Source organism: Podarcis erhardii, assembly GCF_964252035.2.
Source record: "Podarcis erhardii genome assembly, chromosome: 1".
Taxonomy (NCBI): domain Eukaryota; kingdom Metazoa; phylum Chordata; class Lepidosauria; order Squamata; family Lacertidae; genus Podarcis; species Podarcis erhardii.
In genome coordinates, this window is record NC_138497.1 from 42,490,657 (window position 1) to 42,634,405 (window position 143,749).

General features: G+C 43.6%; 3 protein-coding genes and 2 long non-coding RNA genes across 6 annotated transcripts; 2 read left to right on the plus strand and 3 right to left on the minus strand.

The window, feature by feature from the left end:
* Positions 1-2,063: 2,063 nt before the first annotated feature.
* Positions 2,064-31,974, minus strand: GPR176 (G protein-coupled receptor 176). 2 transcript variants are annotated; one of them, XM_081862401.1, is made up of 3 exons: positions 31,725-31,974; positions 5,854-6,106; positions 2,064-3,925 (listed from the first exon to the last, which is right to left on the minus strand). In XM_081862401.1, exons 2-3 carry the CDS (start codon positions 6,096-6,098, stop codon positions 2,815-2,817), a joined length of 1,356 nt encoding a protein of 451 aa, XP_081718527.1. In that variant the 5' UTR covers positions 6,099-6,106; positions 31,725-31,974; the 3' UTR covers positions 2,064-2,814. The 2 variants fall into 2 exon arrangements, with proteins under 2 accessions (XP_081718527.1, XP_081718526.1); XM_081862400.1 differs by lacking the exon at positions 31,725-31,974 and adding an exon at positions 28,127-29,008.
* On the plus strand, positions 31,096-76,559 carry EIF2AK4 (eukaryotic translation initiation factor 2 alpha kinase 4). The gene is made up of 39 exons (XM_081857905.1): positions 31,096-31,360; positions 36,049-36,164; positions 36,766-36,868; positions 41,215-41,388; positions 42,027-42,107; positions 42,869-43,017; positions 44,098-44,213; positions 45,525-45,682; positions 46,716-47,251; positions 48,392-48,495; positions 49,749-49,906; positions 50,046-50,464; positions 51,592-51,661; positions 53,566-53,649; positions 54,534-54,656; positions 56,205-56,309; positions 56,739-56,793; positions 57,254-57,333; positions 58,286-58,387; positions 59,141-59,191; positions 59,560-59,796; positions 61,095-61,170; positions 61,907-62,028; positions 62,920-62,969; positions 63,882-64,050; positions 65,270-65,386; positions 67,100-67,165; positions 68,043-68,213; positions 68,718-68,852; positions 68,935-69,042; positions 69,583-69,711; positions 70,530-70,616; positions 70,843-70,955; positions 71,840-71,898; positions 72,394-72,491; positions 74,854-74,919; positions 75,220-75,264; positions 75,645-75,763; positions 76,266-76,559. The coding sequence occupies exons 1-39, from the start codon at positions 31,199-31,201 to the stop codon at positions 76,321-76,323; spliced, it is 4,971 nt and encodes a 1,656-aa protein (XP_081714031.1). The 5' UTR covers positions 31,096-31,198; the 3' UTR covers positions 76,324-76,559.
* A 1,358-nt stretch (positions 76,560-77,917) lies between these two features.
* Positions 77,918-81,322, minus strand: SRP14 (signal recognition particle 14). Its single transcript, XM_081867277.1, has 5 exons — positions 81,166-81,322; positions 80,539-80,611; positions 79,230-79,342; positions 78,500-78,532; positions 77,918-78,294 (listed from the first exon to the last, which is right to left on the minus strand). The coding sequence occupies exons 1-5, from the start codon at positions 81,187-81,189 to the stop codon at positions 78,205-78,207; spliced, it is 333 nt and encodes a 110-aa protein (XP_081723403.1). The 5' UTR covers positions 81,190-81,322; the 3' UTR covers positions 77,918-78,204.
* Positions 81,323-81,357: 35 nt separating this feature from the next.
* On the plus strand, positions 81,358-84,715 carry LOC309345260. Its single transcript, XR_014158146.1, has 3 exons — positions 81,358-81,518; positions 83,688-83,763; positions 83,873-84,715. It is a non-coding gene; the product is annotated as an uncharacterized lncRNA (long non-coding RNA).
* A 50,567-nt stretch (positions 84,716-135,282) lies between these two features.
* On the minus strand, positions 135,283-137,105 carry LOC309345565. Its single transcript, XR_014158304.1, has 3 exons — positions 136,970-137,105; positions 135,570-136,609; positions 135,283-135,457 (listed from the first exon to the last, which is right to left on the minus strand). It is a non-coding gene; the product is annotated as an uncharacterized lncRNA (long non-coding RNA).
* Positions 137,106-143,749: the final 6,644 nt, after the last annotated feature.

Consider the following 143,749-nt stretch of genomic DNA (forward strand, 5'->3'; position numbering starts at 1 on the left):
GTAAACCATGGAACAGACACAGTGTGGAAGTGAAACAACTTCCAGTTGTTTCATCTGCATAAGCATTTCAGCTTGCCAGACAACTCACATTAGTTTTCTGACTGAATTAGACGGTGCAGCATCTAATGACCAACGTTCATGATACTGTATGCAGGAGACTGCCCTGGACACATAAGTTTCTTCTTGTTATGACAGGTTTTGATCTGTGAAGTGTTTAACATTATGAAGTTTGATCACTGCATTAGTCAGGAATGGTTTACATATCTATACTTAGATGTATACTTATTTTACAGAATAGGAGTAGGGATTATTTTTCTCCCAGGTATGCTGTGGGTGGGAGGAAGGAAGGAGACACCTTGGCATTTGTAATCTTGTATAATGCACTAACTGCTAATGGAGACCTTTCTCGTTAAATTTTTCAAGGTGACTTTTCTCACCTGAGGTGGAAATGCAGATTAATGGTAAAAAAATTGGTCTTCTAAAGCAAGGGAGGCTAACCTGCGCCAATCTAAATGTTGCTAAACTACAACACCCATCTTCCTGCTCATTGGCAGCTGTAGCTATTGCAGATTATCTTTTGGATAGATTTAGCTTTGAATCCTTCAGCATGTTTACCAAATTACATTAAAATTGTATTCCTATGGCTTTTTAGAAGTAGGTGTTATTATATACATACCCTAGCTAGAATTTTGTTTGCCACATTCTGGAAACTGAGCTAGTTAGATAGGCATGGGAAAAGTTAGATTTTGTTACATTAAATATGATGTTAAGGTCCCAAGAGGAAAAATATGAAGAAACCCTAGGTACTCGGTACTCGGTGATATAGCACATTAAGGGAGAACTCAGATCTGAAGAATTTAGGATTGTTTATATTATGCTGTAGAGTATTTATTGATAGAAGTATGATTATATTACTTCATGTATAGCATATATAGGGGAATATATATGTAGAAATAAAATATTTTATAATCTAGTATTCTATACATCCGTATTTAGTATATATACTATATATAGCATGTTTTGTATTTTGAAAAATGAAATAAAAGAGGTCTTAATGTTTGAAGTTGGGTTTTTTAAAAAGGAAAAAAGGGGGGGGAGAGGCAAATAAAAGAAAGTGGCCCAGTTTACTTCTGGTCACTTATAGCTTACCACACAACAAAAGGTAGCTATAGATACAGATGTGCATCCCCAGACACTTCCAAAGACAGCCAACAACTCCAACATGGCTGAACATCCAGATGTGTAGCTACATCAGCTACACACAGATAAGACTGCTTTGGTGTGCAGATCTATTTTGCTGGATCAGGAAAATTGCTCTTGGAATTCAAAGGAGATAGAATCATGGAATCGTAGAATTGAAAAGGACCACAAGGGTCATCTGGCCCAACCCCCCAGGAATCTTAACTAAACAAGAACTTACCCTACCAGTTCAGCTATTTATAGCATGCTATGCTTTTATACTCATGGAATTCAACATTTTTTTGTCCTCACAATGGCATGTAAGTTCATAGCCACAAAACTGTTGAAAAATGCACATTTGAGATGAAAATTCTTCTCGTTCTTTCTGCAGGTTCTGCTCAAATATGTAAATATGCTGGTCTTATAAACCTTTGGGTGTGTGCAGTTAATGAGTTGTATCCAATGTTTGTCATATTCAGAGTAAACCACTAAAATTAATGAGTGTGACTAACTGAGGTCAATTCATTGTAATGCATCAACTCTAAGGAAAAACCTCATTGGATACAACCCGATACCTTTCCCCTACAGATATTACAATTTTGCAAATATGATTCCAATGGTGCAAATAATTATCCAAGGTCTTCTGCTTTGTATTTGCATATTCTATTTGCATACCTGATTGGCTGAAAGCAAAACTCAGATTGTTAATGAAATCCACTTTGCATTTTCCTTTTCCTACCCAATGAAGGTGGCTGAATTTTCAGATAAATCAAACAAGAAGAATCCCATGCAAAAGAATCAGTGTGTGCAAATAGTTAGAATTCAAAATGCATCCATTACTTAGCAGATAACTGAACAGCCACATGTTAAGGTGAACAACCTCTGTTAAGGTGTTGCTTCTCCCCAATCTTTTTTTTTTTGCTGAAAACCTGCAGTACTCAGCCCACTAAATGTCAGCCCCTGAATGGAAGTGTTTCACAGATAGTAACCAAGATCGTATTTAGCCCACAACTGTCTGAACAGCATGAAACAGCTTAAAATACTTTTAAGATAAACGTACAAAAAAAACAAGGAGGAAGAAAAATCTCATTAAATTATAAAATATAATTGAAATGTCAGGTCCTTGTTTATTCCTGGCCACTTGAAGTCATGCCAATTGTACAGGCCATGGAATGCTCCTAAAAGATGCTCAGTGCTTCTGTGAAAGAGCAGAAAGAGATATGGACCTCCAGGGAAGAGAGCTTCATATTTATTATGCTCCCTTCCCCCGAGTTCCATAATCACAGAACAGTGATCCCAATGTCTCTGTGTGTACATTATAAAGACTTGCTGCATTTGGCCAGTCCCGGAGATCACAACAAGGTATAATGTGGAAAGCAGTCTTTGGGGCAGAAAGGGTCCAAAAACGCCTATATGGAAGTTAAACAAGTCTATATAAATTAATATAAAGAAACAGGTAGGCCGAGATATTTGTATCGAAACCCATTCCTAAGGAACACTTGCTTTCGCTTTGCTTTTACATAAATTGGCACAAAAAATAAGCCTTTATTAAATTTCAACCTAACAAAGATCCATAGGATCACATGTATGCAAGAAGGCAGTCCTGCCTCTCTCCACAGAGCACTCCTGCTTTGACTAGGAATCCACCTTGGGGAAGATGCTGACTTTATTGTTCCTGCTAATTTTTCTTTCTGCTTTACCCTTGGGCTGTTTGGTCTGGATTAGCTCCTCGGGCGTATTCCCCAGAGGAGGCAGGAGTCGTTTCTTACTGTTTCGATTTTCTGACAGCCACTGTGGAGGCAACTCAAAGGGTCCAAAGCCCAGCTGCATGGAATACTTCTCATTGGCCAATTCGGCTTCTGTTGGCATCGCTGGAGCCACTTGCGCGGCCGAGTCTGCAATGGCGTGAGGCATAGGCCTCTGAACTAAAGTCTGCTCCACGTCTAAGCTGGTTGTGGGGATCTCCTTCTGTTGGTAGCCACTGGAGCCAATAGATTTGGTTTCGTTCTCTTCTTCATCCTCTGTGGGCTTGAAAATCTGCTGCTGCCCAATGTGAAACATCTCCAGAAGCTGGCTACCAGAACGAACGTGAGGCTCCAGGCTGATGTCCCCAACGCCTCCGGAGCTGACTGTGTTCCTCCGACTATACCTTCGGTGTAACTGCATCATTGTCCCTACTAAACATTTCCGCACGGACTTGTTAACAGTCAGGAAGAGCAGAGGGTTGGCTAGCAGTGATATCTTGGGCAGCCAGATGGCAGTGAGAAGCAAGTACACAGAAGCATCAGAAGCATTGAGCACAGTGCGGTAAATCACCAAAGTCATATAGGGGATACTGCAGAAAATGAAAACCATAACCATGGAGAGCAGCATGGCATGAAGTTCAGATTCTCTCTGAGAGGCGTAAGGGATAGAGATAGTGTTCTGAGGGGTTCTTAAGGCAGCTATGATGACTTTTTTCTTCTGACTGGCACTCAGTGCCCTGCGGATGAGGATCATAAAGAGAAAGACCACAGCCACCGGCACAATCACAGTGGTAATGTTGTAAATAATGACGTATGCTAAACGGCCAATGGAGTAACTCCAAGGCTCAGTACAAGTGGACATAGCATAAATATCTAGTACATTGGTCACAGCAAATACAGGAATGCTGGCTATCACTGCATGAGCCCAGATGTAGATCACCAGGTCTCGAGATTTGGCATCCGATATCTTCCTTTCTAGTGGATACAAAACTGAGTAGTACCTACAAAAAAAGAAGGAAATGAGACTGTAAGAGATGAACAAATGCATGTAAAGAGAAATTTGCAACTCTTCCTACCTCCCCTCTATCCCTGGGTAGATTGACTTACATTTGAGTGATCTAAATCACTGATTTAGTCTTGACTAGCCCTGTATTTTAAATTGTTTCTTCCCTTGATATAAAAGTACCGTAGATTCTGGCATATTAGGTGACTGGGCGTATAAGACGACACCCCCAAATTTGGGGGGTCGACTTATACGCCCAGTCTTATATGCGGCAGCTTCGCTAGGCAGTGGCAGTGGGTGGTGGGCTCCGTTCCGTGCCGGGAGGAAGCCACCCAGCAAAGCCGACTTAGCATCGCCGGGCAGCTTCCTCCCGGCGCAGAGCCCGCCACCCACTGCCACTGCCCAGCAAACCCATACCCGGTGTATAAGACGACCGACTTTTTAGAGGATTTTCCAGGGTTAAAAAGTCGTCTTATACGCCGGAATCTACAGTATCATTTATCACAAGATCTTCAACAGCACAGTCTTACACATATCTATACAGAAGTTTATTAGTCTCTTTCTTTCTTTCTTTCTTTCTTTCTTTCTTTCTTTCTTTCTTTCTTAACCTTCAGAAATCAATTGCCCTAGCCATTATTTTGATAAAAATATGTCATCAATGGAAAAGGCCAAATTAGATGTGGTACAACTTCTGTCTTCCATGAAAGAATATCTAATCCAAGTAGTATCAAATCTTTTTCCTAAAGCATGCTATGTTTTTTTAAGGTTCTGTATTCAACGACCGCACCATTTGCCATTTGTAAAAAAATACAAAGCCAATAGGTAGAATTCAGCCTTGCAGTATGATGAATGTTTCATCGATGCAAGCACTTTAGTTTGTCAGATAGAACGATCCCCCTCTCCCCTGACCCATGTACTTTTCTGGGAGGGCGGGTTAACCCCATTTAACCAGCAGAGGTCCTTTTTCATAGCAACTTTATTGCTATGAAAAGAAAAATATATATAAAATCCCAGATCCTCCACTGAATTGCAGCTAGATTTCTTCCTTTACTACAAAATATCACACTCCATAGGAATAGGCAATTAACCTACCCAATATTAACCTGATCTAATTTATAGTAAGGTCTGTTACTCTCATTAGCATGTTAGATGTAAGTAAAGTCTTCCCTCTCCTCAGATCCTAAGTGAGTTTCTTTTCTATCATAAAACTATAATTTACAAGTCAGCGGGACACTGTTGATACAAAGAATGAGCCAGTCAGTGGTCAGCAAAGCTTTTCATTCCAAAGACTTGCTCTTAAACCATGGACAGCAAGGGGAAAATAGGGCAAATCATCTTTGCAGATTAACTTGTTTATAGAATTATTTGCAGAGAAATGAAATGATTCTGGAGAAAATTACATAACTGTAGTATCAATCGTGCACAGAGCACTACAGAAAGATTGTTGAACTTGAAAGTAGAAATCTACCAAGAACTTCTGCCTAGTAACTAGAATAACATTTAAAATGGTGGCAGGGAAAGTCAGAATCTGCCATACCTCCCAAAAAGACCTCAAAATGTGTAATTAGCTCCCCTAGCAGGAAGAACACACAAATAAATTTATACATTGGCAATAAGGATACTTGAGAATTGAACTTTTTGGCCTTAAAGCAAATAGCTATTCAGGCTAAGTTGTCCAGACCTTAAAAATCCAGCCAATGTATGTCATTTCTTTCAGAATAACTCATCTCACAGGTTGGCTGCAAAGTGAAAATGTTGCTCTGAGCAACTTGACCAAAGAGAAAAATAAACGTGTTTAGCGCTGAAGGAAGAGGGCAGTAGAACCATTTCAGCAACCCACAATTAAGCAACAAGCAATGTAGAACCTATATCTGTTGCAAGGGGCAAGTGGTAAATGTCAGTTGATGAGTAACTTCACAGTCTTACCTATCCAGAGCAATGGCAGGAAAGCTAAGGATGGTCACTGAGCAGAAGACTTTGTGCAAGAACTTTATGATCTTACAGAAGACCATGGTGTAGATCCACCAGCAGCAGTGTGGACTGGCACCGAGGACTATGTCAAAAGGCACACAGACTAGGCTGGCACAGATCCCAGAGCAGGCCATGTTCTTAATAAACCGGTTGGTTACCGACTTAAAAACTGACACCCTGCACGTTGACCACAAGACCATGAAGTTTCCTAGACGAAGGGAAACAAAATTAAACGATGAAAGATTCTCTCTCACGTAATAGGCACACACATATAAACACACACATTTATATATTAAAATATTTGAATAAGATTTGAGCATACAATTTATTCACTTATGCAGGCTCTTTCTTAAACGGTCATTGTTTCTAGCTTCCTTACCATTTTTTAATTTTTAATGTAGTTTTAATTGGTCTTAACCACGTTGAGTCGTGCAAAAGCACTAACTAGAAGGGCAGGCTTTAAATTTTTTTGACATAAGTAAATAGATACATTCAGATGCTCTGTTCTTCCCCCAGTTTCCATTTGCAATGTGGAATGGTAGTTTCAGTTGCATGGACTCCATGTGTCTATTCCAGTGAAGTTTGGGACACAGGTCCACTACTCTTGCCATTGACAGCCATCCAGCTACAAGGCAAGAGTGAAGCTGGAGCTAACTATGGGATAGTTTATCACACCATATCAATATTGACTAATTAATGCATCTGTTAAGGGCATGGCCCTCAACAGTTGTAATTTCCAAGCATTTGGGGGCCCGAAAGTTCCTAACATATCTTGTTAAACTGAATTTATTTTGCTCATTGAATTCTAATGTACATGACCATGATAAATATCAGTATCAGTGCTATTTTTATACAAAATGAGGTGCCGGAACTCACCATGAACACCTCCCTTGTTCTCTTATAATGGCAATGGCAATGGCGCCCACCTGAGAGGTGCTGGAACTGGGTTCTGGTGAGTTCTGGCTGAAAAAAGCTCTGTTCAGTATTAAAGGTGGGGCACAATGGGTCAGGAAGGCTGTCCAATGTTCAAGGTGCCTCAGAATTACTTTGGCTATTCAAATCTTTACTAGGATCTTCATCTGTGTGGGTGGGTATAGAAGTGGTTGGAATGGTAGCAGTAATTATCATCTCTGCGATATTGACACTATCAGATTTCACAGCATCTTAAAAACAAACACTACTTATTTTTCATAGCGCAGAAGGCTTACTATCAATTAGTCAAAACATATTTCAACACAAATAAACTGTGAAAGAAGCTATGGCTGAAAATCAGTTTTAAATAACTGAACAATACTGTTTTCCCCCCCTAGAGCCAATTCACATAGCCATAAACTGGATTTTTTTCCCCTAGCACATGCAGCAGTATCTTTTGAGCTGAATGTAATGTGCACATGTTGAACTGATTGTTGATCACTTTCTGCATACAAGAAGAGTAAGCAGGAATCCTATGTGCACAATGGGAACGATGAATTGTAGTAGTAAATTCACACATATTAACTGCACAGAAAAGGTGTGCACTGCAAACATGTGAGAGGAGGTTGTGGGGTCATGATAGCTAGCCCTGACCCCAATACACACAGTCCCATTGGCTGCATGTTCATATTGTGGCTCATACTGAAATAAGGCCAATTATGATAATCTGAACCACGTAGTTTTCTGCAGAGGACAGCCACTTTTGTGAGCTGTGGGCCCTCGGTTTTTTCATTATTAACATTTTGTTTCCATGAGATCCTAAGGGATGAAGTGTGGTTTAAAAGCATAATCAATCAATCAGTTGTGATGTTGTAAACTTAACATTTTACTAAAAGATTTCCTCAAGTAACAATATCTTAATGACTATCTCTCCGATGCTATACAGTGGTACCTTGGGATGCAAACCGGATCCGTTCCGGAGCCCCGTTCGCATCCCAAACGAAACGTAAGATGCGACAGCGCATCTGCCTGTGCACGGGTCACGTTTTGCCGCTTCTGCGCATGACATCATTTTGACTGTCTGCGCATGTGCGAGCGGCAAAACCCGGAAGCAACGCACTCCGAAACAAATATATATATACACATATCTATATATTAAGATGAAAATAATACTGAAATACAGATAACATATGAAAAGTGAAAGGAAGTGTAGTGAGAGTGATGGAAGTCTATTATTTTGTAAAATAGTGTTTATTGTATAGAAATATTATACTTTTCTTTACTCTTACTGTACTTTTCTTTGCATTTTTTCTTCTTTATTTTTTTTCCTTTATATTATTCTTTATGTATGGCTTGGTAGCGATGTATTTACTTTGCAATAAAAATTATAAAATAAATAAATAATCTGAAATAGAGGGATATGTGCTTCATCAAGGGAAGTTCTCGATTTTTTAATGTTGTTCTAATTTTTCTAAGGGTCACACTAGATGTTACTTCCACTGCATGGTTAGGAACCAAGCCAGGATTAGTATATACAGTCATACCTCGTGTTGCGAACGTGATCCATGCGGGAGGCACGTTCGCAACCCGCAACGTTCACAACCCGCAGTGCACAATTCGGCGCTTCTGCTCATGACTTCATTTTGCGCTTCTGTGCATGTGCGAGTGCCGAAACCCAGAAGTAACCAGTTCCAGTACTTCCGGGTTCAGTGCAGTTTGCAACCCGAAAACGCGCAACCCGCAGCGTTTATAACCCGAGGTATGACTGTACTGTTTATGGCTAGATTTTCACTAGGACTGCAGTGCTGGGTAGGGGTGGGGCAGTTAAGCCTTCCGTCACCAGGTCAATTTCTACAAAAAAATCCCCGCCCCAATACAATTAGCTTAGTGAAGGGGGAGTAACAATTGCCACCAATGGCATTTTCCACATGATTCTGGCTGAGGGTTAAACCTCATGTGCCTGTATGCTGGGGTCCTGACAAACATCTTGCTCCCTCCGCCCCGTTAAAATGTGCCTAGTATTAACTTTTAAAATCCCAATAAGCTTGCTAATTACACAATAAAATGACGTTGAGTGTAATCTAGAGGCAAATTTGGCATTTCCCCTCAATAACATCTCTGTTCTGGCCCAGATTCTGTTGCCAGTCAACTTAGAATAATGTCGACAATTAACAACTGGCACAGATCTTTTTTTGAAAAGTCTCTACTACCCTGACTCAAAGTGCATTCAGTAGGCTCCCCTCTGTGAACCTGGGAAGTTAATTTGTTTTGTACCAATCCTTACAAGAACACCCCAAAGAATGTTCCACATTCCAACTACTGAATTAGTAGAGGCTTATTAACATCCACTCCAACTTCTGCCAGGTTCCCCTTTTGCTGGCACACAGCACTGTGCTGTAACTCAACGGGGTTCTTGTTTACATTGATGTGGGCCGAGTTCAACTTGCCTTTTGTCCTATGAGTCACATTAATCCAATATTCTTCCTCTATTTCTGACCCATAGTGGTACAATTTACTTGAGTATGTTTTTCATCTCTTATGTGTACTACAACTATATTATTTGTGACTTGTGATACTGAATCGCTGTCTCCTGAAATAATTGGATATGTTTACTGGTCCCTTTACCTTTTTCCCTTGTTCCACAAAGTTAAGATACAATGCGCTGTTAAGTTTATTCTATAACAGATATTATTCACTTAAAGCTGATTCATGTGTTTACATTTGAGTGATAATATCCTTGAATAGTGGTTTTTCCAGATCCTTTTCACGTGAGCAAGCAGTTCATATGTTTCCCTGAAAACTCTGAAAATTGTTACCATGTCAGATGGGTTTATTTGATGTGATCACTAATGATTTTCATTCTGGAATGTTGTTTCAGAGACATGCCTCTAAATGTAAAAATGAGATGCTGTAATCTGACAACTTTACCATCTCAAATAGGCACACCAAATGTGCAAATGGAGTGATGAAGACACCATAACTTAGTTCACATGTCACACTAAGCCAACACATGGCTTAGAGCAAACACATGGGCTTTGGGATCTTAGATCACAGCTGATTCGCTTCACCCTGGTCATTTTGCTGCTGCATCAGGCTGAACTAAGCCATTGTTTGGAATACACTTTTGATCTGAACTCAGTTTAAATAGAGATTATTCACATCCTTTATATAACTGCATAGCACAAATATCTTATTAAGTTTATGCCTTGCTTGTGCTGTTCTGTTTACAAGCTACACTCTCCACAATACTAATAAAGATTTGGAATTACTTGGTACCAATTAACAGCCTACTGGGTGAAATGTTCTTTTAAGCCAAGGCACCTGCATACAAATTTTCTGCTTCATCACACAAGAGATGATCTATAAAGCAAAGAGTTTTTCTTATGAAATGACCTCTTATCTGCAAAGACCACTATGCTAAAAAAAAGGGGGGGCGTTTGGGCAACATCCATCCAAAGTCAAGCACATGCATTTCAATTGTAGATACATGCAGTCCAGTGTATATGTATCCATAGGATCATAGGAAGTTGCCTGATACCAAATCAGACCATTGGTTAGAGGCAGATTTAGTGCACCCTGACCGGTTCCACCACACTGGGCGCCGAGCCTAGGGGATACTGCAGGACAATGTTACTATGAAGTAGTGAATAAAGCAGATCGGAGGCGAGAGGCGGGCACCAAATTTTGGGCTCACACAGGGTGCCACTGACATTTGAAAGACCTGCATTGGTTCATCTAGGTAAAAGGTAAAGGTAAAGGTCCCTGGATGGTTAAGTCCAGTCAAAGGCGACTATGGGGTTGTGATGCTCATCTCACTTTCAGGCCGAAGGAGCATTCAGGGTTATGTGGCCAGCATGACAGCTTTCCCGGTCATGTGGCCAGAATGACTTAACCACTTCTGGTGCAACGGAACACCGTGATGGAAACCAGAGCGCACAGAAACGCTGTTTACCTTCCTGCCGCAGCAGTGCCTATTTACTGTATCTACTTGCACTGGTGTGCTTTTGAACTGCTAGGTTGGCAGGATCTGAGACAGAGCAATGGGAGTTCACCCCGTCACGGGGATTCAAACCGCTGACCTTCTAATCAGCAAGCCCAATAAGCTCAGTGGTTTAGACTACAGCGCCACCTGTGTCCCTATTGGTTCATCTAGCTCAGTATTGTCTGCACTGAGTGGCAGTGGCATACGAAGAATATGAGAATCTGCCATATATGGAGTCATATCATTTTCCAGATAGCTCAGTATTGTCTACACCGAATGACAATTCTTTCTCCAAGGTTTCAGGCAGGGGACCTTCCTAGCCCTACAGGCAGATGTCTGGGATTCAACAGAGACCTTCTGCATGCAAAGCAGATGCTCTACTAGTAAACTACATCCCTCCCAGATAAGAATAACTGCATTGTTAAGCATGGGTTTACCTCTCTTGTTGAAAGAAATGGGAATTAAAGTGATTAAGTTTGGCTGGATTAGGTCCATTTTGAATTGTCAAATCAAGCTCCTCCAATATTATTTCCTCTTTTTCTCCAAAACTGTCTAATTTTCACCCATTAGCATCAAGTTTTATTCTCTTTAGGAACACAAACAACACAGGCTGCTACTCACAGTTTCCATAGCAACAACTACTGCGTGAAAGCAAAAATCATTTTCTTGGTCAGATCACAGACTTTGTGAGTCATTTATTTCTGTTTTACACCTAACTCAGCAAAGGGAAAAACTAGTGCCAATTCTGAAGAAAACTGACTTGTTTCCGACTGCCCCCCCCCCGCCCCCCCAAATGTCACACTAATTGAACAGCAAAACAAAAGCTGTAAACTTTTGAAGAATATGTGATATCTTGTTTAAAAATATCCTGGCTAGTGTCCTTAAAATTGCTTGATTCAAACCCTCCCCCCCCCCACTTATATGAACGATTATTTAAACTTGAAATATCTAAGCATATTGCATTTGTGAGCTCAGCAGAAAGATAACAGACCTGTGTCAATTCTCTGATTTCATGCTGTTTTTGTAACAGGATTATTTTTGCAGTTCCTGAGAACAAAAATGGTTTCCAAAGGATGCTGTTGAATCAAAGAATACATACTGTGAGGGAAAAGACATGCTGAGCTACCATAAGCTGAACATGTGTCAGACATCAATGCACTTGGGGGGGGGAGATAACTAAATGATATCTATCCTTAACATTAAAAACCACAAAATGGAGAGGAAACCCATCGATTGTAAAATAAATGGGGGGAAATACACTGTATATAAATCTTCCTGAGAGTAATAATACAAAACAATTCAGTAAAAGAACATAATTTATTTTATTTTATGGCATTTATATCCTACCTTTACTCCAAGGAACTCAAGGTGGTGTACATACTACTGTTCCCCATTTTATCCTCACAACAACCCTGTGAGGTAAGTTAGGCTGAGAGGCAGGGACTGGTCCATGGCCCCCCCAGTAAGCTTCATGTTTGAGTGGGGATACAAAGCCGGGTCTTGAAGGTCCTAGTGAAGCACTCTGACCACTAAACCACCACTGGTTTACTGTGAAAATATATTTCAAAATAATCACTGGATGTTTTAAGAACACGGGTTGCCAGTCACTCACATATTTCAGCCTGTGTCTTATCCATGGAGTATCACTTAATCTTAAATAATCCAAAATTTACAAATTAGAAAAAACTATTATCATTTCTGTTTGAAACTATATCCATGTAAGATGACAGCACTATACAGGAAGAATATAGTTTTTATGAGAGCAACTTCAAGGGTCCTTAAGAAATGTTGGCAGAACTGAATTCACAGTCACTTCTGCATTCTTCATAATATTTGAAGGGGAACTTAGACATCTCCTTCTGAGATGCAGGAGCTCCCCAGCGCAGTGATGTTCTGTTTCAGACATCAGACAGAAATGCTGCAAGACAAATGTAGTTGCGTGTCGAGGACCCCCCCAGGACATCCCCCCAAAAAGACACAGTTCACACAATTTTTGTTTCGGTTTTTTGGCATAATTTTGGCCACAACTTTATTGATTACAGCATGTGAGTGGTTGCTTAGGCATTGGTTAGTGACTACAGTGGTGCCTCGCAAGACGAAAAGAATCCGTTCCGCGAGTCTCTTCATCTTGCGGTTTTTTCGTCTTGCGAAGCAAGCCCATTAGCGGCTTAGCGGATTAGTGCTATTAGCGGCTTAGCGGATCAGCTGATAAGCGGCTTAGCGGATCAGCTGATAAGCGGCTTAGCGGATCAGCTGTTAAGCGGCTTAGCGGATCAGCTGATAAGCGGCTTAGCGGATCAGCTGATAAGCGGCTTAGCGGATCAGCTGATAAGCGGCTTAGCGGCTTAGCGAAAAGGGGGGAGGGAAAAAAAACTGCAGGAACTCGCAAGACATTTTCGTCTTGCGAAGCAAGCCCATAGGAAATTCGTTTTGCAAAGCACCTCCAAAACGGAAAACCCTTTCGTCTAGCGGGTTTTCCGTCTTGCGAGGCATTCGTCTTGCGGGGCACCACTGTATCTGTTCCCATTTAGAGGTAGGAACAGAAATGACAACTGCAAGCCTGCAAAAGTCAGTAAGGGTAAATATTTTTGGGGAGAAAATAGAGCTGGGTGCCAGGCTCTCACCTCTCCCCAAATGCTCCCAGGGGCTCTTGCATGGCCCTAGCCCCTTGCCAGGGGTTTGGACAAGAGCATAGCGAACCCCTGGATTCCTTTAACGGAATACCCTTGCAGCGGCAGCATTGGAGGGGCAGGGACAGCCAACCACATCCCTTCCACCAACCAAAATTAACCAATGCCTAACCGCAACCTTACAAGTTGTGGCGATTTGCTACGCAGTAGGCAAAGCCCAAATGGCACCAGCCAATCAGCCAAATGGTAAAATTCCTACCAGGCCCCTGCTCCAAAGCAGACGACCCCATGACAGACATAGCAAGGTCAGCAAAAACAACCCTAAATATAGGGAGGGTGGGCGGGTGATCCGATGCACTCAGCGAAAAGAGGAAGCTCAACGCTGTACGCAGGGAATAAATAGCACCCCAAACAGTCAATCAACTTTGCAACCTTAAATTCTCCCCAGCAACACTTGGAGGTGCCCTATCAGAATGTGGCATCCATACTAACCCACCCAGCAACAGGGGATGTCATGGTTGCCCCCGCCGCAACACGTGCTCTCCATGAAGGAGAACCCGCTTTGTGATACAAGCAGTTGAATCTTCCTTTAACGTCCAAAGCGGCTTGCAGGTATTAATGAAAGCATGAGAGATGTCAAAAATGTTCAAGGGGGAGGCAAAGGAGACTCAAATCCGTAGCTCAAGAGGCAAAGATTTCTGAAGTACTGGGGAAAGTCATGATAAGAAAACAGCATTTTTTGCAATGTAGAGGTGATTTTTCATCAAAATAACGATAGAGGAAGGCTTAATGAACCCCTTCCCATGTGCTGTGTCTCCATAAAAATTATTCCACCACCTGTAATTAAATAAAGAAAAACTGAGGAGCTGATTGCAAGTGATGAAATTGGTGTTATTGTGTAGGCATAGGTACCTAGGCACAGAGATGCTGTCCAGATTCTATAGAACAGCAGAAGCAGCTAAACATAACACTGTTTGTGTGGCAGCCTGATTCAGGATGTGACACCACTGGGGGGCTTCCCAGGGGGCTTCAAGGGCGTTAGCTGCTATTTGCAACCTCTCCCCAAAAATTCAACAGAGCTTTTCTGTAGGCGCTGCTCCTTGTTCATTTTCTCAGCATAATGTACTCTTCTGAGAAACTGCTCGTTGCAGTAGATTGCTCCAGAACTACATAATCACTAATTTACTAGTGTGGCAATGATCTTGGCTGTGAGTCTTGGAAGACCTGCTCCCTGCCTTGAATGCTTTTTTTCCACCTGGCCTGGGAGGGGAGGGCCCTGACTGACTCCAGCTACAAAATCTGAGACTGCTGAAGAGGCCAGAGACCATATTGGCTGTTTCTTCATGCAGACACAGGACGTCAAGCCTGAGCTTCCACAGCTACCACAAACCACGAGTAAGAAGATTAGTAGCAGCAACAGCAGATTATGTTCTATGCATATGATATTTTATTCTCCTGCTAATTGTGCTGTTTTAAATGTGCATTCTATATTTGACTTCCTTTAGTGTTTTTTCTGAAGATAATTTTTTGGTTAACTTTGCTGCACTGAATGTGCATTCTGCACTTGACCTCCTTTGTAATGTTTTATTTTGAAATCTTTAAGATAACATTTTAGTTTCCTGTTCATTGTCTTGCTTTGAATGCATACTTTGTTTTTGACTTTCTTCTCTAATACCTTATTCTGCATTGTTTTATTGATGTTTTAATGTAAGCTGTAAACCGATACGAGATTTCACACACACCCTCCGAAAAATATGAAGCAGTATAGAAATGAAGAAAAAAGAAAAAAGAAAGAAAAGAATGAGATAAGTCAATTGTTTCTGTTTTTCCATTTGCACTTTTGTTCGAGAACTGTGGGCGTTGAATAAATAAATAAAGAAATAGAGAAAGAAAGAAAGAATGAAAACACAGAGCACTGCTCGGAGGTGCTATTTCTTAATCTGAGTTAATGCAGTTATTTTTCATTAGCAATGCAGCATATACTTTGGAAGTGCCCAGAAGCTGTATATTACATTACTGCTATCAAATGCTACAGGTTATTCTAAGCCAAGCAGTGCAGCTAGCATCCCATACCTGCAGCCTACAGTACAGGAACAGTTTGATCATTTGATAATCTCATTGTACAGATTGGCCTTCATGTAATGTGTACGAACAATATATTATCTAATAACTATGTAATTCCATATCAGGAGAATTGATACTGACACAAGCAAAAATTTCACTGGTGCAAATAATCAAAGATAGCTAGCTGAAAGTAAATGTTTAATTAGGAAATGAGATAGTAAGAGCTTTGCAAATTAATCCAATTAGACAAATCATAGACTAAGTCCATTTTCACATGAGACCTAAAATGCACATATGAGCGTCTCTTGTGTGCTGGAGAAACCAAAAGCTAACTTGCAATCACTTTGTTCTGGAAGGAGAGTGTTGCATGGGATTAACTTTAATTAAACTTGCTTGTGTTTCAATTGCTTTCTGCTCTAGTTGTTTGATCTGCTGGATTTGAGAGGGCTGCTTCCTCTGAATTGCTGTGCATATTGAATGATGTTACTGCAATAGTTACTGAAAAGTCCAAGAAATGATTACGGAAAGTATACTATGTTGATTATTACAGCATATCTTTGATTGACTAAGTGTCTGAGAGTAAAAGCGTGTATTTTTGTTATTGAGCCTCCAGCAGATAATTTTCTGCCTACAAATATCTGAAGATCTACTGTCTTATAGCTGACATTTATTAGTCTTTATGGCAGCTTCCACCAACCTGGTACCCTCCAGATGTTATGGACCACATATTGTTATTACATTTGTGTACTTCCCTTCATCCGAAGATCAAAGGGCAATTCACAACATAAAACTACATGAGAACACAAAATACATAATAAAAGAAACAAACAAAAAATAATCCCCCTCACACCAACTCATTTAAGAGGCCATATAATGGTCAATCAGTCAAATGCCTGGTTGTAAAGAAACATTTTTGCCTGGCACCTAAATACAGGTAATGAAAGTGCCAGGCAAGTCTTCCTGTGGCCTTCCTATAGCTAATGGGAACTGTAGTCTGAAATATCCAGAAGGCATCAGGTTGCTGAAGTCTGCTTTAAGGCAGCAGACTAATCATGGCTATTCCACTGGAAATACTTGGAAAGAGCTTCAGTTAAAAAGAAATGACGTTTTCATTTTTAGCCTTTTTGTAAATATAGAGATGTCAGACTCATGCACTGTACGCATCAGATTCCAAGTTCAGTCCTCAGCACCCTCAATTAAGAGGATTTCAGGCAGTAAGACTGGGAAATGACCTCAGGGCGCCCCTCAGAACTTTGGGACTACAACTCCCATTACCTCCAACCAGCAACTTGTGCCTTAGGACTATGCACTTGTTTAGGAAAGGTTGTAAAGTCAATGCCCAACATATGCAAGCACCAACACAAGGTGAGAGAGGGCTGACAAGTGTGACTCTGTTACTGCACCATGCACTCACTTGACAAGATTTATCTAAATCTGAATATAGGCATGGCACATTAATATCTTTAGCACCCCCACTGAGTTGAATTCTGTTCGAATTTTTCATACTGAGCTTGAGCACCTCCCCTAATCCTTATACAACCAAAATGCCCTCTTTAAAAAACAACAACAGAACAAAGGGGATTTTTGTGTCAGATTATTTCTTCCCATTCTGTGTAATCAAATACCCAAGTCTTATCAACTTCTTTTTACTGTATACAGGACTTGACTTTTCCAGATTTTCCTCCTATAAGGAGACATGTTTTAATTGACTGATGCCAATTAAAATCATTCCAGTTTCTTCTGGCACACAAGATTTCAGTGCCTGCATTCCACTTTGCTTATTAAAAACTGGTGTGAAAAGCGAAACACAGGCTTCACCTACAAAACTGGAAGCACTGCTGATTACTTCACATAAAAGCATTGCCATTAAAAGCAGCATGCAGATAACAGAACCTGTTAGCGAAATATGTATGCATGTATATCAAGATGAAATCTATTTCAGGGTAAGTTCTGTTTATTTTTCTCCTTTTCACTCTTTACTTTGTTGTCTTATTCAAGATGACGAGATACCTTTCATTTAGTTCATGTTGCTAGGAAACAGAACATCATGTTGGAGAACAAATGCCAACAACAGAATCAAATAATTTCCCCCCTCCCGCCCCTATGCACACCTACACACCTGCCCAGAGTTTGCATTACTTCCCAATATTTCTTCTAATCATAAACAAGAGCACGGAGATTAAAGCAGGAAAAGACAATGGCCCCAATTCAGTGAACAGTGATCTGTGCATGGTTTCGGCATATGGCTTACTTATGCTGCACTGCACATAAAGGACTACTGCTGTGTGGCCCAGAGTCAGACATCCATGAACACAGAAGCATGAACACACCTAATATAGTACTTGGGGTGCCATTCATGTCAGGAGCAACTGCCCTTGGATCTAAACTGGGGCCCAGTAGGCTTGGAGTGTCTCCTTGCCAATTAGGTTTTGCTGCAGCAGTGTAGCGATGAGCGGCCACAGGGTTTTGCATGGAATATGCTAACATCCAAAGAGATTTTAGCATATTCATTTGGACCACAGAATTCTAGCATGGACATCATGGTGAGGTATGTTGAAGCCGTAGCATTCTGCAAAAGAAAATAGAGGTAGAAGACTGGATTTCTCACAGTGAAATGCTAAGCATTTATACTCAGAAGTAAATTCCTCTAAATTCAGTGGATCTTACTATTGAGCCTCTTATTATTGTGTTAATGACTGCAGCCTTAAGAACCAAAATCAGATCTAGCCCAATACCCAAGTACAGAAATCTGGTACACATCATAAAGAATATGTGCACATTTTCTACTTCATTCAAGATGTTATCTCCAGAAAATATTAGCTCGGTCCATCTCCCCTACGCGCCCTGTCCACAGACATAATTTGCACTTTAAATGTCTGAATTATATGAACTAGGAAACTGAATTTCCATGGCTAAGATACATAATTTCTTAGCAATGTTTCATATTTCATCAGACACCATTAAGCAATAACACAGCAAAAGTCAACAACAGCCCCAGTCAATGTCAAAACTATTCTGTGGCAGTGGTAGGAAGAAGGAAACAAAGGGACATCCACTATGTGTTTTAGAACTGGAAACCACAGAGGAAAATTGGTTTCAGAAGCGTAGACCTCCATGCAAAGTCAAATCAGCCTGAACAGATTGCTTCATTGCCCATTAGTAGAGATAATGGAGAAACAGCAGTGAAGCACAAAACAGGTAACATAGTTGAACTCATTGTCTCTAATACTGCTATGGGCCAAGTGGAACAGATTGTATAACTGAGGGCAGAAGTATGCATCAGGTTGGATCTGCATGGGGATGTGGCGAAAAAAGGTCTTTCCATGGCATGTGGTCCATGAACCTACTGTAATGTCTGCAAATATGCAGCTGCCCACTTATTAAGCCACGAGTCTTGACGTACCTCAATCTCCCAGCTGTTCCTGGGAATGCGGATTGGGAACAGAGAAATTCTCAAAGTGTTTTGCAAGTATTTGCGAACGTCATTGCCAAAACAGAGAAAGGCTTGCCACAGGGAAGCCACTTTAGCAGCGCCCCTGCAGCCAATGAAATATGCTCCATGCTGAGACACAAATCACCCACAAAGCAAGCGTATATTTAGCAATCGTCCTGATTTGTTTTCACAAAATGTGCACAGAGGATAGATGACATCACCATCAAGTGGTGGTTATCCTGCACTTCCCACTGTAGTTTTCTGTTACTTTTCCTGCCACAGAAGGTTGGGGGGGGGGCGGGTGATACAAGAGCACTCTTTAGTTATTTGCTATATTCTGCACTATCTCAGCAGCTGAGCATCTGCTTTACAAGCCGAAGGTCTCAGATTCAATCCACAGCATCACTAGGTAGGAAGAGACTCTCTGTCTAAACATCTGGAAAGCTACTGCCAGTCAGCATGGACAATACTGAGCTAAATGGACTCAGTATAAGGCAGCTTCCTATGTTCCTAAATGTCCACCAATATATGAGACAGTTTGCAAATATCTCATAGCAAATTTCCACCCATAAACCAGTTTTGGCAAGCTTCAGAGCGGATTATTCACATAAGTACTTCATGCCAGCATTTGATATCCTTCTAAACAGTGCAGTTTATTATGGCAAAAATGATTCATATGGGCAGCTAATACAAATCCAATTTGCTTTTATCTATATAGTCCTGTTCCCAAATGGGACAAACAATGCCCTATGTGGCAGATTTCTTTTGAGGATAAATGAGGAAGTCGAATATTGTTCTATACCATCAGTCTGATTTCCATGAAGTTAAGAGAAATTAAATTAAATGTATTTGGAAAATCATAATAGGCAATGCTTTCTGACACAGTGAGATCAATCCAAAATCTTTACAATTCTCAGTGATGCTTTTTTTGATGCTCTGTTTTGAGAAAGCACTCTGCTACCATTTAGAGCTCCCTATTGACTACTAAAATGTGGTATTCGTGACTGCTGCCTGCCATACATTGTCTCGGCAAGGATCCTGTATTACACTGTAGTTAAGGCTCATTACACATAATTTGCTGCATGCAAAAGGCACAAACAAAAACAAACAAAATGTCCTAAAGGTTAAAGCAGTAGTTTTCAACCAGTGTGCCATTGCACCCTGGGGTGCCTTGAATGATGGTCAGGGGTGCTGCAGGCGACACTGGCCTCCATTCCTCTTTCCGTCCCTCCCTCCTCTGATACCCTTTCATGTCTCTGCCTCCCAAAGGCTTGCATGGCTGTTTGTTGCAGCAGCCCTGGCTACAAGCTCCTCAGGCGAATGGTGCCTCTGGGGCCGGCCAGGGCTGCTGGTTGCCAGGAGCTGAGGTAGCCTCTGAGTAAGCAAGCAAGTGCGTGAGGAAGCCCAGCCAGCCAGTCTGCCAGCCTTTGCTGTTGGGAATGGACAGATAAGTGGGAGGCCAGGCAGAAAGATGCTGCATTGGCCTTTCTTGTGCTTTCTGTGTGTAAGGCCTGCCTAGGAGCTGAGTGCCCGGTGCTGAAGGAGAGCCTTTCTGCCATGCAGGCCCAGTAGCACTCACTGCTGCTAACCAACGTAAGGCGCTAGCCTCACATTCACCTTTGGCCAGTCTATGTTGGGTAACTAAGGCTGGGAGCTTCCTCTTCCCAGGCCCCAGGCGTGAGGAGGCATCTCTCTTTGGGGCAGGGAGGACAGCTCAGTCACCAGGGGTGGCGGCGGCAGTGGCTGCCCAGAGGACTCACAAGGAGAGGGGAGAGGAGAGGAGGCTGAGGGAAAACTCCATAATGGAGGGTGTTTGAAAAGGGGGTGGGAGGCTGCCGGCTCTGCAGGCAAGGGGTGACATAACTGGGCTTCTGAGCCCCACAGAGGTGCCACAGAAAGACTGTAGTTGGTCAAGGGAGCCATGGACTCAAAAAGGTTGAAAACCTCTGGGTTAAAGGACAACAACATTAGAGGGTCAGCATGCCATGCCATTTGAAGGAGATTAGTATTTTGCAATATTTTATACATTTTGCATAGCCTAGTAAGGCTGGACAGTTGCCCAGAGCAGTCCTTGAAAGTTTGATGGGTTGACTGATCTGAGTCCCTGACCTGGCACAATCTGCAATCCCCACTGCTCAGCAAACTAATGGTGAATGAAGGATTGCAGAGCTGAGCAGCAGATTCCCACTAGGGGGCACGGTGTGCTATCTGAACACAATGTTTCACTTCATCCAGGCAGGAGGACCCTGCACACTCCACACTCCACACTCAATTTGTCCTGTGATTTCTAGGAGTCCAAGAGGTTTTTCTTTTGTCCCACCACTTTGCCCAGGAAAACCCGCTATCAGGTTTTCTGCGAATTAATGTTTGTTCTGATTCAGCAGTAAGCAGTGAATTTTCTCAGGGAAAGGCTTGGGACAAAAGAGAAACCGATAAATCGCAGGACAAATGGACACAACTCCAGTCCCTTGAGCATTTGGGTGGAATTTCTACTAGCCAAACTAAATACAGTGGTACCTTGGTTTGTATACGTTTTGGTTTACAAACATGTCAAACCCGGAAGTGTGTGTCCCGGTTTGCAACCGAACAAATTTATTTTGGAGGCCCCATTGGCGAAAGCGCCCCTTGGGTTACAACCTGTTTGGATTTACAAACGAACCTCCGGAACAGATTATGGTTGTAAACCAAGGTACTACTGTACAACATAGGAGATCCATAATTAGGATCTCACCTTTTAAAAAATAGTTCAGAACTCCCGAGAGACATTAACGGGTTGAGGCAAAAGGTGCTGAGAAAAGGAGTGCTAACCCCACTTCCCAATACCATTTTCCTGATCTAAATCCCCACCCCCCACCCCCACCCCCGTTGCTGTTTGACCTGCATACTGGTACCATGCAAATACAAACCCAAAGAGTAACAGGGTTTAACCCTGGGCCATTGTTGTTCAATGTCTTTATAAACGGCTTGAACTGAGGAAATGAGGGGATGCTCATCAAATTTGCAGACGACACCAAACTGAGAGGGGTAGCTAATACCTCCAAAGATAGATTCAGGATTCAGACTGGTGAACAGGGTCCAAACTAACAAAATGAATTTCAGCAGAGGCAAAAGCAAGGTTCTGCACTTACACAGGTATAATCAGATGCACAAATGTAGGATGGGGGACACCAGGCTTGACAGCAGTATATGTAAAAATTATCTAGGAGACTTTGTAAGCTGCATCAACAGAAGTATAATGTAGAAGAGAAGTAATAGTACCTCTCTATTATGCCTTGGTCAGGCCTCACCTGGAGTACTGTGTCCAATTCTGGACACTGCAGTTTGAGAAAGGATATTGACAATCTGGAACATGAGCAGAGGAGAGTAACTAAGATGATAAAGGGTCTGGAAACCAAGCCTTATGAGGAACAGTTGAGGGAGCTGAGTATGTTTACCCTGGAGAAAAGAAGACAGAGCAGTCTTCAAATATCTGAAGGGTTGTCACACAATTGACATCCCAATTTTAGTATTTTTTAATTGGAAGCAATTCCCATTGCTTCTGAAATAACTTCCACATAAGTGCTTTGGAAGACAGTTTGTAATTCTCACAAGGAACGCCCAAACTCTATTTCTATTATCAGAGAAACTAGTTTTCACACAAAAATAGCCTCTGGCAAGAAAAACTATATGGCCTCAGGTATCGCAGCTGTTGGCAGGAAAGTGAAAACCAAAATATGTCAACTGCGGCTTAAGTAAGATATCTGTCACCAGTTCTTCTTAGCTGAGACAAAATTATGCTGACCTGTATAGATTCTTTTATTCTGGGCCTCTATCTGTATCATGCTCAGTAGAAATCAGTTACACTGGAAACAAGGCTAGGAATACGACTGGAAGAAAAGCTTAAGTTGCTAGATATTAAGTGTGCATGCACACGAAAGCTCATACCTAGAACTAACTTAGTTGGTCTTTAAGGTGCTACTGGAAGGAATTTTTTGTTTTGGCCAACATAGGTATTTTGCATGTCCCTTGACTGGGGGTGAACATGAGTCAGGCAGCAAAGCATTTTGGACCAGCCCTGAGCACTGTGATGAGAGCCTCTCCTCTCCTTGGCCTCAGCTGCCTCCTGTCTCCTCTGCCCTTTTCTGCAACCCTCTTCCACCTACCCATCCTTCCTCAGGCATCTAGACAAAGTTAGTTTGCTCAGTTGATATGGGGGATATAGATATAGCAGTTGCATTTTGGTGTTTCCAGTTTATTTGTTTTTGTATTTTTCAATATTCTTTGGGGGGGGGGGAGAAGTCTCACTTTGAAAATACAGTTATAGCACCACTGTTTATATAGACTGACAAAAGGCTTATGAGTTACCTGGTAGGAAGAGGCGGTACCTCTTTGCACTGCTTGCCTTAATTTCAAAGCAGCTCCTGCTTCTCTTGCCTGTTTCCATTAGCTGTTTCCTGGGCAAAGTCTTCAAACATCAATGTTGATTCAAAAGGAAATAGCTGGTGTGGGAGCAACCTAGGTTATTTCTCCCACATATGATTTTTACAGAGTTGGGGCAATATGCAATACACTCGTTCCATTAAGACAAGGATTCCAGTTACAGATAGGTAGCCGTGTTGGTCTGCCATGGTCAAAACAAAATAAAAAAATTCCTTCCAGTAGCACCTTAAAGACCAACTGAGTTAGTTCTCAGTTGGTCTTTAAGGTGCTACTGGAAGGATTCCAGGTTCTGCAATAATATCTCGCCCGTCTCCTCCCCGTGTGTGCACCCTGCTCCCCTACCCAAATTTGCTCCAGAGGGTTGAGGGGAAACCCAGAACAGATTTAGGGGACATGTGGGGAGAGAAGAGAAGATATCCTGTTGCACAGGTGGAGATCCAGGTTACCTAGTACTACTCTGGATATAACCCATAGTATCTAAACAAAAGACATCTCGGCTCCAGGGGCAATAAGAAGGCAGGACAGGAGAGTTATGTAACCTGGGCCTCATCCTCAAGGAGGACTCAAATTGAGAATCTTGTTACTTTTTAGGCATTTGTTAAGTTTTGCAATTTGTTTTTATGTGCGTTTGACCAAAATGTGACTTCAGCTAGAGAAGCAATTCTTAAGTAAATAAGAATTTCAAAATATGTGTTTTTCTGGGTACCTTAGTTGATTTTTGTTTTGTTTTGTTGTCATTTTTATATTAACTGTGGCTGGAGAACTCAAAAGCTGGAAATGGCCCAGACCTTCTCAGCTCATAGCTTAGGTTTCCAACTACTACACTACTAGAGGTCAACAAACAATATATCTGTGTGGCTGTTTCCTGATATATCAGGGAGAATAATTACATTCCTAGCCATCTTGCCTCTGTTCTTCTTTCTTGATAATTCTGTATTTTGGCCAGCTCCATTCCTGGACTTCCAGCAATGTACATAGTGCAGACTAAATGCCTACTTCCTTCTCTTTTCCTCTATAAGACAGCAAATTTAATCATATTCCTGCATCCTCATATCCCATGACTGCCCCACAGTGGTGTTAATGATTACCATGCGTAATCCAGAAGCACATAGTTATTACTGCATTAGACACTGACACATAATTCTTATATACATGGCATTAAATTCTGCACATTTTTATTGTCAAAAGGAGGTTCTTTCTTGGCCATCCTTTCATTAATGAGTGAATACAATTCAGAAGTGCCTTTCGATAGAATATTGGACAAGACATCTCTGGTGAAGCACATGAGGAAAGTGTTCCCATAGCAACAGAAAGCCATGAAAGATCTCAGAATTCCTTTCTTTAACCCCCACTTCCTTTAGATTGTCTTTCACAATAGATGCTTCTAATCTAGAGAATCAAAAGAAGTTTTTTATTATTCAGGATTTTCTTCAGCAAGACGCTTTGAGAGTGATGGAAATGGATCTTTATCTCAGCCAGTCCCTGATCTTATCTAGGCAATTCCTATGTTCTTAACTAGTTAGTGAGGAAGCTAGCGACAAAGCTCGTTAAAAATCATGTTATAATCTGAATTATGTGGCTATGGAGGGGGTTTGACTAGAAGACCCTTGGGGTACATTCCAACTCCACAATTCTATGATTCTATTAATGTAGTATTCAGTATAGATTAAGCCAGAGAGTTCAGAGTGGAATTCTGTATCAATGTGACTCTCTTGAACAAAGCAAGGGAGAAAATTAGGGGTAAAATACATAGCTGGTCTTAAGCATGCTCGGGTCTTGTTCTCGGTACAGGAACCAGAAGTTCAAGAAAAAGGAAACATAACCAGAACATTCGCTCACATATTGCACTCAGGGCCACATTAATTAGTTAATCATTTGAATAAAAAAAAAACATTTAGCAAAATGAATGGAGATTATATGAAACAGCAACATAATAAGTCAACTAAAATGAGAAATTCTAGATGAGTGTTCATAACAGTCTCTTGCAGCAAAACCAGCACTACCTTTTGGCACATGAATGTCTTACAAATTTATTGTGGCGCGACCTTTCGTTGGCAAGAGCCTGCGTCATCAGATGAAGGAAGCTTGCAGGACAACAAATTTGTTTGTCTTTTTAAGATGCCACACGACCTTCTTGTGCGACGTTATGCTCGAAAACCAATGTGACCCTTGACCAATGTGAGCCTTGCAATGGTCTCAGAGCAACCAGAATATTTAGCATAGCCTGCAATCATTCACCACCTCAATGTCCCCTATTACAGATAATGGTACAAAACTCTGATGATGTCTCTTTCTTGCCTGGATCAAGAATAGAGAGGGTTCTGCGAGTATGTGTAAAAACTATCCAAACTACAAAGGTAAAATTTTGATTAACTGCACCACTCACTGCCTCTAGCCCTGGGTAGAACTGGCATGTGGCCCCAAAAATATTGTCGGGGGGGGGGGGACATAGGAAAAGCCTGCTAGATCAGGCCAATGGCCCATCTAGTCCAGCATCCTATCCTCTTAGTGGTTAACCAAATGCCTGTGGGAAATCCACAAACACAGTCTCCTCTCCTATAGCTTCCAGCAATGGTTGTTCAGAAGTATTACTGCCTCCCAACATGGAGGCAGAGCATAGCCATCATGGCTAGTAGCCATTTATATCCTTATCCCCCAAGAATCTGTCCAATTCTCTTTTTAAGCCTTCCAAATTTGTAGCCATCAATGCCTCCTGTGGCAGCAAGTTCCCCAGTTTAACTATGTGCTACGTGAAAAAGTACTTTTATTTTATCTGTCTTGAATCTTCTAGAATTCAGCTTCATTGGAAGTCCACGAGTTCTAGTGTTATGAAAGAGAGAGAGAAAACTTTTCTTAATCTACTTTCTCCATGCCATGCTAAATTTCTATCATGTCACCTTTTCTCTAAACTAAAAAAAATCACAAATAACATAAGCTTTCCTCACAACGGATCATTTTGGTTACTCTTTTCTAAAGCTTTTCCATCTCTACAATTGTCCAAAAGGAAACACAAACCCTGGTAAGCACGCCTGGTACCCTGGAATCATGCTCAGAGATTGGGGTGGCATGTAACAATATTAAGGAATCCAACTTATACAGTACAGTGGACCCTCGGGTTACATTACCTTCGGGTAACATAACTTTTGGGTTGCGAACACAGCAAACCGGAAGTGTATAATTCTGGGTTGTGAACACACATGCGAAACGCTCTGCACACCGCGCACATGTGCAGAAACGCTCTATCGCACCACACGCATGCGCAGACATGGTGCCTCTAGGTGTGGACTTTTTGGGGTACATACGGACCCCCAGAATGAATTAAGTTCATACCCAGAGGGTCCACTGTACCAGTCAGTAAAACAGTTTTTAATAAATTCACAATCCACAATATTTATTTTGGTTTGAAAATCTGTGAAAACTCCAAATAACTGCATTAGAGAGTAAAAAAAAAGTTTTGGATGTTTGCATAAACTTACACCTTAAATAAAAAAGTAAATACAATGGTTTACTCCAAATATTACCTAAAAACGAAGAAACTGTGGCATTCTTCAGGAGCCAGTTCAATTAATCTACAATATCCACAGGATTTTAAAATGTTCATGGGGAGGAGGGAGGTCATTATTCAGCAAGAGATCTCCATATACCAAAATAGGTGTTCCCAAGTGGCTCACACATATTTAATATGCAGAAGGGTGGTGCTGCATGGAGAGAGAAATGGCACTCAATACCTAAGGGTGTGTCTAGGATGCTCCCGCAGAGCATACCCGTTGCTAAACACATTATCAGTACAGTCAATTATAAACACTCATGGGGGCTAGGGGTGGGAGGAAATTCCAGCCACCTACTTTCCCCTGACCTCATAAGAGATAATCAGAGCCACATATATGTACATTGGGGAAGATCATCTTAACACAAGAGTCAGTCTGCTGCTGCCCATAAATTTCTCTCTAGTGGAGCTATAGTACATGAGACTGGTGTAGCAGGTTGACTTTGAACAGGGATTCTCCTGTTGAAACCACAGGGGTAGTCTTGAGAAGCCATTATCCCTCAACCTACATCCCTCCAAAAGTACCAAAAAGTACTGGACTTGCAAAGATTTAGGCTGTAATTCTACACAACGTTAGCCTGCTTAAATCCCACTGCCTTTGAGTGAACTTAAAAAGTTGAATTCTGCAACTGTAGGCCTTACCCATTGTTTTACCCAATTATGTTTCTTATTTCAGTGAAAACATTCAAACCCATTTTTGCACAACCTTACAGGGGGAGGGACAGGGTTGAGGTTCAACAAGCTATTTTGTACAACGCAAAGTAGAGCATTTTGTTTAACGTAAAGGTGCACTTATATAATTGTCCCAAACATTATCACAATAAAGTATTCCTTTGTACTGAAGAACCAAGAGCACACAAACATATTTCTTCTTCTGTTTGCGTTCTTAAAAAAATTATTCTCAAAAAAACCCACAGACATGTGCTTACGTCAAGGAAAACTGACACATATTCCATCAATACCAACTTGTCACACGCCTAAAGTTTATTACTATTGTTATATATTTCTTATACCTCAGCCTTTTTCCCTGAGGGGACTCAAGGCGGCTGAAAGTGCAGCACCCAATGTTTTTATCTTAAGAGATAATGCAACAAAGCAGAATTGTCCTTTCTGCTGGTTTGCTAAAGGAAAAACCCTGTTTTGGTTAGCTTTGGTTCTGGCGTCACCCCCTGTGCACCAAGGTAGAAAAGAAGCCCACAGCCAGGAAAAACCAACCACCTGCCTCTGTGGTTTTTGCTTACCTAGCAGAGAGCCTATAAAGATGATAACTTGCACCGCGGTGGTAAAATGTCGGTAGGTCTGCTCGTCCCGAGATGCCTCCCCTTGCGAAGTCCCGTTGCCGTGGGCGCTTCTGTTGATCCCCGCGATCTGCGCGCTGGACGCGTTCAAAGCGCTGGCGACGGCGTGGTAGGGCCCGCGCTCGCTCGCGTGGACGGAAGCCCAGCTGGCGTTGGAGCCCATGGCGAGGGGTCTCTTTCGTGGGCCGCCTTACCTAGCAAGCCCCCCGCGCGGGTCCAGCGCTCCTCACCGAAGGAAGCACGCGGCGGCCGGCAGGAGCCGCCTCTGTCCGCCCGGCAGGCTGCTCCATTGGATCGCCGCTGGATTGCTGGACCGGCGGAAGAAGCGCGTCTCGCTTTTCATGCCCGGTGTCTTAGCAAGGGGCTGCCTTCACGGCGCAATGGGGGAAGAGGAGCAGCGAAGCTGCTTGTAGCTCCGTGGTTGCCCCATCTGCCTTTGCCCCTGTCCATCCTCAGCGTGTCACAAACATGAGCCCAAGCACATGCGCGCCATGCTCCTGCTCCGGGGATCGCACCGCGCTTGCATCCAAAAGGGAAACACCCGCTCTAACCCAGTTGGTGCTGCGCCTTCCAGTGCCAAGCTTTTGCTTCGCGTTCACATCTTTGCACAGGGAAGCGGCATCTCTCTGCCTTAGGCATCCTCACAGGCAGGTGCCGTTTGGGGGCTCAGCAAGCCCCAAACTCCCATGTGGGGATGTTGTTTCTCATTTGAATTATGCCACAGTTCTCTTCGGAACGAATAGCGCTTGGGTGAACGCGGCCTCCTTTTGCATTGGCAGAGCTCCCTATCTGCGCCGCTCGACAGGCTGCAGAATGAGCAGCGAGCAACTCATTTGCTGTGAGCGCGGCCGCCCGGGCTCCTCGCTGCCGTTTTTCATAGAGAGAGCCAGAAAGAGAGAGCGGGTCATGTGACGCTCAGCTGTGGTAGGGGAGGGGCAGGTTTGTTTTTGTGTGTGTGTGGCAGCCATCTTGCTTTTGGGGAGCTGTCAGTTCAATGTCTGAGGAAAACCCAAGGGCGGGGGGGATCGTCTTCAGAATTCAGAAAGTTTATGCAAGTTCCTTAAATAGCAGTGCACGGGAAAAGGGAGGGATATGTAATTCATAACGTTACATTTAGTTGTTTTTTTCCAAAGGAGGGGTTTGTGTGTTTAAATACAATACAGGTGTCTTAGAATACTGCACACTTTCTGGACTAACCCCCCCCCCTTGCAAAACACGTACACCAAAAGCCTTTTAAATATTGCACTTGCAAAATAGGTCATACGATGTTTAATGTGGATATGGACCTCCACAGTTTTATGTTTGCAGTTGACTACTAGCAGCATGTAGGCAATAACCTCCAACTACAACTAGAAAGCTCTCAGACTTTTCCAACAGTATATTGTTCTCCGAGTGAATAGAGGTGCCAGGGATAGCCCTGAAGTTTTCCTTTGGATGAGAGCCCTGGATACTTAATATGTCTTGGAAGGTTTGTTTTGTTTCCAGATATGCCTGCATAACATAGTGGAAGCAAACAAGAACCCCTATAACATAGCAGATACCCAGATATCTTGTGCAGCACCCCTTCTCCAACTGCACCCTAGAATCCAGCTAACTCTAACTAGAAAATTATCAATCGCTGCTGTTTCTCTCCTAGTTTAAAATGTGAACTGCTTTTTGCTGTATTTTTGTCCCTACTCTAGGGTTCAAGCGCTGATGGGTATTTCATTCTTAAAACTCCATTAGATATATTCTGAGCAATCAGGATTTCATCTTCGTGCTATAAGTTCCCAAGCAACCATCTGGCTTTGCAAAAGTGATATGTCAGAACTGAAGAACAATGGCTCCATTCACATCTCAAACAGGCAGCTGAGAAGGAAACCATGCTTAATGAGGAGGTCCCAGAGAATCAGTAGAGGTGCATTCCTCTGTTACTCCTGGCCTAGATCATTCAGGAGGATGACTACCAGTTTCTGTCCCAAAGATGGTCAAGAAGCCAAATTTAAATGAACCAAGATGATCAGCACCATCCAAGAATGTCCAGAGCTAAGTCATGCAAAATGTACACTGACCTTTGCTAATTGTCACAAAGTGGGGCAAATCTAATATGAAGGAATTAAAATGGTAGCTCTCCGAAATAATGTGAAACTATCGTGCATCCATAATATTTGTATGGGAATACTGTATATAGAGCAATAATAGTATAATCTAGAAATATTTACACTAGGAAAAATGAAATATCTTAAGTCTTAGAAAATAATTTAAGCCAGGCAACTTTAATTTAGTTTTCTATGGGGCTTTTTTAAAATCAAAAGAAATTTCAGTAGCTGCCATATAATGCCATCATTTATTTTCCCACTTCAGTTACGACATGCTTAGTGGTTGAAAGATCTGCAATGGCTATTGCATTAAAATGTTAATTTAATAAAGGGAAATATTTTGTCGTTAGAAATGTGTACTAAATGACAATGAACCCGTATGCTATCCAGAAGTGAGGGGGTGGGTTCCTGGGATGATGGGTCCCCAACCCTTCCCTCGAATCAATCAAGAGCTGTCTTCTCCAACCTGCTGCCTTCCAAATATTGGACTACCACTGCCCTAATGAACAAGGGCCAGTAGTTAGGGAGGATGGCAGTGCAGTAGTCCAAACATCTGGAGGGCACCAGCTTGGAGAAAGGCGATCTATGAAGGCGACGGTTTCTTTACAGTATTTGCATGCTTGTTACTGGGCTGTGCAGAGCAGAGACCTGAAGAAGGGCTATGAAGGAAGCTCTTCGTTTCGTTTTGCAAACTGCAACGGGAGGTGGGGCCGGCGTGGCAAGTCCGGGCCTCGGCCCAGCAGCGCCTTCCCCGGGCTTCCTCTCGCGCTGCCGCAGCGGACAGCCGCGGTGTTTGGTGGGGCCTGCAAAGCAGGGCGGGAATAGCAGGCCGCGCGGTTCCGCCCACCGCGGCGGCTGCGGCCTGGCTCGGCGAAGCGCAGCCGGCCTCCCTGGGGGGGTTTCGCTTTCCACCCCCCCCAGCCCTCCCCGAGCGGACATGGCCCAGGTGAGGGGCCTGTGGCAGCCGCGGGGGGAGGCTGCCGAGGCGTCCCCGGAGCAGCCCGAGAGCTACCAGCTTCGCCAGGAGAACGAGCTGCAAGTGCTGGAATCTATCTACGGGCGGGACTTCCAGGACTTGCGCCACGGCAAGCCGTGGAAGGTAAAAGGCAACGACGCGGCTGGGCAGTTTCCTGCAGGGTCGGCTTTTCGTCTCGGGGCGGGGGGTGAGAGGCAGGGCCTTTGCCTGACCAGCCTCACAGAACTTGCTGCCCCGTAGCGTTTCCTAAGGTGGTGCACTCGGCATCCGTTCCGTATTTTAAGACCCGAGGCCCTGCTGCTGCCTTCATTTTTCGATGCACGGGGAGGCTTAACACCCGTCTTCCTCGGAATGCAAAAGCAATCAGCGCCTGCAGCGTGCTACGGAAGGCATGCCAAGGGCAGGGCAGAAATTCCCTCTGACTGTGCATCACTCATTTTATTGGTAACGGGTCATAACAGTTGCGTTGGAGGCGACACGTCCTTACCTTTTAATGATTGCAGTGTAAACACAAAGTGTGCGTCATCATGAAAGGCTTACGGTTAGGAACAGAGGAAGTTGGCTTATGTCAAATTAGATCCTTGGTCCCCTCTAGCTCAGTGTCGTCTATGCTGGTTGCCAAAAGCTCTCCATCTTTCCCACCTGGGGATACCTGGGAATTGAACCTGGGACCTCTTGCATGCAAAACATGTGACCTGCCAGCAAGCCCTTTCCCAGTTGTTTTCTTGTTTTGTTAGAGGCCTGTTTTTTATATTACTTGCAGCTGCAAATTTCAACTGGCTAACAAAAGTCAGTCACAACTTCTGGACCATAATAATAATAATAATAATAATAATAATAATAATAATAATAATTTATTATTTATACCCCGCCCATCTGGCTGGGCCTCCCCAGCCACTCTGGGCGGCTTCCATAGAAAGCAAAAATACTGTAAAATATCACACGTTTAAAAACTTCCCTGAACAGGGCTGCCTTAAGATGTCTTCTGAATGTCAGGTAGTTGTTTATCGCTTTGACATCTGCTGGAAGGGCGTTCCACAGGGCGGGCGCCACCACCGAGAAGGCCCTCTGCCTGGTTCCCTGTAGCTTTGCTTTTCACAATGAGGGAACCGCCAGAAGGCCCTCGGCACTGGACCTCAGCGTCCGGGCAGAATGATGGGGGTGGAGACGCTCCTTCAGGTATACTGGACCGAGGCCGTTTAGGGCTTTAAAGGTCAGCACCAACACTTTAAATTGTGCTCGGAAACGTACTGGGAGCCAATGTAGGTCTTTCAAGACCGGTGTTATATGGTCTCGGCGGCCGCCCCCAGTCACCAGTCTAGCTGCTGCATTCTGGATTAGTTGTAGTTTCCAAGTCACCTTCAAAGGTAGCCCCACGTAGAGTGCATTGCAGTAGTCAAGCGGGACATAACCAGAGCATGCACCACTCTGGCGAGACAGTCCGCAGGCAGATAGGGTCTCAGCCTACGTACCAGATGGAGCTGGTAAACAGCTGCCCTGGACACAGATTTGACCTGTGCCTCCCTGGACAGCTGTGAGTCCAAAATGACTCCCAGGCTGCGCACCTGGTCCTTCAGGGGCACAGTTACCCCATTCAGGACCAGGGAATCCTCCACACCTGCCCGCCTCCTGTCCCCCAAAAACAGTACTTCTGTCTTGTCAGGATTCAACCTCAATCTGTTAGCTGCCATCCATCATCCAACCGCCTCCAGACACTCACACAGGACCTTCACCGCCTTCACTGGTTCTGATTTAAAAGAGAGGTAGAGCTGGGTATCATCCGCATACTGATGAACACCCAGCCCAAACCTCCTGATGATCTCTCCCAGCGGCTGCATGTAAATGTTGAAAAGCATGGGGGAGAGGACAGAACCCTGAGGCACCCCACAAGTGAGAGCCCAGGGGTCTGAACACTCATCCCCCACCACCACTTTCTGAACACGGCCCAGGAGGAAGGAGCGGAACCACTGTATGACAGTGCCCCCAGCTCCCAGCCCCTCAAGACGGTCCAGAAGGATGTTATGGTCAATGGTAGCAAACGCCGCTGAGAGATCCAGCAGAACTAGGAAACAGCTCTCACCTTTGTCCCTAGCCCGCCGAAGATCATCAACCAGTGCGACCAAGGCAGTTTCAGTCCCATGATGAGGCCTGAATCCTGACTGGAAGGGATCCAAATGGTCCGCTTCTTCCAGGCGTGCCTGGAGTTGTTCGGCCACCGCTCGCTCAATCACCTTAAATCTTAAAAACATTTTAAATAGTTTAGCAAATAATGCATGTTAATACTGCAAGCCTAGAGTTTATTGTCTTGTCTTGCCTTATCAATGTTCCATAAGATGACAGTTTTTGACTAATTATGCTTTGGAGATGTCTGGCCACATCACATAGTCAGTGTATCCACCCGTTCAGTATTGGAGTTTTTCTCAGAATCTTCACAGAACTCAGATTATCACATAGTTGCACAATTTGTGATTTACCAAATTTAATGTAGTCGCACTGGTCAGCTCTTGTGCATTAGGAGACATGTCAGTTATCTAGAAAGCATAGTCACCGTCACAGGCAGGCAGCAAAAGCAGGAAATTAATTGAAATCCTGGTTGGCAATCATTCAGGGTTGGTGGGCTGTATCCAGATTTGCATCTCACAAATTGTGCAGAGAAAAACAGGTTTTGGAACCTGCCTGTTCCTGAAATTCAACCTTGAGTAACTACTCTGGGGCAGGGGGGAACTGCCTTGTGAATGCAGCCTAGGGTTATCATTGTTGGTGTCTCTACACTGATAATGTTAAGCAAACATGTCTAGTGTGCACAGCCTGAGATACCTCAAAATATGGTTATTATTAGCCATCATTTGCTTTCTCCCCAAGTGAGCAGTGATATAATAAGTATCCAAGGGAATTGTCATTTTCTGCTCCTCCCAAGTGCCCCTGTTAAACTGTGAAGCATCTTGTATGTATTAAAGTGAACACTAATAATTTCTCTTGTGTGCTGTTATGTTAGGCATAATTAGAAGGGTTATTATTCATGCTGGTTTCCCCAAAGACTATGTTCCCAACCCCATGACATTTGTGTGTGACACTTGAAACACGTGTTTTTTAACATGATCTGCTCATGCTTTTCCTTGAATGCAAACGCCCAAGTTATTAAACTACTATTACATGTGTATGTCAGGAAACCATATTCCGTCCCACAAATAGCATAGTTTCCCCCCGAAGTTCTCCCAAATTGAAGTTAAACTTTGGGAGTCTTGTTTGAAAACAGTAGTTATCTATTTTAAAACATTTTTACAGGGTTTGTTGCAGTTTAATGTCACCAGGAAACAGAATTCAGAGCTTTTCAGATAGGAGCAGAATTAATTCTTAATGACTAGGGATACTGAGGAGAAGGTTTAGTCTGCACCACAGTTGTCTCGTTTCTGCTTCCATGCATATCAGTGTTTTTTGCTTTAAGAGTAAAAATAGAGAGGTGTAATTAGGGGCAATGTTGCAGTGAAGACACCCTTCCCCCCCTAACACTGGGTGGCCTGAATCTCTCACTGACTATGGGTTTCTGCAGGGGTGTACTGAGGGAGATGAATTGATCATTCTTCCTCTGTACGCTTCTATATCCTGCTTGTTATAGTCACAGGCATTTTGCTAGTTAAACATAATTTGCTGCTTTCTTTGGCATTTGACTTTGAGTATATCTGTACCTGTAGTACCTGGCCCAGTCCACAAATCAGTTAAAATACTCAGATTATAGAATTTCCAGAGCGATAGCTGTGTCAATCTCTTGTAGCAGAAACTATCAAAGAGTCTTGTAGCACCTTAAAATTTATTATGGCATAAACATTTGGATTATGAAGTGTCCCAACCTCTTTTTCTGCTGAAATGACTCTTGTATGAGTACAGGGTGGTTTGTTGGTAAGGAAGCCAGTTGCGCTGTGGCTAAAAATATTACATCTGAGCTGATGCAGTAGTGGACAGAGAGAATGCAAGACTGGGGAGTGACAGCAGTAAACACAATCCTATACAAGTCAAGTCAATAAGGTCAAGGACTCCCTTGCTCTTCTATAATGTGACCACATAATATCATGAGTACAGTGGTACCTCAGTTTTTGAACGTAACCTGTTCCGGAAGACCATTTGGCTTCCGAAACGTTCGAAAACCGAGGCGCAAAGGGCCGTCTGCAGTTTCCATTGAGAAAATTGAAAAACGCGCAGCGGAAGCCGTTTGAAAACCGAGACTTGTTTGAAAATGGACGTGCTCAATTACTTCTGGGTTTCCTACATATATCTGTGGTTGGCAGCTAATTTTTAACTAGCCATAATTTGCATTGAACAAAGGCTGAAGAGCTAACAACACAGGCACTGCTTTCTGACCCGTCCATCTTGGATAAAAGAGCTCTTTAACTCCATCCTTTTTGGAGCGGAGGCATTAGCAGAGCCGTTCCTTTGTTACATATTTTTTATTTGTCAAATTCTCTATTGTTGTTCACACTGGGGAAGGAGTTAAAGCTCTACCTATGTCTCTGGGTCAAACTACACACGAAGGGCAATTAGATGGACAAATGCTGGTAGGAAAATAGTTGAACAGCCTGATCCACTGCCTTTTCCTAATTTCAGCCTCCTGTGGTTGGTTTTCAGGCATATCTGTCTGTCATGCACAGTTTATCTCTCTGCTTGTGTTGAAGAAAGCCGTGGAGGTTGCTTAACAAGACAGTATCTCTGCTGGGAGCCAGACATAAAGCCCCTGAAGGCTTCAATGAGCTTCCAGGCTGCCAGCTGCTTTCCTCTAATGTAGTTAATTCTTCTTATATCTTTTAAAATTGTTTCAGGTACAGCAGCCTCCAGAAATCAAACTAGTTTTGCGCCCTCAGGGCTTGACTGGTGACCGTGAAGTCTATGCCAAAGTTGACTTGTGGGTCCAGTGTCCCCAAACTTACCCTGATACGTAAGTAATTAGCAAATCTGTTCTATACTTCCCTAAGTAAGAATAATAATGCACCTGCCCAGTTTTTGTCATCTAATCAGGCATACTGAAATAAGATGTCTGTGTGAGTTGCATTTCTGTAAATTTATTCAAAACATGTTTCTGAGTGTGTGGAATAACTGAAGTAGTGCTTCATACTGCCAACTCCCAAATCAAAGAGGCTGATAATTGATATTACAACATCAAACGGAATAGTTTCTCTTTTATTAGGATTCACAGTCAATTCCTTCTAAAATCCCATCCTGTATCCTCTCTGAGTTGTTTCCTGCCATGCTTGCTGCCATGCATATTTTAGAAATTTAGCATGCACAGGTTACAAACATGATGGAATTCATATTAGTCTTGTTCGAAGATGTGTGTTGTGTGTCTTTACCATAGAATGCTGGTCAGTTTTTGTAATTTGACAAGATTACTTGTGAGCCAGCTGCTTATAAAAACAGGGTGAATAAAAACTATACACTTTCAAAGTACAGCTTATTTGGATGATGTACCATGAATGCTAGCATATAACTGCCCAAGCAAATCTCAAGTCTTGTCTTGGTTACTCTTTCCCCTCCTCTAGAGTTCCAGAAATTGAGCTTCAAAATGCAAAGGGGTTGTCAAATGAAAACATTAACTTGTTAAAATCCAGACTAGAGGAATTGGCAAAAGAACGTTGCGGAGAGGTGAGTGTGTTGATTTTGCCCTTGATATTGAGCGACATTGTCACTATAGCAAATTTTGTGTGTGTACCTTTAGTGCTATTATGTTTGGTACTGTGTTCTTCTAACCATTTTGATGGTACCCACCGCATTGCAGGGTTTGTGCCTAGCTAGGTGTGGGGGAGGCCATATAAAGACTTGGCCTAGCACAATAAAGCTCATTTGACCTGTCATTTCAAATGGTCATGATTAATAGAAAGTGACCCTATTGAAAGTTGACAGAAATGTCTGTTAGAAGCAAACGTGAATGACGTCATTCCCAGGCACCCCATGAATTGAGTTATTTCAGTTCATAATAATAATAATAATAATAATAATAATAATAATAATAGTAATAATTTATTATTTGTACCCCGCCCATCTGGCTGGGTTTCCCCAGCCACTCTGGGCGGCTTCCATAAAAACCAGAAATACACTAAAATATCACAGATTAAAAACTTCCCTGAACAGGGCTGCCTTAAGATGTCTTCTGAATGTCAGGTAGTTATTTATCGCTTTGACATCTGATGGGAGGGCGTTCCACAAGGCGGGTGCCACTACCGAGAAGGCCCTCTGCCTGGTTCCCTGTAGCTTTGCTTCTCGTAATGAGGGAACCACCAGAAGGCCCTCGGCGCTGGACCTCAGTGTCCGGGCAGAACGATGGGGGTGGAGACGCTCCTTCAGGTATACTGGGCCGAGGCCGTTTAGGGCTTTAAAGGTCAACACCAGCACTTTGAATTGTGCTCGGAAACGTACTGGGAGCCAATGTAGGTCTTTCAAGACCGGTGTTATGTGGTCTCGGCGGCTGCCCCCAGTCACCAGTCTAGCTGCCGCATTCTGGATTAGTTGTAGTTTCCGAGTCACCTTCAAAGGTAGCCCCACGTAGAGCGCATTGCAGTGGTCCAAGCGGGAGATAACTAGAGCATGCACCACTCTGGCGAGACAGTCCGCGGGCAGGTAGGGTCTCAGCCTGCGTACCAGGTGGAGTTGGTAGACAGCTGCCCTGGATACAGAATTGACCTGTGCCTCCATGGACAGCTGTGAGTCCAAAATGACTCCCAGGCTGCGCACCTGGTCCTTCAGGGGCACAGTTACCCCATTCAGGACCAGGGAGTCCTCCATACCAGCCCGCCCCCTGTCCCCCGAAAACAGTACTTCTGTCTTGTCAGGATTCAACCTCAATCCATTAGCCGCCATCCATCCTCCAACCGCCTCCAGGCACTCACACAGGACCTTCACCGCCTTCACTGGTTCTGATTTGAAAGAGAGGTAGAGCTGGGTATCATCTGCATATTGATGGACACCCAGTCCAAACCCCCTGATGATCTCTCCCAGCGGCTTCATATAGATGTTAAAAAGCATGGGGGAGAGGACGGAACCCTGAGGCACCCCACAAGTGAGGGCCCAGGGGTCTGAACACTCATCCCCCACCACCACTTTCTGAACATGGCCCAGGAGGAAGGAGCGAAACCACTGTATAACAGTGCCCCTAGCTCCCAGCCCCTCTAGACGGTCCAGAAGGATGTTATGGTCGATTGTATCAAAGGCCGCTGAGAGATCCAGCAGAACTAGGAAACAGCTCTCACCTTTGTCCCTAGCTCGCCGGAGATCATCAACCAGCGCGACCAAGGCAGTTTCAGTCCCATGATGAGGCCTGAATCCCGATTGGAAGGGATCCAAATGGTCCGCATCCTCCAGGCGTGCCTGGAGTTGTTCAGCAACCACGCGCTCAATCACCTTGCCCAAGAATGGAAGATTTGAGACTGGGCGATAGTTGGCCATACTGGCCGGGTCTAAAGATGGTTTTTTAAGAAGCGGTTTGATGACCGCCTCTTTCAGCGGATCTGGGAATGCTCCCTCACAGAGGGAAGCATTCACCACCCCGCAGAGCCCATCGCCCAGCCCTTCCCAGCTTGCTTTTATTAGCCAGGATGGGCAAGGATCCAGGAGACAGGTGGTTGGTTTCACGCATCCAAGCAGCCTGTCCACATCACACAATAGCATATTCATAATAACTGGTTTAGAGTCAGGGGATATAGCTGTATTGAATGAGGTTAGGTTGATCCCATGACTTAATTTAAAACAAATCAAACCCATTACCGTATTTTTCGCCCTATAGGACGCACTTTTTCCCCTCCAAAAATGAAGGGGAAATGTGTGTGCGTCCTATGGGGCTAATGCAGGCTTTCGCTGAACCCTGGAGAGTGAGAGGCGTCGGTGCGCACCGACCCCTCTCGCTCTCCAGGCTTCAGGAAGCTATCCGCAAGCCTTTGGAGCCCGGTGGGAACTCCCGCCAGGCTCGCAAGGCTTGCGGGCAGCAGCCTGCAGCCCGAAGCATGGGGCGCTCTCCGGAGCACGCCCCGTGCTTCGTGCAGATGTCCGCAAGCCTTGCGAGCCCGGCGGGAGTTCCCACCGGGCTCACAAGGCTTGCAGGCAACAGCCTGTTCTGGGGGCTGGGGTTGGGGGAAGCTCGGGCTTCCCCTGTTCCCAGCCCCGCAAGCAAGCTCCGGGAGTGATGGCGAGGTTGAGCGCAACCTCGTCTTCGCTCCCGGACCCCCAGCCCCGAAGCTAAAAATGAAGCCAGGACAGCTAGCGGGATCCATCCCGCTCGCTGTCATGGCTTCTTTGCTCTTTGGGGCTCAGGGGGAAAATAATTTTTCCCCCTTTATTCCTCCCCCCCAAAAATAAGTGCGCCCTATGAGCCGGTGCACCCTATAGGGCGAAAAATACGGTATGGGGAGTTTGTCTTTAGATGGTTAGCCAAGAACAGTGGAACTTAATCTCAGTGTGAAAGTAGACGTGCTTAGTTCTCCACTGTTTGTAAAGTTAAGCTTGAGAATGTTGAGGGATGTGAAGCAGAGCCTTTTCTGGCTGTGACAATAATACTGTTGCACTATCTTTCCCAGAGGGCCTGTTTGTACTGGTTGGCATTTTACCTTTTATAGTGCTTTCAATTGGATGCTTTGTAGGTTGGTGGGGATTGTTATATTATAGTATTATGAAGTGTTAATGGAAAAATAGGATATAAATGTATAGTATAAATATAAATTGTATAAAATAAATTGTATTTTTTAATTTTTTATTTTGCTACTGCACATAGCATTTCCATCCTACTTTTTTACTACGCAATATAAAAATCAAAAGATTAGCACAAATAGGAACAGATCTGTTTTGCAAGCAACTGCTTTAATATTGCTACAGCTAGCATGTCGGAGGAAGCCTTTCCTGTTAGCAGCCATCTGGATTGTATCTATTTTGATAAATTAGAAAATCCAATTTTATTGCTAGAGGAAATGAGCATTGTACCAGCTGAATGTTACTTTTCAGAACTAAGCAGAAGCCTTGCTAACCGCCCTAGTCCATCCGAATGTTTTCAGCCAGTCAGAACTAGAGTCATATCCATATCATACATTTAAAGCACATGGCTTTCCCCAAAGAATCCTGGGAACTGTAGTTTGTTAAGGAGGCTGGGAATTGTAGTTCTGTGAGAGTGACACTAGAGTTACCATGGTCCTTTGAGTGTGCTTTGAGTGGTGTGGTTGTGACCAAATGCAATTTCCCACAGTTACAAATACAGATTTGGCCTTGAGAAGGATAATGATATTTTAATTCCTACAACAGTTGCAATTTAGAGCATATTATCATTTACAGAAAAGAATGTTGATAATCACCTGGTACGTGGAAAATCCTGATTATCTATTCAGAATACTTTTAATTCTATACTTAGATGAAGATGAATTCATGTTCAGATCTTATTCACGAGGTAGACTGCATAATTTTAAAGAATTCAATTAGTGTGATTGGGAATTAAATTCTTCTCTTCGCTGATATGATTAGTGTTTATAATGTCATCTTTAATTGTCACCATTCTGACAGAATATCATTAATAATCTTCCACATACATTATCTAATGATTAACATGAATGTCAAATACCAATTGATGATCAGATTAAAAAGGGAGGAAAAAATAGATGTGGCTTTCCCCCCTATAACTATGCTCTAAAACACACTGCTGAGAAGTGGTGCTGCTGCTTTTTTACCAGCATCATTTAGGCACATATAAATATAATACTCAATTGGTTTCATGCATGGCTGTTTTTAGTGGCAAGTAATGCATTCAGCAGAAGCAGTTTGGATTTTCAGAACTAAAATACATGCAAAGAAATATGAGTGGTTGTGCATTGGCTTTTATTTTGCTATGTTTGGCAGAGATTTACTGGCGCTGGCATTGAGCTCCACTGGTACTTGCTCCCACATAATTGCAAATAGGATTAGAACATGCTGCAAACAGTTTGCTAAAATCAGATTTTGCATTTGCCTTTCCTTTCCAGGTGATGATATTTGAATTAGCAGATTACGTGCAATCGTTTCTCAGTGAATACAATAAACCACCTTTAAAATCTTTCCATGAAGAAATGCTAAAGAATCAGCAAAAAGAACAAGAAAGGCTCGCTCTGGAAGAAGAGCGGAGAATCCAAGACCTTAGGAGGAAAGAAGAGCAGATGGTGAGAGCATGAAATTTAAGATTTCTGTCCTGCCCCACACGTTTCATATGAGCACTCAATCAGCTGGAATCTCTGGTTGTGAACTATTAAAATCGTTTTTGTATCTGAAAACAGTGGGATGAAGATTGCACATCTCGTTTAGTGAGTCCTTTAAAAAAAAAAAAAAAAAAAGCTTTTGTTGTGTTTCCAGAACACACCTCATGCTGTTTTACCTTCATGCTGTTTTTGAATCCACCAAGATTTGAAAATGGGAGAGAGAGATGGTAGTGGGCCCTGTTTGTTTTCAAAATAAGTCATGGCCTATTGTGCCTGCAGATCAAGCCCATGTGGTCATCCGCATTCCTCTTTGCTGATGTAAGGAAGTTAAACTTTAGGTGACTTTTTGAACTTCATCAAAGATTTTGACCCAGTACTATTATTTGCACTATTTCTGTAGTAGCCTGTCTTTTAACACGTAGACTTGAAACTAAGTTTAGTTAAGAAGCTCTGTTTTGGTGACAAGTTTTTCCTTGCATTCTCTCTTGGCAGAGCAATATTTATACTGTTTAAGGGTGTCTGCTTCAGCAGATAAGTTTTCTCAATAAACTCTTACAGAAGCAAGATTACAGAAAATTTCATTGCAGTAATGTTTATTTCAGCAACGTGAAATTCTTGATGAGATTCAGAGAAGGGAAGAAGAAAAGAGAGAAGAAAGAAAAAGGAAAGAAATAGCAAAACAGGTATTTTCAACATTCTCCTTTTGTAATGCCAAGTTACTAGAAGTGGTTGTATCATGCTTTTGTAACTATTGGACAAATTGCTTTGAAACTTCTATGTCTACAGTCTCATTTTGGAGCCTGCAAACACAGAAATAAAGATTTCTCCATACCAGAAGCAGGTGGACAGTGAGATTTCAAAGTTATGAAGACATAATTATTCCCTATCCCCATGTGACAGAGGCATAGTGTGTATCAGGGTTGAGGCAGAGAAGCAATGCTGTTTGTAGTCCCTATTGGGTTGCCATCTATGGCTTAATATATACTATTTAGTCAAGTAGATTTTGTGCGGTGTGGATTCTGTATCCATCTATCCATTGCTTAAAGTCCCCAAATGTTTCTAGCATGGGTTGCTTTCACCCTTGGATGTTACACAGTAGTGTTACTTCTGTTATTCCCTCTGGTGTTGCTGCCGTTGTTGTTTATTTATCACCTTCCATGTATGTCTCAAAACGGTATACAAAATATGCAGGCATCCCCCTCCTTGTGCATTCAAAGAACGCATGACCGTGCATGCGCACATCACTGTGAACCTGGAAGTGCACATTATTGATCATGACGTTGCAAGTAATACTGCAGAAGAAATAATACTGAATCTTTAAGGAGATGCAGACCAACCTCTTCTCCAGAAAACCCAAAGTGGAGGTTCACAGGGGCTTTGCATGTTTAAGTATTTAAAGGATTGGGGTGCAATCAAGCTATCCCCCGTGTTTCTGTGTTTCCAGGAGCGTTTGGAAAGTGCTGCTTTGACAAACCAGGAAATATCTGTCGGTAGAGATATCACAGGGAACAAAGTAACGTCCAATTTAAATGGAGGTGTTACAGAACATGGAGGGAACAATAAATACCGTGCAAATTCCACAGGGCGTTCCAAGTATGTATAGCTGTCCTTCTGAATGGAATGGGAGTGTTTCAGTGAAAATGTGTGCACTTGCACCCCATTACACAATGTACAAGCACACATACAAAGTTATCAGCCTCTGGTTGTGCAGATTGATTTGTAGGCAGGCATACTGTACTTATGCATAGCACTAACAATCTTACAACTATACGTAGGGGATGTAAAGTCATTATTTGCTTTACAAATAGAGCGAGTGCATTTGAACTTTTATCGGGTATGTTTCTGTGGAGTACTAGGGGCCATGTCCCTGCTTGCTTTGCTTGCCAGCCCCCCCCCTTTCCACCTTGTCAGACCCTCCCCATTCCCAACCCACTAACCCCATTCCCACCCCACCTCATGCCACTGCTGCAGCCAAGTGGGATGAATAGTTGGTCTGGCAGGAGGATTAGCGTGGGGAAGAGGCCCAGAGAGGTGGCCAGCCTGGAGATCTGCTGCTGCTGCTGCTGCCGCTGCTGCTGCCGTATCCAGGCTGACTGTTAATTCTAATAGGCAGTGGTGGATTACTAGGCTAACTGGCTGCCACGTCTGGGCACCTTCCTCATTTCTGTGCCGTTCCTCCTGCCACTTTTCATGGTAGGTTGTGGTGGCCTATCAAACCAGTTGGCCACTGCTTCTGGGCATCTTCCTGCCGTTTCTCTCATCAGACCATAGTCCACAGTGTCATCTATCGACCATGCAAATGGCTGTATGGTGACAGATGAATACAAATGGACACACAGCACATCAAGCACATCAATTACCATGCTGTAATTTTTAAAATAAGGTTTTCCTTTTAAGATGGAGATCTTAGGAGTGCAGGTTTATCAAAGAGGTTTGCAGGATTCGTGCCCTGCCTGGCGGAATATAAAATTGGAGTCGCAGTGACTGGCACTCTAACCACAGGCCTTTGCTATGTGTTGCTGTGGCGTTTCTGAACATTTTAAATAGCAACAATTGAAAATGCCTGAACTTGCTGTTAAGACTGTTCACTTGTACTTGGGGCCGCTGAATTAAATTGCTTTTCTTGAGCATATATGAGCACCTCAAACATAATTGTGTTTGATTGCTTTGTAGGAGAGAGCGTCAGCATTCGGCATGCAGTAATGAAGAATCTCCGGGAACTCCTGAAATTCTGAATTTCAATGCCAGTAGTATTGGTCTACTCAGGGTACACAAAGGAAAGTGCATAGGTAAATGGAAGAACTGCCATGCATTGAGAACCTTTGGTGCATTTTTTCTATATAGAAATGAGGGAGCAATGAAAGCTGTGTTTGGTTCGTTCACTGGCAGTACGAAGTCGAAGCTGTTCAACTATGTGAATATTAGAGTTAAATGGTTTTAGTTGATTTTTTGAAAATTTAATTAATAAGGACACACATTTGCTTTACTTTTGAAGTACCGTATTTTTCTCTGTATAAGACGCACCAGACCACAAGACGCACCTAGTTTTTGGATGAGGAAAACAAGAAAAAAAATATACTGAATCTCAGAAGCCAGAACAGCAAGAGGGATTGCTGCGCAGTGAAAGCAGCAATCCCTCTTGTTGTTCTGGCTTCTGGGATAGCTGCGCAGCCTGCATCCGCTCCATAAGATGCACACACATTTCCCCTTACTTTTTAGGAGGGAAAAAGTGACTCTTATAGAGCGAAAAATACGGTAATTTTGACTCTAGTGAGTTGCTATGATAGGCAGTGAAACAAATACAGTCAAACCTCGGTTGTTGAACGTAACCCGTTCCGGAAGCCCATTTGGCTTCTGAAATGTTCGGCAGCCGAGGCGTGGCTTCTGATTGGTTGCAGGAGCTTCCTGCACTCAAGCGGAAGCCACTTTGGACATTCGGCTTCTGAAAAATGTTCGAAAACTGAAGCATTTACTTCCAGGTTTTCGGCGTTCAGGAGCCAAAATGTTCCAAAACGGAGGTGTTTGGGAGCCTAGGTTTGACTGTACTAAGGTACAATTTAAGAAACTTATACTTACGTTAAAGATCACTTCTCTAGCACACTTGCTCACATGGGGAATAAATGTGCCTAGGATCCAAGGAAAGGAATGAATGCAGGAGAAAGAGCTATATATGTAGCCAGTGCTTCGCTGCTGCTGAAGAGACAAACCGCATTTTAAACTGAATAGTGGCTTGTCCCTCTTGCAATTAGAAACATTGGCAGTAATAGCCAGCGAAGCCTAGTGGCAGCTCTCTGCCTTGCGTGGGTGGCCTTCTTTTCCTTTTTTGACAGTGAAGATTTAAGATTTTTCACTCCAAGATTTTTATGAACCTTTGCCCCAAATGCAGCATCCAAATTCTGCCAGTTTGGTAGAATTGTTGAAAGACATACAAACGTTGAACAAACCTCCTTTTTAACTGTTTGAAGGAATGTTGAAAGGATGTAGTGGCCAACATAGAGGTTTACAGGAGTAGCTCATTATAATGATCTTTGTTAATCTGTAAGCATCTGCTTCAAAAGCTGAAGCATCCACACACAAGCCTTTCGTATTTCTCTGTGCAGACAAGGATGAGCAGCTTGGTAAATCAGTCTACAATGGTTTGGAGTTGTACACTGGCAACTTCGTCCTGGTCCACGAGTGGGTACTTCAGTGGCAAAAGAAAATGGGGAAATTTCTCACAAGTCAAGAACAGGAAAAGGTTGAAAAATGCAAAAAGCAGGTAATCGCCCATTTGTGTGTGTTGTTCAGCCTTGTGCTCATGTGGGCACTTCTTAACACTGAAATAGTAGTGGATCATTGAGAAGTTGAAAAGGCCTCATTGAAAATGATGTTATATTGTTCGGCTTCTTGAGCACTTACGTAGAAGCCTGCATCAATTGTTTCTGGAAAGAATCATAATAAAACACGAGAGGAATGTCTAGGGAGTCCAGAGAGTTTTTTTGCTAAGGGCTTTTAAAACCTGGAGGGATGCAGGTGTATATTTTGACTTTTTGTATTGGATCAGTTTACCTGTAAGAGGTGCAGCCATGTATGGAAATCTCCTTCATGATTCAAACTAAAAAGCACACACAAAGACTTTTGGGGACATTTTACTACTCCAAGCCAAATTTCAACATATCTCTGGGCAGTAAAATGACCCCCAAACTAATCCATGTGTGTGTGGTGCCTGCAGAAGGGCATGTAAATCTACTTCCTGGGATCAGTTTTTGTTTGTAAAACTCAACAAGGCTGCTGCTGCTGCTGCTGCTGCTTCTTATTAATCTGAATACTTGCCATTGGGTAGAACAAAAAAGCACCCCAGTGGCCAAAATCAATAAACTTCTTTGGATTTTTTTTTTGTCCCAGGTTGTGGTTGTGGATTCAGAAAAAAGACCTTTGTATATGGGTACTTAAAACTGCTGCTCTGGGTCAGTTTTTACTGTAAAACTACTTTCCCTAGCCTGCTAAAATGGCTTAGACCAAAATAAAAATACCCCCAAATGCAAAATCATTTGGGATTTTTAACTTTTATTTTTGCCCCATGTGCTTTTTGTGTACAAGCAGAAAACCATAAATGGTAAGTGGCTGGAATTTGGGGTGTGGCTTATTCCTATGCAGATATCGGTGCCCTAGATGGACTTCATTGTAGACGACTTCTGTGCAAATTCTGCAGTGAAAAGTGCATCTGGGACAGGATTTTGTCCACCATTGGGCATCAGGGTAAATGAGAGGTGAGACAAATGTGAGTCACTGGATGTGCTTCTTTTGAACAGATACAGGGAGCAGAATCGGAGTTCAGTTCTCTGATGAAGTTAAACCACCCCAACATAGTCCGTTACCTATCGATGGCCTTTAAAGAGCACAGTGACTCAATCGTGGTAGACATTTTGGTGGAACACATTGGTGGAGCCAGCCTTTCTATGTACTTGGACAAAGAGATCCCCCTTCCTATGGATCAGCTGCGTCATTACACAAACCAAGTTTTGTCTGCTCTTGACTACCTACACAGCAATTCAGTGGTGCACAAGGTTCTGAGCGCGACCAGCATTCTGGTGGATAGTGAAGGAAATATCAAACTGACAGACTACAGTATTTCCAAACGCTTGGCGGATATCTGCAAGGAGGATGTTTTTGAACAACCCAAAGTTCGATTTAGTGAGGATGCCTTGCCGAACAAGCCAGGGAAGAAAGGAGATGTTTGGCGGTTAGGATTGATGCTGCTTTCCCTCAGCCAGGGACAAATTACTACGGAATATCCAGTCACAATTCCAAATGATTTGCCTGCTGACTTTCAAGACTTTCTGAAAAAGTATGCGCCTATCTAATTATTATTTTTTACGCTTTGCCATCAAATAAAAGCATATACAGGAGCAGGGACCGAGCAACGGGAGCTCACCCCGTCACGGGGATTCAAACCACTGACCTTCTGATCGGCAAGTCCTAAACCACAGAGCCTAGGACTTGCCGATCAGAAGGTCGGCAGTTCGAATCCCTGTGACGGGGTGAGCTCCTGTTGCTCGGTCCCTGCTCCTGCCAACCTAGCAGTTTGAAAGCAGTTTCAAAGTGCAAGTAGATAAATAGGTACCGCTCCGGCGGGAAGGTAAACGGCGTTTCCGTACTAAGTGGCTTAGTCATGCTGGCCACATGACCCCGAAGCTGTACGCCGGCTCCCTCGGCCAACAAAGCGAGATGAGTGCCGCAATCCCAGATTTGGCCATGACTGGACCTAATGGTCAGGGGTCCCTTTGCCTTTGCCTTTACATTTAACAAGAATGCTTATAATTCAGCATAAATTGGGCTGAGGATTCATGGTACAGTCATGCCTTAGAAGTCAAACAGCTTAGTTCCTGAACGTTTTGGCTCCCGAACGCCACAAACCCAGAAGTGACTGTTCCTGTTTGCGAACTATTTTTGGAAGCTGAACGTTCCAGGGCTTCCGATTGGCTGCAGGAGCTTCCTGCAGCCAATCAGAAGCCACACTTTGGTTTTGGCAGTCGAATGGACTTCTGGAACAGATTCCATTCGACTTCCAAGATACTACTGTATTTTAAAGATAGAATCATAGAATTGTGGTGTTGGAAGGACCCCGAATCACAGATGTACTCAAAGATTACAAAGCAAAAGAACTATTTCAGGATCTGGGTTGGCAGTAGGGAACTCTAGTTAGGCCTGCCAGGCCCTCATTTGGCCCATGAAATCATTCTCGCCAAGCCATGCCCACCTGCCTTGCACTGGACATTGTTTATGGGATTACGTGCAGGACCACTAACGATGCATCTTCAAGGCCATGTGCGCAGCGCTTCTTAAGCACTGGTGGTCAGCTGATTGTTGGCCCTTGCATGCCCAGTGCTCTGCAAAAAAGGGTCACCAGTTATCTGACTTGGCATTGAGCAGCTTCCCATGTTCCTAAAACCATCGTTAAACATACATTATTTTGAATTCCATTCAGGTGTGTTTGTTTGGAAGATAAAGAAAGGTGGAGCCCTCAGCAGCTATTGCAACACAGTTTTATAAACCCACCACAGGTAGTTGTGATGGAAGAAAGCCCAGAAGGTAAATAGTCAATCATATAAGATTATTATTATTGTTATTATTATTCCTTGATGGCAACTTTAAAATATTCCCAGAGGCAGAAAGTAAAGCACTACGAGTAAATAACTCATTAAACAAAACATATTGCATACATAGATAAGAATAAAAGCAAAATTGTTGAAGTATATCAACCAACCTCCAACTATAGCCTGCTGTTCCACATTGGCATCTAAGGAAGGAAGAATCCATGAAAGCTCATGCTGTTTCAATGCAGTCATAGACAGCCTTAAACTTAAATAAGACGTTTTCTTTAAAAGACACAATAGGCAAGCATTTGAGCGTTGGAAGTAGCCAAAGTACAACACTGAATCAGATTTCATTCATTTTATGGAATTTGGCTCCTGACTACATTATTTTCTTGAATGGATTGTAATCCCACAGGGCCGCCCCATCCATTAGGCAGGCTGAGGCAGCTGCTTCAGACAGTGGAATCAAAGGGGCACTGCCTCCATGGGTGCCTGCCACCAGAGAAGCAAGGAGAAGTGGTGACGGCTTCTGGGTTCTGACAAGAGCTTGTGGACCTCTCGCAAGATCTTGCCAGAACCCAGAAGCTGCAGGTGCGCAGCTCCACTAAGTGAGGCTGCAGCGGAGCAGAACCTTCCTGTTTTGCCTCAGGTGATGAAACAGAATAGGCTGCTCCTGCTACTACTAGTGCTTTATCTTTTTGCCTGTGGGGATAATTTATTTCCTTCCTTCCGTCCATCCGTCCTTCTATAATCAGCTTGAAAATATTGCCAGTCCATCGTCTTTCTGGGTAACTAAAGAAGGCTACCTTGTTTTGAGCTTTGACTGTGGAATGGCTTAGCCAGGTGGTGTTATCTATTGTTGGAGCTTCAATGCTTTTCTGTTAGATTGACAGGTTTAGTAGTGGTGGTTGGCACCTGTCTGTCAACTGAGTTAAATTTAAACTGTAAACACAGCTGAGATGGCTATAAAATATAAATCTCCATATGATCCTTAGCATTTCCTTTCATGAATTGGCTTCAACTTGCCTCTTATATTGATTGAAGTGGTTTGAAACATCTGCCAATATGACTTGGCAACGACTGCTGCAGCAAACACAGCACATGGAGAAGAATAGACCTGCATCTCAAAAGAGGTTCTTAATGCATCACATTATGCATCATGCACACTCTTGATTGTCATCATTTAACATGAAATTGCTGATTTGTTCTTTCCTTCTAAGTGACTTTTGTTTTGTTGTTTTGTTTCAGATTCAGCAGGAATAGATGATATTGAAACCGTTATCCCCTGCAGTCAGTATGCAAGCGATGTCTTTGCCACAGAAACACAGAAGCAATTTTCTCGTTATTACAATGAGTTTGAAGAGTTACAATTGCTTGGTAAAGGGGCCTTTGGAGCTGTCATCAAGGTACATACAGTACGCTGCGTCAGACAAATTTTGTTCCATGGAGCGTGCAATTGGCTGATAAGGGGATGAGGAGTTTCTCGGAAGGAGCTTCTTTTATGATTTTGATTGAAACATCTGTCATGTAATTTCCATTGGGCAGGTGCAGAACAAACTGGATGGCTGCTGTTATGCGGTAAAGCGAATTCACATCAACCCCACAAGCAAGCAGTTTCGAAGAATTAAAGGGGAAGTGACCTTGTTATCGCGCCTGAACCATGAGAACATTGTGCGCTATTACAATGCGTGGATAGAGAAGCATGAGAGGCCTTTGCTCAGTACTCTGACATCAGAAACCACGGAAGGGAAGAAAATGGCTGACAAACTGGCTCAGAATGGGAAGGGTGAAGCGGAGTCCATGGATGACATAGAAGCAAACGCCCCTCCTCCTGTTCTGACCAGTTCAGTGGAGTGGAGCACCTCATGTGAGAGATCATCAAGTGCCAGGTTCAGTGGAGGGGATCAGGAATCCAGTGATGATGACGAGGATGAAGATGGAGGTGTATTTGCACAGTCATTCTTGTGAGTAGGGGCGTAGGTTTCTTTCGTTTCTCCTATAAGGCATTTACTGCCAGTAGATTGGGTCCTGAGCTGCCCTGCCAGGGATGGAAGGGCTCCTTCTGTTTTGATTGATTGATTTTATCTCTATGCCGCTTTTTGTTCAGATAAATCCCAAAGCGGCTTACAAACAAAAGATTAAAATAACATAATGGAACATCACGAATACATCATAAATCGTATAGAATACTTAACAAATGCTTTATCAGCAAAACAATCTCAAATAAAACAATTACCATCTATGTAACACTATTAATAAATAACAAAATAATAAGCTAAACACCACAGCTACACCAAAAATCATGTTAAAGGATTCACAAAGTACAACAGCATTCCTATCTATAAAACATTAGCAATATTAACAAAATAGGGTGAAGAGACAGCGATCCAGTGGAAACTCAGTGGTCCTCCCTCTAGTTAAGGACCAGGGAGACTTTTGCTGATTTCCCCTCAACCCTCTTGAAGAGATTTACAGGGGTGTGTAGTGGGAAGAAGGAATCAGTAAAGATTGCTTCATGTCTCCATCTCCCACTAGTAGGAGCATCCAGTGAGCAGAGTTCCACACACAGGAACGCTAGATCCAAGCTAATGTATCTGACTTCATAGGGTTTGGATACTGACTTGCTTTCGATCTATTAGCATATCAGTCTATGAAATGCATTGGAAACCTCCTTAAAGTTAATCTGCACATGCATTTACACATCACGGTACCTAATCGCTCAGTACCTTATCACTTAAATGCTGTGCATCGGAATTCTGAACTGCCTCTCTTATAAAAGGTTGTGTTTTGAGGTGATGTGAAAGTTCTGTCTGTAATTTTTAATCTCTTGATGGGTATTTCTGCACATGCAGTTTTTCATTTGAAGACATTTGAGTGGACATTCCCATGTTAACTGGCTTTGAAGGGGTTGGAATTAAGTGGGATTCCTCTTATGTTGGAAGGGCACTCTGTTCCTGTGTCCACTTGCCAAAGGCTCCCTCAGGATACATTTGATAAGCTTCTGAAGAAATTCAGGTATCCATAGAACATTGCTTGAAAAACACTGCTTTTCAAGGATTTTGATGTTCTCCTTTTTCATCTGTTGATTTAGGCCAGCAGCGGATTCTGAAAGTGATATCATTTTTGATCATGAAGATGACAACAGCAAAAATCCTATGGTGGTAAATACTGTAACTAAAAGTATCTTTCTGTGTCCTCTTACAAACAATTCTGATCTCTAATGTTATTCATCAGTTGCAGCCATTCTGATACCATGAACTAATACAGCATCCAGTAATTTGTCATCTGTCACTTTGCATTAAAACCTACATGCTATAGAAAATAAGCCAGGTTTAAATAGAGGCAGTCGATAAAGCTGTTGGGATTTTGTTAAGTGAATCCCACCCTTAAAAAACCCAAGATCAATATAACTATCTGCATAACTGACACAGGCAGCACAAAATCAGTCCAACACGGCATTAAAACATCCTAAAAATACTTACCCAAGAACTAAAGATACTGAAACATGATTTTTAAAAAAACTTTAAATATTTTCTTATAATCCCCAAAATGCATTAATATACAGTACTTTTCCGTGTATAAGACTAGGGTTTGTTTTTTTACTAAAAATAATGTTAAAAAGGGGAGGAGTCTTATACACAGGGGCAATGTCCCCCCATTTTCTAAATTTTGAGTCCTCAAAAATAGGGGGTGTTTTATACACGGAAAAATATGGTAGGTTCCAGGCAAGCCTCACTGGGGAGGGCATTCCATAACCAGTGTGTCACCACCAGTCACTCCCTAGTACCACCTATCCACCTTTTTATGTTGGGAGGACCTAAAGAAGGACTTCTGATGAAGATCTTAAAGTCTGAACCAATATATCCTGGAAGAGGGGATCCTTCAGGCAACCTGGCCCCAAGACTGTTAAGACTTTAAAGTTTATTACTACCTCTTTGAATTGAAATAGACTGGAAGCCCATGCAAATGATGAAACATTGACATGATATGCTGATATCTATTAGTCACCATTAATAATCTCTCTGCCCCATTTTGGCTGAGCTGAAGTTTCCAGAATTTTTTTTTTAAATGTTCTAATAAAGTCAATGTTTTAGGGACAAAAACTGGCCAGCTTTTTGACCAGATTTGACAATTCAAGTTTCACATCCCTAAGTGTTCCTTAGGATACTGCCTATAGAACTGTCTCAAACACCCTTGCTTTGCATCCCTATGTAGTTGGGGCTCTACACAAGAGCATTACTGACACTACTACTTCTGGAGTGAAGTCAAATTCTTGTTCCACTGTGAGAGCAGCAGCTGTGCCTTTGAATTCTGGAATGTAGAGCTTTCCAAAGGGCTGGTATAGAAAACATATTCGCCTGCCATAAAAATATTGATTAGATCTCCAGTTAGATTTCTGGCTGTAGAAAGAACAAAGAAAAAAGAATTAAGCATTCTGCCTGGATCCTTGATTGACAGCTCACGTTGCTGGCAATGTATCTTGGATAGTCTGGGCAGGTGGACTAAACCTCCCCCCACGGTGGCCTGCCAGCAAGTCCAGCCAAATCTGTTGTCACTACCTAATAATGAGTCCAGCATTTTTGCACCATCGCTTTTATTGGTATTTAAACTTAAGGGTGTTTCCTTAGTATTATGTTTTACATGGCAGCATGCTCCAGTTATGAAGGTAAAACATTTGACAAGCTAATGGTCCAGATCTCAGGATGATAGGTTTGCATGGTTGAGGGTAGATTCGTACATACTGTTAATATTATGAATCCAGTGCCGCCGCCCCAGTCTTATGTTAAGTGATCCTACAAGCAGGCATAGGTATTAGCATACAGGCTCATGTGGCCATACATGCAAGTATAATGCAGTGATGTGTTGGGGGCTCATGCTGCTGCTTGATGTCAAGAAAAATAAAATTCAATCCAAGTAAAAACGGAAACAGAGCACAATTTGATTTGGCACATAAAAACCACTGTGGTTTTAAAAAGTACGAGCAGTCACTTGGTTTGTGAATATCACTAGATATATGGATAATATCTGTTTGCTTGCATTCTACTCTTGTGTTTATCTGACACAGGATGAAGGCTACAAAGGGAAAAATAGTCACAGTGAAGAGGATGAAACGTCAGCGATTCAGACTGTTCACCATCTGTACATTCAGGTTAGAAACTCTTAGACTACGTTGTAGAAGATAGCATTTTTAATTGAGCCTAAGGCAGCATTTGTACATCACAGGTACAGTGGTGCCTCGCAAGACGAAAATAATCCGTTCCGCGATTCTCTTCGTCTAGCGTTTTTTTCGTCTTGTGAAGCAAGCCCATTGACAGCTTAGCAGATTAGCGCTAATAGCAGTCTAGTGGCTTTTAGCAATCAGCTGTTAAGTGGCTTATCAGCGGATCAGCTGTTAAGCGGCTTAGCAGCTTAGGAAAAGGGGGGGGAGCGAAAAAAACCCGCGGGAACTCGCAAGATTTTTTCGTCTTGCGAAGCAACCCCATAGAGAAATTCGTTTAGCGAAGCACCTCCAAAACGGAAAACCCTTTCGTCTAGCGGGTTTTCTGTCTTGCAAGGCGTTCGTCTTGCGGGGCACCACTGTAGATCATAGTTAATGGTTTACTATGAATGTGCAAATGATTCCTACGCCCCACTTCCCCTAGTTATCTTAGTTCCGTGGTAAGGAGGGATGAATTCACAGGGGTTGGTCTTTTTTGTTTTTTAATCTCTGTATCCAGCATTTATTTGGTGGTGGTGATTTTTGAATGACTCTGAAAACAAAACTGTTTGGCTTTGATTTCTATTTCACCCTATTACAACAGCTCATTGCATTTAGGGTTCAAGCACAGTACTTATGAAATGTAGCCGGCTAGTAATGTTTATTAAAATCACATATGTTCATCAAAAGAGTAGGCTACAAACTTGAACAGAAAATGTTTATATATGCTAATACCATCACAGTGATATAGTAAGAAGTGTGTTCAGTGCTAAGCATAACCATGAAGTGAATGTGGCTTCCTGTTTTTCAACTGTTTCTTCATCTTATATCTGAAGATGGAATATTGTGAAAAGAGCACTTTGCGGGATACCATTGACCAAGGCCTATATGAAGATACCAATCGCCTCTGGAGATTTTTCCGGGAAATTCTGGATGGATTATCTTATATCCATGAAAAGGTGAGCCACATTCATGCCAAACTCAATCAATTAAGATAATTGGGCTTGTATTCATGTTTGTTTTGGTTTAATCCACTTTTACCCTGCCCATGCTCCAAAGTGCTCAGAGCTGCATAGATTTTTATCTTCCACAATAAACTGTAGAGATGAGAGAGAGAAGGAATTTCACAGCCTTCGCCAACCTGATACCTTCCATATGTTGTATAGCTCCCATTATTCCTCACCAGGCTGCCGGGCTGCTGGGAGTTGTAGTACAAATATCCCAGTCCTAGTCTGACTTTCTACCCACTGGTCCACACTGGTTCTTCTACAATACGAACAATATCCTATTTCAGGCATGTCCAACAGGTAGATCGTGATCTACTGGTAGATTGCAGGGTGTTCCTGGTAGATCCTGGTTGATCTCTGGCCGCTCAGCGATCTCCTTACAAAAAAGCAAACAAAACAAAACAAAACCAACAACCCCAACTTTGGCTTACTAAAAAAAACTCAACAACTTTGGGAAGATCACTGCCAGTCTTTTTACGACAATGAGTAGATCACTGCCAGTTTTTTAATACTGTTAATAGATCGCAGTCTGTTGGGAGTTGGACGTCCCTGACCTATTTGATCTGCACATATTTTTCATTAGTTACAAGAGACTTGGTCGATTGTTAGGAGTTTTCTAAGTAATGAGTACCTCATTCAATTATGTTTTAATTAGAGCAAAGGGTATCCTTTCAAAAAGAGATGCTTTCAGCAAGGAAAGCCCCTTGTAAGTGTATATGTTTAGCATTGCCTTCTTAGGAGCAATAGCAAATTCTTAGAGAAACTTAAAATAAAACTCCTCTATGAAGTAGGAATGTGTAGAATATTTAAAGATTGGATCTGGATTTAAGTTACTTGCACTTAGTTCTCCTTGAAGTCAGTAGAACCTAAACTTACATTGCAATCCCATGCCAGTACAGTGTTACCTCTGTTAAGAACTTAATCTGTTCCTGAAGTCCGTTCTTAAACCAAGGCGTGCTTTCCCTAATGAGACCTCCCACCGCCGGTGCCCTTCCACCATTCAGCTTCCGTTCATAGACCAAGGTAAAGTTCGCTAACCGGAACACTACTTCTGGTTTTGCAGAGTTCATAAACTGAATAGTTCTTTAACAGGGCTGTTCGTAAACCGAGGTGCCACTGTACTTGGGAAGTAAATCATGACTAACTTTCCTAGTGATTTGAGTTGATGCAGCTAACTTAAGCAATGGTCCTATACACACTTACCTGAAAGTAACTCCCACTGAACATAGTGGGAGTTATTTCTGAATAAACATGCATAAAATTGCATTGTTCACTGAGAAGCTCCACTTGGCTTCAGTGGGAGCTTTCTCCAACAAATTGCACTTCCGGCCACTGTTGGGATGCAGAGAGAAGTCCCCTCTGCAAATTTTAATCAGCAGGCAGACGTATATAGAAATATACAGTTTCTTAGGTATCCTGGGCCTGTACCATATATATTGATATGTGATCTATATACATACCAATTCTCTAATATCAAACTCTGTTTTATTTTATTAAAAGGGAATGATTCACCGAGATCTGAAACCTGTCAACATTTTTTTAGATTCCGAAGACCATGTGAAAATTGGTGATTTTGGTTTGGCAACAGATCACCCAGCATATGTAGTAGGTGCTTTTTTAAAAGTTGAACTGTAAAAATGTATAATGTAAGCCATGTTGAAAAATAATTATTGCTACATAAAAGAGGTTGCGTATTAGTTTTTGTTTGTATGCACAGTGTGGAAGAACCTCTTTTTGATAAAAGATAATTGTGGTTTTTCACTGCACTGTCTCTTTGTACTTTGTCACTTCAGTAGTATGTCTTACATTTTAATCCTACTGTTCTTTTAAGGTACTCACATTGTACCTTCACATTATGAATTCTTTTGAGTTAGTGCTATCCTGTACATACTGGCCCTGTGAGTTTCATAACTGAGAAGAGATTTGAATCTAGTACTTGTGTCTGTTGCATAGATTTTGGAATATCTACAATTTTGAACCATCCAACAATCTGGGGCGGAATACAATTCAGGTTTTCTGGGGTTTCTTTTTCAGGCAGACACAAGACAAGGAGAAGGAGATGATGGTTTGGTGAAAAGTGATCCTTCTGGTAGGTACAGTGGTACCTCGAGTTACATATGCTTCAGGTTACAGACTCCGCTAACTCAGAAATAGTACCTCAGGTTAAGAACTTTGCTTCAGGATGAGAACAGATATCGTGCTCCGGCAGCACTGCAGCAGGAGGAGGCCCCATTAGCTAAAGTGGTGCTTCAGGTTAAGAACAGTTTCAGGTTAAGAACGGACCTCCAGAACAAATTAAGTACTTAACCCGAGGTACCACTGTATAAGCAAATTATTTATACAAAACATTAATTGCTTGTAATGTACTGTAAGAGAGATGGTAATTACAGGATTGCTAAAAATTTGAACTAATACCAATATTTGGACAAATACTTTAAAACAACAACCAACTTCTCCATTTAAAGAAAATACTATGAAATGCCTAGATTTTTCTTGACTTTGACAGTGCTTCTGCGGTGCAGTTGGTAACTAAGTGTTGTCCTTAATAGGTAACTTAACAGGAATGGTTGGCACCGCTCTTTATGTGAGCCCAGAGGTCCAAGGAAGTACTAAATCTACTTACAATCAGGTAAAAATCCCTTTGGAAACTGTGTTAGGTATGAGGGCTTTTTTGATCCCAGTCTTGTGAGTTGAATGTAGAGATCTTTCTGTGCATAGGGTGCCTGTCTGCTGCTAGTTTTCGATGCTGGAATTCCTGTGCTCCCTCCAAAAGCACTGCTGAAGTTCCTTTGCCCATTATGACAAGGGAGCCCAGCAAGGAGAAAGAGGATTGGCAACACACATGTCCGTGCGCACGCACGCACGCGCGCACACACACACACACACACAGACTGAAATAATTTGTAGATGTGCCTTCCTCTAGCACATGGAGAGCTTAAGATTCTGCTCTCCTTATCTAAATCAAATTCAGTTACAAAATGTTGCTTGAATGTTACGTCAGAAAACAGTCTCAGTAAGGTCCCCCCAAAGGAATGGCTCTGCAGTAAGGTAAAGCGAGCAGATTGTGACTCTGTGCTTAGCCTTATTAGAATGGTTGTAAACTTACAACCATTCTAGTGGTTGTAAGTTTACAACCATTACAGGAACGCAGGTGGCGCTGTGGGTAAAACCTCAGTGCCTAGGACTTGCCGATCGCATGGTTGGCGGTTTGAATCCCCGCGGCGGGGTGCGCTCCCGTCGTTCGGTCCCAGCGCCTGCCAACCTAGGAGTTCGAAAGCACCCCTGGGTGCAAGTAGATAAATAGGGACCGCTTACCAGCGGGAAGGTAAACGGCGTTCCGTGTGCTGCGCTGGCTCGCCAGATGCAGCTTGTCACGCTGGCCACGTGACCCGGAAGTGTCTGCAGACAGCGCTGGCTCCCGGCCTATAGAGTGAGATGAGCGCACAACCCTAGAGTCTGGCAAGACTGGCCCGAATGGGCAGGGGTACCTTTACCTTTTTAAACTTAGGGGAATGGGCAGCGATGTATTATTTCCCTCTTTGCAACTACACTTACTTATGCTTTCAATCTTTTTCTACTAGAAAGTGGACCTCTTCAGTTTGGGCATAATATTCTTTGAGATGTCTTACCATCCATTGACGACTGCATCGGAAAGGATTTTTGTTCTCAGTCAGCTAAGGCTTGTACGTATGAAAGCTTCATAATAACCTGTCAAACATGACTTGTTGCTTATGTCACGTACAGATTTCTCTCGGAATCCAGCATTAAACCTATTGTAAAACTCTAGTTCCAGATCTTAATGCAAATATATTTTTAAAAATAAATATCTAGACCAGAACTTCCTGTTGACCTTTTCCAGAGATTATTAGTTTTTAATCATGTCCCTCAACCCACTTAGCCAACACAAAGTCTTTATGGAGCATAGATTTTATTTTCTGCTGTGTTAAGTAAAATACATTAGACCTGCTACAAAAATTGTTTGTGATAAGAAAGGGGGCTGCTACCTTCAACGTTGCCTGGGGTGGGAGGAGAACTCTACTGCTCTTACTTTTACTTGTAAAAAGCATGAAGGGAAAGTATTTGCAGTGGTATTGTACATTAATAAACATGTACCTGATGCAATGCATAATGAGCCAGTGTCTGCCCTGTATTACATGTGGGATCTATGTTTGCTGTGCAGTGGTACAAATAAATAGAATCTACACCGCCATCTGGCAGAATTGCTGGTGTGACTGCTTTGCCAACAATGAAAACTCAGTTTTGAGTGGCATCCCTCAGCTGTTCAAACCCTGGAAATATGCACTTGGGCATTTGACTGAAGAACTTGCAATCTTTAAATTATATTGTTCTGAATGCAAAAAAAAAAAATCTGGCTTTGGGGAAGCATATCTTTTGCAACTTTCTTCATGTTTGATTCTACTCTGCTTTTTTCCCAGCCTTCTATTGAATTTCCAGAAGACTTTGATGAAGTGAAGAATGCAAAACAGGTATTCATAAACCTTTTTCAATTGCTGTGTTCTGTGTTCTCAAAGTGTAAGCATAATTTTACCCTCTTTGTTTCACACCAGTGCACGCCCAAGCAATTACAATATAGCACTAGAGACAAAGGAAAATAAATTATAGAAAGGGGAAGTAAACTACTGACACTGAAGTGTTGAGCCTGCAGAGCTCATTAGAATGGCTCCAAAAGATTAATTTATGTTTTACTCTGGAACTTATGCCACTTGTGGAATATTGACGTTACAATTATTTACTTTAAGTGTGTTGTTGGGAAGATGTGACTAAAAAGAAAAGAGCAATAAAAATGTTTTTTTTTTTTTTTAAAAGGACTATTTATTTTTGCTTCTTTTTTTAGAAATTGGTTATTGCTTGGCTCTTGAACCATGATCCTTCCAAAAGACCAACTGCAATGGAGTTGTTAAAAAGTGAACACCTTCCTCCACCTCAGATGGAGGAGTCTGAACTTCACGAAGTGCTTCATCATACTTTAGCGAATGTGGATGGGAAAGCTTACCGGACAATGATGGGTCAGATATTTTCACAGCGCATCTCTCCTGCAATTGATTACACCTATGACAGTGACATTCTCAAGGTTTGCTTTAAATTTAATGACTAGTACCCTGCAGGAATAATAAAACAAACAAATAAATAAATAACCCACAGCTGCTGTTGAAATCTGAGGTCTTACAATTTACTCCTTTGTTAGGCTAGGGCCAGGCGATGCTGCAGTCCAGTTTATATGAATGTCTTCAGATGTCACACTCATCCAGAACTGAATACTTTTGCTTGATATCTCACATAAGGTTATGCATGACCACCTGTGCAGATACTAGATGATGATATGGGCGAATAAATGCCCTACTCCTGACCTGACTGTTCCCCCAAATGCCTCACACCACTGATGGTTGCACATAGATGTACATTTCCAATGAGCAGATGAACTTATCTGCATAGCAGGTAACAGAGAGTTTCTTGGAACTTAAGATCTGAGACTTTCCCAACTTTTCCTTCCCACGGCAGATGTTTCTGAAGGTTTAGGAGGGTACCTATGGAACAATAGCAGCTCGGGCAAATTGGTGAAAACGTTTTGTATATACCTTGCGAGAGCAGAACTGCTTTCTACTCTTGCAAGGAACAAAGCTTATGGGAATTAAGCATTTTCAACACTTGACAATGTGCCATATAAAACTAAGTTGCAGTAGTAGTGCTTCCAACATTGGCATTAAAGATGTCAATATCTATGTCCCCTTCTTACGCTTGAAAGCACAGAACATGCAGTTATAACTACATGTTCTTTTCCTTTTACCAGGTTACATGGAGGAGGCACAAAACATTTGCAAAAGCTTTTTGTGCCCTGTCTCCAATGCCGCTCTTATTTTTATTTATAGATGTAAAATACTGTTAAGGCATGAGGGCATAAAAACTCCTGCTCCCAATTTAATACCTTTCTACATGACTAGAAATGTGAAAAACAGGTGTTGCAGGGGAGACATTATTTTTAGCAGCATTTTTAGCAAATGGTACTGTTCTGACACCTCTGTTGAATTTTCCCTTTACGTCCTAGGGCCTGTTTTTGTTTTTTAAACCATCTGGATTCTCGACAGATATTCTGAGACATGTTTCTGAGCCTAACCATCATATTTCCAGGAATACTGTAATGTTTAATCTTTAAATTATTAGTATAAAAAACACCCAACAGAGTGCAAAGGGGCCAATATTCAATGAAATAATCTGCTAGTTAAAACTAATGTTAGACTCTTTGCTGAGTATAACATCCATATTGCTTTCTCATGGTGTGACAGTATGGATGTTCTGATTTGAGGTGGCTTGTACTTTGGATGTTTCCAGTGTTCAGAATTCCTTATGCATCATGATCATTCTTGATTCCAGGGCAGTTTTTCGGTGCAGTCAATCAAGATTCAGCAACATGTATGTGAGACAGTCAGCCGAATCTTTAAAAGACATGGTATGAATGTTTACACAATTGGTTCTTGAATTTGTTTTATACGTAAATTGGGTTAGGGAACTATTTTCTCTCTCTCAGAAAAAGTGGGGCCAATGGATTACAGAGACATTGATCAGCTCAAAGATTTTGCCTTTTTAGTTTTTGCTTCTATCTTAAAAAAATGTTTGAGTAATTGAATAAACTGAAGACAAATAATTGAACATCAAACTGTTCACCTTTCCAGAGCCAGTCCAAAAGCACTGTCTTGTGGGCCGCTGTGGTAATTTTAATTCCCCTACAACAGAGCACGATTTGGCAGGCTTACTCTGCCAAATAAGATTCGGCGCATATTCTAAATTTTCTTACATAGCATTCATAGGCACAATTTTCCAGGATGATCTCTGTTGAAATTAATGGACTCTGCCCAAGAACCCATAATGCTCCAGTTTATTCCAGTAAGGTTTTCACAAGAAAAAGTACGTGTGAATTCTATGCAAAGAGAATTTAAGTGGCCACCAAAACTACAGCGGCAATTCAATCTTTTGGCAATGAGAGAGTCCTCTTTCTTCTCTGCACCTATTACAGGGATAGACCCATTATCTCTTACAGAGTCCTGACCAGCCAATCATGAACATACAGCTTTCTTATTATTAAGGAAAAAAGGAATGTTACATAGAGTGCATTGGCTTTCTAAAATTGTCTGTTAGTTCGCTGTTTGTGGTGCAGAAATTAGACACTTTCAACCATTTTTGAACAGGAGCTATCAAGCTGCACACCCCCTTTCTTATGCCCAGGAACAGAAAACTCTACGAACACAATGAAGCTTCATATTTAATGGATCACAGTGGGATGTTGGTGATGCTTCCTTATGATCTCAGGGTGAGTACTAGTGCGGAGTTAAGTGATCTCTGAGTTTCTGCCCAGGCTCTTTACCAACTTTCCTTTGTTGACGATGAGGGCTGATTCAGACCTTGATGTTGGCATTGTAGGCTGGTCTTCCATGCAGCTGAATTCCTATAAGACCTTACTACTTTGCAACCACTCTCCCTTCCCTCTTAAAATATTCTCTCATGCGGAAACCTGACGTATTAAGGAAACAATTTCTAGGGTTTATAAAAGGCAGATTAACTCAGAATTGTCTTTACGTAGTCAACAACACATTCCCAGTGTGACAAATTATCTTCTTTTGGTATTTTTGTCACTACAGCATAGAATAATAATAATAATAATAATAATAATAATAATAATAATAATAATAATATAGTAGTAGTAGTAGTAAATGATCGTGCAGTCTGATTGGAGGAAGTGTTTTAAAGAATTTTATTAGCTGCAATTGAAAAGGTGCTCTGACGTGCCTGTTCCTTTTTACCTCCTTATTTATTCATGTCATAGTTCCGGCCAATTCTGGTAAAAATAAAATGCTCATTTACAGGATTAAACTAGCAACAATTTCAAAGGGTTATTCTGTTCATTTAGCTATAAAATATTGATTACTGGAAGAATTTCACAAAATCTGAAACCACATAAATTAGAATGATAGATGAACCTACTGGAAATTTTGGTGGGAAACTTTCACTAGCATTGCCTATTTGGAATTAACATGAACTTTTGACAATCAATGGAAATCATTTCTGAAGTCCTATAATGATAAGAAGCCTAATTTTCTCTATTTCATTAATTACCATGTTCACTGCAAAATCATTTCAACTGCTTTTGTTTGATATGCTTATTTTTTTATTTACAATCTGCATTTTACATTTTCCCCTCCAGATTCCTTTTGCAAGATATGTAGCTAGAAATAACATAACAAATTTGAAAAGGTAAGGGCATGGCCCAGGAATCATTTCATTCTTTCTTCAAATGTAGTACCTGCCTGTCTAATTTTTGTACCTTTAAAAATAAATCTAACCTATATAGGAGAGGCCATAGTTCACACTTTGCATGTTGTACCATTCCCTGGCATTTCCATTTACAAAAGAAATCTTGAGTAGCAGCACTGGAGAAGTCTCAAGTCAAAGCCAATTGTTGCAAGCAGAATGGGGGTAGATGAGTCAATAATGTTTAGCACTGTAAAAGGCAGCTTCATATCTATTTGCCCAGACCTTTGGGAATGTCCAGTAATTGTTGATCTCTGCACATGATTTTATTGGCTGTGTTAATTGTTTGCTGTTGATATATTGTACGTTGCTGTTCTTTTGTGTTGCAATTGTTCTTGGAACCTAGGGTTGCTATACAGTGGTGCCCCGCAAGACGAACGCCTCGCAAGACGGAAAACCCGCTAGACGAAAGGGTTTTCGGTTTTGGAGGCGCTTCGCAAAACGAATTTCCCTATGGGCTTGCTTCGCAAGACGAAATGTCTTGCGAGTTCCTGCGGGTTTTTTCCCCTCCCCCCCCCTTTTCCTAAGCCGCTAAGCCGCTTATCAGCTGATCCGCTAAGCCGCTTAACAGCTGATCCGCTAAAAGCCGCTAGACCGCTAATAGTGCTAATCCGCTAAGTTGTCAATGGGCTTGCTTCGCAAGACGAAAAAACCGCTATACGAAGAGCCTCACGGAACGGATTAATTTCGTCTTGCGAGGCACCACTGTATTTCAAAAAGTAAAATTCCTGACACCCGCAAAGTTGTTGAGCTTTATTCCTCCCCCCAAAATAGCAATAAATATGTCAAATAACTAAAAATAAATAAAAATGCTTTAAAATGTAAAATATTCACATTTTCCTCCCGCCCTCCCAGATATTGTATTGAGCGGGTTTTCAGGCCTCGGAAATTAGACCGCTGTCATCCGAGAGAGCTCTTAGAATGCGCTTTGGATATAATCACTCCTGCTGGCAACAGTTTTCTACCTATTGCAGAAGCAATCTACACAATTTCTGAAATAATCCAAGAGTTTCCAGTATTGCAGGTAAGTGTTCCTCTCTTTTCTTTTTTTCCAAAACATACAGTGTTTTAGTTTTAGTTTAGTTTAAAAGGAGTCTCTTTCTCCTCCTGCACTTATCCCCTATTTAATGTTAGGGCAGAGTAGGAATGAATTTGGTCCATTTTATAACTTGCCTTACAGAGGTCTTTCAAAATTTTATGCAGTTTAGTTTTTCTTGCCTCTCTACCCAACTGTAACATATCTTTGCCAGACTTCTCATCATGGAGTGTATGTGTTTAGTATCTGTAAGCAAGACATTAAGGAGAAAATGTTGGATTTTCCCAAAGATTTTGACATACTTTCTTTTGAAAAATCTCAAAACATTTTAAGAAAAAAATTTGCAGAGCAGAAGCAGATGTTATGAAACTGCAGGGAACTTGTACCATCTAAAATTACTGGAAAATCACGCCGAGAACACAGCCACAATCCAGCATGGCATAAACGTAGCCTTCATTTTTATTTACTGAAGCTTATATGTTAATGATTCTACAAATATTTATAAATTAAATACAAAATTTGAATAATTAGCTAGGATGCCAAGAACTGCTTAGATTTATGCAGTGAAGTTGCATGAGCTGAACAGAGTTTTTGATGTTTTCCGACACACCCTCTTCACACCACAATACTATAGTCCAAGCTGTTTTCCATACTACTCCATTTCAAAACCACTTTTTGCAGTGCCAGGGTAGAGCAAGAAGGCTTCTGTCGCAGATGAATGAATCTCAGCCTGCTTAGACTGAGAGAACAAGTTTCATGGTTCATTGGAACCTGACCACTGTTTTCAAGTTGTACACAGCTAGCACGGCTTAAGTGCCGTTTCAAACGAGTTCCTCCAAGTTTGAAGTAAACCTCCATTCTGATGTGCAAGACACAATGCTATATACAGTGGTACCTCGGGTTAAATACTTAATTCATTCCGGAGGTCCGTTCTTAACCTGAAGCACCACTTTAGCTAATGGGGCCTCCCGCTGCCGCTGCACCGCCGGAGCACGATTTCTGTTCTCATCCTGAAGCAAAGTTCTTAACCTGAAGCACTATTTCTGGGTTAGCGGAGTCTGTAACCTGAAGCGTATGTAACCCGAGGTACCACTGTATTAGGAGATCGAATGATTAGTGAACTTTTTTTTGCTGACTTAAGAAAACTCAAATTTGGCTATCATTAAAAAAGTAATGGGCATAAACACCAAACTTTGCTCTTTCTTAGGAAAGAAACTATAGCATCTTCTTGAATCACACTGCCTTACTGAAAGCTATCCTCCTGCATTGTGGGATACCTGAAGATAAACTCAATCAAGTTTACATCATTCTCTATGATGCTGTGGTAAGTCATTTATGTGTTCAGTAACCACAAGAGTACTTTATTGGATGCAGACAAGCTGCATAAATCATTGCAGTAGGTTTTGAAGGAGTGGCCAGTGGGAAAAGGAAGAGTAGGCGTTCACCAGGATCACAGAGAGGAGGAAAAGACAATGGGTTCAAGTAGCAGGAAAGTAACGTTAAGGTGAACATTGGCTCAAATGCCCCCAACTGCCTTTAGGCTGTGATGCACTAGCTCTGCTTGCCGTGATTCAGCAAAGGAGATTTGTACACACATCTTGCTGGTTCAGGAACCCTGGAGATAGTGGTGTGGATGCTTATTCTTCATACAGCATTGGTTTTCCTGTGGACAGCCACATTCTGGCACATGTTGCATGTGAAGCTTGTGCCTGTCCATCTAGCTATCAGGTTTCAGGGACTCAGCTACCTCCCCGCTTTGGCAGTAGATAAGCAGAACAAAGCAAAAGGAGTCTCTTGCCAGTTAGAACTGTTAATGCTCATAGTATGAGAACAAAGAATCCATTTCTAGGAATGAAGGTGCTCCCAATTAAGGGTTCCACCCAATTCCCCTCTTGTCATCCACGTCACTTCCGCACCTTGCAACCTGATCTCGCAGCCACTTTGCTTTCTGTGCTGCCACCTTATCTGTTCTCCTTGACCTTGGCCTGAGCAGATGGATGCTTTCCAGCGAAAGAGAGTCTGTTAACTCTCCCTCTCCCACTTCTCCTCCTCCTAGCTGTTCACCACCCAGTTCTTCCCAACTTTGGTCTTCTGAACTATGTCCCTCTGCAAACCACCGTTCCAAATCTGTCCTCTCCCAGTGCTCCTGGGAAGATTCGGGATCCTGGTCAGGAGCAGCAGGAGGGGGAGACTCCCACCAATTCCTCCTCAGTGCAGCCTCCGCAGCACAGTCCCTGACACTAGCTCAGTATAGTCCACACTGACTGGCAGTGGCTTTCCAGGGTTTCAACCCTGATATATCCAACCCTACCTGGAGATGCTGAGGCTTGAACCCTGGGACTACCTGAATGCAAAGCAAATACTTCACCACTGAGATACAATCCTTCACCCAAAACATAACCAGAGCAGAACTTAAGATCAGTTCAGGTGCGACACCAAATTCCAGGATTTGCATTCAGACCTTCTTCCAAGGGCAGAGACAGAACTGTTGGGTTTCAGAGGGCAAGAAATGTTGAGTTGTGGTACGCCATTGGCGTACTTGCCTGTATGCTTGCCTCAAACCTCCTCAGAGACTTTTTTTAACACACCCAAGCATTTGAACGTTGGTGTATGTCTCTCACTCAGTGGATTATTTTTAACTGTTTCCTTCTTGTATTTTTTTATTTGCAAATACAACAAAATGTTCTGTCACAGTGATCATTTGTGGGAAATATGTACTTGGGGGATGTTTAGTGTGATCACTTTTAGTTATAATCGGTGTATGGTTTAAAATATTTCTTCATTTTCTTTGTAAGTTTCCTTGAGACCTTCCAATATAAGGAGACATGTAGATAAAGTTTAGTAATAATCTGCATATAAATGTTGAACATTTTACGGGTGACAGGACAGAAATTTAAATGTCACATTTTTATTTTATTTTATAAAATTTAAGCACTGCTTGGTTTTAAAAAACACAAATTCTCTTTTAAGTCCCCCCCACAACTAGAAATAAGAGAATATCAAACAGCTTGTATGTTGATCATTTATTTTGCTGCAGACTGAAAAATTAACTAAAAGAGAAGTGGAAGCCAAGTTCTGCAACATTTCTCTATCATCAAACAATGTAAGTAATATGAAAATGCCTTGGTTATGTGCATGTGTGTGTGTTATTTTTGATGTATAGATACATTTATACTCCACACTTGAGCCCTGAGAGATTCTCAGAGTGGTTAAAAATTAAAAGCAACATGTTTAGTTTTCTTTCATAGTACTGTGGAGGTTCAAGAGAGTGCAAATACTTCCATGAGCATTTTACTTAACTTTTATTTTTATATTCTCCTTCTTCCCATTTATAACAGGCAGGGCATAGCTACTCCCTCCCAATACTGTCTTTTACATTGGTTGGCATTGACCATTATATTTAAGTTAGCTGAGATTTATCTATTGGAAACAGACAGTATTTAACATACTGAAACCACTGGGAACTGTTGCCAATATGCAGATCACGCCCATTTTTCTATCTAAATCAGGAAAGGGCACTAGGGTGCAAGGTCAGTGCTTGGAGGTAGCAGTGAGCTGGAAGTAGGCCAGTAAATTGGAAGCTGAATTATGAAAAGCAGATATGCTCCAGCATGGTCACTGGAAGCTCAGGAGTGCCTGTTTCCAGCTCAAACTGATTCACCAGCTCTGGCTACTTTGGGGTGGAGATGACTTGTCCATTGTACTCCATGCTCTAGTAACTTCCAGAATAGGTTATTGCAACACACTCTCGATGGTGCTGCCCTTGAAGATGATGCAGAAACTTCAACTGGTACAAAATGTTGGTCCAGAATACTGGCTGCGGCTCCATTTAGGACTCACATAGTCCCATTTTAAAACAGCTGCTTTGTTTGCCAGTTTGCTTTGCTGATAGGGCTTTCTGCTCTTTTGCCTTTAGTTCCAACCAGCACGTAGCAATTCCTTCATATGTGCTTTATTTATACCCATCTCTTGCCTTTCAGCTTGCTCAACTGTACAAATTCATTGAACAGAAAGGGGAGTTGCAAGATCTGATGCCATTGTTAAACACGATATTGAAGCAAAAGACGGGGGCCACCTCGCTGGTGAAACTTGGCATGAAAGAGCTTGAGGAAACAGTGGGTCTGCTAAAGAAACTTGGCATAAAAATTCAGGTTTGTAAGAGTTTTTTAAAAGTCAAAATAAATGGGTTAGAACGGTATTTCTTATGTGTCAGGCCACTGATTAATCGTAACAGATTTTCCAGATTTAATTGCCATAAAGAAAGCACCTACTGAAGCTGGTCACCTTAAGTGCGCAACATGCAAAAAATTTAAAATATGTAGTATTGGGGGGCTTTTACTTTACAGGGGGTGGGAGATCTGACCAGTTTACTTAGGTCATTAATTGAAAATGACCAGTTGTACGCCAGTAGAAAGGATAAGCTTGAGACAGATGGATAACAATAGCTCTTGCACACCCCACCCTGTGAAAAGCCAGGCAGGAGGGGATAGATGCTGCTTAGGATCACTGCCACCTTCCTTAGGGAATTTCAATTCTCATTTTAGTACCTGAAATAACTTTACATGCTTGTTAATTTGAACATTTGTACCATTTCTGCTTACTGCAGTTGGCTTAAGTCTAAGATGACGACATAAACTCAACATTTTATCTTGCAGGTATCCATAAATTTGGGATTGGTTTATAAAATACAGCAACACAATGGAATTATTTTTCAGTTTATTGCATATATTAAACGCAGACACAGGATAGTTACTGACATTCTCGCTGCTGGGGGAAGATACGATCATTTGGTGAGTGCTTATAATTTTGTGCTTATAAATTTAAGCTATGGTTGATACTTTTCTAGTATACCTCTGCTTTTTGTCTTCTCAGATTCCACAGTTCAGAGGCCCACAAGCAGTTGGTCCAGTTCCTTCAGCAGTTGGAGTCAGCATAGCTATAGACAGAATAAGCTCAGCCGTTTTGAGTATGGAAGAGCCTGTACGTTTGCATTCCTTTGCATTACATTTTAAAAATCCTTTAAATGTAAACTCAGTAAAGAGTAACAAAGCTGCAGAAGTGTTAATCTCTCTCAAACATTATCATTGACATGAAAATATAGCAAATAGTCTTAAGACTGCTAATGCTTGTTTCACTTAAGTTTTTCATTGCTGTAATTAGGGTCATGCAAATGGTGAGGGTGGAACTAATACCTGGATGCTTCCAACTGTGTAACGTAGAAATGCATGTAAACTTTTTTTTTTTTTTGGGAGGAAAAAAAGAGTTAAACTCTTTGTTTCCAAAAAGTCTCTGTCGGCTTCTCCAAATTGTTGTTTGCCCCCAGCCTGTGCACCTTCCAAGCTGTCCAAATAATTATGATTATTAATCAATAATATGACCATTATTTAGTAGCTAGGACTGCTTTATGTATCAAAAGCAAAGTTCACTGCCATTCTGACTTAATCGTTTCAAAAACAGTGGTGGGGCAGTTCCTCAAGGATTCTAACCATTTGGTCCCCCCCCCCTTTCCTTTTCTTCCAGATTACAGTGAGCTCTTGCGACCTGTTAGTCGTTAGTGTTGGCCAGACGTCAATGGCAAGAGCTCTCAATATTGTTCAGAAGCTCTGGGCTGCAGGAATTGCAGCTGAAATCATGTACGACTGGTCCCAGGTAAATCGCCTAATATATTCATCATAGCACTCAATAACTTCCAGCTGCACAGCAGGACTCCCCCCCCCCCCCAAAAAAAACACCCTTGATTTGTTCTGTCCCCCTGGAACAGATTTGGGGATGGTTGAGGGAGCAACTCCTGTTGTGTAACTTGTTCCACCCGTACAAGGATTTACAGTGGTACCTCAGGTTACATATGCTTCAGGTTACAGACTCCGCTAACCCAGAAATATTACCTCAGGTTAAGAACTTTGCTTCAGAATGAGAACAGAAATCGTGCTCCGGCGGCAGCAGGAGGCCCCATTAGCTAAAGTGGTGCTTCAGGTTAAGAACAGTTTCAGGTTAAGAACAGACCTCCAGAATGAATTAAGTACTTAACCTGAGGTACCACTGTAGTTGAATCCCACCCCTTGGGTCTCACTTTAAAATTGTTGAAACCTTATAAAGCTCAACAACATACCTTGTATGAGCACTCCTCAAGTTTGCCCAAGCAGAGAAAACTTGATACTTTTGCCTGGTATGGATTATATTTATTGCATTTTAAAAAATATTTCCATTCTTCCCTGAGAACTTAGAGGGGTGCAAAGTTATGCCTCCTCCCCTCCCCGTTCTTATCCCCACTGCAACTCTGTGAAGTAGATCAGGCTGAATGACAGTGACTGGCCCAAGCAAGCTTCGTGGGAAGGGATTTGAACCCGCCTCTCCTCAGTTCAAGTGCATCATTCTCAGCCACACTGTCTTTCTGTGTGTCTACCCAGAAAACATTCAGTGCTGTGAAATCTAATCTTTATTTTTTGTGTAATTTGTGATCGTTTTAGTCCCAGGAGGAACTGCAAGAATATTGCAGGTGTTCCGGGATCACCTACGTGGCCCTTGTCTCTGATAAAGAAGGAAATCATGTAAAGGTAAAAAGTGCCTGGGTTGCGTCTTTCCCCTTCTGCTTTTCTTCACCTGTTGTTTCTGCCCTGTTTGCTCACACTCCCAAATGTTGGGCGCTCTTTTCCACAGCGTTGTCTGAGGGCACATAATGCAACCACCTCGCTGATGATGCTTAAAGGAGGTCCAATCTGGTCAGTGTCTGGATGGGAGTAATTCAAAGGGGAATCAAACACCTATTTTGCATTTTTGTAGGTGAAATCGTTTGAGAAGGAAAGGCAGACAGAGAAAAGGATTTTGGAGTCTGATCTAGTAGATCATCTGGCTCAGAAACTGAGGACCAAATTCTGTGACGAAAGAAGCAACAGGTAGCTAATAATGCATAGTAACTTGGGGAAATAAGACACTAATTGCATTAGGAGTAAAATTTGTATGCCACTTTTCCATATAAATGTGTTCCAAGGTGGCTCACAACAGAACCAAAACGCAAATCACTACACCGTTACAATAACAATCAAATGCAAAATCATTTCAAAACACAAGGCCACAAATACCACATTTTGATTATATGTGTTTGTGTGTGTTTTAGACAGTCACAGGCATAATCCTTCCAGCGGTGTTGTTAGGCTCTGGTGCAGCTCATTGAACAGCAGCCTTCCTGCTTGATTTTCAAACAGCTCAGGATAAATAAGTGCATATTGTTTGGCGTAAAATACAGAAGTTGTCATGTGTTGAACAACATAACAATTTATCACATCGCCTTTTGATTTATTACCTAAATTGGCAATCGTGTGGAAGGGGCATCTGAACTGCCCCTTCCAGAGCAATTCTGGCTCACATTGGCCAGGGCCATACTTTGGTCCCCCTCCAGTTCCTTAGTTTTTCAACCCTGCACCATTGGTTCCTCCCTCTATCCCAGGTGTTGCGAAGCTAGGCAGTCATCAGACATCTCTCATGAATTTGGAGATCCAGTGGATCAAAGACTGCCTGTCACCCCCCTGAATGCCCCATTTGGGGCCTTACCACCACCAAAAGAACTTCCAGTAGCAGATCTTCACCTGCAGACCTATTCAGAGGTGTAGTAGGAGACATCCCCTTCCACCAGTGAAGCTACTTGCTCCTAACCCTTTCCAGCCAGCAAATCTGAGAGGACTGTTCCATTGTTCAAAGCGTCTTACTTTTATGTAATGTTGAATAAAGCAGTTCATAATAGCAAATGTTTTGAGCAACCTGTTTGCTCTTTTTGTTTTAGGGAAATTTCTGATAATCTGCCAGCACCAAATCTAAAAGGATCATTTTCTAATACTTCAGGTATGTACTTTATACATAGGTATATACTAACGGTTAGACTATATATTAATTTAGTAGTGTTCATTGCACAGATCATGTACATTACAGCAGATGCTGCACATTAATTGTATATTGAACATAACTAGTTTTATATTTTAGCAAGTTCTTCCGTGGAAAATGCAGTTCTTTGGCACCTAAATTATATATATTTCAGGACCTACCCTGCTCTTTCAACTGCAATTTTTTTCCACTGATTATAATATTGTATATATAAATTGTTGTAACCACCCTGGGACCTCTTGCTGAAGAGCAGATGCGAAGTCTTATCTAATAGTGTAACCCAGTTGTTTATGTGTGTATTCAGCTTTGCAAGAAACTACAATAGTTCAGTGCAGGCTAGCATTAAAAGTGCTTTCAAGGACATAATACATGAAGACTTGTTATATAGCTTTTTTGTCTCTTTTAAGTGTGCATGTGTAAGAGGTGTTTCTAACTAAATATTTTGAATCATCTTAGGTTTGTCTGAGCCTCATGGAACTGTAGTGGTACCAAATGTCTGCATTGTACCATCAGAGAAGTTGTCTGCAAGTGCCAGGCGGCGCTATGAAGTTCAGGTATCATGAATGCAGCTCTCCTTTTAGTAGCTACATCCCAATGTTTCCATAGCAGTGAGGTCTCACCACAAATGGCATATGTGTCAGGGACACAGAAAGGAAGATAGGAAGCTATCTTGCACCAAATCAGACCATCACAAGTTAATCAGGCTCAGTACTGCTTACACCAGGATATGACTTCCAAAAGTTGTTAAGACTCCGGTTCCCATAATTCTTGACAATCGACCATGCTCTGTGGGGCTGAGAGGAGCTGGAGTACAGCAACATCTAAAGGGGCAGAGGTTCCCCATCTCTCGTCTACGTTTACTAGCAGCGACTCTCCAGCTTCAGACATGAACATTTCCCAGCCCTGCCTGCAGATGCCAGGGATTAAACCCAAGACCATCTGCGTGGAACGCAAGTGCACATGGCTGAAACTTGCCACATGAAACCTTGCCTGCCAGGCTGCTAGTTGTCTTAAAATGCCTAGCTTCAAACTAATACATAGCCCTTAAGCTTCATCATTTCAGCCAGCTTGAGCATACTGAACTCCATCTTGGATTGTTCAGGGTTATTCTGTTGCAAAACAGGCTGCCAGCAAGGTGCTGCACATTATTTCCAACTAGTGAATGTGATCAAGAAGCAATACTGACAACTCAAGTCGGTTGAATCTTCTTTGCTTTTATATTGTTTGAAGAATAAATAGAGAGGCATGTGTGCATCAAAATATCCATGATTATGAGAGGCGTGCAATTCACATTGCCGCTCACCATCCTAGTGAATGGAGTTGTTTGGAAGGCTTTTTCAGGACAGAGTCAACAATATTTGCACACAAGGGGGAGCCGTTTTTATTTTAAGGATTTATACCGTCCTTTGAACACTTTAAACAATCTAATTTGTAGAATGCATTGTGTGGGTGGACATGCAAGTGGATATGCAGTTAAACTCCCCTGCACACCTGGCTGTTGGATGTTTGATATACAGTGGTACCCCGCAAGACGAATGCCTCGCAAGACGAAAAACTCGCTAGACAAAAGGGTTTTCCGTTTTTTGAGGCGCTTCGCAAGACGAATTTCCCTATGGGCTTGCTTCGCAAGAAGAAAGCCCATAGGGAAATCTCCGGGGACCTCTTTTAAATGCTGGCGGTGGGGAGCAAAGCCTTTCCCCCCCCCTCCGGCCTTCAGAAGAGGTCCAGGAAGGCCGGCGGGGGCCGAAAGGCTTTGCTCCCCACCGCCAGCATTTTAAAAGCGGTCCGGGATAGCAGGGAAGCGCTTCCCGCTATCCCGGACGGCTTTTGAAGGCAGGCGGCGGGGGGGAGCAAAGACTTTTGTCCCCCACCGGCCTTCAGAAGAGGTCCAGGACCTCTTCTGAAGGCCGGCGGGGGGCAAAAGTCTTTGCTCCCCCCTGCCTGCCTTCCCGGGAGAGCGGAGAAACGCAGCGCTTTCTCCGCTTTCCCGGACGGCTTTTGAAGGCGGGGGGGGGGAGCAAAGACTTTCGCCCCCCACCGGCCTTCAGAAGAAGGAGAGCGCTGCGTTTCTCCGCTCTCCCGGGAAGGCAGGCAGGGGGGAGCAAAGTCTTTGCTCCCCCCTGCCTTCCTTCCCGGGAGAGCGGAGAAACGCAGCGCTGCCTGCCTTCCCGGGAGAGCGGAGAAACGCAGCGCTTTCTCCGCTTTCCCGGACGGCAGCGCTGCCGCCCGCCAGCATTTTAAAAAACCCCAGGACAGCAGAGAAGTCCTCTGCTGTCCCGGGTTTTTTTAAAAATGCTGGGGGTGGGAAGAAAAGCCCTTGTTCCCCCCGCCCCCAGCCTTCAGAAGAGGTCGGGGGACAGACTGTCCCCGGACCTGGACTGAAGGCGGTTTCCTTAGGAACACATTGATTGATTTTCAATGCATTCCTATGGGAAACCGTGCTTCGCAAGACGAAAAACTCGCAAGACGAAAAGACTCGCGGAATGAATTAATTTCGTCTTGCGAGGCACCACTGTACATGTGGATTTTCATTTTGATGCTTCTGTGAAAACATTGTAACATGTAGCACAGTTCAGTGAGAGAGACCTGGCTTGAGAGTACAGTGGACCCTCCGGATACAAACTTAATTCGTTCCAGGGGTCTGTTCGCACCCCAAAAATTACGTAAATATAGGCGTGCTTCTGCACACACACGTGGCGCATTTGAGCGCTTCTGCGCATGCGCATGGTGAAACCAGGAAGTATAAAATTCCGGGTTTGCCATGGCTGTAACCCGAAGATTCTGTATCCAGAGGGATACGTAAGTAGAGGTACGACTGTATACGGTTCAACAGGATTGCTTGTTTTTGTTTTGTTATGAAAAGGAATCATCAGCTTTGTCTGTGTGTGCATCTTTAAAACCAAATGTAATTTCCAGGTACAAACCAAACTCCAGACCTGCATTGCTACTCTGCAACAGAAAAGTGAAGTTGAAATTTTAGCAGTAAGTAACTTTGTTGTGGAAATTAAATGATTAAATGTATGCCACCTTGAGCTCCTTGGGAGAAAAATATGAGATATAAAAGCAGTAAATAAATTTAGGGGAAAACAGAGGAACAAAGTGTTCAAGTTATTATTCCCATTTCCCCTTTCCAATTTAATTTTATTTCCAAGGCCATGCAGTCTTTAGAATTTAAAATTTAGATGAAAGATTTGAGAAGTTTAAAGTGGATTAACTCAAATGCAACTTGCTTTTCATACATATTCCAAACTTACATTGATTTAATTTTTGTTTTTCCTGCAGGTGGATCTGCCGAAGGAATCTATAATGCACTTTTTATCATTAGAGGTAAAAAAAACTATGACTGTCTAGTTCTTAATGAAAGCCCATGCTAACTTAAATAGGCTTGAAATTCCCACTTGTCAGGTACAGCAAGGAAAGCAATATTCCCCTCTGTAGAATTTATGCCCACTTAGAGCCAAACATCTAGAGAAAGGTTATGTATAACTGTCCCCCCAACCCAACCTCCCCCTTTCCAAGTTTCCTGTCAAAACAGACCTGGACTTTTATATACACTACACTTCGGGAAGAGCTAATATCAACAATCAAGCTGACATTCTCAACAAAGTGACACTATCATACCAACATATTAGGCGCTCAGCGTATTAAACACCATTCCTACTCCACAATAAAATATTTGCCAGTTAATTACTATTTCCTCTTCTCAGTGTGATGCAGATGAACAAACCTTCTATTCAACTGTCAAACAGCTGATGTCACGATTGCCGAAACAAAGATACATTGAACTAATTTGCGATGAAATCCACAATATTAAAATGAAAAAAAGGTAAGTGTACTTGTAAGCATGATTAGATGGTGTGGAATTCTCATATGGAAACCTACAAGTCATTTTGCAAATTTCATTAAGGGTCAGGCAATATGCCACACTGACGGGGTAGTCAGATAAAGGCTCATTCAGTTCACAGGGTCCTCTCCTATTCCTCCCTGCCACATGACCAGAAAGAGGACTTCTGCAGTTTACTTGTGGCTTCAAAAAAATCTCAGCTTACTGTTTTGTGTGAACCAGGAATCCTGGTTTACAACAAACAACAGTTGCTTGGCTTGTTAAAGCATTGGTCTATATCCCAACAAAGTCATAAGAGTGGCTGCTGTATGTGAACACAATTCATTCAATACCCTGTGGTCAGTATTTGAAGGAATAAAGTGTTTGTCAGCCAGTGAAATTATGGTGTCTACTTTCTCTTGTAAGAGCGGATTATCCAAGCTATGGAATATTCTAAATGACTGGGAGTAATACTTTAAAGCTTCTGCCTTTTTCTTTCTTGCAGAGTGCCTGTGCTTATCCTCTACACCTACAGAGATGACTATTACAAAATTATATTTTAGTACTGAATGTTCGAAGAGAATGAACTGGAATACTACTTGGAACCAATACATGCTTCCAATCACGCTAATGTGAAGAAATGTTTTGCGCACACTTGTTACAGGGACTATGTTGGGACAACTTTTGAAGTATTAAGGATTTTGCTCCTGTGCCATACTTCCTTTACCTCCTTTAAAGCTGTAAATCTTTCCAGAATGTATTGTACAGTAGCCTTTTTTTATAAAGTCCTGTTTGAGTATCTTGCTGTATTGCTGTCATTGTTTCAAGCAAAGCAGTGGGTGGAAGATTCAACTAGTGACTTAAACAAGAGTTTTAGTATCCATAGCACCAAGCCCTAGAATCTCAACAACCCCCCTTCCTTGTCTGAAGGAGTCTTCTCATTCATCACGAAGACGTGGCTGCAATCTATAGTGGCAGAAGACCCTCCCTCTTATTAGGATCTAAATTGTTTTCTACTTGCCACTACTGCTGGCCCTGAACTTGAAGGGTGAAGAGAGTGGCCCTCAATTACTACAGAGAGCAAGCAGCAGAGGCCACAAATTCCAATTTTCCCACAAATTTCCTACACAGCCCAGTAAGGAACCTGTCCTCTAAGCACTGTCTGTCTCATTCTGTTGGCAAAAATCAGCTACTGTAAATGGGAGTATTCATTGGGGATAGATCAGGGCTGACAAGGTAACATTTAGAGTATCCCCATGAGGTTTGGAATCCAACATCTGGGGGACTGCAGGTTAGCTGCCCAACTGACACCATATGGACTGCTAAGCAATCTAGTTCTAGCTTGCTGAGAGAAGAGTCATACTAACAACTGTGACCCAAGTTCATCCATTTTAAATCCAGCAGTCTCAAATACAATGTAGGTTTCCTATTATGTTTCCTCTACACATCCAACCTATGTGTAAGCACAATTAGAAACCCATGACTTGTAATGGAATGTACTTTATACAAGAATTTAGAATCAGGATAGTTCAGTACGGCCTCTCTTGCAATATGTACATGTTCTTAAGAATGGCTCCTGCTAATAGTTTTATCTAATTGAAGGAAGAAAGTTTTAATATTCCTTAAGTCATTGATGCATCTTAAATTTGGATTCATTGTTCCTCTTAAGAAGCTAGCAGCACTGGGCAGAGTTAATATTCTACTATTACTGCCTGAAGATCATTCCATCAATGCACAATCTAAATCTTACTTGCCACACCACAATTAAGCAGCAAAATAAATTTGACTGACATAACACTTGCCTTGCACCATGCTGCACAGGAGTATCTGTCAATGCAAAAGTATCTGTCACTGCAGCACAAATACTGAAAAATGATGTTAAACACAAGCATACTAAAAGTGATTTAGAACATGAGTCATAAACTATTTAAAGTCAAGTTTTCAACACAGATTGCAGCACGATTCCTTGTCAAATTCTTGTGGCTCACAAAGGTACTGACCTCCAACTTAACTCCAATCATAAAAAAACATTGAAGCTGTTAATAAGAGAAACACCAAAGCAAATTTTTATCTAATTCCATTTCTACTGCAACTTTTGCTGTACACTAGGCCTCATTTGATCAGTCTTAAATGCAGACAGAAAGTTTCAGTATAAGATGATTTCAAATATTAATCCTTTATTTTTGTACTATTTCACCCAAAAGATGGGTTCTCCTCAACAACCAACCCAACAACAACTCAGAGCAGATACAAAATCCAACAGCATCTACAATATATGTATTGTGGTTCTATCCCACATATCACAATCCAAAGAGTGTTTTCAATTTAAGATGTCTAGATTCTGGCTATCCACCAGAAGTAAGGTCAAAAGTAACAACATAAAGAAAAAACTGTTTACATGCTAGAATTCAGAACCACTGTAGGGGTAGAAACATTCTGTATTGTCACTGTGTTGCTTTGCTTTTCTTATTTTTGCTTTTCTTGTCTTTTTTCTTTAAACCGTCCATGTTAGCTCTGAGCAAATTTGAATAAGCCTGCAACCAAAACAATCAAAACATTTCAGAGAATGCATTCAAATTCCATAGGATTACAAACAGTAGCAATTCATTTGCAGAATTAAAATATTGTAGTTAGAAGTGCCCATCTTTCTCAGAGTGCCCCACTTCATTTATTGATTTTGTAATTTGAAGTTAATCTATAAAATGTTCTGAAATGGAAGTGAATGCAGTATACACTTACCATCTGGAATTTGTTGACTTCCTTTGAACTCACCTATAAAAAAAATAGTCATATGTTATTTTAAAAATTACAAGATAAAATGTCAACAATTTCTTCAAGAATAAGTCTCAGTAACTACTGCTTTCAGCTGAATAAATCAAATTATATATAGTCTAATAAGGGTTAGAGCATCTTTGTGGTTTAATGCCATGAATTGAGTTTTGGGGAAACAGGGACAATTGCTTCTCAAAGAGCTTCAGGTAGCAACTTGAAAGGTTACGGAGTTTTAAAAAAAGACTTCCCAAATGATTTTTTAAAGCAAGTCTCAAATTTTAAACTGCCATTGGCTAAATTCTCTCTTTTTGATGATTATATATGCAGTGCCTTGGAAAGAATTGCACTAATCAATGTTGCAAGCAAATGGCATTCCTATTTATTGTGTTTTGCTGCTGTTCTTTTGTTTCCAGGTAACCTAGCAACAGAAGACTCTACCAATTGCTAATTTTGCGACTCTCCTTGCCAATGGAATTAAGATCTTTAGAAATTTCACTTTAATCCTTATGACAGTGGAACCATATAGTCTCTAGGATGAACATACTGAATCTACATTTAAACACTTAAAATTAGGTTGATTAAACAAAATCTAATTTGCGACAATTAGCAAGTAATTTCTTGCCCACACTAAAAAGAAATTTCCATTTATCTTCAGTCATGTTAGGACCCAACTGAGTGAAGCCTACCTAGTACCTACCACTGTACTTATCTTTTTCTTCCCATCTGTTGCTCTAAGAAGACATTTGTTGTCTACAGGTTCAAAGCCCTCAATATGGCCCTTTCGTGGGATGGGTCTTGTCCGACCATCATCTATATTAAACAGAAGCATTAAACAAATATACATACACAACATCCAATAGTGGCGAAAGAATGCTGAAATGCAGGTTTGTACTTTTAAAGCTTTGAAGTTTGTGTCGAAGATTAGGAGAATTCTGAATGTGGAAGCTGAGAAACAATAGCGTTGCTTTGTTTAAATTGGACACAAACGTGTATGTGGCTTTTTAAAGTGTATAATGGCTACGGTTAGATGCAAACAAATAGTCCATCTCATCCCCCAATCCCACTAAGAGTGGCTCAAATATCTGGCTTAAAAGCAAACACTGGGGAATAAGGGAAGGTATGGCCAACCTAGCCTAGTTTTCAGGCATGGAGTGGAGGATAGGAATCAGCTCAGAAGTGGCAGCAACAGACTGCTCAAAAAGATCGCTACTGCCACATTAATTCTTCCAACGACTCCACAGCAACCCCGTAGTTTGTTCTTGGGTACTTCGCCCGCAATAAGGTTGCTCAGACCAGAATGTGTGTGTTTTTTCTAAAAACCTTTAAAGATTTTATTTGACTTGGCTTTGGGGCAAACAGCTGCGAGCTGAGGTTTAATATTTACTGTGTTAAAAGAGGATGTCATCAATTTTATACTCCCATCTACTGTTCTCTGCTCCTAACTCTGGGATGGAGCAGGCTATAGAGTAAAAGTGTGGTTGCTTCTTTCTAGCCTTGGCTGGCAGAGACCAACGCTTAGGGTGGGAGCTCTACTGTAGTGGATGCCCAAACTACAGGGCACTTCTGCAGGCAGTTTTCCTGTGGAGGGCAGTCTACAAAAACTCAGAACAGGTTGTTTTGGTTAGCGCACTGGAGACTTTGAATCTACATTAGGGACCTGATCTTTCTTGGTTAACAGGAGTTGGCAGGACCTAGGATGCGACAGTGTACTCACTGCTCTGCACCTTCCAGTCCCTCATTTAGAATTTCCTCCATCTAGCAAAAATTAAGCATGTATTAAAGAAGCTGAGAGCTACAGATATGGGTTTTCTTTGATTAACCACACATTTTTCAGTTCTCATACATGCCCATTTCAGCATTACTTCATTTATGCCAACAACTGCAGTACAAACTGGCTCACGACACTTTTCTTTTTTTAAGGGGCGATATTGAAAAACAAAGTACTGGGCAAATACACAGGCATATCCACCATTCACAACTGCTGAAATAATTAACATAATACTTACATTTCTTTAGCGTGATATAGACGCTGCCTGTGCTCCTACATTTTTGAAACAATCTTGTAAGCTCCGTCAGAAACTGCAAACGAGAAACCCGTTTTCTGATTAAGAACAATCGCGGATGAATGACGTTTATGGAATTCTTAACACAATCAAGAGCTGGGAAACAACCCTTGTTTTATTTTTTTCCTTATTGCAGTTTCCAGTGACGCCATCCGATTGCAATGCCTGCATTTTCGGGTCTCTATCCCCACCTTCACAAAGCAGTCATTTATCAGGGCTGATAAATCCCTCCCTCCCCCCGCCCCAATAAAAACCCCCCAGCCCCCAAAAGGTGGGAATCCTGACTGGTCTTCGTTTAAGAAACCAGGGGCGATACGCCTGAGAAATGAATGGATCTTGGTTTAACTAAGTGAGGGTAACGCAACTCGGGGGTTCATTAAAGCGAGCCAGGATCTCCGCACCGGAATCCTCACGGGAGGCACCGCCAAGTTCAGGAACTGCCACGCCGCCCCCCATGAGGCGGCCACGCACAGAAAACGGGACCCGCCCCGGCTCTGCCCACCCGGCCCCCGGCCCCCAACTCAAGCGACCCAGGGCCACGGGACCCAGGAAAACGCGAGGCCGCGGCACCTGCTCGCTCTCCAGCAGCACCATCGCCGGCTCCTTTGCTCGCTCGCTCGGCGCCTGCAAGAGCCCCGTCACAATTCCGCGGAGCGAAGGAGCGGCCCGGAAACGGAAGTGCTTCTCGCCGCCACGGAGGACGCAGCGCTCGGTGCGGCTAGAGGGGAAACCCCGCCCCACTATCTGGCTCGCTGCTGCCCCCGCTCGGCTGCAAGCGGTACTGCTCCGCCGTCCCCTGGATTTATCTCCGGAGGAGCAAGCAGGGGTTTCAAACGGAGCGACCCGCGAACCTGTCAATTATAGGCTCGGTAAGGGAGGCTGAGGGCCGGATTTAGGTTTGATGAGGCCCTAAGCTACTGAAGGTAATGGGGCCCTTTATATGTCCAGCTGTCCTTTGTCAACAACAAATTTTCGCTGTTTTTTGTGTTGAATATATGCTATATGGTAATTTATGAACCTAATAGGTATCTAAAGCCATTTGCCACTGTTGCTGTATGTAGGCTTTATTTTATTTGTTTTTTATCTTATGTTTTGGGAATGTACGTCCACTTTTTTCCCTTTAAATTTTTTTGGGGGCCCCAAGAGAGTGGGGCCCTTAGCTATAGCTTGTTTAGCTTATACATAAATCCGGCACTGAGAAAGTGCAGCATCTTCTCCAAAGGCATCTCTGGATATTAGACTGACGTTCAAGCGCATTCCTTTGGTTTCAAAAAACTCAGTATGAGAAGCATAATGTCTGTCCTTTGAAATGCCAGATTTTCTTGGAAGGTTTTCCAGCCATTCCCTCCCCTTGTCAAAGGAAATGGACAGGGGGGGGGGTGGAACTACACCTGATGGCTGCACATTCGGCGGAATGCCTTATTTAATTTATTGTTTTTATTTATGTGTTTTTTTCTATTTTAATGTTATGTTGTGAACCATGGGTATAGGGTGGTATACAAACAAAATAAATACTGCATATCTTAGAATTGCCTAAGATTTCAAAAAGTGAAAACCCGGACACAAAAGTTGTTGAATGGCAAAGTTCAAAACAAATAATAATGGACATTTCAGCAATTTTTGTCCGGACACTGTTGTATTCCGGCTGTGTCCAGGAAATTTTCAGCTATGGGCTTGGCTTGCAAAAGCTGTTTTAATTTTTCTAAAACATCATGAGAATTCAAACAACTCCTTTCTGACTGACCTTTGTATCAAAATCTGCTCACATTTTGCTGTCAAAAGCAGTAGGAGGCACTGTGACCGCATAAAATAACTAAAGTTAATCCTCTCTGTCCTGATGTGTAAGAGCATTTATATCTGGTCTTTAACTTATGTTAAAATACTTAATACAGCACTACCCAGGAGGCAAAATGACAAGCATCCATCATTTTTGAGCATTCAAAGATGTTTTTATCTGAGATCACATTTTATGGAATGTCTTTTCCAATGACACACCATGTGTCACAAATCCTTCTGGAATTGCAATATAATATTACCTACAGCCATTCTGACAATGTTAACTTAGCGATGCTGTTGGTTTGTGAGCTACCACATTGTGCTAATTATTACCATCACTTCATTGTCCATTTTCTTTCCATGGTGAGTGTGAAGTTGGGCAAAGAGCTGTTGTACATTATAGTTTCCAAGTGGGGTCTGGGACCCATTCTCCTCCTGGTCTTAAAGGAGGAATGCCAACTCTTTTTCTGGGCAGAGCTCTTGTGCCTTTAACAGCAGGGAAAGTCTGTGAAGTTGACTGCAGCAGCAAAGCAATTAATTAATGGCTTGTAAATATGAAGGGAGCAAGGGAAATAACAGAGTTTTAGTAGTGCGTGGAAAGATATTGTCTGGATGCCAGGTCTACCAGAGAATGAACAACAGGTCCACACCCTTCTTCTTTACTCATAGCCGAGTAAGATTGTCTTCCATGAGCACGGTCTTAATGATGTGTCCGTAGGTGAACTGTGGAGGCCAATTTTGGATCCACAATGAGGATATATGTTTCTGGGTGGGAGTTGATCACGGTGATGGTTTGCCAAACTTGCCTTCCCCTTTCATCCTGAGTTTGAGTGTCTTCAAAGCCCATGACTCCTTTGGTAAAGGCTGTTCTCCAGTTGAAGCACTTGCAGGAAGATGATTTTGTATTTTTCATTATCTGGAAGCCTAGAGTAGACCCATTCAATTGGAGACATATCAATAGACTGTTATTACAACAGGAAGCCCGGTACATCCATTTACTTAAGACCATGACCCCTATGGGTCTGAATAGCTATCAGGATTATACATCATTTCTTTAAGACCTCAAATTAAACTGCAGCTGTCCTCTGAACTTTAGAACTCTATGCCTTTAAGAAGATCTTGGGGATCTTATCTACCCCTTTAAGTGCATATAAAAGGTGATAGGCTCACTTCCAAATTGAAAACGCACAGAAAAGCTCAAGATACACGTTGATCTACCCCATGTAAGTGAGGAATCATGATTATTTGCTGCCTTAGAGTTTTTAATTTGATTCAACACATGTACCGTAATTATTATTAATATTGATTATTTTCAGTTGTTATCCCTGAGAAAAGTAGAAAATAACAGGATATCCGAAAGTCTTTAAACTTACACGACCCTTTAAAAATTAGGTAAGGAACCAACTGTTATATAATACTGTTTTATAATTTATGACTGTTTTATAATTTATGATAATTTAGAATTTAAATAATATTTTCATGTAATATTTGATACTTCCAGCTGATGAAGGTGAATACATTGAAACAGGGCCCTGTCCTGGTTTCTAATCCATAATTGACTTCTGACTTCTGCTCTATGATTGAAACTAAGACCTTCACAAGACCTCCATGTCAAATCTGACTATGGACTAACATAAACTTATCTCTACTCATAAACTCTTATCTCTAATTCTGTAACGAATTATTGTGTTATACATATCTTTATGTGTTTGAGTTTGTTATCTCTATTTGAATTTGTAATCCTTGTCAGAATACATACTTTGAATGGATTAGTTTTTGTTACTATTGACTATTGATTTGCGAGCAGGGACCACTCCCACTGTTGAAACTCACATTGGCCTGAGTTCTTGGTGTGCTTTTTTCTTGGTACAATCAACGGAACCGGCCATGGGCCGTATCCGGCCTATGGGCCTTAGGTTGCCAACCTCTGCGTAAGACCATCGGAAAACACATATTTCCGATGGTCTTAGGAACTGAGACACCGCTCCTCTATCCGTCTCCAGGCGGGTCCGCCCACATGCAGATATGCCCACATATGAGTATCCGGCGTGATGGCATCATTGTGCCAACCCCATCACATACACCCCTTACAAATACAGGTGTATGTGACAGGGTTGGTGCCGTAATGTACTTATCCGGACCAGTCACACATGTAGCGAGCAGCTACTGTGTTGAAAGCAGCAGTATTGGAGGTAAAATGACACTTCATGAATTATAATTACTGGGTAAATGTAAAATCGTTACGCATACTGTCGCAAAATGTAGCAATGTAGTTTACTGTTGTTATATTTAGACTGTTACCCATGCTACACCATGCTTCAAGACAAAATTTCATTTATTTGTAATTAGAAATAAATATTTCACAATATATAATCACATATTGTTTTGTGATTAATCAATATGCTTTAATTATGTTCAATTTGTAACAATGAAAATACATCCTGCATATCAGATATTTACATTATGATTCATAACAGTAGCAAAATTAGTTATGAAGTAGCAATGAAAATAATTTTATGGTTGGGGGTCACCACAACATGAGGAACTGTATTAAAGGGTCACGGCATTAGGAAGGTTGAGAACCACTGCCTTACCAGCTACTGCTGAGCATATATCTTCAAATATTTACAAAGCAGGCACCCAAAAATGTCCGCAGGCTCTTCTTCATCACCTGACCCACAGAGAGAGTGAATCACTTCTACTTAACAGAATTAGGTAACCTACAATTAAGTCATTGGAATCTAAAGAAGTGGAACAAAAGGCTGTAAATGTCATTTCATTTTTTAAAAAAGAAGAAGCAGCTTAAAGAACCCCAACATCATCACAAACAGTCCTGCTGGTTCTTGGCTCCCTTTCAGAAAGCATTATTGTGTTTTATGGAACACCCATCAGAAACTGAGACGGTGTTGCATCATTATGTAATGAGAACATTCAGCTGGGAGGGTGCAGAGAAAATCAAATGTTCCTGGTGCTCTCCAAACTGATTAGGGATCAGGTTAAAGTGACATGAGAAGGGAAGAAAAAGGCCAGGCTGAGGGCAGCGTGAGTCACATGCAAGGTTGCTGGCTTTAACTCCATGGCCTCGCCCAGGAATGCCCAAGAACACTTTCTAAGCTCTGTAAACATGAATACGTTCATGTAAACATGAACATTGCAACCTGCTCACTTCCCTTTGCTTACTTTAACTTCCTGTGCAATAAGACAGATGCCTGCATATTGTTTTGATTGGGCCCTGTCCTGAACCAGAGTTTCATCGTGAATTTTGATGCCTGCCTACCACAGAATGCTTTGTGGACCCCCAATTGGTTGCTGTCTGCAGGCATTTTAGGCTTGAGCCCAACAGGAGGCGCCATCAATTATCCCTATTTGCCCTGTTCATCATGGCTCCCTGTGATCCAGATCTCCATTGATCCTCCTTGATATCGTACCTGCATTTCAAAAACAACGAAAGCTTCCTGTAGCACTTTAGAAGGCTGACAAATTCAGTATGCCACAGACCTGTCGTCTACAGGTCACTTCATCCAATGCATCTGGCTCAGTCATCTCAAAACCATTTGTTCCTTTCGTTCTTGATTACAGTTGCCTCTGAATGGCTGCTGTTCTGTGGAAGGGATTTAAGCCAGGCCAGAACTTTAGATTCACACAAGTAAAGTGGATTTGTGCAGTCTGTTGCCCTAGTTGCTATTAATTATATTAATTTACCCACCCTAGAAATCAAGGTTTGGTGGTTTGCAGTTTCTTATGTCCTTCTGACATTTTTTCCCCTTAATAATTACTAACGTCTTCACTCTTCCCCAGCTCTTGTGGACTTCACCTGTGTTGCCTGAGATCTCAAAGGTGCCTCTTAAACGATCTCCGTTCACCATGCCGCCACAAATTGAATCATAGATATTGTTTCCCTGTATATTTGATGGGTACTTCCCCTCTTGGAAATGCCTTACTGTTTTGTTGTTAGTGTCAAATGTACAGAACAGCTGGTTGTAATTTTGAAACAATCTGGAGGAAAGAAGGCGCCAAACACTTTCATGCTCTTCCTTCCCCCCCCCATCAGTTATTAACCTGCCTTTCATGCTGCCTAATGGGCCTGCACATTCCTTTAACTTCTTGTTGCTCATAGCATATTTATAGGAGAAAACAAGGTCTGGCTGGAAGAGCCGCTGTGGCTGAGCCAGTCAAGGAACCTGCCCTAAGGCAGGACATCACTGCTCCCTCCCAGCAGCTCCTTGCACACAAGGGAGGATCTGACTCACTCGCACAGCAAAAACTTCCACATTCACTTCAGTGAGATCACATGCAAATCGTCACTGGACACATGGCGCATACCCTCAGACATTTCTCCCATGAAAATAGGGACATTTCTCATTTCCTGCCCGACTGATCCTCCTCAATCCCCCATCTGCCCCTTGCAAAGCAGTTCCCAGCAGAAGAAGGGCAAGTGCCAGCACAACTATACCAATGGGACACAGCACACACTCTCTCCAGTGCCCTGAGAAAACCCCTTAATCCGGATTGGATTGGATTGTCGTACCTTGGTTGTCGAACACCTTACGACTTGAACGTTTTGGCTCCCAAACGCTGCAAACCCAGAAGTGTGAACGGTTTCTTTGGAACCCAAACATCCAACGCAGCTTCCGATTGAGTGCAGGAAGCTCCTGCAGCCAATCAGAAGCCATGCCTTGGTTTTTGAACGTTTTCGAAACAGATTCCTTTGAGAACCAAGGTACAGCTATATTGTATTTACAAAAAGAAAAGCACACACAAATAAATTTTAGAAAGGGGCAAGATTAGACATGGACACACAAAGCATTTGTAAAAGAAACAAAAATCAAGACTCTTGTACTCTGTTCCCCCTTTCTTCCCAGCCAGGGCAGCCCTGCCCAATGCCTGCCCCTCGGAGCCAGTGCGTCACATGGGGCGGGGCCTGCTCTCCGGCAGCCGCTATGAGCTGCCCAAGGGAGGAGGCTGGCAGCAGCAGCCATGGAGAGGCAACGGGATGCTCCTTCACTCAGAACAAGCGCCAGCTCCTCCTCCTCCCTGAGCTCGGTAGCAGCAGCACTGGCGAGGAAAATAGGGAGATTCTGGGATCAAATCAGAAGCCAGAGTGGCTTTCATAATTCTGGGGCTATCCTTGGAAAATCAGGACACTTGGAGGGTCTCCTTCTTCTTCTTCTTCTGCTTACTCATAGCAGAGTAAGATTGTCTTCCATAAACACGGTTTTAACTATGAGTCCGTAAATAACTGTGGAGGCCAATTCTGGATTCACACGTCCTTCCACAGTGGGGACATTGGTTTCTGGGCAGGAGTTGATCACGGTGTGGATTTGCCAAGCATGCCTTCCTCTTAGCATGTTTCTCCCTTGTGTCCTGAGTTTGAGTATCTTCAAAGCCCATGACACCTTTGGTAAAGGCAGTTCTCCAATTGGAACACTCGCAGGCAAGTGTTTCCCAATTGTTGGTGTTTATACTACATTTTTTTTAGATTTGCCTTGTGACAGCCTTTAAACCTCTTTTATTGACCACCAGCATTACGCTTTCCATTTTTAAGTTCGGAGTAGAGGAGTTGCTTTGGAAGACAATAATCAGGCATCCGCACAACATGACCAGTCCAACGAAGCTGATGTTGAAGAATCATTGCTTCAACACTGGTGATCTTTGCTTCTTCCAGTACACTGGCATTAGTTCGCCTGTCTTCCCAAGTGATGTGTAAAATTTGGAGGGTATGCTGGTGCTGCCCCCACAGTGGAGTAAATAGGAAGCCCAGCCTTGCCTGAAAGCTCCAGATGTCAGCAAGGCAATCTCACAGATCTCCATCATTTTGGAACACTTGACTTCTTGAACAGGCTATATGCATGCATGGGAGGAAAGCTATAGCTCAGCGGTAGAACAACTGCTTTGCATGCAGAAGGTGCCAGCAGTCAATCCCTGGCATCTCCAGACAGGTTTAGAAAAGACTCCTGCCTGGAGAAGAGCTGCCTGCCAGTGTAGACAATACTGAGCTAGATGGACCAATGGTTTTTGACGCAGTTTAAGAAAGCTTCCTATGTCCCTACTTGAAATTAGCTTTTTAAAAAAGAAAATTTTTCTGTGCAATGCCAGAACTAGAGCATTTGTCCAGGCCCGTTTATACGCTGCTACCTTTGAGTATCGTAAATGAGTCAAGTATATATTTAATGTTTACTTTACAATGCAGCTGCTTATTACTGCAGGGGGGTGGGTACCATATCCTTTGGGAGATCTGCTTGGTCTCTTTCCCACTGCTTCTACTGTCATATTGGCAGTAGCACCCAGGCATCTCTGTTTTTCTCTATCTGAAAGGACAGCAAAAACAGTTTCCATTATTATTATTATTATTATTATTATTATTATTATTATTATTAAGCTTGTCAGATTGAGATTTTCATACAAACTCAGGCAGCCAACATTTAAGTATAGCTGAGTGCCTTATTATCAGGATTGTAAAGTTATCTTTTTGGCAGAGAAGCCCTGGCAGCGCAGAGCCTCTTAAATCTGAAGGAGATTAGCAGATCTAATGCCTGGCCTCTGCCTAAGTGACAAATGATTCCTGCAGCACAGTCTGTGACTGGAAGCTGCCTGGGACAAGACCCCAACCCCTTACAAAGGTCAAGTGGTTTTCCATTTACAGTGCACAATTTCATGCTTTCCAAATATTGGCCAGCTGAAGGGACGGGATATTTAGCAGAAATTTAAATCAACTCACTGTGATGAAAGATGTCAGGACTGACCTTGGCCTCTGAAGCAGACAGATTTGGAAACACTGTGGATAAAGTTTCTGCTTCCTGGAAGGTGGGAAGCTTATGGAACCCCACGAGGGAAGACCTGTTGCCTGTGGGATTGTGTCTGTGGAATCGCATTTGTGGTTGAAAGGACAGCGAAAGCGAACCTTCCCCAAATTCCTCCTCCTTCTGCTGCTGCTGTGGGAATGTGACCCAGGAACATCATCTATGAACATTTTCCCCTGCTAGACTTCGATAATCTATTCCTGGCTCCTAAATCTCTCCACCTCTTATGGTGCAAATTATGTATTGAATTTGCCAGAGCTCACCATCACCATCTAGTGTCACATTTGCATAAGGCACTTTACAACACACACAAAGCATTTTATTTGCAGCTGTATAGCTGAGTCCTTGCAACAAATGTCTGTAGATGAAAAATAAAATATTTTCAGTTCTTCCTTTCCCTTTGGCATCCTACCTCTTTATGCTGCTGCTGCTGCTTTGAAGAAATGGCCGCTATTGGGTTTCCATGGCATATGCTGTGAGATGCATGACACAGAGAGGTCCTCTGCCATTGCAGAAAACATGCCTTGTTGCTGATATTGAAAGAGGAGGCATAACTGAGTATTGGGACTTTGGGGGATTTTAAGTCAAATACTGCAGTCGTACTTCTATGTTGGGCTCCCTATTTGTTAACCTGTTTTCTAGCTTTGGGATACTTCCTGCTTTCCCTCCCCCCACCCCCTTTAATATTTGATTTCTTTCTTCTTTCATTTCTGACTGTCTCTCATTTCCTTTCCATTTCTATTTTCGTGCAACCCTTCATGACTCGTCCAGCCCAAGTTGTGCAACTGATCAAGTGAAGTGGGTGATGGAACAGCATAGGAAGAGCGTCAGGAGAAAATATATTGGGGACACGTAAGAGGCAAAGTGCATTGGCGGGAGGAAAAGCTTTGCCCCCACGTTAGAATTCTGAAAGAGAAATAACTGTAGCACAACAATTTTACTGTATTCTGTTATTGCTGCTTTATTTGAGGTCACATCCATGCCATACGTTTAAAACTCGCTTATGCCATTTAAGCAGTTATGGTTCTCGCTCCCCCCAAAATCCTGGGCATTGTAGTTTGTTAAGGGTTCTGGGAATTATAGTTCTGTGAGGGGTCTCGTAACAACTCCTAGCAGCCTTAACAAACTACAGTCCCCAAGATTCTTTGGGAGAAGCTGTAACTGTTAAAAGCGGCACAATAATGCTTAAATGTATGGTATATATCCAGTTTATGCTTCAGCAATAATAATAACTGCTTGTTGGGGAAGGGTGCTGCTCACCCTCTTCCTGTCTTCTGGTGCTCATTATGGAACAGGATGGAATCAGGGGCATAAATGAAATATATATTCTATTCGTATTCTCTTAATGTCACAGTGGAACTCGGCACGCAGTGTTGTAATGGGATGTGATGGAAAATGGGGAATATAAATCCCCTGACTTATTTGTGTGTGCAACGGAACACACAAATATATTGAATGCGGCAGTCAGAATGATGGCCAGCTATTTCCCCCAGCCCCTAAATTTGACCATAGCAATTAACAGGCCTGAAAAACTAAGCACCACTGAATGGATTGGGAATGCGAGAGACACTTCCTCAGTGTTTCCTTGCTCTCCGCTGATCACCAAATAGGAAATAAGGCTTGCATTTCACAACAGTTCAGACTACAGTTGATCTTACTGAAGAGACTCAGACCTTGGCTGATTCGTTTTCTGCAAAAATAAACAGTTGTGGGAAAGTGAGGCACGCAAGGTGCTGAAAAAGGAGTGGGAGCTGGTGTTTTATTTTCTGACTTTTTTTGAGGGGATTGTATATTGGGGGGGGGGTGCACATATGAGTCACGTAGAACAATAATATTTTCCCTCCTTGCTTATCACTGATCTTCAAGCTAGAGTTTTCCTCTTAAGCCTCCGTATCGGAATTCAGAACTGACAACCACCAGGGCCTGATTTCAGAGCCAGCCTGTCTGTAGAAGGCTTGAGTTGTCTGTAGGGCTGCAGCAGTTAGATGTCCCTTTTGCAAAGGTTAGGCACCTGGCGGTGGGCAGGGGGTGGCAGGCCAAGTCGACCTGTTTGGTTTTTTGAGGAGGTGTCGCATGCATGTGCAACGCGGGCCCCCCCCCCAAAAAAAGTTGGGTGCAACTCGGCACCGCTGGCTAGTGGGAACTCTTGTGCTGGCTTCTTCTAGCATGCTGGGTCAAAGTGGCCATCACACACATGTCTATACAGTGGTACCTCGGGTTACATACGCTTCAGGTTACAGACTCCGCTAACCCAGAAATATTACCTCGGATTAAGAACTTTGCCTCAGGATGAGCACAGAAATCGTGCTCTGGCGTTGCAGTGGCAGCAGGAGGCCCTATTAGCTAAAGTGGTGCTTCAGGTTAAGAACAGTTTCAGGTTAAGAACGGACCTCCGGAATGAATTAAGTTCTTAACCCGAGGTACCACTGTATACATCTCTTAAACTTGTTTACCCAGGCCCAAGCCTCTTTAAATAGATGCTTTAAAGTGTGTTTGTGTGGCGTGTCTGCCCTTCATTTGTTTGGAGCTAAATCAGTCTTTTAGCCAAGCGGTCAGTGTAGATCTGCATTATTAGCTATAGCAATTTCCTTTCGAGTCAAAGCTATGCCAGCCCAACATGCAGAGCAATGATGGTGTGTCGCCCCACTCCACCCTAGTAATGAAGCTGGGATATGATCTACAGCTTTTCATACCAAGTGTACTTTGACACAGAACCCATGGGCAACACACGGCCTTGTCATGCAAGGTGGCAAGAGGAGCCAAGTCAACATTTGATGCCCCTCTTAGTCCTCCCACCTCCTTCCCAAGGCCCAGTGGCTCACTTACTCAGCTTTGGGAAGGCAGCATGAGGGTTGGGGCTGTCAAATGTTGCAGAGGCCTGCCTCACATGCAAGGCAGGCCTTTCCCCCACTCCCGCCTTTAGTAGGGCTCCTCTGACTTTAACAGCTCTGTGCCAAGCAAACATATTTGCAGGCAATGCTCTTCCTGCCAGGAGAAGCTTGCTGATTCTGTGAAAGTGTCACTTGCTAAATTTCTGCTTGTTGTTCAGCTGCTGAAAGCAAAGAAGCCCTGCCAGAACAAAAGTTGGCAGCCCTACGTTCAAGAGCACATCTCCTCTGCTAGTCAAGCCCACTCACCTTTTCAATAAAGCTTTTGATTAAGTGTTTCAAATTTACTGGAAGCATTTGAAACTTTTTTGCTGGATATGTTTTGATTATCATTTTAACTTCTGCTTTTTATTTCTTATGGTAAAGTTTTTAATGTATGGCTATTATCTATCTTGAAGTATTTTTGAGAAAAGGCAGGATATTTTTTAAATATATGGTTATTATCTATCTTGAAGTATTTTTGAGAAAAGGCAGGATATTTTTTAAAAATAAATAAATAAAATGAAACTTCATGCCTAAAACATCTCTTCTAGTTCTTTTCAGAGGAATTGGTTATAGGTTTGCCACAGGTGAGAGTTGGTTCTGTGATTTCATGTTGTCTAGATGATTCGTCTCTTCACGTCTCCCTGTTTTCACACATGTGGGTTGGTTCACACATGCATGTTTATAATGCCAACATTACAAGTTCCATATATGAATGGGCAATTGTGGATGTAACAAGACAGAAGATTGGAAGGAAGGAAATGCTAGGATAAAGGAAAGGTGGAATCCCAAAGATGCAGAAAAAAGAGGGCCTATTGGCCTAGCATGCTTCAAAGCTTTCCTCACAGTTGGGGTGTGTAATGTTCTATCATTGGTGCTATGTAAGAAGGAACAAACACACACTCTGAGGTTGCTGAATAACACATTTGGTATGTCTTATACTGGAAATTCCCAAACTTGGGTCTCCAGCTCTTCTTTAGACTACAAATCCCATCATCCCTAGCTAGCAGGACCAGTTGTCAGGGATGATGGGAACTGTAATCCCCAGAGAGCTGGATAGCTCTGTTACCACTAGCACCAACTAGTGACACTTACTGTAACTGCACTTACTTTACAACTACACTAGTGGCCAAAATTGTGGAAACCTATTGGAAAAAGTGTATTTCCGAGGTTTGATGACTCATAACACTACTTTTTTTGAGTACTGTAATACCATAAAATTATATATCAATGGAAAGATAAATTAATGAAGAATGTGATGCAACAAAGTTTGTTCAATTATCTGTATTCTATCAAAAGTTATAGCCAAATAACCAGAAAAAGGAAGCACAACTTGCTTAGGCTGATATACAGTAGCTTTCCTTCATTTGAATGTAGCCAATGAGCATGAGTGTTTAGAGAGCCAATCAGGTGTTATGAGCCATCAAACCTCAGAAATACACTTTCTCTAAAAGGTTTCCACCATTTTGGCCACGAGTGTACCAGATCCCATATGTTACAACAGGCTCTCCTTTGTAACAGGGTTCTAAGCAAAGACTGGAGACCTACATATTGGGACATAAGAAGCTGCTTTATACCGAGTCACACCATTGGGCCGTCAACCCAGGGGTTGGGAACCATTTTGGCCAAAGGGGACAGATAATAATAATAATAATAATAATAATAATAATAATCTGTCCCCACTAATCCATTACAAGTTTGTCAGGTGGATGGGACCTTTGGCAGTTGGGTTGTCCCATCAAAGTCCCCTGCACAGCAGTTGCCAAGTGTCCAACAGCTTATTGGATGTTGGGTGCTTGGGAACTGCAGCACAATGGCCTTTGCGGGCCCTATGCCCAACAAAGTGCCAAGCATTGGGCTGGCAAAGCTGCTTTCTACAGGGGTTGGCTGTGTGATCACACAAGTTCCCCGCAGGTCTGCAGCTGATCCAGCTGCTTTTCTTCCTGCCCCACACCTGACATCAGAAATGAGTGGGTGGGGTTTGGCCCCGTAGACCAAATTGGGACCTGTGGCGGGCCAAGTTTGACTGGCAGTGGATCTCTCATCCCTACCTGGAGAGTGAACCTGAGATCTTCTGCATGCAAAGCAGATGCTCTACCACTGAGAAATGAACTTTCTCTGTAACTGAGCAATGGCTCTTCCACGTGTATCCCACCCCCTTGCCCAGTGCCCATACCTGTCCTATCCATATATGAAGCGGGAGCTAGGAGCACACAGGTGATGGGGCATTCTTCAGCCTTTGGTCCCCAGATGGTGTTGGACTACAACTCCTGTAATCTCTGAACGTTTTCTAAGCGGGCTGGGAATGATGGGTCTTGTAGTCCAACAATGTCTGGGGACCCAAGATGGAAGTGTACTAATCTAGCTCAGGACTCGCAGTGGCTCTTTGCAGTTTTAGATGGGGGCCTACACAGTCCTACCCGGCGATTTTTGAGAGTTGACCCTGTGACCTTTTGCATGGAAAGAGTCTGCTTTGCCACTGAGCTACCCTTTCTCATGTGATCAGTGCCTTAGTCGTGACCTACTTATAGGTAAAGGGAAAGAACCTCTGGGCAGTTAAGTCCAGTCAAAAGCGAATATGGGGTGCAATGCTCATCTCAGTTTTCAGGCCAAGGAAGCAGGCATTTGCCCACAGACAGCTTTCCGGGTCATGTGGCCAGCATGACTAAACCGCTTCTGGTGCAACAGAACACTGTGACAGAAGCCAGAGTGCACAGAAACACTGTTTACCTTCCCACCGCAACGGTACCTATTTATCTACTTGCACTGCTGTGCTTTTGAACTGCTAGGTTGGCAGAAGCTGGGATAGAGCAATGGGAGCTCACCCCGTCACACAGATTCGAACTGCCGACCTTCTGATCGGCAAACCCAAGAGGCTCAGTGGCTTAGACCACAGTGCCACCTGCATCCCTTTTACCTTTACCTTATTTATATAACTAGTTAAGAAGAGGTGCGAAGAGATGCCTCTGTTAGGAAAACTGCCTCGTGAACTGATGGTGCATGAACAGTCATCTCTCAGCGCTGAACTGAAGAGTCTTTGGCGCTTCAGTCAATGTGGTACACACATTTACAGCTATGCTTGAGGTGCAAGCCCTGATTTATGGGAGGCGAGCTCAGTGCATAAATCCTTTTACGAAGTGCCGTTTGGAGGGCTGCGCAGAATCCTTGCTGCTTGTGTCTGTTCTTTGTATCTCGCAATCTGCACTTGTCTCTCACGGGTGGGGGTGAAGAGCACTGTCAGAGATTGTGTGAATCACGGAACAAGCTGGAGCTGGATTTAGTTTTGCTTTATGGTGATTTACTCCTGCCAAGACAAGTGTGCTGGCAGAACATCGCTGCTCGGAGGAGGAGGAGTAGACAGGACAGAGAGGGACTAATAGAACATAGCTCATTACTGTGTATCCCACTGAACTTAATTGATGGCCTGTGAAGTTTAAGAGGGGTGCATGTCCATCTGCAGAGGTTTATGTGTGCATGCCACAGGCAAACCGTTCTGGATTGCCTGGCGGTGCAGAACTTCAGGGCAGTTTGCATTTCTGGGAGATAACTGCGGTGATGGATGTGCCAGTGTATCTCAGGTTGTTACCGGTAATTGTGTGTGTGTGTGTGTTTGAGTTTCTTACCAGTTTTGATTAACGGATGCCAAGCTGCCTGCAGACCTGCTCACCAGCCCAACGTACTAAAATACTGTAGCTCAAGAAAGCTATTAAAATAGCTCCAGAAATACAAATCTCTTGATTTGTATTTTGAAATAATGCCTAGCATTTAGTCCATACAACAACCCTGTAAAGTTGGCTAGTGTCATTTTCTCTCTGGGGGCTCAGGCTGAAGGAGTAGTGACTTATCTAAGGTAGACCTACACGCTACCTTGGCAGGTGCATGTTCCAAAATCCATGTTTCCTCAGGTAACATGGGGGCAAGACTTTTAGGGAGAAATGGAGGTGGGCAGAAGGTGGTATTTAAACAATCCCGTGCCCACTGATTTGCCCTGCCGATTCTCCCCCTGCCCCAAAGCCACTTTCCCCCTAGCTAGGATGATTGGTTTGCTAAAAGTGGCTTGGTGGCATTTGCAGGAGATAATTGGCAGACTGGGGCGGAGGGGCAGGGGGGGGGGCAGGACCAGCACCATCTCCTGCTTGCTGATTCTTCTTGATAGTGCACTTACTCCCGCCTCATTAGCTTTGCAAGACAACCTGGGGTTGGACTCATTTTTGCTTCCAAACATGTGGTCCTCACCCTTGGCTACTCGAGCCCTCCACAGCCTAACTCAACAACAGGCAAAATGTTGAGTTCTGGCACAGCAGAAGTGTTTCAAGCTAGTCACAGAATCAAGGGATCTGGGAGGTCATGTAACTCAACTACCAATTTCCATTATCCTCTCCTTTAAGGGAGGAAGGAGGGTGCTGTGATGGGAAACTGGCCCTCTACCTTGCAGCTGAGGAACGTTTTTGGCCACATTGGCTTCAATGCATTTAGTGGGCAGGGCCAAAGTGAGCAGGGCATTGAATGTATATTTACCCTTGTGTGCTCACCTAGTTTCTACATACACTTACACCTCCCTCTCCGTCTTCCAACCAGGCAAACAAGCATTGCTAGAGTTCTAAGACACATTCCAGCCAGGCAAAAACACTCAAGGAGGATGCAGAGCAGGGCCAGTGAGAGGTGTGGCTTGGGAGGATGCAAGGCCCGAGGAGAGTCCTGAGGGCCAGATAGGAAGACTTGGAGGACAGCCTCTGGCACCAGGGGGCTGAGGTTCTCCATCTCTGCTCTATTTCATTATTTAATGATAGGTTTATAACACAACACTTCTTCCCAGAGCTATTACATGCAATTCTGAAGAGTGTTTCCCATCGAAAGATACTCCCTTCCTCTCCCAAGGTTTTGTTCCATGTGGCCTCCCAGAGAAATGAACAATCCAGGAGCCTTGTTTAAACACCCAGTTTACTAGGGATTATAAAACCCAGACTGTACAACAAAACAAAAGACATTAACATGTGAGCATAACTGAACAAGAATAGGAATAAGGCCATTTCAGAGACAAGATATGCTTTCCAAGGTTCCAATAAAGACATGAAGAAAATAATTATACCAAGAACTTAAAACAACGGTAAAACGATTTAGGAGGGGGAAAATCAGATTAAGCAGAGATTGGGTTTGGCTGAGAAGCCAGTCAGGTGTTCTCCCAATTGGCTGTCCTGGGAGAAAACCCACAGACACCATCCCACTGAAAATTAGTTCCTTTGTACAATATCCTCTTTAAAGTCTTGAACTGAAGAATGAGCTCATGAGCTACGACCTTGTAGAATTTCCCCGCGGTCCTACTATTTGTACATTTATTTAGCAAAAGCAGTTGTGGAGCTGGCACCAAATCTATAAGGAGGATGTGGGTTAGGCAGCGCTTGATAAGATCAGTTTAACTTTTGTACTTCCAGTACTTCTGGGCCTGTGGAAATTTACTGAAACCAAGCTACAAGAACAAAGCTACACATCGTTTATAACATGTGTATAGATTGTAACCAGTGGCAACCACACTATCACAGTTTCTGCAATCACTGGATGCCAGTAGGTATATCTTGAGCCTTCCTTGATCATGGTCAACATATGCATATTTTCAACAAAACTGCACATCCTGTAGTATCTTCAGTGCTGACTAATGATAGTATACCTGGGGTGCAACTTAGTGTTGTGCTATGGAAAATGTTCCATCTGCGCAAGCATTTCAGCTTGCCAGACAGAGCAATCCCCCTCTCCTTCCCCCCACAGGCTCATCTGGGGGTTCTCCCAACCTTCCCAGAGCCAATTCTGTGGGTATGGTGGGTCTGCAGGGGAAAGAGGCGCTGAGCAAGTTGAAGTCCTTGCACAGGGTTTCCACTGATGGGGGTTCACCCATAGGGCAGTATTCTTTTATATATATATAATAATTTTTATTCAGTTTTTAAAACACATAATTAAAAAAAACAAACACATGACAGAATACAAACAAACATAAACAAATCAAACATAAATAAATTCATAATCTTATTTTCTTGTAACTTCTTTCAATCGACTTCCCCTTACCTCCCTTTCGCTGCATCCCTATTTTAAAATTTTTTAGCAACCCTTTAGTCAATTTATCCATTTAGTTCCCTTCATTAAATTCCCATAAATTTGTTAATTACAGCTGTAGTTCTCTGCTTCTTACCCCTTGACATCTTAGCACTCCTCAATTTTACAACAGTTTTTAAGATATATTTTAATGTTCTATCTTAAAATATATCCCATAGGGCAGTATTCAGGGCTACTCTGATTCAGAGCAGACCCACTGAAGTTAATGGACATGATTAGATCCACTAATCTCAATGGGTCTACTCTGAGTAGGGCTTAGTTGAATATCACCCATAGTTATGGCACTATGCTTGACTAGATCCCCAAGGATGTGCTCTATGAGGAGCTGGCTTTAGGCACCAGGTCTTTTAGCAGACCAACTCTGTGTTATGGTATATTGATGTCTGCAAATGAGACATGAAGGCTGGCAACATCAACCCCACCATGTGGGAATCTCTTACAGACAACCACAGTGCCTGGAGATAGTCCAGTTGTGTATCCACAGCCGTGGCCAGAGAAGGAATGACTGCGGGGAGAAGCACAGAGAGAAGACACGCCATGGTACACCTGCATCAGCACAACCGGATGCCTTCATCTGCCCCAGCTGCAACAAAGCATGTCTCTTCCCTATCAGTCTCTACAGCCACTGCAGACTCTGTAACTCTCCAAAGGTTTGACTTCACCCCCAAAGGTGTACAACTCCATTGTCTTCCAAGACAGAGGGTGCCAACAATGCTTGGACGGAAGAGGGGTGAAAAAACAAGGTCAACTATGCAAGGAGGGGAGGGATTTTCTGAACCCAGTTGATCAGAATAAGAAAAGAAAAAAACAATAGAAGTCTTCATGAGCTTTTCCAGCTCTGATTAGAACCCAGTGAGATTCTTTGGTGGCTCCAGGGAGAGTCTCTTAAAATTGCTTCATCGTTATCACCACGATCTGCAAATTAAAGCAGTATTTCACGAGCGACTTGAAGCAGGTCATGGAACCACAGCAAACTCTTTGCGAGGGAGGCAGGTCTTCCCTAATCTGGTGGGAGTTCAGTCTTGTGGTTAATGGAAGCAGCAATTACTAAATCAAAAGGCATAATGGGACTTGCCTCTAGACAGCAGCACTAGGCTTTAGATTTCCTACAGGCACTGGGTGAGCACGTGCCTTCAGGCATGTCATGGCTTCAGCTCCCCCCCCCCACACACACTTTTCTATTAGTGAGGGTTTGCCCCCTACCTCCACCTCCCTCCCAAATGAGCTGTGGTGGAGCTGAGAAGCTGTGGGTACTCATTGCTGATTAAATTCTGCTGACTGAGGAAGATGTCAAGCTCTACCCAAAGCAGAGAGCCGCCAAGGAAAAGCTGCTTTTCTTTGCTTTTGACAGCTGGAGCCATGAATTTAAGTAGAGGTCTCACCTTCAGGCAAGTCAACAGCTGGGCAAAGAGTGCAGCCCCTCTTAAGGAGCGAGCGCAGTAAAGTTTTCAGGAGTTTAGTGTTACAAAAAGGTGAAAGAGCAGACGGAACAGGAGAGCACACAGCTGAGAGTCCAAGGTGCAAAAATAAGAACAATCTTATTTCGTCCTCTTTCATTGTTTTCAGGATGAACAAATAACAAAGAAGAAACTAAAAGAACAAAACAAATTCCTGCTGACGCTATGTTAGGTTATTCTCTGACAGAAGTATTCCCTGGCTAGATCAGGGCAAGAGACCATTAAGTCCTGCGCTCTGTCTCCCATGGCAGCTGGCCAGGTGTCTCTGGAAACTCTTAAGGCCTCACCCCAGGGCCAGACCAAGACAATTTGCTGCCTGAGGCAGAGCAGCACATTCCACCTTTCCCAAAGTGAGGTGCGCAGTACCCAAGATTGGTCAAATTCTATTTCCCTTTTCCTGTCAGTAAAAAGAACAACAAAATAAGTCACTAATAATTTGCTGCCATTTCCTGACACTTGAAATCAAATGCCTGAGGCGGCCACTTCACCTTGTCTAATGGTAGGGCTGGCATGCCAAGTCAGTGTTTGTCCCCAGCACCTGATATTCAGGGGCATACCCTCCAACATTGATGTAAATCAGGACGTCCTACTCAATAATAATAATAAATATTTAATAATAATAATAATAATAATAATAATAATAATAATACCCCACCTATCTGACTGGGCTACCCCAGCCACTCTGGGCAGCTTCCAACATACATAAAAGCATAATAAAACATTAAACATTAAAAAACACTTCTCTATAGAGGGCTGCCTTCAGATGTCTTCTAAAGGTTGTATAGTTACTTATATCCTTGGCTCAGGGGCCACATAACTCCATACCCTCCGACATTTCTCTGATTAAAATAGGGCTGTCCTACCATACCCGCCAACTTTTCTCCAATGAAAATAGGGACATTCTAAGGAAAAGCCGGGATCAAATCAGAAATTGGGACAGCTTCTGTAAATCTGGGGCTGTCCCTGGAAAATAGGGACACTTGGAGGATATGATGCTGGTGTCAGCAGCTGAAGCCCTCAAAAATATGGGGGCATCAGGAAAGTTACTTCAGGACGGTACATCAGAAGCTGGAAAAGACAAAGGAGTTCTGGCAGCATTCTCGGAAAATCGGGGGGGGGGCTTGAACATTTGTATTGGGATGTCTGCCCCCCATTCCTGGACAAATATTTTTAGATCAGTCACCCTGAGTGTCCATTATCTAATCTAGTTCAAAATGTGCCTAGATTGGACCCATTAGACCTGCTTTAGACTGAGTCAACCAGGACATTGTGCATGGCAATGGTTGCATGATGATGCAAATGAAACTGATGTGAATATTTCATAACTAAATTTTTTTTGGGGGGGGGATCAACCAGCTGGTAAGAACCTGCCCAAACAACCCTTTTGGAAAGGGAGGCTCATTTATTTTGATATCAGTCAAAGATATTTTAAAATGGCATCTGAACTGATTTTATACTCCTCCTGTGATGTTCTTACACCTCTTCTGCTTCTGCTGTTTGGAGTGTGTGTTTTTTTAAAGAAGACGTTTGATCTGAGGTGTTTGTTTTAATGTTGTTTCATTGTTTTAATTGTTTGTGCTTTTCTAAGAGTTCCCACCCAATATGATCGGATGTTTTTGTGATCTTCATCACCCTGGGAAGACGTAGAGCCAGTCCCAGCATAGTCATGGAATGGCTCTGGGAATAATACCCAGAAAGGCATACATTTTCATCGGCTTGTATGTATCCTCCACACAACCTGCCAAGCCTGCGAGCCAAAACCAGAATCCTGGATAGTTTCAGTTAACAGAATAGATTGTCAGCAAAGTCTAAACACAACCAATTTTCATTGAAAATGCTTTCATCTATTATTTACCCACACATCATTTTGTGGTTGCAAGTAATGACTTCAGAGTTTGTCAAAGATGGGGTTGCCAACTTTTCCCCCCTGGTGTGCTCCTGTGCCAATATAGTTGCCTAACAGGCAGAGCATTTAGCAAGTGAAATTTTTAGCACCGTTTTGTCTTGTTACCAAGAAAAGCTTCACCTGCTATATTTCTGCCTCTCATACACTCCCTTAAACAAGCTTCTAATTCTGGCAAGATATTGCAATACAGTATATAAACACATTTAAAGATCAATGAGGTTAGTATGCAGCTGTCAAACGTCTGTGAAAGCCTCTCAGTAAGAACCAGCAAATGGTCTATCCAGACACTGAGATGGTTCTCTTTATGCTTTTTGTAGCTAGGGCTCTCTTCCTCCACTACTTTTTGTGACGTTCTCTTGGAGGATAGAAAGAAATGGAGCAAAGGACAATGAAGGAAGAGATACAGAGATAGAACTACCCACTACTCCTTAACTCATTGGCACTTTTCTTCCTTCCTTCCTTCCTTCCTTCCTTCCTTCCTTCCTTCCTTCCTTTCTTTCTTTCTTTCTTTAGAATAATTTTTTATTAACCGACCAATCAAATCAAAACAAACCAAATTACATAAATTCCAAATTACACAGCCGAATTTTAAATTTTTGTTGAGGGTACCCATATTTCAAGTTCTGAAGGGGATCCAATCAACTTCTTGCTTCTTACTGCTGTTTTAATGTCCACAAATCTAACCTTATGATGTTCACAGTACTATCCAGTCCTTTCTTCTTGTTTTTCCACATCTCTTGTTGTTATTTTCATATATTTTTCCTTTCTCTTTGTGACCTCTGATAGTCTCCACAAGCTGGTTAGAACAGTTTGTAATCCTGCGTGGATATTATTATTTTTTATCCAGTAGCCATATCCAGACGTTTTCCATGTAACATCACTTCCATACATCAAAACAGTCTTAGCATCATTAATCTTCACCAATCTGCCTCCTTTCTCAAAACCTCTGAGGAGATTCACCAGGAATGTAGTCTGAAAACAAGTCCGTTCCTTCTCTCGGCTATAAATCCTTTGGCAAGATGGCGACTCCAAATTAATTGCTGCGCCATTCCAAAAGCTCTTATTGCTTCTCGATCTCCGTAAAGCATACTTTTGGTTAAAGTTTATCTCCACACAGACCTTAATCATCCTGCTTGGGTCAGTTCAACCGACGATTCTAATGAGGAGGGGTTCTTGTAATAGAAGGAAAGTAAAAAAAGGTTTCTCCCCCCCCCATTCAGTCCCGTTGTTAACATACCCAGCCTTTCGTGTATCTTCATCGTAAAATATTCCTGTTTCTCCAACCCGTCGTCTTCTTTCGCAGAGGTCACTTAAATTAGCAGACTTCACTCCCCTTCTTCACTTGAAATATGTGCATTTGCTTCTTTTGTAATTAATTATTCCAAATTGCTGCAGCTAGTGCGCAATCAGAGACAGCGTCCAGGAGAGCTGAGGGGGCATTCTGCCTAGGGCCCTCACCCCCTTCTTTTGAATTAGGGGGTGATTTATGGGCACAGCAGGCAAGGGCAGTGTTCCCCATTTCCTTGGGGCAACAAGGGAGGCTGCCTACTCCCATAACAGCCTCTTAATTACCCTGTGTGGGTCGGAGAGATGCTATTGTCGGCCATCTTCCAATGCGCCCCCTAGTGGCCCCCTTCCTTCCTTCCTTCCTTCCTTCCTTTCTTTCTTTCTTTCTTTCTTTCTCAACTAGCCTCTCCTGTCCACAGCAGAGGCAGATTTAGGGGAGGGCAGTTGCAGGAGAAACCACAAGCATGATGCAGAATGGAAGGCAAGAGGCAAGGGGGCATATAATTTTGGCATTGCACAGGATGCCACTGAAATTTGAGTCCCCATCATTGTTCATAGTTTCATTCATCAGCGAGGAAAGAAAAGGCATGCAGAAAATAGTTCACCCCAAATCCAGTGCAGACTGATCCTTAGAACGAAAGGGGCATTGCCCCACCTGCTTGCCTTCTTACTTACAACCTATCAGGGGTGGTTCTTGTTAAGTTGTGGGTGAACATATCAGACGACACAGCGATTCTTCAAACAGCTCTTGTTTATTCACAGGCCAGGACAGAACTGAACTGAAGGGTTCAGCCAGCCTGCTTATATAGAGCTCCACTATAACGCAACAGTAACCATTTTCTGTAACTATCCAATCACTGAACTGTAGGGTTCAGCCAGCCTGCTTATATAGAGCTCCACTATAACACAACAGTAACCATTTTCTTTAACTATCCAGTCACTTTCAATCCCTTATTTGCATATGTGGACCTGAACTATCTACAGTATCCCCCTGCTGGCCCAGGGTGAGAACTTCAGTACATAACACCTCTGCCTGTCATTGGCTCTGGCTCCACGTACTGACGGTCTACCTGCCTTTCGCCCTACCGGTCCCAATCTCTCTGTGCCATTTTTGTGTGATGAACCTGTGTGCTCCATAGATGTGAAGCTCCTACTGCTCGGTAGCTCCAAGATTATTACTTGTGAGGGGGTCAGCTTGTGCATTGTCCAGGCTCTCTGTCTGTCTGGAGACTTTTGCTAAAGAGCCTTTGAGAATACAGAAGTTGACCATCCCTGCTCTAGACAACAGTCTCCCGTACATTCAAACTACAATAGTGCAGTGCAGTGCAGCCCCTCAACCTTGTTGTGATTGTTCTGCTCTTATACTGGAGTATCGTGTCTGTGTTCCGCTTAACAGGAAATAGTTAATATTCTTCCCCACAAGGCCTGGGCGCACCTGCAGATCTGTGGTGTGTGGTTTCTCCTGCCAGCTGCATCTGTGATTCTGCAGCAGAGATGGAGGCAGTAAAACTGTAAATGGAGAGTTTGCGGCATGACACTGCAGTGCGAAGACCGCCTAGGGGCCTATTGCTGTGGTAACAAAACCACTGTCATCAGAGAGAAGAGGTTTTGTGGGTTAAGCAGTTTCAATAAAGTGCACTTCTCAGCTCCTATCAAAATATTGTCCGCATTTACAGCATTCCCATCTAAAAAGCCGATTGTGTTTTCCCCTTCAGCCCCATTGCAGAGCCTCTCGGCCCAAAAGGCGGCCCCACAATATTTTGCTAAGATGATTCACCTTCTTAGTCATTTGTCTTTGTTCAGGACTCAGCTGTTGGGCTGACCCTTTGACCTTGAGGTCTACCATCCATTATCCCTTTACACTAACTATATTGTCTTCAGAACCAAATGCCTATGTCCATGTACAGCAACAGCAAATGTGTTTGGCACTTGAAAGCTGCTGGACATTTCTGTGCACACCCTGGGTGTCAGTTATAACTTGTAATCATTGTACACTGCAGCTCGGCCTTTGAATGTATCTCAGGGTTGTTTGCATAGATATTTTAGGGTTAACAGGCCTTTTGCTTGCTTTAGGCTGAAATCCTAGACACCTACAAAGGAGTAAACTCCAGGACTGATTTGTAATGGCAGAGGAGCATGCCATCAGGCTGCAATCTGTACACATTTACCTGGAGTAACTGTTATGTACTGAGTCGAATAGGATCCAAACTGCAGCAGTCTGATTGGTCCTAGAACAATAGGATCCAAAAGGCAGCAGTCTGATTGGTCCTAGAACAATAGGATTCAGAATGCAGCAGTCTGATTGGTCCTAGAACAATGCAGCAGTATGATTGGTTGGCAGGAACCACCCAATCATGCTCCAGATAGAAGTGAATCCACAACCTGATTGGCTTACAGTAGAATTCCGGAATTAGCCAATCATGTGCAGCCCATTGTGTAAATAATGTATATAAAGCAGATACTTTGAGGGGACTTTCTTTCATTCCTCCTCACCACTATGAGCTGAATAAAGAGCATGAAATCACTTTGCGACTCTGAGTATATTTCACTCTCATTGAATACAGTAGAGCTTACCTCTGTGTAAACATGAAAAAGATTGTGCTGTTAATCTCTGATTTCTTTTAAAAATGCTTTTAAGGAATTAATCAGAATATATAGCACGTGAGTGCCGCTAACTGAGAGTAATGTGTAGTTAAACCACAGGGCCTGAATGCAATAATTCTCCCTTTGCAAACAACAAAAAGAGATAGCATATTGCTGGCATATCATAGCCCCTCTGTTCTTTGGGCTTGAAATGACTCATAACTGGAGTGTACAGGGCTTCTATTTGCATACATCTGTGTAATGGAGATGCTGCTTGTGCTGGTGGGTTATGCTGAGCTCCTTGTTTGACTCAGTGGGAGTTTAGAGCCTTTGTGGGCATCTAACATAGTATAACCAAGTATGCTTGGCAGGGGGTTGGACTCGATGGCCCTTGTGGTCTCTTCCAACTCTATGATTCTATGATTCTATACCAAGTACAAAGTGGACAAAGTATAGTACCAAGTATAGTATAACCAAGTATAGGTGCTTCTTAAGGGGACACAGTGAATTCTTTGGTGGTGGTGTTCAGTTTTTTGGGGGGGAGGGATATCCCAATTTCTTTAACCATAGAACCCAAAACAAAAAAATTCCTTCCAGTAGCACCTTAAAGACCAACTAAGTCAGTTCTTGGTATGAGCTTTCGTGTGCATGCACACTTCTTCAGATACACTGAAGAAGTGTGTATCTGAAGAAGTGTGCATGCACACGAAAGCTCATACCAAGAACTGACTTAGTTGGTCTTTAAGGTGCTACTGGAAGGAATTTTTTTGTTTTGACTATGGCAGACCAACACGGCTACCTATCTGTACATAGAACCCAAGGCAGTGTGTAGGTGGTTCCCATGCAAGCACTGAATAGACCCAGAATTTCAGCAAGGTGGTAAACTCATGCCATCAAATTGTTCTTGAATAAAACACATTTTGGGGTTTATGGCATGACTAACCTTCCATGTTTTCACCAATCTGAATCAAAGAACTGAGTTTCGGTTTAAATATTTGTTATTAACAGAGGCATCTTGTTGGCATCCATCTTGGGAGACAATGAAAGAGGGAGCCTTCGGGGGGGCAGTCAAGCTGCAGGAGAGTTACAGTGCCTGCTGTGGCTGTAGAGACCAATACAGGAGAGGCATGTTTAGTGTAGCCCAGGAAGATGAAGGCACCTTGTTTTGGTGCTATAGGTGTGCTTCTTCCCTCTGTGCTCCTCGCAGCGGTCATTTCTCCTCTGATCACTGCTAAGGATACCCAAGGGATTCCCACGTGGCGGGGTTAATGTTGTCAGCCTTCACTTCACGTTTACAGACATCTTTGTTACACAGAGTTGGTCTGCCAACGGGCCTAGTTTGAAGCCAGCTCCCTGTAAATCACATCCTTGGGGAGCCTTCCATCTTCCATTATGTGTATGTGACCAAGGCAGCATAGACGTTGGTGAGACAGAAGTGCAAACAATTCATATATTTATGGGTTGTCTCTCTCTAGTAGGGTTGCCACACATCCAGAATTTCTTGGACATGGCTGGGATTCGGCCATCTGAAATGATGTGACAATAGCTGAAAGCTCAACTTTGCCAAAAGTTCTTTTCACTTTTTGAAATATGGCGACCCTGCTCTATAGCAATTTACAGTATTGAGGCAGAATTCAACATAGTTCTATAGCATGGGTAGGCAAACTAAGGCCCAGGGGAAGGATCCAGCCCAATCGCCTTCTAAATCTGGCCGGCAGACAGTCCAGGAATCAGTGTGTTTTTACATGACTAGAATGTGTCCTTTTATTTAAAATGCATCTCTGGGTTATTTGTGGGGCCTGCCTGGTGTTTTTTACATGAGTAGAATGTGTGCTTTTATTTAAAATGCATCTCTGGGTTATTTGTGGGGCATAGGAATTCATTCTTTTTCCCCCTGCAAAATATACCGTATTTTTCCCTCTATAACACGCAGATTTTTTCTCCTAAAAAGGAAGGGGAAATGTCTTTGCGTGTTATAGAGCGAATGTGTGGTCCCTGGAGCCGAAAAACCAGGCAAAAATCACATCGCGACGCTTCAAGGAAAAGGGAAAACTGAAAAGAGGAAGCTGCTGCTTTCCTGCATTCTGCCTCAGGGTCTTACTGCCCACCCTCCTCTGTTTCGTTGCTGTGTTTGCTGAAACGGAACAAAGAGCAGGGAAAGCCCCTCCCCTCCAGGCAAGCTCCGGTGCTGCTGGGGGAGAGGGAGAGAGAGGGGGGAGGGAGGGAGGGAGGGAGAGGGAGAGGGGGAGAGAGGGAGAGAGAGAGAGAGAGAGAGAGAGAGAGAGAGAGAGAGAGAGAGATGGCTGGCTTGGGTGGGGGGAAACTTTTGCCTTTCTTTCCTCCCTCCCGTTAAATCCCTCTCCTGCATTCTTAGCCAGCTGCTTCTCTGCACACCCCTCTAATGTCCCTTCTTTGTTTTTCCTTCGCTCCCCACTTAAAATGTGGTTACAAAGCATAGATCCACATGGATCCTCAGGATCTTTGCATTGGGTCACCCCAAATTCACCATCACATCACATAGCATGTCCATGGCTACAGCCTGCACCAAAAAAATCACGCACCTACTGTTGCCTGGGGCTGCAATGGTGCAAAAATGTGGTTAAAAAGCATGGATCCACATGGATCCTCAGGATCTTTGCATTGGGTCACCCCAAATTCACCATCAGATCACATAGCATGTCCATGGCTACAGCCTGCACCAAAAAAATCACGCACCCACTGTTGCCTGGGGCTGCAATGGTGCAAAAATGTGGTTACAAAGCATGGATCCACAGGGATCCTCAGGATCTTTGCATTGGGTCACCCCAAATTCACCATCAGATCACATAGCATGTCCATGGCTACAGCCTGCACCAAAACAATCATGCACCCACTGTTGCCTGGGGCTGCAATGGTGCAAAAATGTGGTTAAAAAGCATGGATCCACAGGGATTCTCAGGATCCTTGCATTGGGTCACCCCAAATTCACCATCAGATCACATAGCATGTCCATGGCTACAGCCTGCACCAAAAAAATCACACACCCACTGTTGCCTGGGGCTGCAATGGTGCAAAAACGTGGTTACAAAGCATGGATCCACAGGAATTCTCAGGATTTTGGCATTGGGTCACCCCAAATTCACCATCAGATCACATGTCTGTGGCCACAGCATGAAGCCCAAAAATGATACATCCACTGTTTCATTCAGAATGTTTTTCCCTTGTTTTCCTCCTCTAAAAACGATGTGCGTGTTATGGTCAGGTGCGTGTTATAGAGCGAAAAATACGGTAGTCCAGCCCCCCACAAGGTCTGAGGGACAGTGGACCGGCCTGCTGCTGAAAAAGTTTGCTGACCCCTGTTCTGGAGTTTTCCCTAGCCCACCTGAGCCATGGGGGGGCAAGGGGGAAGCCCTGTAGTGCTAGCAGAAGTCCTTGCAAGGGCTTCTATTAGCAGGGCTTGTCAGTTGAATCTGGACCCAGGAATAAATTAACAGAATAAAAACAGTAAGACAGAAATAAAATTGTCAACAAGGCAATATTGCATAATATAAAACAATATGTACTTTAAACTGGATCTCGATTACATAATTCAGGAGCCTTCTACTTTTATTAGAGATGATGTCAAATTTCATGGGTCCTTTTGGTTGGAGTCAAATTGGTGGTTTCACTCCCCCATCAATCATTTCAGCAATCTAGACAGGGCACCGTATTAACACAGATTCTTTCTTGTGAATACCAAAGGGAGAGTTTGTAGCTTTCCTATCTGTTAGTGGCTTTGCTATGCTGGCACCATTTATTTTAGCTAATCATGATGAGACCAACCACAACAAAGGCAACGGGGGGGGGGGACATTTGTTTTGGACCATTCTCTCCCCCCTCCCTCTCATTTATTTTCGGCCAAATTAATCCCGAGAAACTCGATCTGTATCCAGAGCCATGATCTGCCCTAGACACCAGCCCGGGTTACTAGCAGCCTCCACTTTATGGCCCCTCATAATTGGGAAGGGTGAAAGGTCAAGTTGTGGAGCCATTGTACCAGCCTTACAATTCCTTTAAAACTTGTATGAAAGACAAAGCTCCTTAGAGACCCTGATGGAACACTGCCCCAGGCAAGGAGGGAGGGAAGGAGGGGGGAGAGAGAGAGAGAGAGAGAGAGAGAGAGAGAGAGAAGTCTGCCCTGGCCTAGGAGATAAAAGCCACATCAAAAGAAGCAGTGGTCAGCTGTCCATCTGGAGTTGCAGCTTGTTTTGAGAAGCGTGAGGGGAAAACTCTCACAGGACAGTCTCTAAGAATTTTGCATGTGAAGTTTTTTTGTGTCTTGTTTTGTTTTTTTAATCCACAAGAAGGAGTGGAGAAAGCTCCACTGAAAACAGAAGGAGTTGTTGTTTGGCTAGATTCCCAGACTGAATCACTTAAATCATGTTTAGTGCCTCCAATGTGAGTCGCCGCCTGTTTATAACAGTCACCGCGAGAGACCCAACGTGGATGCATTTCCCAAATCAACATCTGAATGCAAGTATGGATCAAAAACTAACATCATAAACTATCAAAAGCCTTTAATTCTGGGAAACTTCTTGAACCTTGTGGCTGGGTCCTTTTAAAAGGATGTTTCCTGACTTTACAAAAAGAAACCTACAAAACAAACAAGGCCTGAGCACAAACAGCTTGCTGAGCTTGTAATACCTGTTTAATTATAGCAATTATTCTGGTTCACAATACAGTAATAATAAGGGTTGGAATCTAGAGATCCTTGCATGCACACACATAGATGCTTCAGGGCTTTTGAAATATTTCACTGCAGTCCCTCATACCATACTGGTTGCCTCTGGAGAATTCCCCAGCTTGGACTATTGTGGGAACAGAACTGGTGAATATGCAGAAAACAAAATGTGGCCCTTTAATATGGAATAGTTTTCATGAAGGCAGCCTTCTAAAGACATCAAACATATTTAAAATTATATTACGCCCTGCAAAGTCACCTTTAGCAGGAATAATATTTCCTTATTTTTTTATTATTAGATCTTAGTCCCTTGGTTAGCACTGGATGAAAGCTTTGCTCTATGTTATGAACTGGTAAAGTTCATAACAGTAAAGTTTTTTAACTGTCTTCAAGGGCAGCCCAAGGGGCGATTTATTATAGTAATCTGGTTGAGAAGACACTGGGATATGCAAGCCAGGCAGGATTGTTGTTTTCCAGAAAGGGATGCAGGCAGAATATCAGGGCACATGATACAAGCAGTCATGTTGCTGAAGCTGAGCAGGTCTGGATTTGGTCCGCGCTTTGATGAGAGTTTGCCTGAGAATCCCATGAATGCTAACCTTAAGTTCCGTGATGAAAGAAAGGCAGGATATTGGTGTATGCAGGGGCAGCCATTATGGTGCCCTTCAGATGTTGCTGGACTCCCAACTCCACCAGCATGGCCAATAGACAGGGATTAGAAGTGTAATTTAGTAGCCTCTGGAGGGTACCATCCTGGCTACCCCATATTAAAGGATAATATCAGCTGAAAGAAGTACATGTCAAACCAGAATAGGTCACCTGGAAAAGGAAAGGCACAGGTCCAGGAGATTTTGCCTTTCCAACCTGTTATTCAGCTCTAAATCAGAATAAACATCATTCCACGGAAAACCCACTTGACTTTGCTCTGGTTCAGAGGTAAAAAGTGGGTTCGAGCAGCAAGAATACTCATCGCAAAGTATTGGAAGACACAAGATCTACCCACCCGGGAAGAATGGCAGATGAAGGTGATGGAATATATGGAATTGGCTGAGATGACTGGCAGAATCCGGGACCAAGGAGAAGAGTTAGTGGAAGAAGATTGGAAAAAATTTAAAGTATATCTTCAAAAATATTGTAAAATTAAGGATTGTTAGAAAGATGTTGGAAAAAGAAAATTATGTGTGTCAGGGGCTCAGGAGCAGAGGCACAGGGAAGAGAGGAAATGGAGAGCGAAGGGGAAGAATCTGAGGGCAGCGTAGAAGAAGATGACAGTGGCCCGAGAGATTCCATGAGCCTCTCCAGCGAATCAGAAGATTCCCAGAAGGGGGCGCCGATGGCCAGGGCAAGGGGGGTCCCAAGGGGGACACTCCAGAAGCAAGGGGCCAGCGGGGACTCCCAGAGCAGCAGTTGGAGATCAGGACCAGCTTCCCCACCAGAGCGTAGTAGGGGGGAAGAGTCCCAGGTATCGGGGCCAGCGTCTCCCCCAGCAGGGAGAGAAGATGAGTCAGGGCTGACTACGCCTCCATCGGAGAGTCAGGGAACGGAGGGGAAGTCAGGTCCAGCTAGCCTCCTGGAAGAGGGAAGCAGTGACAGAAGCAGTGTCACGGTCAGGAGGAAGGTCACTGGGTGGGCGTGAGAGCCAAGTTCAAATGTACAGGCGTGCGGGACAGCAGAGAACCCGGATTGGGAACCAGGTCCTAAAGCCCGCCGGAGGCAGGTGGAGGAGTCAGGGGACTCAGCGTCAGAAGAGTCCAGAAAAGGGAATGCCCCAGCGGACAGGAGGACCCAGAGGAGGAGAGAGCAGAGGAAGAGGTGGAGCAGGGCTAGAGTCTTAAACTGGTGTCAGAGGGGAGGAGATTCAGACGGAGCCACGGCGGTCTAGGGTTTAAGACGTAGAGCTGCGCGCCACGGCTTTGAAATAGAGACTGAACTTCAATAAAGACTTTTGTATATAACAACGACCTGGCGTTGGTCCTCTGTGAGCTGGGACCTTGGGCAGCTCTGACAGTAAGCTCCGTCTGCATAAGAAAATTAACCCTCACAGCGTGAGTTGGCGCAGCGGGGGGGGGGGGGCAAAACTCGGTGTTTTGCGAGCTCACGAAGATCGGTAAAGATGACTACAGAGGAGAAAGTAAAACAGCTGCAAGACGCAGTCACGAGGCTTTCCATGGAGATAGGAGCATCCAGGAAGAGAGAGGAAGAAGCACTAGCGCTCTGCCAGGATCTGCAGACCAGGTGGGAACGTTTGGGCAAGGAGGGACTGCCAGGACCTAAGCCAGAGGGAGTTGGCCTCGGGAAAAGGGGGGGCAGCATCGTAGCCCATTTCGACGGGAACCTGCAGCAGTATCCTAACTTCAGAGCAGACATAGTGTTCGCGCTCAATTTGCTTCGGAAAGACTTTAGAGATGAGGAGGAGAAAGTAGGCTTCATAATAACTCATCTGCACGGGGAAGCTAAAGCGTGGCTGCGCAATCTTTGGCGCGACAATGATCCCGCCCTCCAAAATTCAGATGCCTTTATTAAGGCTATGGACGCTTGTTTTAAATCTACAGTGGATGTGGACGTTGCCAGGAGGGAAATGCATGGATTGAAACAGGGCAAAGCCACTGTGAGACAATATCACTCCCGCTTTTTTGCGTTAGTAAATGCGCTGGGCTGGGAGAAGAACTCAGCTGCAGTCAGAGATCTGTTCTGGGAGGGGCTAAATGGGGCCGTGAAAGATGAGCTGGCGAGGGGGGAGAGACCCAACAACACCTCAGAAGTCGTCCAAAAAGCGCTGGCAATAGGGGTGCGCCTGGAAGAACGCCCTTGGAGGAGGGATGAGGGACGTATGGAAAGCACACCAGCCAGAACAACTCCTTTCCTACCTAGAGAGACAGCGCGCGCGCAGTCAACGCCTCCTCTGGGGGGAGGAGAAGAGCCGATGGAGATAGGTGGTGCCAGGGCTCAGACAGCAACCAGAGCCCAAACACCAGGAGCAGTCAAGGCGAAGGCTCCTAGAGGGAACAGGAAGTGCTACATCTGCGACAGTGCTCAGCACATGGCCAAAGAGTGTCCCCAGAGGCTCCAAAGGCACACTGCAGCCTCAGCAACAGTAAAAGGAGCAGCTCAGCAGGGGGAACAGCTGCAGGGAAACGACGGCGTCTGGCTGGAGACAGAGGCACTGGGGCCCAGCCAGGCGAGTCAGTGAAGCAGTCCCCAGGGATTTTACAGCCCACAGACCCTCTCCCGCCCAAACCAGTGGTGCAACTCACCGCATCGCTCCAGCTCCCCAATGGACTCACCATGGAAGTCCCTATTACCATTGACTGTGGTAGTAATGCAGACTTTATAGGAGTGGATTTCATCACGCAACATCACATAGCGCTCTTACCAGCCACAATGCCCCTGAACGTCGTCACGGTCGATGGCAGAGAGCTACTGGGAGGACAGGTGGTACAGCAAACACCGCCAATGGTGATGCAAATTGGAAATCACCGCGAAGTCATCAGCTTCAATGTCACCCACCTGTCGGACACGCCCATAGTATTGGGCATGAGTTGGCTGGACAGGCACAGCCCGGCATTAGCATGGTACCAGCGTCAATTGACCTTCTGCTCTTCCTACTGCGCAGAACACTGCATCCTGACTAGCCAGGAAGATGAGGGGCGAGAGGATGAACCACAGCTACACTTGGGCATGCTGCAAGCGGTGCCCGACAAGTACAAGGCGTTTTTGGAGGTCTTCTGTGAGAAGGAAGCGGACAAGCTGCCTCCCCACAGGCCCTACGACTGCAAGATTGACCTCCTGCCGGGGGCGACGCTGCCGACTGGAAAACTGTATTCCATGTCTGAAGACGAACTGCAAGAGCTCAGGGAGTTCATAGATCACAACTTGAAGCGGGGATTCATCCAAGAATCCAAAGCAGTGGGGGGCAGTCCCGTGTTTTTCGTGAAGAAAAAAGACACGCCCCAAAAGAGGCTTGTAGTTGATTACAGGGTCATAAATTCGAGGACGAAGCCCACAGCATTCCCCATGCCCAAGATCGACGACCTGCTCGCGACGGTGAGGAAGGGACGCATCTTCACCAAGTTGGACAACCTTATACGCATGCGGGAGGGCGACGAGTGGAAGACGGCCATGTTTACGCCTTTAGGCACCTATGAATACAGAGTTATGCCATTTGGCTTGCAAAATGGCTCCCACTGTTTCCAAGCCTTCATGCACCACGTGTTAGCGGGACTCCTCTACAAGAAGTGCGTCTGCTTCCTGGACGACATTCTGATCTTCTCGGAATCGCAGGAGGCTCACGAGAGGGACGTCAAGGAAGTTCTGCAGAGACTACGGGAGCACAGACTTTACGCCAAACTGGAGAAGTGCCAGTTTGACATGACGGAGGTGGATTTCCTGGGCTACAAGCTGTCTGACAAGGGACTCGCCATGGACAGCGCCAAGGTCCGCTCGGTGTTGGACTGGAAGAGCCCACGCAATTGGAAGGAGGTCCAGAAGTTCGTCGGCTTCGCCAACTTCTATCGCAAGTTTATCAAGGGATTCGCAATGGAGATGGCGGCCATCACGGACACCCTCAGCTCCAAGAAGAAGAAGTTCATCTGGACGGACCAGGCGGAGCGGTCCTTCCAGAAACTCAAGCGTCTCTTCGCGTCCGAAGAGCAACTGCTACACGTAAACCCCAGCAGACCAATGAGGGTTGAAACGGACGCCTCAGACAGAGCCGTGGGGGCGGTCCTGTTGCAGCAAGATCCGCAAGGGGACTGGAGGCCGTGTGCTTTGTACTCCAGGAAACTCAGCAAGTCGGAGCAGAACTACACCATCTGGGACAGGGAGTTGCTGGCCATTCATGCAGCCTTCAAGGTGTGGCGGCACTTCCTCATCGGAGCCAAACACACGGTGCAGGTCCGCACGGACCATAAGAACCTGGAGTACTGGCGCACGGCGCGGTTCCTGAACCAGAGACACATCCGCTGGGCGGAGTTCTTTGCGGATTTCGACTTCAGGATAGAATACATCCCGGGAGACAACAACGTCATGGTGGATGAGGAAGCCGCAGTATCTCGAGGAAGCGGCACCGGTGGCGGCCAAACACATTTTCGCACCGAAAGCGTGGGCATGCGCTTCAGCCACCGTGGACCTGGACGCGGTACGTCGCGCGCTGCAGACGGATTCCTTCACACAATCCAAGATGGAGGAGGTGCGAAGAGGCACAGCGAAGGACGACGAGCTCCAGATACGGGACGGACTGCTCATCCGCAAGGGGGCCCTCTACGTGCCGGGGGACGACCTCCGCGCGAAAGTACTGCAGCAGTTACACGACGCGCCCAGCGCCGGGCACTTCGGCAAGGACAAGACGGCGGAATTAGTAGCCAGACACTTTTGGTGGCCCAAGATGAGGGGAGAAGTTGCAGATTACGTCACTAGGTGTGACACATGCCAAAGGGCCAAGCCAGTACACAGGCCGCCGGCGGGACTGCTGGAGCCGCTACAGACGCCGCTCGAACCGTGGGAGAGGGTGGCCCTGGACTTTGTCACAGATCTGCCCAGCTCGCGGGGCAAAACAGCGGTACTAGTGGTCGTAGACATGTTCACCAAGATGGCGCACTTCATTCCTTGCGCGAAGGTGGCCACGGCGGAACAGACCACCAAACTGTTCATAGACCACGTGTTCAAAGTGCACGGCTTACCGCGGTCCATCCTGTCCGACTGGGGTCGCCAGTTCATCTCGAACTTCTGGCAGAAGCTGCTGGGCATCCTGAACGTCAAGATCAACTTAGCGTCGGCACGACACCCGCAGACCAACGGACAAGCAGAGAGGGTCAACGCCATCATGCAGCAGTACCTGAGATGCTACGTGAATCAACAGCCCTCGACCTGGGTGGAATACCTACCGCTGGCCGAGTTTGCCTACAACAACACGAAGCACGTGTCCACGGGGGTGACACCGTTCTTCGCCAACAATGGGCGGCATCCCAGAACCTTCCCGGGATTAGAGAGAGTGGGGGAGGGGAACCACAGGGAGCAGAGGCCTTGGCAGTGGAGTTACAGGAGGTCCACGAGCAACTCCGACGGCAGTTGGAGCTAGCAAAACACGCCTACAAAATGCAGGCAGACAAACACAGGAGAGTTGGGGAAGACATCCAGGTGGGGGACTGGGTCTGGTTAGCAGCCCAGGCAGTGCCGGCCAGATCGTTAGCTAAGAAGAAGCTCGGACACAAGCAGCTAGGGCCTTACCAAGTCGAGGCACAGATCAATCCAGTGGCCTTCCGGTTGACACTCCCGGAGGGCTCCAGAATGCACCCGGTCTTTCATAGATCAGTGCTCACACCCTACAAGGAACCCCACAGGTTTCAGGCGCCAGGGACCGCACCAGACCCGCTCAGCGAAAAGCCCACGAAGAGGGGGTCACCGAGGGCGGCGCCACTCAACGAGGTCACAGAGATTTTAGACTCGAGATGGGGGGAAGAGGGGGTTGAATATCTCCTAGCCAGGGAAGGTACCCCGGCCAGCACCAACAGGTGGGTGCCTTACTATGCGGTAGAGGAGCACTACCTCAAAGACGAGTTTCATGCACTCTTCCCACACAGACCCATGCCGGCAGATTATTTCGATGAATATCTTTTCACACCCACACTTTCAGCCAGCACGTTCCAGGGGTTCTCATCAGCTGAGGAAACGGCGCCAGAGACTAGTTCCCCAGAGGGCTCAATCTCAGGGTTTGGCACAGACCGCTCTTATTGGTGGGAAGATCAACCGGAGGTGGGGTGGAGCAGGGAACTGCCGAGCGGGCCCTCGCACGCAGCGTCACCCGAGGCAACAGGAGGAGAGGGGGACATGGACGTGTTGGGGGAGGATCCGGGGTTCGAGCACACCTGCAGAGAGATGGAAGCAAAGGAGATCGACGTCGACGAGCCCATTGCGGACTGGCCGGATCCAGCAGGCTGGCTGCACACCAGGGGGGAAGAACTGTATCCTGCACTCACCCCCACAACACTGGAGCACCCGGAACCCACACCAGAAGAGGGGGAGGGGGGAAGGGGGGGCTTCGAGGGGGGGATGGATGTCAGGGGCTCAGGAGCAGAGGCACAGGGAAGAGAGGAAATGGAGAGCGAAGGGGAAGAATCTGAGGGCAGCGTAGGAGAAGATGACAGTGGCCCGAGAGATTCCATGAGCCTCTCCAGCGAATCAGAAGATTCCCAGAAGGGGGCGCCGATGGCCAGGGCAAGGGGGGTCCCAAGGGGGACACTCCAGAAGCAAGGGGCCAGCGGGGACTCCCAGAGCAGCAGTTGGAGATCAGGACCAGCTTCCCCACCAGAGCGTAGTAGGGGGGAAGAGTCCCAGGTATCGGGGCCAGCGTCTCCCCCAGCAGGGAGAGAAGATGAGTCAGGGCTGACCACGCCTCCATCGGAGAGTCAGGAACGGAGGGGAAGTCAGGTCCAGCTAGCCTCCTGGAAGAGGGAAGCAGTGACAGAAGCAGTGTCACGGTCAGGAGGAAGGTCACTGGGTGGGCGCGAGAGCCAAGTTCAAATGTACAGGCGCGTGGGACAGCAGAGAACCCGGATTGGGAACCAGGTCCTAAAGCCCGCCGGAGGCAGGTGGAGGAGTCAGGGGACTCAGCGTCAGAAGAGTCCAGAAAAGGGAATGCCCCAGCAGACAGGAGGACCCAGAGGAGGAGAGAGCAGAGGAAGAGGTGGAGCAGGGCTAGAGTCTTAAACTGGTGTCAGAGGGGAGGAGATTCAGACGGAGCCACGGCGGTCTAGGGTTTAAGACGTAGAGCTGCGCGCCACGGCTTTGAAATAGAGACTGAACTTCAATAAAGACTTTTGTATATAACAACGACCTGGCGTTGGTCCTCTGTGAGCTGGGACCTTGGGCAGCTCTGACAATGTGGTTTTGGTAGAAATGATATAAAGGATTAAGTAAAAAATGAATTGATGAAATTGATGAAAGAGAGAACGTAAAATTACAATATATTAAAACAAATTATTAAGATAAAAACAAGGTTGGAAGGATTTGCTGAAATAACAATTTGAACTAGAATACAAAAATGGGAGGTGTGAGGAGGTCAAGGAAATAAGTAAAGGAAGAAAGTTACGTAAAGATTTGATCTGTTTGTTTTTTTCTAAATGATTGTATTTTTTTGTATTTTTTCTGTCTTTTGTATTTTTCTTTTTTCTTTTTGCAATCCTCAAAATTCTGAATAAATATTATTTTAAAAAATAAATAAATAAAAAGTGGGTTCGCCCCTGGGGAAAGTGGTGGGTCAAGCGGATGAGGTCTAAGTCAACCCTAAGTCATAAAGAGACTGATTCATTGCTCGCTCAGCCATTTTAGCCAAAACTGTTGGATTTGAAACTGGTCCGTAATTTCCAAAATCACCAAGTTGAGAGGAGGCTTCTTCAGTAAAGGTGTAACTACTGCCCCTCTCAGAACAGATTTCTTGCAATGCCCTTCTTGCAGAGAAGCACTGACCACAACCAAGATAGAAATCAAAATAATTTGTCTTGCAAGAGAACACTATAATTCTAAATTTTAGGAGCTGCTTTGCTAGAGGTACTGATCCTGATTTTGGAGGCTGAACTTGCTTGGGAACTAGTAGCGCCTGGCTGGCTTTATTTCGTATGTGTGCATCCACCTTCTGCTTATTATGTTCATAACAGCTAACAACATAAATAGCTACTTGCCTCTTACCTGCTCTGCCTGCCTGTTTCAAAATACTGTTTTCTGTGGGTAGAGTTATCAATATGGGCTGCCCTGAGGCAATACTTGGCCAGAGCCTTGAACTTGACAAAAGAGAGTTAATAGCCCAGCAATGTGTTTCCATGGGAACTAATTATAAGGCCATTTTCCTTAAGACTTCTGAAATGCCTGAAAGCATATTAGACATCCCCACTTTATGGATGATGTAATCTAGGTGTCTGTGTATCAGGAGAACAATAGACTGCAGTGTTTGAAACCGAGAAAGAGAAAACACTGGTACAAACTGTGTGTGGTGCTAAATGTACCCCCAGCAACTATCTCAGTTTCCCCAAAATTTAATAGCAGGTAGAGGCGCCGAGTTCCACCTGACATATGGGGAGGGGCTCGTTGTGCACATGAGGCCCCACAAGGCTCACTGCTGCCATGCGGAGGCCCACCGCCACCATGGGGAGGCCTGGCAAGCCCCAGCCCCACATACTGTATGCCTGGAAGTCTGACCAGAGAAGTGGAGTGAGTGTCACAATACAGTCATACCTTGGAAACCAAATGCCTTGGTACTCGGATGTTTTGGCTCTCGAACGCGCAAACCCAGAAGTGAGTGTTCTGGTTTGCGAACATTCATTGGAACCCAAACGTCTGAGGGGGCTTCCGCGGTTTCCAATTGGTTGCAGAAGCTTCCTGCAGCCAATCAGAAGCCGCAGTCTGGGTTTCGAACGTTTTGGAAGTTGAACGGACTTCTGGAACGGATTCTGTTTGACTTCCAGCGTACGACTCTATAAGGTATTTCAAACACGTCTCCAGCATTCTCTTCTGTCTTGACCCAGTGAAACAAGGGGACTTGTGAATATTTTAGGATACGTAGTCCAATATCAGACCTTTTAACATCACAGTAATCCAAGTTTATGCACCAACTACCAGTGCTGAAGAAACTGAAATTGACCAATTCTATGACATCAAAAAAACTAATATCATGGCCACTGGTCCCATCACCTCCTGGCAAATAGAAGTGGAAGAAATGGAGGCAGTGAGAGATTTTACTTTCTTGGGCTCCATGATCACTGCAGATGGTGACAGCAGTCACGAAATTAAAAGACAGACCCTGCTGTTGGCAAAGATGGAGGGCACAAGGAGAAGGGGACGGCAGAGGATGAGATGGTTGGACAGTGTTCTCAAAGCTACAAACATGAGTTTGACCAAGCTGCGGGAGGCAGTGGAAGACAGGAGTGCCTGGCGTGCTCTGGTCCATGGGGTCACGAAGAGTCGGACACGACTAAACAAGTCCAAGATAGATGGTGGAAGGACCATGAGTGAGAGAGGCAGGGAAATGGAGGTCTCTCAGGGTGAGAGACTTGGAGAGGGCAGGAAAGCTTCCAGCTGGGAGCTGAAAGAGTTTGCTGTTTTTTGCAGCGCTGGGGATTAAGAACTACTTTTGTATAGAGAGAAGTAGAGGCACTTGTCCACTGTTTCCAAACTTTAGATATCCTGCAGCTGATTCCCCACCCCCTTAATTTTTTTAGCATGCTAATGTTAAAAAGGGTGGAATTCATCATTGCAGAATGACAGCCTGCTTCCGTCAGCATACCCATTTCAGCTTGTCAGATGGAAGCGTCTCCCTTCTCTTCCCCGTGTGCTGTTCTAGGGGTTCTCCTAGTGTGCTGTTCTGGGGGGGGGGGGAGTGGGGGGGATGCACAGCAAGGGGTGGGGGAGGAGAGAGGGGAAAGTCCCATTGCACTAGCAGAAATTCTAGCACTGGCTCCCGCTAGCGCAGCTGTTTAGTTGAATCTGGCCCTAGATGTGTATCATGTTTTATTGTTCACCTGAGATAAGCAGGTAATCACTTAAGTTATGAGACACTATTTTACAGGGGTTATTGCTGGGATGATATTGGGTATAATTAGACATTGCTGCTTATTATATTTTCATTACGTTCATTATGCACAATTACATATTATGAACTATTTTGTATTACTTATTATTATGTATTATATTTATACAACTGTTTAATTATTATTTTTTGCATTGTTTGGTTAGTATGTTGTGTAATGACATATATTGTTTATTATGTTCTATGTCGTAAACCGCCTTGTGATCTTTCGACAACGGGCAGTATATAAATGTTTAAAATAAATAAATAGGGGAGAAGAAAGTTCAAGAGCCCTGTGTGTTGAATTATTTTAGAAATCCTATTAATCAATGCTCTTGGAGGGAAAATCAGTGGGATTTTCACTGGTTGGAAGGAAATTCCCTTGGACAACTTGCAGCTGCAGAAACATCACAATAACTTGACAATGGGGAGGAAAAAAACCAAAGGGTTTATTTTTTTTGGGGGGGGGTGAAATTAGAGAGAAGATTTTGGCCTTGATTATCAGCATTCTACCTACTGTTTTCAGGATTAGAAAAGTCTATGGGAAATATTTTCCCCAGCATGCATCTGCTTGGAAATCTCTGCATAGAAATGTTAGCAAAACTTCAAGGCCTTCATCAAATGGTAGAACAGCTTCCTCCTGCAGAGTCTTATTCCTGCAGATCATCCCTCACCCTGCCTGCCATCCTTTCTTGTTTTGCATCGGCCGGCCTTGTAATGAAGGGGTTACGGTCTCGATGCAGTGTAATAGTCAGTGAGGGCTGACTTGGCTGGAACAGACGTTAACTTCCACAGTAAATCTGGCAGGAGCTGGTAATTATGGAAAAAGCAGCCAGGGGTCATGCCCAGCCAAAGCTTGGGAGTAACAGAGCAGAAAATCAAAACGGGGGGGAAGGGAAGTTACGCTCATCATCGCCTTCGGCCTTCCCTGCTCTCCTCTGAACTATCAGGGGCCTGTCATCGGTTTGTTATGCTTAGAAGCAGCCCCTGGAAGATGAGGTAATAATCATGTTAAACATTAACTGCCTTAGCACTCGCTGCACTGTAAACTCACCTTCATCTCTGCAGTTTGACCATGGAAAAGCTCTCTGCGGTGGCAGACGGAGTGTTTGTTCCTCTGGTTTTGTTCCGAGACCTGCTGTACCTTTGCACAGCCAATATGTTGCCCCTCAGGGTCTCATTCTGCAAATGATTAGCATTAGCACTCACTAACCAAACAATAAAATGGCAGTGAATCAGCAAGCAGGCCTGCAGAAATCTGGAGTAACTGTCCATCGTTTGATTGTGTACTTTCTGTTTGATGGGTAAATATGTTTGGCATATAAATGTAACGTGTGTTTGGGGAGGGAGGATGAACTCCAGCTGCACTTGATCCATAACCCTTTCCCCCGTTCTTCACAGGGTAAACTGATCATCACCAAACATAGGAAGCTGCTTTATACCAAGTCAGACCATTGAATCATAGAATTGTAGAGTTGGAAGGGACACCAAGCTTCATCTAGTACAACTCCCTGCAATGCCGGAATTGGTTCACCTAGCTTAATATTGTCTCCATTGACCATCAGTGGCTCTCCACGGTCAGTCCTACCTGGAGACCCCAGGGATTGAACCTGCAACCTTATGTGTGAAGAGCCTGTCCTCTCCCACTGAGCCATGGCGCTTCCCAGCAGGTTGTATGGCTGTGGTTGAGGCACATGTTGTTGTTTAGTCGTTTAGTTGTGTCTGATTCTTCGTGACCCCACGGACCAGAGCACACCAGGCACTCCTGTCTTCCACTGCCTCCCGCAGTTTGGTCAAACTCATGCTGGTAGCTTCAAGAACACTGTCCAACCATCTCGTCCTCTGTTGTCCCCTTCTCCTTGTGCTCTCCATCTTTGCCAGCATCAGGATCTTTTCCAGGGAGTCTTCTCTTCCCATGAGGTGGCCAAAGTATTGGAGCCTCAGCTTCAGGATCTGTCCTTCCAGTGAGCACTCAGGGCTGATTTCCTTCAGAATGGATAGGTTTGATCTTCTTGCAGTCCATGGGACTCTCAAGAGTCTCCTCCAGCACCATAATTCAAAAGCATCAATTCTTCGGCGATCAGCCTTCTTTATGGTCCAGCTCTCACTTCCATACATCACTACTGTACTGGGAAAACCATAGCTTTAACTATACGGACCTTTGTTGGCAAGGTCATGTCTCTGCTTTTTAAGATGCTGTCTAGGTTTATCATTGCTTTTCTCCACATAAACAGTCATAATGTATAGGCTGAGGCAGCAGTAATGATCTAACTGGTATCCTTTATTGCAGATATTAATATTGGGCAGCATGAAGCAACTGGATGCATAAAAACGGAATCCATTTGGAATATAAATTGTCCAGACCCAACTTCAAGCTTTTTTGCAGGAATCTGGTTGGCCACTGTGAGAACAGGATGGTGGACTAGATGGGCCACTGGCCTGATATAGCAGGCTTATTTTATGTATCTTATAAGCTAATGGAGATTTTGTGATCCAGCAGGCTGTTCATATATTCTCATGTTCACATGCATAAGTACTCCTTGCAATGACATTCTCATTCAGAGATGCACCACAGTCTCCTCTGAGCTGGAGACAAGCACAGGAGCCTTTTCGGCTGCCCAGCCGAGTCCCGTTTCAGGCTGAGTGGCCATGGATAAAGCTGAAGGGGGAAAGGGAGAAAGAGTGTTTACTCATTAAACCTTTAACAAGCTGCCCACCCTCTGCCTTGTCTAGTGCACTATAAGTTGTTTAATGAAGCAGATATACACTAAAACAGAAACTCCCTTATTAAAAAGCTCAGGGCCATGAACTAACTCAAAGGAAAGGGCTCAGCCTTAGCAGCAGCAGTGGGAAGGTCGAAGGCCACCCATAGGTTATGCCGAATGCTTTTCTCCGAGATTTGCAAGCTGCAGTGCCGTTTGCTGGCTCAGTTTACTTTGTACAAAATGTTGGTTTTGCAGATAAAGTGTCCCACACCTTGAGTTTCCATTGGCACATTCATGAGTGCAGTTGCTTTTCACGGCCTCTTCGAAGGGTAATTGGGCTTGTTGAATGTTCTCAGAGCCCCGTGCCAATGAAAGGGGGCCCCTCCATATTGTGTATTCATTTTCCATATGTAGTTTTGTTCAATCAAAACATTGTTTGGAAGGCTTCCTAGATAAATGTCCAAACACATCCATTAAGTGCTTATTCTAGTCAATTGGTTGCGGGGGGAGGCTATGCCTCTTCCACTGGATCAGAGCCAACTTTTAGCCTACATTTGCATCATAGATTGTCTACAGGTTATAGCTTGTCAGATACTGAAATCACACATAGAATCATAGAGCTGGAAGGGACTCTGAGGGTCATCTAGTCCAACCCCCTGCAATGCAGGAATATGCAGCTGTCCCATACGGGGCTTGAACTTGCAACCTGGGTATTATCAGCACCACGCTCTGATCCAGCTGAGCTATCCAGGCATACATTTTTTTTAAGTGTTTATGACCACTTGGGGCATTTTCCTTCTTCAGTCCACACAAACTAAGGCAGAGCAAGACTCCACATGATGCTTTCACATTAAAATGTCACACACACCCTCTAGCTAGGGTAAGAGAAGACATCTCTCTGCTGCCCTATCCCAGGTGGTGGCCCACGTTGCTTTTGACTAGAGGAAAACACTATCCCATCATGTCATGGATGCTTTAGCTGAGATTCCTGCAGTGCAGGGAATTGGACTAGATGGCTCTTGGGGTCCCTTCCAACTTGGGGGTCCCTTCTACAATTCGATGATTCTTTGATCAGACTGTGGTTGTTGCCATGCTGCTAGTGTGATAAATTGTCATAGAGAAGTTATTCTCAAGGTCGGCCCAATATTGTTTGCCATATTTGCCCTGCCCTGATTTTCAGATGTTGCTACTTGCTAGGTTTAGATCAGAATAGATGAGACTAGAATGTGTGTGTGTATGTATTGGGCAAGCCTTAAAAAGGATTGTTTAGTTTTGGATAGAGAGAGGCAGCTGCTATAGATATAAGATTTGCAGTCTGCCACAGTTCAAATATAAGAGAGAAATCCAGAAAAGGAAAAGTAGATTGTTCTGATAATAGGAAACAGACCTTCCTCAATAGATCATCAGTTTTGATTGCAGCAGGTTTGGCCCTGATCTAATTTAATATCAGTGTGACAGCTGTTTACAGTTTTCACAGTACAGCCACCAATATCTGGACATGCCGAGATACATGAAATTGTCTATGGTCAGGGGACACCTAGGACATGGTGTTTGTTATGTGTTTGAGTATGTGTGTTGATTGTGTGCATAAAGCATGCCGGATACATGGTGGCGTGAGTCATAAAGTAGGCTGGATAAGTAAAAGGATTTCATTATGGAAACTTTGCATAAATAAATCTGTATGTGAAATGAGCAGGGCTGTGGTCTCATCTCAGCTCGGAATTAATCACTTCAAAAATGGGGGGAAATGGTTATAGTTACATCTATCATTCATATTAATTTCCCGGCCAATTAGGGATCAGCAGCAACAGCAGCCCAGCTATATGATAGCAGTGTTCCTTTGAGGATGGCAGTGATGGAAGCATGTTCTTGAGCACCTCAGCAGAATGTTAACTGGTTTCATGAATCAGATCACAGGATTCCTGAAACAAAAGAACATTCTCCATACAGCCCCTAAGTGTAGCAATCCTGAAAAGAAAGATCCAGTAAGAAGTTTGTTGCTAGTTTCATAAGTTTTAATGTTTCATATTCACTATTGCCTCTTCATTTCTAGTTTTTCCTTGGCAGAGAAAAACACTCATACAGTATTTATTCATTCTCTCTCTCTCTCTCTCTCTCTCTCTCTCTGTGTGTGTGTGTGTGTGTGAGAGAGAGAGAGAGAGAGAGAGAGAGAGAGTTATATGAGAAATCCCTACTCCCAGAGTAGTTATTTCTTAAAGATTACTCTAGAAGAAAGGACTCTGTTTCTACAGCTTGCTCTTTTTGAATTCACAAAGAAATCTGTCCCCTTGATTTTTAACAGAATTTGCTCCCAAATTCTGCTCTGTTGTAGGGTGCCACTGCCAGTTATTCTTAACAATACATGAAGAGCAGTGGCCCAGTTAGGCTGTTCATTCTGCTGGGTGTGGGGGCCCCAGGACTCCTGTCCCAGACTGATAGCACCACTGATGAAGAGCCCTAGTGGATCGGTCCAAAGTGCCACCCCACTTCCAACGGTGGTCAGAAAGATGTTTCTGGGAAGTTCACAACCAGGGCAAGGAATCATTAGCCATCTCCCTCCCAACCCAATCCCCCACATCTCCATCCACTCCAGTATTCAGAGGCGTTTAGGGCCCTAACTAATAGTGCATGGTCCAGTTTAGCATTCACTTAGCCTGAAAGACCACCTGACCCTGTAAGATCTCTTAGATCATCTGGGGGAAATTTACTCATGGCACTTCACCCAACAAAATATCACAGATTGGTGACCCAAAAATGGGTGTTCTTTGCCATTGCTCCGACCCATGGAATGCCATTCTCTCTGCAATACTTTTTTTTTATGGCTTGTACGGGGAACAAACCCACACTCTGCCATACTTGAAGCAAAATCTGTCAGTTTCAGGTGTCCAGTAAAGACATTATCTTTTTGCTCAGGCTTTCCCTGGTCCCCCAAAATCAGACCCTATTCTTACTCAATTCCTGTTTTTATGTTGTGTTTTGTATGCTGCATGGAGATTTTAAAATATCAAGCAGCTTAGAAATGCTTTTAAATCAATCAATCAATCATGGCTAATAGCTGTTGATAGATGTATCTGCCCCAACCACTTGCCCTGAAGTTGTTAAATCCCCTCTTTAAAAGCTAAGCCAGTGATCACGAGACAAATTTAAGAGTCACTTGTGTGCTGCATGAAAAGAAAAACATTATTTTATATTTCCTGAATCGAATGGAAATCAATTTGAGTTGTGTAACTCAAATTGGGTCTACTAGACCCCCCCCCCCCAAATTAAGCAACGTGGACTAAAGCTGCTTCTGGAGCCCCTATAGGATTAGAGGCCCTGAAATTTAAGATTCATTAGTTTCATAGTAGATCCGCCCCTCTCCAGGATGGCTTAATATGTTACATTTTCCCTTATATAACTATACCCAAAATCCTGTGTACTGTCATTTGTTGGGAAGCATCAGCACACATAAGTGCCAGAGTAAACAGCTGTGTGGTTTTCACGCATGGTCACTGATGTATACAGGCGTGCGTGTCTCCCAACCACCCACATCCATGTAGGTAAATTCAAAGCTTATTCAGTGCACATGACTTCCACCAAAGAATCCTGGGATCTGTATTTTGGTAAGAGTGCTGATAATTACAGTGTAGCTCTATGAGGCAGAAACTACAGTTCCCAAGATTCTATAAGAGATTTGCCCCCCTCCCCAGTATCTGCAGCCTGCAGTTTGGCCTATAAAGGCTTCCCAGCGGCATCAACTAACAGTTTCAACTTATTTTGGGTTGCCATATTTCAAAAAGTGAAAATCTGGACACAAAAGTTGTTTGCCTTTTTTTTTTTTTTGCCAAAGCTTGGGCCTACATTTACCAGATGCTCCTCTTGTACTGTAAGTCTTAATGAGCACCACAGTGCCATAGAACAGACTGGGCGTCCCTTATTTCAGATACCCCAAATGACCCTTTTGTGAACTTCTAATCTGGCAAATAATCTAGATGTCAGTAGTATGGGGCGGGGATCTTGTTATTATGTGGGAAAGACCAATTTAAAGCTATAAATACCTCGTCTCCAGCCACAGAGTTATCATGATTCATCATTTTTTTCCCTTTTGTAAATAATTTACAATACGATAGAAGAGAGATTTTTGTTTTGTTTTGTTTTGTGGGATGAAATTGAAGCTAGTTGTTGCAACATGAGGGCAACTGTTAGGTAAATTCTGATGAAACAGGTCAGCTTAATCCCACCGCTGAGGAAAAACAGTGTTCCATTAAGAAGAAAGAGAGGGTGAGGGAAAACGTGGGGTTGAGTCACTGTTTAATAAACTGAACATTACTCACTGGGGCTCAGATAATAAAAATAATGCCTAATACGTTTATACTGAGACTAGAGGAAGAGCCACAGAATCGTGTTTCTCCTGAGAAACTCTTTGCCACAGAGGAGCCATAAAAATGAACATTAACAAAAGACTCTAGATGAGTTGTTTATGTAACCTTCCTAACCTTCCCTTCTACTCCCACACCAGCACCTAAGGCCTGCTAATATGCCGATTACCAATTATGGGACAGATTCCCAGCGTTGCTGGTTTTAGATGCCCAATTTAACCAGTCCTTTCCTTGTGTTTGTATTACTGGTCTTGAAGAACAGATGGCAGAAACCATATCATTGCATTCCTGAAATGCTCTGTCTCCAAAAGGTCCACAGTTCAATTCCTGTCTGAAATCCTGGAGCAGTCAGGGGCAACCATACTGATCAACAGTCCGACTTGGTTCTCACTACAGCCAACCAAAGACAACCAACCACACCCTAGGCCACCCCAACCACTCTCACTACCAAGGAAATACCACAAGTGAATAGGAAAAGAACCCACACAAGTGACGCTGACACAAAACCCCACACATACACTAAGTACAAGAATAGAAGCATAACCACCCCACCCCACCCCACTCACCATTCCCCCCTTCCTTCCTAACTTAATACTGCATGCAACACTAATGTCTCACAACTGATCTGTAGAAAACACAACTTGGAAAAAGAGACAATGCCCGTATTTTTGTAAACTAAGAAATCTTTTAATATTTTTTTAAAAAAACCAAAACAGTCTGACTTGGTATAGGGCAACTTGCTATGTTCCCATGAAAAGACCACCGCTCTTCCAATGTTACTATTGCATTCTGCACCTTTCCTTCAAGGATACCAAAGTGGCCGAATAAATAAAATTGACTTCCGCACTCGGCATTTACTCCAGAATGGTTGCGCTTTTGTTCACTTGCTTTTTATGAGGCAACTATATGATGGGGTCATTCAGTCATTCCCCACCCCCCTCTGTGGTTCTCCTGTCTTTTCTTATGGCTATTCCAGATGACCTGTTAATTCAGCATCCTGATTTGCTTGCACAAAACTTGCACTGGAGTTAGGTCCTGTCTTCATTGAGTATTTGTTCTGATCATAGAATCATAGAATCATAGAGTTGGAAGAGACCACAAGGGCCATCGAGTCCAACCCCCAATCTGTTTACAGGGTGATCTGTTTACAGGGTGGTTATATGACAATGACCGTTCACCCTGGTTGGCTTGCATGGTCTTTGCACACCTTCCTATTCATCATTCATTCAACCCATACTTTTCACTGCATGTCCCCATCACAGTACTTTCCCCAATCATAAAAAGTCCCCACACAATTTATTCGGTGCATTTTCATTATATTACGCTTCCCAGTGGCATCATTTTATCAGGGTCATGGTGTGCTGGCGTGAAATCGTGTGCAACTGAAACACCCCATTCCACCCCCAATCCGCCTTTTAGTACCATCTTTTATGATATTTCCAGGTTTGGCGCCGTGTGCATGATTGTGCACATGTTGCTAATGCCAAAAATGGGGATTGCTTGGGTATTCAGTTGCAGTTCCATGTAGCTTGCAGAGGAAGAGCAATTGGATAGCATTAACAGCCACCAGCCTGGAAGCACCAAAAGCCACCAGGAACCCTCTTGGGTACAGATAAGAAGCAGCTTCCCACCCTTTCCAGCAGAAATACAGTCCAAAGATTTGTTCCAGAAAACGTTACAGACTCCAGAGCAAACTCAAGCCTCAAAGCTCTTGATTTCTTTAGCAGCTGGGAATGTTACACCAGAGCTGCTGCAGTCCGCACTGTGGGAACTGATGCTGCTAAATGGTCCAAAAAGCATCCCCCCCCCGCCCTTCGTGCTAAAGCATGGCTCCTTCCAACATGTGGTTACATTTTCATAAATAGATTTTCTGCTATATCATCACATGTAGCATTTGCTACCTGGCACTGGAATCAGATTTAATTCAGGTGGCTTTCTTCCAAAAAGGAAAGAAATTCTGTCCCTTTAAGAGCTTTGAAGCAGAGCAGCATCAGCCAAGGTGGGGATTTCCTGCCACTGCCACACTGTGATGGGAGAAGCTGCGCCTGTGGAACCTCCACCTGGCTTGGTGCCCTTAAAAGGCCAGTCGTCTTTGGAATATGCACAACTCTGACTTTGTGTGCCAGATCAATGGGCATTTCCAGTGTTCTTATCAATAGATATGTAGTGTGATTTGTGATGCAAAACTGTCTGGCAGAGTCTGAAAATACATTTCCCCCCTTTAAGACCACACACCCAATACTCCTTATCCTTTTGTCTGGCAAGCTTGAATGCTCCTCAGTGGACATTTTCATCACCCTTCTTTAGTTATTATGCTCTTTCTGGTACTCACATGAATAAGTCATTTAGTAATAATCTGTTCTCTTGACTCCTTGACCTTTGACCTGTTGCAGCCAAAGGTGGCCAATGATGAATGAAAGCCAGTATTTGCTTCAGGCATTTTCACAAGTGACCCTAAATTGTGTGTTTGAAACACATGGGTTTGGGTTCTGTTTTCGTGTGGGAGCATGTATATGCACTGTTAATGTGGGGAGAGGAAGAAGAATTCAGAAGAGTAACTGAACACAGTATAGTTTCACATTTGCAATAAGAGTTCAACACGAAGCCTTACGTGTGAAAATGCCCTTAGTCTTTCTCCTTCCCTTCTACAACCCGCACCTTGTAGCCATTGAAATGTTGCTCTTGGCAGGAACTAGGCCATGAGGGAGGTTACATTCATTGTTTTCTGAAATGTTTTTCTTAATGTCTCGGGAGGGAGGGGGAAAAGTGTGAGAAGTCAGGCTGAAAGGTCATTTGACCCCTTTGTTTGTTTTGGAATGCCAGATCCAAACGCTTCAGAAATGTTTCACGCACCCGGCACATTTCCATATATCCCACTTTAGATTTTCTCTGCCGTGTTGAGCAGCACATAGCCCAGCAGAGTATCAAAAGAAGACATAAGGAAAAAAGCAGAAGGCACCTATGTTGAAAATATTACAGTGGTACCTCGGGTTAAGTACTTAATTCGTTCCGGAGGTCGGTTCTTAACATGAAACTGTTCTTAACCTGAAGAACCACTTTAGCTGATGGGGCTTCCTGCTGCTGCCGTGCTGCCAGAGCACGATTTCTGTTCTCATCCTGAATCAAAGTTCTTAACCTGAAGCACTATTTCTGGGTTAGTGGAGTCTGTAACCTGAAGCGTATGTAACCTGAAGTGTATGTAACCCGAGGTACCACTGTACTTGGAAGTATATCCTGAAGTGTGGGTGCATAGAGGGTATGTTGTAGGCATCCTGTAACAAAAAACAGCCCATTCTTCTTCAGATGGTTAGATTCCAGGGAAGAATTAAATCTGGTAGCAGGCACATTGCAGTGTATGGTACAGTGGCAGCTAGGCAGAAGTGTCTGGCATGGTGAGGCAGAGCAGTTTACCTGAATTACCTGACCTCCCAGCAGGTGTGTCTCTGCTGCTTACTGGAAGGGGCAAGGTCAGTGCAGTGCAAGCGCTCCAGCCAAGCCACATTGACACGCTTGCATTTCATTGCCCTCCTCATCACCTCATCCCCCCTGCCCATGAGCAGCAGTGGCTCACCTGCTGGGAGGTCAGGTAAGCACCTTCATGCCATCAAGCTATCTGCTGGTGTAGCAAGGCCATATTGCACCACGCACTATGCAGGAGAGAGAACCCTGTGGAGATCTTCACCTATATGACAGGAGAGGTTGATGGAAGAGAAGAAAAGAGAGAAGATTAAGGGAAATCACAAGGAGGGTTAAAGTGGGGGGAAATAAAAGTAACAGTCTGGGGGTAGGAAATGGGAAACCGATGAGGAGTGTGGATTGTTTAATTAGAGAAAAGCTGAGCAAATGATGGCTAGATTCAGAAATGGTTGCTGTTTGGGTTCACAGATGTCCTGCATTTAAGGATTGGTTCAATGCCATGAATATCTTGGAAGTGGTGAAATCTCATGAAATCAGAGGGGTTTATAATATTTCCCTTCACTGATCTGATAGTAGAACCAAAGCTGGAAAATAACCTGCTTCTCCTTTTAAAATATCTTCTTTGGACGAATAATATATTGGGTGTTACAGACAACATATAAAACTTGGGCTGCAGTCCTCCATATGATACTACAACTTCCTCCAGCCAGCATGGCCAGTGGTCAGCAATGATGGGAACTGTGGCCCAGCAACATCTGGAGGGTTCATAGTCATACTCAGAGTAGGCTCCTTGAAATGAATGAACATGACTAACTGAGATTCATGACTTCCAGTGGTTCTGCTCTGAGTAGAACTTACCATGCAAACCTTATGTTGATTGTTTGACCAGAAATGATAATATTGATATTGCTATTAAAGGGTACAAAAACATAACCACACAAAAAATATTTAGGATTAGCACATCCCTATGCATCTATGCTTAGAAGGAAGCTTCACTGAGTTCAACAGGTCTTATTCATTGGTTATGTGTGTACTGTATAGGATAGCAGCCATTGTCATGTAGCTGAATGTGAAATGTTGTCTTTGGTTGCGGATTTTACTCTAGTTAGGTGCTAGACATTTTGGTGGAAAGGCAGGAGATACAACTGTAACAAAGACAAATGCCATACAAATGACTTCTTGATAAAGATGCAGCTGGAAGGACGTGAAAAAGAGCCACAGGGCAACAGTTTCTGTCTTGCTCAGGTAATGTATGGCTTATCTCTTTAGCATACTACTAATTTGAGTCTATGCATACTTTAAAAAATAAAAACAAGAGTTCAGAGAGGCTTCTTAGAATTGCAGGTAGGCAGAGTGCTGTTACGCTCATGCTCAGCTTTCAGCCTTTCCACAGGCAGAGGCCTACCTAGAGCAGTGGCGGAGCTTCATGCTCTGGCACTGGGGGGCAGAGAGCAGGCAGGGGCAGGGTTGGTGCGCGTCCTGGGGGTGTGGCACGCTGCCTGCGGGGGTGTGGCACCCAGCGCGGGCAGGGGGCAGCCGCGATGGCACCCCACTGGGATCGTGCTGCCAGGGGCGGTGTGCTCCCCCCGCACTCCTCTTCCTCTGCCAATGACCTAGGGGTTGGCAAAACCGGCCGCTGCTAGGGGTGAAGACCAAGGGATGGTGCAAAAATCACCTATCAGACTTGGGAGTGTACAGTGGAACCTTGGGTTGTGAACGTGATCCGTACTTCTACTTCCTTTGGGTATTGATTTTTCATGCAGTTTTATTTAGAAGCAAGCATCTATTTTGCACTGCTACCGGCATTTTATGGGGAATATACTGGGGAAATAATTTGGCCACAAACAGCTTCCTAAATTAAGTTGCATTTTCAAATAAGTGTGCCAGTTTTCTTTCTCCTCTCTCTCTCTGTGCTATGCATGTGTTCTGTTACGGCTCCTAATCTAGCCTCACTTTCTCCATATTTACGACTCCTCTTTGAAAGGGCCATGCCTTCTGGTGATCATTTTTCAGCGGTGGCAGGCAGGAAGTGCTCCTTTTTAAGGAGTCAGTGGACCACTGCAAATCAACAGAGTATCTTTCCTTTCCCAGGAGTTTAGGCCAGGTGCCGAGATTCCAACAATTCATGTCCCAGCCAGGGCCCAACAGAGGGAAAGGCTGTTCCCCATGTAACCTTTCATTATAAATACGGAACTTCATCACTTTTGTTTCACCGCAAAAAAAAAAAAGAATCTAATGTTCCTCCAGCACAGCTGAGGGGTTATAGATTCTCTCCCAATATTCAACTGATAAAAATAGAATATTTTACAAGCTAATGGAATACAATCCACAGCCATGAAAACCAAAGGATCTTTTGCCATGGATCTCAATTAGATGCAGATGATGGCCTCACACCCGCCAACTTTCCCACTTGGGCTAGAAGACTATCAATTTTTATGACAATATCTTTATCCTCACACTTTGTATTTTAATCTTCTAGACTCACCACCTGTCTTTTTGCTAGGAGGGCTTTCCAGCTCTCTAACCGCTCTTGTTTTTAAACAACACATTTATTTTCATTTATTTAATATTTTTTATCCCGCTTTTCAAGGAAAACCGGCTCACAAAACAGTAAATATGAATGTACAAACTAAATAACAGGTACAGAATACCACAGTGTTTCATTACATGTGGTGGCTATGCTGCTGAGAGAGACTGAAAAATTGTTGGGCAGTGTTAGGGAATAGGAGGATGGACTGTTTATTTTTACTTATACACTTACTTATCCTCCAAGGGGTTCAGTGCAGCATACATGGGTCTCTTTCTCCTCACAACAACACTGCGAGGTAGGTTACGAGGCTTAAGGATGGTGGCTTCCCCAAGGTCCCCTGGTGAGCTTCATGGCTCAATAGGGATTTGAAACTTGGTCACCAAAGGCCCTAGTTCAATACTCCAACCATTATACCACACTGGCTCTATTTATATTAAGCTCTTAAGGACCATAACCATTCTGCTAGGGGCAGTAGTGCAGAGGGCAGCACACTGGAAGTATTGAAATGGAAGAAACATAAACCCCTGCTTTTATATACTTTTGATGAGTTGGCATGTATTGTAGCAAAGGTAACAGAATGGATGAATTTCTCCATGGTGTTCTGCCACTGTTTGCTCCTCTAAATATTGTGGATCTATTCATTTCCATTGCCTTGCCCACCTGGTGTCTTCCAGATGTTTTGAACTACAAATTTGGTCAGGTTGGCAAAAGATATGTTGCACTTTTGCAACCCAGAGGGCCCTGCACACGTGATGTCCCTTTCTCCAAGTGAAAAGTATCTCCAGCAATGTCCCCAAATTCCTTCTTTGCATTCTGCTCCCTCCAGAGTTTAAAGAAGCACAGGGCTTAGCATGGCAAGAGACAAAGGAGGCCAGGGTTCTGACGGCTGGCCTGCTCTATTTTGCTTGAATTCCTTCAAGATCTGTTTTATTAACTGCTTTGTTATTATTGTGCCTTATCTTGGTATAAGTAGTTTAAACTTTCTCATGCAAGATTCTCATTCCCACCATAAGGAAGAAGGACTACGTCCAGGGTCAGACAAGCAGCATGCCTCTGAATGCCAGTTCCTGGGAAGTATACAAGAGAGGAGACTGCTGTTGTGCTCTGGTCCTGCCTCTGAATATAACATAGGCATCTGGTTAGACACTGTGGAGGTGGACTGGATGGGCCATTGGTCTGATCCAGCAGGCTTCTACAATCTTTAGTGTGGTTTAAAAACACCGGTGACTGTGTAGGTTTGGAAAGCTGCTGCTCAAACACCCTCACAAAGGCAGTTGCATGTCCCCAGGGCTGCTTGTCTGCTGCAAATCATCCTTGAAAGAAGGCTTCTTGCCATGGAGAAATGGCAAGTTGTATGCTTAACCCTTTCCCAGTGTGGGCAAGATTCAGCTGAATTGTTGCTTGTGCAACAAGACTCCCCTGCCCTCTGCCAGAGAGGGTGTTTTTGGTGTGTGTGTTTTTTGCAGGGGAACCCAGAACAAGTTTGTGGGGACAGTGGGGAAGGAAAAGTCTGTTGCACAAGTGGACCTTGTTTTCTTCCTGCACACCCCACTTAGTGCTACACTAAATTCCACACCCTGCGTGTGTGTGCCATGCACCCCCTCAGCTAGGGTTGTTTCGCTTTTTGGGGAAAGTTGTTGAGCTTATTTTGGGGGAAACAAATGGGAAAATCTGGATGTATGGCAACCCTACCTAAACTAGCCCACTGTCCTCAGGTGCATGGAAAGATTGCCAGCGCTGAAGTGAGTTTCAACCGCCTTCCCAGCCAGCGTCTGTACATGAAATCGGGAATGCTGTCTTGTCCTTGGCCAGCCCTGGAGGGTACACTGAAAATTACACTTAAAAAAATAAATAAAGGTAATGTCCACATTGTTCGTTTAATATCGATTCTCCCTGGGAAACTCGGGAGTGCCAGAGTTAACATACCTGCACTTGAAACCAAACTGCATCACCTGAGAACTGCAAAGCGTACCTTGGCAAGCCGTTCCAAGGTTACTTAGTAAACCAGAGATAAATTGCTGGTGTAAGCACCCTGTGGTGTTTGGAAGAACAGATCCCTTTCCTTTTGAAAAAAGAAAATCACTGCTTGTTACAGGCTGTACTGTTGCACGTTACGAAGGTAATGTGTGCGTGCGGCTGTGAGCTTCAGAAACAGAATTTTGACCCTCTCTTCAGGCACAATGGCCAACACCCTGGCAGCTCACTGAGCGCTCCGACTCTGTTACCTAATCTCCAGCTGTGGGCCCTGTTTCGTGCCAAGTCTCCTTTGGCTCTGTCTAGTAATAATAGTTTCTGGAGTCCGGCCAGGGACTCCTGCCAGTTCCAGTCACACTCTGCTAATGCAAGAGGCAGAGTTTATTAATTCATCGCCAAGGCCCATTGTCTGGGACACTGCCTGGCTGTTTATTTACTCCAATATGGGCCGCATTTATGCAGAAACAGCAAGCGAGGGGACACTCTGTTGAAGACGGTGGACCCTTTTTCTGGAAGAGACGTGGGACCTTCTGCAGAGCTATAGAAAACATTCAGAAAAGAGGTCCGCTTCACAAGAGCCTGTTTTTAGTGAGCCATAGGGGGAAAGAGTAATAATCTCCCATCATATCCTCATCCCAAAGTGCCTTTGTTTTCTTTCAAGAGCAACACACACACACATACACACACACAATATAAATAATAATGATCAGCACCAGTAGAAAGCAGAGATGCTAGAGTGTCGGTTTGAGAATAAAAGAAAGAAAAGCTGAAGACCAGGGTTGTTTGGGAAATCTTTAACTGGCTCCAGAAATATCAGGTCACATTAACATCAAGCGCCATGATACCACTTTAAACAGGCATGGCTTTCCTCAAAGAATTCTGGGACTTGTAGTTTGTTAAGGGTTCTGGGAGTTGTTAAGATACCCCTATTCCTCTCTTAAAGCTACAAATTCCAGTGTTGCCTATGAAGAGGGATTAATTGTTAAAGCACTCTGAAAACTCACTGTAAGGTAAAGGTAAAGGTACCCCTGCCGGTACGGGCCAGTCGTGTCTGACTCTGGGGTTGCGCGCCCATCTCGCTTAAGAGGCCAGGGGCCAGCGCTGTCCGAAGACACTTCCGGGTCATGTGGCCAGCGTGACAAGCTGCATCTGGCGAGCCAGCGCAACACACGGAAACGCCGTTTACCTTCCCGCTAGTAAGCGGTCCCTATTTATCTACTTGCACCCGGGGGTGCTTTCGAACTGCTAGGTTGGCAGGCGTTGGGACCGAGCAACGGGAGCGCACCCCGCCGTGGGGATTCGAACCTCCGATCGGCAAGTCCTAGGCGCTGAGGTTTTACCCACAGCGCCACCCGCGTCCCAATGCTCCACACTGTACTCAATGCTTTTTTCTGGGGGTACCCAAGGGTACACAGTACAGTACTGACACTCCCCCCAACCCAATGTGAAAAGTGTGGCACTTACTGTAACAACTTCAAATGCCACACCTGTTCAACAAAGTGCATTCAAGTGTTCTGGTAATTTAAGCAGACTTTTAAAATAATAATAATAAATAAATTCATCCTTAATTGACTTACATTATTCATGTAAACAAATTGTCATGGGGTGGGGGGTGGGATGCGGTTTGCAGAACTTGTGTTTGCCATTGTTTGGGTCAGTTTGAGTCTGATTCTTTTCTTGCTATTGTAACCTAGTTTTGTGTTTAATTTCCTGTGTTCGTAATTCCAGACACAGACTTCTAGTATTGCGTGTGAGCTGGTTGGTTTTTTGTTTTTTGTTTTTTTGGAAATGAGCTTTCTGTGGCTCGAAGCTATGAGGATTTTAAAATAGCTCTTATCACTAGGCTCTTCCTGCTCACAAAGAGACTGCGAGGAAGAGGCGCAGGATATGCACCTTGCACAATAAGGACCAGGAAGTGGGTTGTGATGGCAGCAGAAGGTCCAGGTTGCTCAAAGTATCTTTCCTTATCTCTGTCCCTTCCTGAGAGCATGGCTAGGCGTATGGGTATTAAGGGTGCCACCGGACTGCATGCGGCAGCAGACAGACTGGGAAAAATGAAATTGCAGAAACTGGAGCACACGCAACTCCAGTGTAAATGCAGGAGGCTCTTCTATAAAGCATAACTGAAGTTGCACTAACTGAACAGGAGTTGGGAATACACACTATTCAGTGGGGACATGGCAAGCGGGTGGGGAGCTCACCAGTAGATAGGGTGGCTGTGTCTCCTACTTTACAGAGGACAGTCCTCTATTTGTAGGGTTGTCCAGTCAAAGTCCAGTTGCATCTTCTATGATATTGAAAAGGATCCTGTCTTAAGAACATAAGAAGAGTTCTGCTGGAACAGACCAAAGATCTATCCAGTCCAGAAAATGAGTGAACCCCGCTGAACTCACTGGGACTTTCTTTTAATTAGACATGTACAGAATTGTGCCATTAGTGTGATTGCTGACTGGAAAAAAATCTTTCTGAAATATGGATATTTAATGTCACCTGCCACTTTCTACTTTCCCAGAGATACCGTATTGTTCTGGAACTTTTATTTGGTGTCTTAGCATTTCGTTTCACCAGCACTTTTTGACATTTCTCTGCTCACGCCCTTTTCAGAACCTTTGACAAACTATGTCAAAACAAAACAAAAAGTGCACGTTCCTTCCTATAAAGATTATGGGGCATTGCAAGCATTCTGACCAAATGCAATGAAAGAACTGAGTGCACCAGAGAAGGCTGAATAACAGGTGGTGGAATGAACAGTTGATATGGGACGTCTTAGACTAAGCGCAGGCCAAGCATCTCACTGGGTTCCTTTAAACGACCAGAAGAGGTGTGAAATGTCTTCTGCTTTCTTGTTTGGTGTGCAGAAGCCAGTAGTTACTGGAAGTGAAACCTGGATTTTGTTGGTGTCCTTCTGGTGCAAAGATTGGAAACATGCCTTGCCCTTGTGTCCCTTCAGTGCAAAAAGAATTGAAGTATCTTAGAGTCATATGGCTATGTGGTATAAAAGATAGTGCTCTGAGGATAAAGATTCCATTCTGAAAGGGGGATATGGACAGTCGCAACCCCCTGTTGACATGCTCAGAGACGTTGATCACTTCCAGATGACCTGTTTATTGAGCATTCATCCTGTTTGCCGACAACACCAGCTATTTATCTAACATTAATCCTGATTTGCTAGCAGGGAAGTTAGATGGCATTGCATTGAGGAAATGTTATCTCACATTTTCCAGTACATTTTGTCATCACTTTCCTTATTGCAAAGAGTCGTCTTCTTTTTTTAGGGGGAGGGAGGGTATTCTGTCCCATTTTAGCAGCACCAAAAACAGTAACCAGGATGTAGACAGATGAAGAAGAAGAGGAAGAGTTTGGATTTGATATCCCGCTTTATCACTACCCTAAGGATTCTCAAAGCGGCTAACAGTCTCCTTTCCCTTCCTCCCCCACAACAAACACTCTGTGAGGTGAGTGAGACTGAGAGATTTCAGAGAAGTGTAACTAGCCCAAGGTCACCCAGCAGCTGCATGTGGAGGAGCGGGGAATCGAACCCGGTTCACCAGATTACGAGTCCACTGCTCTTAACCACTACACCACACTGGATTCTCAGTGGTTGGAAAGAACAAGAGTAGGGAGAGGCTTAGTCTTCACCCATAGTTAGAACCTAGGGACATCAGAACACAAGAACCTTCTGGATCAGACCAGTGATCTATCCTGTTCTCACAGTGGCCACCCAGATGCCTTAAGCAGGACCAAAGCACAAGAGCACTCTCCTCTTCTGTGGTTTTTAGCAACTGGGATTCAGAACCATTACTGCCTCTCACTGGAGGCAGAACATATCCATCATCACTAGGAGCCTTATCCTCCATGAATTTATATGATCCTCTTTTAAAGACATCCAAGTTGGTGGTGATCACTGCCTCCTGTGGGAACAAGGGCCATAATTCAACTAGGCACTGCATGAAGTAGTGTCTCTGAGAGTATGGTTGTTATTCAGGCCTGTGGAGAAAAGTAAAGATAGAGATCTTTTTGGAAATGCTACTGCAAGGAAGGTAGTCACCTACCCTGACAGTGGGTGACTCAGCAATCACTGGCAGGAATCCCTTTGCAAGGCACAAGCCTTCTTTCCACTCAAACGCCAGTCATAATAATGGTGTCTGTTTTGCTCATACTTAACATTTTGGAGTGCCTCTTATCTTCACTGCCTTTCGTAAGGGAGAACTAGAATGTTGGATTGGGAGAATGGAAAGATTCAATAACAATCTTTCCATTCTCCAAATCCAACTTTCTAGTCCTTGAAGGATTGCAAACTTCACTGATGTGACTGGGAATTGTAGCAGGATTCCCTCCTCGATCTTTTAAACTGGCACATACTCTCTTGCTATTTAACATAGGTAAATGCTGGCTCGGGACAGAATAAAATATTATATCTGGGGTTGATTTCAGGGAAGCTCTTCTGTCTTCCTATGGCTGACAGATCAAACCTTCAGAAATGAAAAATAGTCAGCAGCTGTAGATTTACCAAAGAAACTGGAAGAAATACAACCTAATGACACAATATATTAATCATGTTTGGGACTTTTAAAAATTAATGCAATGTGTGTGTGTGTGTGTGTGAGAGAGAGAGAGAGAGAGAGAGAGAGAGAGAGAGAGAGAGAGAGAGAGTGTTTTGGGAGTTGTTTTCAGGAGCACAACATTCAGCAGTATTGGTAGGGCTTGCCCTACATCCCTATTATTGGTAAAAATAACTTCTTTCTCTGGTGTTAATTACAACACAGGGGAGTGACTCTTATCAATAATATGGATGAGGAGGACAACTGCTATTGCCCATGCCTCATATTTATTTTTTTTCAACCCATGATGTGATTACTAATCACATCATTAACATGTAGCTAGGTCCATAGAGGACTTGTTTCCCTCCACTGGAATATTTTGATGTCCGTTTCCAGACTATATATATTTTTAAAAGCCTGTTTGGCCAGACAAAATCTAGTGCAGCATCCTTAACCCACCCAGTGGCTATCTCCATGCCTTGATAGGAAGCCCACCTGCGGGACATGAGCACAACAGCCCTCTCCCCCTATTTCCTCCCAGTGACTGACATTTGTGTTTCAGATGCTGAGGGCAGTATAGGGCAGTATAGGGCAGGGGCAAAACTAGACTTTATTTCACTCGGGTCAAAGACCCAGTTTGGCACTCCTCCCCATGTACATTTGCGCGCGCACACACACACACACACACAATCCAGGCGCCTCAATGGCACCCCTCTGGAGTCAGTAAAAAACCTCTTAGCCCCACCTCCCACCCCGCCGTAGCTATGGCTCTGGTATATAGCCATCATGAGCCATAGTCACTGACAGCCTTATCCCCCATTAATGCAAGCCCCCTTTTAAACAGTGAAAATAATTGGTCAGGCATTTGCTTGAGCACACAGCGTTTAAAAATAGGGGCAGGAGGATGCACACAAGCCCTGCCTCCACTGTGTGCATTGCCTCCTCCTGGTCAGCCCATGACCTTCCAGTGCTGAGGGCGGAAGGTCTGCTAAGGGCTTTTCCTCCTGTTTGCTTGTGTGTGAGTAGATCTCTCAGCTTGATCGGGGTGGGGGGGCAGGCTGATAGAATATGCTCCCCAATAACCCAAACGTTTCGTGTGCCTTTTGTGCTCAACACCTGAAGCTCAGACCAAGGAATGTGGTGATGGACATGCTCAGGGGCACTGGAATTGTCCCAGCTAGCTCTGTGATCATTCAGGTTGCCCTTTTCTGCTGTGGTCTCTGAGCAGGCAGTCTGTTAGGATATTGACAAAGATGTTATCCTAAAGAAGGAAATTGGGCTGTACCAGAATTCCCTGAAACAGCCTGAGCTACCACTGCTAACAAGTGCAGGTGAATCCAAGAAGCCTAACCACCTTGCTCCAAAGGCAGCCCTGTTCTTGAGCTGCAGCTGACTGGGGAAAGGGGGGGGGGTACAATGGCAGGAGGGGATATTATCCAGCCATTCCTCTGGGTCATACATTGATCTGATCAAAAAGGTTGCTCGTTTCTTTTGTTGTTGTTGTTGTTCAGTCGTTTAGTCGTGTCCGACTCTTCGTGACCCCATGGACCAGAGAACGCCAGGCACTCCTGTCCTCCACTGCCTCCCGCAGTTTGGTCAGACTCATGCTGGTAACCTCGAAGACACTATCCAACCATCTCGTCCTCTGTCGCCCCCTTCTCCTTGTGCCCTCCATCTTTCCCAACATCAGGGTCTTCTCCAGGGAGTCTTCTCTTCTCATGAGGTGGCCAAAGTACTGGAGCCTCAACTTCACAATCTGTCTTTCCAGTGAGCACTCAGGGCTGATTTCCTTCAGAATGGATAGGTTTGATCTTCTTGCAGTCCATGGGACTCTCAAGAGTCTCCTCCAGCACCATAATTCAAAAGCATCAATTCTTCGGCGATCAGCCTTCTTTATGGTCCAGCTCTCACTTCCATACATCACTACTGGGAAAACCATAGCTTTAACTATACGAACCTTTGTTGGCAAGGTGATGTCTCTACTTCTCAAGATGCTGTCTAGGCCTGTCATTGCCCTTCTCCCAAGGAGCAAGCGTCTTTTAATTTCGTGACTGCTGTCACCATCTGCAGTGATCATGGAGCCCAAGAAAGTAAAATCTCTCACTGCCTCCATTTCTTCCCCTTCTATTTGCCAGGAGGTGATGGGACCAGTCGCCATGATCTTCGTTTTTTTGATGTTGAACTTCAGACCATATTTTGCACTCTCTTTCACCCTCAATAAAAGGTTCTTTAATTCCTCCTCACTTTCTGCCATCAAGGTTGTGTCATCTGCATATCTGAGGTTGTTGATATTTCTTCCGGCAATCTTAATTCCGGCTAGGGATTCACCCAGCCCAGCCTTTCGCATGCCCAGAATGACTGGTTGATGGGAGCTAATGGCTACTTGTGAAACTTTCTGCATATGAATGAGAAACCCATCAGAGCTTGTGTTTGTGTGTGTTTGTGTGCAGTGCAGTTTGCAAGAAGCAGAAAGAGAGGGAGAGCAGGTGGATGAAGGGGTACAGTTCCTGCACAGCATGCAGGAAAGCATGTGATTTATGCTCTGCTTGTATATTTTTTTAGAAAGCAAATGTTGCCTAAATGGCTTAAGCATTCTATCTAGTCTTCTCCCATCCAACTCAATCTGTTAGCGCCAAGAACTCACTGGTAGAGAGAATAGCAAGTGTGTATCCAACCAACACAATTCCAATTTTAATGAAGGAAAAGCCTGACCTGCAGGTAAAAAAAAATTCTACAGAAAGTTAGATAATATTGCCCATTATAAAATTGATTTTTAAATATATATATCCATATGACAAGCATTTCCATATTAATGCAGCATATTGTTTGATTTTTAACACAATATGGGATATCTTAAAATTTATGCTCTTGTCTTTTTCTCCAGCTAATATCTGGTCCTGCTTTCTGTTTTTCCTTTCATTCAAGCAGTGGTTCCCAAATTTAAAGCACGGCATTTCAGGACCCTGCCAGATTGTCTAAGTTTTCTTAAATTCTCATTTCCTCTGGGCACTTGCTTCTTGCTTATAGTTACACTAACCGGCGGAGGGGGAGGGGGGAGGGAGGGAGAAGATTTCCAGATTGAAATTTCCACTCTGTAATCTTCATTTTTAATATTGTTTTATTCTCATGTTTCTGCGAGCTGCACATGTACCTGCTTGGGCTTGAAAATGTCAATTCACTTCAAAGCCTGATCCGTATTGGTCTCGTCTTCTGAAAATTTCCCTCACTGTGCAGAGGCTTACATTTCTCTTTGTTGGTTTTTGCTGTTTATTTTGGTATTACGTGTTCTGTGGGCTTCCTAGGGTGCACCTCCTGCTCCGAAACTCCTCCATCTGTTGTTTGCAACATTCTCCTTCTCCACAGAGTTCCTTCACTTCCCTTAGTGGGGTTTGCCTGTTGTCAGGAATGGGATGAATCCAGACTGTTAGTTGCACTTAGTTCCCATAGACATCATCGAGATCAACTTCCTGAGAAATGTGTCCAATTGAGTAGCAGTTACAACAAACACTAGTTTTCTTCTAATAATAATAATTTTTTATTTATACCCCGTCCTTCCCGGTTCAGGAAACCAGGCTCAGGGCGGCTAACAAC

Coding starts and splice junctions, on each gene's coding strand:
- GPR176 (XM_081862400.1), bottom strand. CDS start 28,346: ATGGGCTCCAACGCCAGCTGGGCTTCCGTCCACGCGAGCGAGCGCGGG. Junction 6,107..28,126: donor CTTTATAGGCTCTCTGCTAG/GTAAGCAAAAAC, acceptor CCCTTCGTCTAG/GAAACTTCATGGTCTTGTGG. Junction 3,926..5,853: donor CCTGCCATTGCTCTGGATAG/GTAAGACTGTGA, acceptor CTTTTTTTGTAG/GTACTACTCAGTTTTGTATC.
- SRP14 (XM_081867277.1), bottom strand. CDS start 81,189: ATGGTGCTGCTGGAGAGCGAGCAG. Junction 80,612..81,165: donor TGCTGCTGGAGAGCGAGCAG/GTGCCGCGGCCT, acceptor TCTCGTTTGCAG/TTTCTGACGGAGCTTACAAG. Junction 78,533..79,229: donor AGAAAAAGATAAGTACAGTG/GTAGGTACTAGG, acceptor TTTTTTTTATAG/GTGAGTTCAAAGGAAGTCAA.
- EIF2AK4 (XM_081857905.1), top strand. CDS start 31,199: ATGGCCCAGGTGAGGGGCCTGTGGCAGCCGCGGGGGGAGGCTGCCGAG. Junction 62,970..63,881: donor AACATAACAAATTTGAAAAG/GTAAGGGCATGG, acceptor CCGCCCTCCCAG/ATATTGTATTGAGCGGGTTT. Junction 72,492..74,853: donor GGCGGCGCTATGAAGTTCAG/GTATCATGAATG, acceptor TGTAATTTCCAG/GTACAAACCAAACTCCAGAC.